Source organism: Plectrocnemia conspersa, unplaced genomic scaffold (genome assembly GCF_051122295.1).
Source record: "Plectrocnemia conspersa isolate PC_06_02 unplaced genomic scaffold, ASM5112229v1 ptg000003l, whole genome shotgun sequence".
NCBI lineage: Eukaryota > Metazoa > Arthropoda > Insecta > Trichoptera > Polycentropodidae > Plectrocnemia > Plectrocnemia conspersa.
Window position 1 is genome coordinate 18,558,374 of NW_028277167.1, and position 144,179 is coordinate 18,702,552.

At 31.1% G+C, this 144,179-nt stretch overlaps 13 protein-coding genes across 18 annotated transcripts; 7 read left to right on the plus strand and 6 right to left on the minus strand.

Annotated features, from left to right (window-relative positions):
• Positions 1-1,764: 1,764 nt before the first annotated feature.
• BBS9 (Bardet-Biedl syndrome 9) lies at positions 1,765-5,700 on the minus strand. Of its 4 annotated transcripts, none has more exons than XR_015808974.1 (11): positions 5,382-5,700; positions 5,230-5,318; positions 4,777-5,162; positions 4,566-4,707; positions 4,191-4,502; positions 3,313-3,804; positions 2,871-3,251; positions 2,633-2,808; positions 2,433-2,559; positions 2,144-2,366; positions 1,765-2,069 (listed from the first exon to the last, which is right to left on the minus strand). XR_015808974.1 is itself a non-coding variant. In XM_088182166.1 (11 exons), exons 1-11 carry the CDS (start codon positions 5,633-5,635, stop codon positions 1,912-1,914), a joined length of 2,700 nt encoding a protein of 899 aa, XP_088038292.1. In that variant the 5' UTR covers positions 5,636-5,682; the 3' UTR covers positions 1,883-1,911. The 4 variants fall into 4 exon arrangements, 2 of the variants coding, with proteins under 2 accessions (XP_088038292.1, XP_088038291.1); XR_015808973.1 differs by having other exon boundaries at positions 1,765-2,072; XM_088182166.1 differs by having other exon boundaries at positions 1,883-2,072; positions 2,914-3,251; positions 5,382-5,682.
• Positions 5,701-7,120: 1,420 nt separating this feature from the next.
• On the plus strand, positions 7,121-7,741 carry LOC148236853 (mitochondrial import inner membrane translocase subunit Tim9-like). The gene is made up of 3 exons (XM_088182768.1): positions 7,121-7,238; positions 7,317-7,412; positions 7,471-7,741. The coding sequence occupies exons 1-3, from the start codon at positions 7,188-7,190 to the stop codon at positions 7,600-7,602; spliced, it is 279 nt and encodes a 92-aa protein (XP_088038894.1). The 5' UTR covers positions 7,121-7,187; the 3' UTR covers positions 7,603-7,741.
• LOC148236854 (pleckstrin homology domain-containing family A member 3-like) lies at positions 7,734-13,136 on the minus strand. The gene is made up of 5 exons (XM_088182767.1): positions 13,013-13,136; positions 12,807-12,923; positions 9,903-10,046; positions 9,062-9,177; positions 7,734-8,994 (listed from the first exon to the last, which is right to left on the minus strand). The coding sequence occupies exons 1-5, from the start codon at positions 13,062-13,064 to the stop codon at positions 8,830-8,832; spliced, it is 594 nt and encodes a 197-aa protein (XP_088038893.1). The 5' UTR covers positions 13,065-13,136; the 3' UTR covers positions 7,734-8,829.
• Positions 13,137-16,975: 3,839 nt separating this feature from the next.
• cold (coiled) lies at positions 16,976-18,380 on the plus strand. Its single transcript, XM_088182362.1, has 3 exons — positions 16,976-17,113; positions 17,239-17,537; positions 17,609-18,380. Exons 1-3 carry the CDS (start codon positions 17,047-17,049, stop codon positions 17,684-17,686), a joined length of 444 nt encoding a protein of 147 aa, XP_088038488.1. The 5' UTR covers positions 16,976-17,046; the 3' UTR covers positions 17,687-18,380.
• On the minus strand, positions 18,371-25,928 carry LOC148236856 (uncharacterized). The gene is made up of 3 exons (XM_088182363.1): positions 25,733-25,928; positions 18,759-18,887; positions 18,371-18,693 (listed from the first exon to the last, which is right to left on the minus strand). Exons 1-3 carry the CDS (start codon positions 25,794-25,796, stop codon positions 18,464-18,466), a joined length of 423 nt encoding a protein of 140 aa, XP_088038489.1. The 5' UTR covers positions 25,797-25,928; the 3' UTR covers positions 18,371-18,463.
• A 5,973-nt stretch (positions 25,929-31,901) lies between these two features.
• On the plus strand, positions 31,902-33,380 carry LOC148236857 (B9 domain-containing protein 2-like). The gene is made up of 4 exons (XM_088182365.1): positions 31,902-31,991; positions 32,051-32,176; positions 32,244-32,469; positions 33,273-33,380. Exons 1-4 carry the CDS (start codon positions 31,904-31,906, stop codon positions 33,364-33,366), a joined length of 534 nt encoding a protein of 177 aa, XP_088038491.1. The 5' UTR covers positions 31,902-31,903; the 3' UTR covers positions 33,367-33,380.
• A 2,323-nt stretch (positions 33,381-35,703) lies between these two features.
• On the minus strand, positions 35,704-36,966 carry LOC148236858 (uncharacterized). The gene is made up of 4 exons (XM_088182364.1): positions 36,274-36,966; positions 36,064-36,212; positions 35,923-36,000; positions 35,704-35,840 (listed from the first exon to the last, which is right to left on the minus strand). The coding sequence occupies exons 1-4, from the start codon at positions 36,503-36,505 to the stop codon at positions 35,760-35,762; spliced, it is 540 nt and encodes a 179-aa protein (XP_088038490.1). The 5' UTR covers positions 36,506-36,966; the 3' UTR covers positions 35,704-35,759.
• A 2,372-nt stretch (positions 36,967-39,338) lies between these two features.
• On the plus strand, positions 39,339-40,044 carry ND-B16.6 (NADH dehydrogenase (ubiquinone) B16.6 subunit). Its single transcript, XM_088182348.1, has 3 exons — positions 39,339-39,473; positions 39,556-39,776; positions 39,846-40,044. Exons 1-3 carry the CDS (start codon positions 39,380-39,382, stop codon positions 39,981-39,983), a joined length of 453 nt encoding a protein of 150 aa, XP_088038474.1. The 5' UTR covers positions 39,339-39,379; the 3' UTR covers positions 39,984-40,044.
• Positions 40,045-41,359: 1,315 nt separating this feature from the next.
• On the minus strand, positions 41,360-45,032 carry Hacd2 (3-hydroxyacyl-CoA dehydratase 2). 2 transcript variants are annotated; one of them, XM_088182346.1, is made up of 7 exons: positions 44,989-45,032; positions 43,380-43,614; positions 43,078-43,197; positions 42,883-43,012; positions 42,604-42,809; positions 42,109-42,248; positions 41,360-41,967 (listed from the first exon to the last, which is right to left on the minus strand). In XM_088182346.1, exons 2-7 carry the CDS (start codon positions 43,590-43,592, stop codon positions 41,637-41,639), a joined length of 1,140 nt encoding a protein of 379 aa, XP_088038472.1. In that variant the 5' UTR covers positions 43,593-43,614; positions 44,989-45,032; the 3' UTR covers positions 41,360-41,636. The 2 variants fall into 2 exon arrangements, with proteins under 2 accessions (XP_088038472.1, XP_088038473.1); XM_088182347.1 differs by having other exon boundaries at positions 44,888-45,032.
• Positions 45,033-46,405: 1,373 nt separating this feature from the next.
• Positions 46,406-68,331, plus strand: PIP4K (phosphatidylinositol 5-phosphate 4-kinase). 2 transcript variants are annotated; one of them, XM_088182349.1, is made up of 10 exons: positions 46,406-46,673; positions 63,237-63,334; positions 63,403-63,513; positions 63,616-63,807; positions 64,421-64,559; positions 64,670-64,969; positions 65,043-65,224; positions 65,297-65,409; positions 65,482-65,552; positions 65,661-68,331. In XM_088182349.1, exons 1-10 carry the CDS (start codon positions 46,548-46,550, stop codon positions 65,787-65,789), a joined length of 1,461 nt encoding a protein of 486 aa, XP_088038475.1. In that variant the 5' UTR covers positions 46,406-46,547; the 3' UTR covers positions 65,790-68,331. The 2 variants fall into 2 exon arrangements, with proteins under 2 accessions (XP_088038475.1, XP_088038476.1); XM_088182350.1 differs by lacking the exon at positions 63,616-63,807.
• Positions 68,332-68,721: 390 nt separating this feature from the next.
• Prosbeta3 (proteasome subunit beta type-3) lies at positions 68,722-69,830 on the minus strand. The gene is made up of 4 exons (XM_088182351.1): positions 69,701-69,830; positions 69,156-69,530; positions 68,964-69,092; positions 68,722-68,901 (listed from the first exon to the last, which is right to left on the minus strand). The coding sequence occupies exons 1-4, from the start codon at positions 69,701-69,703 to the stop codon at positions 68,791-68,793; spliced, it is 618 nt and encodes a 205-aa protein (XP_088038477.1). The 5' UTR covers positions 69,704-69,830; the 3' UTR covers positions 68,722-68,790.
• Positions 69,831-71,805: 1,975 nt separating this feature from the next.
• On the plus strand, positions 71,806-73,109 carry eIF2beta (eukaryotic translation initiation factor 2 subunit beta). Its single transcript, XM_088181894.1, has one exon. It carries the CDS (start codon positions 71,861-71,863, stop codon positions 72,809-72,811), a length of 951 nt encoding a protein of 316 aa, XP_088038020.1. The 5' UTR covers positions 71,806-71,860; the 3' UTR covers positions 72,812-73,109.
• A 5,027-nt stretch (positions 73,110-78,136) lies between these two features.
• On the plus strand, positions 78,137-81,245 carry mRpS30 (mitochondrial ribosomal protein S30). The gene is made up of 5 exons (XM_088182512.1): positions 78,137-78,609; positions 79,798-79,936; positions 80,010-80,139; positions 80,199-80,354; positions 80,418-81,245. Exons 1-5 carry the CDS (start codon positions 78,188-78,190, stop codon positions 81,188-81,190), a joined length of 1,620 nt encoding a protein of 539 aa, XP_088038638.1. The 5' UTR covers positions 78,137-78,187; the 3' UTR covers positions 81,191-81,245.
• The last annotated feature ends 62,934 nt before the right edge of the window (positions 81,246-144,179 follow it).

The following is a 144,179-nucleotide window of genomic DNA, read 5'->3' on the forward strand; positions in this document are numbered from 1 at the left end:
ATTCAATAGATCAGTTCGTTATTAAACGTACTGATATATTGATCCATATTTTTAAAATTTAATTGATGGAATGCTTTTGCGATTCGTTATTTAAATTGTCATCCATATAGATAAAATGTTGCTTTAGAGATTTTTCACTTGCTTGTGTAATGCTATTGAACTTTTATAACTCACTTTGTGCAGGCCCAGTCAGTGAGATATTTTCTTTTTCGCTCATTTGCATGTTAATAACCTTTACCGGGCTGAGTGTAAGAAAAAATCGCTCGTTCCCAACGTGGGTACGGAAAGAACCCGAGCTTTATTCCAATTTTTAGATCTTTTCAACAAGAAATAATAGCACAAAATCAAGTATGTGCATTAGGACAATCATTACATATATTTTTCTCATAGAATTCTTATATTTTATAATGTTATTTTTCGAAAGTGAATCGACGAAAGTGAGTGAGAGATAAAAGCGTGCTAAATAAGGTCCCATCCATTTCAGCAACAGCAAAAGTGAATGTCAAGGTCTACGTCTCCTCCTAGTTTAATTTTGTAATAATTATTTGATAAGAGGAGTGCAATGAGAGGGCAATTTATGAGCCCACGATGGTGTTCCACTAGCAATAGACGACAGCTCCATAAATAAATTTATAACCGTGTAATTATTATACCGTATATAAAATCTTTAGCAACGGCTAATCTATGTATCATTGTAATTCATATCACTTATTCGTAAAATATATTATATATTAATAAAGTATTTGTTAAATTAAATCAATGACTTAAATTGCATCTCCACCGGCAACCCATGATCCCGAAAACATCAAAGCGCTACGGTACTCACAGTCCGTTCTTATTTATTACAGCGGCAACATAATCTTTAAAAGGTTAATAATATGATTGTTAAAAGTAAGCAAGTGTTTAGTATAGTCACAGAAACATACAGTATTGATAATTTTCATCGCTTTGCAAGAAAAATAAATTTATCGAATCTTTGTAATAATCTAATATCTAATCCGTGACCATGACAACGCGGTCAATTGTGCAAAATACGTTCGTTTCAAAAGTATACTGTCAGTGTGTATAATATATATTTATCTCAAAATATAATATTTACATTATCATATTTAATGTACTGTGTTTATTTTTTTTCAAATAAATTAGGACTTAAATCTCAATTTCAGATATTTTGGTCAATCATATGATTACGGGCCGTTATCTCATGATTGGTAACATATAGTCAAAAATTTTAACTGAAAATCCGAAAGCGTTTAATCCCCTCAGGGTAAACATCATTGCTTCCATGCTTGTGTCAATGGAATATTTTGGCTTCTCAGCCTTTAAACTATATCGAAATAAATTTTCTCTCTATCATTAATCAGGAAATTGTGTTTTTTAGAAGAAAGATCACTTACAGCAACAATATTCTCGGCTGAACAAGCGCCACGATGATGCACAGTCTTACCCTAGCTCCAACACTTCCGTTCTCTTCAATTTTTTCACTACGTTGTGAATTGTTCGTTCAGTAGGAGGATGAAATCTTCCCACAAATTTTGTTACATACTTCGTACAGCATTGTTATTTCTGTAAGACAATTGAACATTTGAAATTGGATCACACATTATTTTTCTTATAGCAATATCTTTATTATACTATAGTCATTATCGTTTAATTATTGACATATTCAATAATGTATAGCAACGTCTGATTGTAATTTAAAAATATTTAAATATCTGATAGTTAATTGTAATTGAAAAGACTATCGTTAAATACAACATGTTAATATTATATATTTTTATTTGCACAACTCTTCTACAAATTATTGATTACAGTATACTAATAACTGATATATCATTTCTAATAACTAATATTGCACTTATAAAAAATAAATATACACATATTAACATCAACAAATTAAGTTTCCAATTTTTATTCAGTTCTCTCTTGCATTTCCATACGAGACGTCAATAATGGTTTCCTATGCCCAAACAACGATCCCTCAGGAATCTTGAACACGCCTTCGTCTTTCACTCCATCTTCATGTTCTTCGTCCAATGGTTTCAGTGGAGACGTAATGTCATGTCTATCTGCTTTTTATTAAATCCATATTGTAACAAAAAATATAAACTTAAATTATAATACAATATATCAAAACACTAACCTCCAGAGGCGAATTCCATAATATTTTCGTCAACCAACTTTTCTTGTTTATTAAATAGGCTGTTAAAGAATATATGGAAATATTTTACCAACCGTTTAACGTCGTATTTGTTGAATAATTGAGATTGATCAAACGGTATGAGCTTATCACGATCCTTATCGTTTTTGGCATAAGTTGTTCTCATTAAATATATAATATTGTGTACAACGTTTTCTTCCCACATCTATATACACATTTAATAATAATTAATAAATGAATCACTATATTTTATAATAAAAATATTCATTACATAGTCTTCTTCTAAAATATTTTTATAACATAAGGCACTCTTTATGTTGTCCATTTCAATTTGATTCTTCTGGAATGATAGAAGAGTTATCAATAGTTCGATTACACTACTAACTTCACTGCCACACCTTAAAACATATTCATATTCATATTTGTCACGATTGATTAAAGGTATATACAATACATATTTACAAAGCTTACTTTAAAATAGATTGTTTCAATTCTTGTATTTTTGAAACAGTCTTAACAATCTTATTGTGTGTATCATACAATAGTAGAATAATACCATCACAGGATTTAGGAGCTCTTTCACGGTATTTGATCATCAATTTTTTTTGAACTAAAATAAATTGATTCGATAATGCATCCAATGATTCCTAAAAAATTATTTACTTTAGCAAAAACGTTACTTCCTAATTTATTTATATAAACTATTTACTGTGCATTAATACTCGGTGCAGAAACAACATACATATTACAACCTCAGCGTTTATCAACTCTTGACGTGACAAAGCATGCTGTTCGATCATTTTCAGGATGCCTTTGAATAGATCGTTAGATATCTCGCTGCTATTCAAGCTGAATATAACTTCTTTACTTTCTCCTTGAGAGTGCGATTTTTTATTAAAGTAGGATCTGACACGATTTACGAATTGAGACAGTCCCATGTTCAACATCGAGAGATTGTTGGACTGCAATCTGTATCGTTGCGTCGATTTAGCAGATATGATTGTAATTGGAGAATCAGTACAAAAATAACTAGTAAAAGCTACAACAGTACTAGTAGATCCCAGTTCTTTCAAAACGTCTACATCGAAATCTATAAATAATCACAAATATATATATCAAGAATAACTTACATAATAATATAAAACATTTACCATGGAATATATCAATAAGGTCCACAGTTGGTTTCTCTATGTTGATTGTAACTTTATAATTCGACTCTTTGACTGGAGAAACTGGAAAGCAGACTAATTTAAATGGCAACTGTTCCTCTTTCTTCAAAATTCGCATATTTCCATTACTATCCATGAACAACACAATGACGCTCAAACTTAAATTTGATATATACAATGTATTGTACATATACACCCAAGTTTCAATTGACATTTCATCAGTTATATCAGTAATTATTTGATTTATGTTGGAGCATGTCAATGGATCTTGTACATCAAATGTCACTTGCAAAAATTCAATATTTTTACTATCCGATGGTTTTAATTTTACTTCAACTTTACATTTAAAATATTCTATAGACTCTTCAGAATTTATCAATCCTTGTGGTATTTCAACGTTTAATTCAAGAATATTGTTTATATGTATATGAAACAATAATTCCCTTTCTGTTGCTTTATTAATGAGATTGTGTTCTGAAATTAATGAATGATATGATAATAACAAAGATAAAATAATTCTATTCGTGTGTATGCTTCAGTCACTAATTTTATCCCAAAATATCTTGTTTTTAAGACATCATTTTAATTACATTTTTATTATTGACTATAATCAAGTATTCTACAGAGTCCATATTTTATTTACTTAAAGCTGAGTTATGTGCTCTTGTGTTTAAATGTAGAAATAGTGAAACTTAAGTGTACAATGAGTTGATTTCAAGTGTATTTTTTAATATTTTGTCGAAGCAGTGTTAAAAAAGGATAAATTTTGAAGAAAATTTTCAAAATCAAAATCGACTAATCTTTAAAATGAGATCTTTTGGTCAAAAACTAATGTTGCACGGCGATTAATATAAATATACCGCTGATATCATGATGATTTTCTATAACCGCTTGCAACTTCTCTAACTCTTCTTGCGCTTGATCAAAGTCAACTTCAGTAGTCGGCAGAGGAGGTGCTGTAAAAAGCTCCGGTTCCGTCCCCAAATAACAGCATTTTACTTCACCATTTTCGGCCAACATGACGAGTGCACCGGATAAATTTGGAAAGAATGCTCTGCTTACATAAATCGGCATGAAGGTCAATTGACACGACCATAACAAATTTACGTTCTCATAAATGAGCAACGTGGATGTTTCAGACACAACCATGATCATCAATCTGGCATTGTTTTCTAAAAATATAACAGATTAAGTGAGAATGAAATTTAAAACATGAAGACTTTAAAATAGATTACCATAATACCAGCCTATTAAATAAGCATGTAAACAAACTGGAACAAAGTCAAATTTCTTCATAAATTTCATAATACCGTTGTCGTGTAAGCAATACATGCATTTTTCGCCTAACATTATCAAGCAACATGTACTATTATTAATCTATAAAAATAAATAACTATAATTAGATAAATATAAACTAGTATAAAACTATGTATTATTGACAATCACCTGAATAGTTTGAATACTATTTATATTTTCACCCACGTTGAACGACCAAATTGGTAGCAACTTTTTACCAGAATTTCCTTTTTCGTTACTGTATTCAGATATGTGTGAAAGATTATAATAACTATAGGCTTCGATTATCCAATTGGAGCTACACGTAATGAAAACATCTGCACAATGACTGTAAGATAAAGGCCCGGGTAATAATATATTTGGTAAGAAGCACTTAAACGTCGCTATATCTTGCTCGTAAAACATCAACATTCCATCTAAAGATTGCACGCAAATAAAATCTCTGTTCTTAACGCCCCCAAATTGTCCAACGATGAAACAATAAGCCGCTCTGGGCAATATGTGTTGATATTGCTTTAATAAAACGTTTTGATCGCCTTAAAAACACAATTTAAATCAATATTTGATAACCGAAATGAATAATAAAATCTTTTATTTAAGTACCGCAATCTGTATGGCCTTCTTTATGTGAAAACATATAAACAGATACACTTTGTGGATGCAACACGGCAATATGTTCAACATTAGATCCCCTATAAAATAATATAAATATGTACATTTATTGATTAAATAAAAATCAATAATGAATTCCATACGGCATTAGTTTTCCACTGTCGACTTGAAGAATTGGTAATCCTGTTGAGCATTCTAATAGTACGTCCGTCGGCTGATACGATCCTTGAGGTTTATATATTTGTATGAGGCCTTCTGGTGTACCATAAATTATGACGTCTCCAGAGCCCTCGGGGCCTAATTGAACTATTTTAAGCGATCCATTTAATAAATCTGTTGATTCTTCTTCAAGCACATTTCCGCTGCTCCACCATTCTTTTGCTTTGAAAAGAGACATTACTTTGCGCTACATTCGAATTGAAACGTCAAATGTTTATTGACAGCTCAGAAAAAAACACTATTGGTATAAACACCGTAATTTTCAACCATTCTATTAATTTATATTTATAATAGAAAAACTATTTCAAGGAATAAACTTAAAAATGGTAAATTAACAATAATAATTTCTACATAACAAAATGATAAAATGTATATTTTTTATATAATAATAGATTTTGAAATCTGTATAATTATTAAAAAAAATAATACACTGGAACCTCGCTTAGCGTGCATAATCCGTTCTAGAATCTTACTCGTAACACAAAACATTCGTTAAGCGAAAAAAGTCATTTTTTAACAATTTGTTTTGCTCATTATGTGAATTTCTGGTTATTGAAGTGCTCGTTAAATGAAATTCCACTGTATACGCTTTACTAAAAAAAAATTTTTTTAATTAAATAATTGTTAATATAATATGTTTAATCTCTTAGCAGTGCCTAACTAGTGATTACCCTAAAATGTGTTTGTGTGTAACGATAGTACGCCCTAAATTAGTGGAAATACTTTAAATTTTTCTTCTAAATGTTTTAATATCTCAAATTGATATTTTGGTTTAACACTGATAATATTTTTATAAATTTTACTTTTAGTAGTCAACAAATTATATATTGCCTTAATTATTATTATGATTAATTTTGAGACAAGAAGAAAAAAATAGCGTTCCTACTATATGCCCTTTTTTGCGATTTACTTTCATACAATAGATGCCATTTACACGGCAATATGTATAATGTAATCATAAAAATATTTGTTTGGTGAATAAAGTAATAAAAAGCATGTATTAAATGTTATCAATGGATTTTTTACACCAAAATATGTGATATAATTTGTTTTCGCAATTGTTACTCCTAAAATTAAAGTATTTATATAAGATTTTTATTATACAAATGTAGTTTTAGGGACGGTTATGGTGACGGGTGGCAATTAGACACAGATTAAGCCACTGCAGTACAGTTTTATTTGAATTAAAGTTGTTGTTTACGTGGTTAAGAGAGGACGCGAGACGATGCGTCCGAACGCTCCGAAGATTGCAAGTGTAGAGAATGATTGTCACGCAGTGCTACTAAAGCGCCGACCAGTTTTGGCCATAACAAATCTAAATCGGCTCCCATAGTGTTTACCTATTGTATAGCTTAGGACAGTTTTTATAAATTATGTCTCATATTTCGTCTAGCACAATATAACATCTTTTGCTAAAGAGATTACAAATTTAGATAAAACATGATTTATCATTTATGAAAGCCGCTCTATTTGACATTGGCCAATATCTGCATAAAATCGTTTCAAATATTAACTAATAAATATCATTTTAAAAAAAATCAAATAATATATTTACTACTTTATTGCTAACAGTATTTAAATTTCAATAAATTGTTAATGCATCTGAGACACATATATTCCGAATCAATATTAGATTTTGCCACAAAATGTGTTATGGCCAAAAAATAATTTAAGACACTTATCTGTCATTCGTACTATAGGTTAAAAGCACTTCGTTGCTTAATCGAATCATGTCTCAATTACCCACTGCTGAGATAACAGAAGCTGATCAGATCAAAACGGTATATTGACCTACATAAAATAGTAAACAGTTACATGTTTAACCTATATTTATTGGTTTTTATATGGTTACTTCACAGTTCAAGGAATTTCTTGTATCCTACAATAAACTTTCTGAGCTGTGTTTCATCGACTGTATCCATGACTTTACATCGAGGAATGTAAAAAAATCTGAGGTTAGTTTTCAATCATATTCACTTGGTGCAAATATTAATTTTCATTTAATTTATACAGGATAGCTGCGCGCTCAATTGTATGGAGAAATTTTTAAGAATGAATCAGAGGATCACGCAACGCTTTCAAGAATACCAATTGATGGCGAACGAAAATGCTATCGCAATGGCACAAAAAATGAATCCTTCGTAGAAACATTAATCGCAAAATTGTCATTGTTACACTTAGATTATTTAATTTGTTGCTGTTTTTGAAAAAATAAATTAATAATAAGTAATTTGTTGATTTTATTCGGAGATTATCATAAATAAAACGCATTGTTAAATTATAATTAATTTGTATTTCATTGTAAATCACATTATTTTTGGAAGATAAAATAAAAAGGAACTATAAACAGTGATGAATTTTGGAGTCACTTTGTGAAGATGATTTGATAAAATTGTAAAATAAAAATAATTCATAACTACAATTTTGCACGTTGCATTGAGCAAATTTAATCACAACGTATTTTTGAGCGAGTTTTAAGAATAACGAGAGAGAAAAATAGTTTATATGCACTCTAATATATAAATATGTTATGATTATGCAAGAAAAAAATTAATGATACCTAAGAAGTTTTTTAAAAAGCTAAAAAAAATAGCACAAAATCGATCTGAATTCATTTTAAATCAATGCTTCTCCATTATTTTATAAATATAATTTTAATGGGCGGATCTTTTATATTGAAAATAATAATAAATGCAGTCAATTTTGTCAAAAAATGTGTCATGGTTAACATATATTTATATCAAACTTGTTACTAAGTACTTTTAAATATATAAGTTCAACTCATATTATGTACAATTTCTACATTGATGAATTTAATGATATAATATAAAAAAGTGACAGATCTTACTCCCATTACATAATATTATATAACACTTAGTGTTAATCACATAAAATATTGACAATCAATCTTGTCGACATATAAATCATATTTACGTCAATTTTTAAGCATCTTTTTCAAATTGACAACTTTAAAGTATCCATTAATGGTATCAATTTGAAAAAGCGCTTACGATTATTATTTCACTAAACGACGACCAAATACATAGTTAATTTTAAATTACTTCTACTTATGAACCATCAAGGTTCGAATTTAACTGCCAATATCTTAAAACACAATCATTGGAATAATATTTAATCACATGATCAATAATAAATAAAAAATATATATTATCGGTAACTTTCGTCTCTTGTATAAATCTTTTGTTATCATAAATTGACGCTTATCTCCACAACATTTATTTAAACTACTATAAAATATATTAAACAAATTTGTCATCAATGGCAAATATAATAAATTATAATATGAAAATATACACAAGACGCAATAAACATAATACTTTCGAATCCAATATTTTTATAATTTTATCTGTTTTAAGTTACGTGAGAATGTTGTCTGACCATAGGCACAGGAAGTGGAGACGGATCGTACAATTTATCTATGTAGGTTGTTTCGTTACTGAGCTTTATACATTCCTCAAGTGTTTTAATGAATGTGTCACACGTTGCACTGAGTGAACTAGCTGCATCATCAATTTTCTGAAATCGATATAAAATATTAAAATCTCGAACATGAGCCACCTAGATTAAACTAATGCATACTAACTTGTACTTCTGGACCGTCTTTATTATTTGCTGCATTTTTTACTGCTTCAACATGTTGCATTAGTAAGTCACAGTACAATTTCAATTCAGATTTCTTATACTTCAGTAATGAATCACCTATAAAAAAATACACTATATCTGCTTCGATAGTTCTCATAATTGGATATAGAAGAATACAAGAATCACCATACTAAAATTATGTTAAGGTCATTACTATACTACAGAATAGTTTTAGAAAAGAAGAAAATTGAGGATGGAATAGTACAGTTCGTAAAGTGTCAGACTAACTCTTGAGGTTGCGGGTTCGAGCACCATCAGCAGCACGAATTTTTATTTATAAAAAAATGCAATATTATCATTACATCACATCTATTGATTATAAATTATATTACACATAATAATTTATAATTAATAATATACAATAGATGTCACCAATTCCCAGACTTTCAGTCTGGTGGTTAATACTTACTCATATGTATTCATTATGTCTGATTGACTTACCTAGTAGGTACAGATTAACCCCCATTGTAATGCATTGAGTTTATGCCCGTCAAGTTACAATGGGAAATTAAAAAAAAATATAAAATATTGTAACTGATTATTATTTCAACCTTTAAGAGCAATTATATGGAAAAAATCTTATAAACAAATTATCTTTAATCGTTGCAATGCAACGACACGTTGATCTTTGCAAAAGAAAAGTTGCATAAAGATTTTAATTTATAAAAATATGATGATTTAACTGAGCACTTATTTTGATATTAAACATATACCATTTGAAACAACATAAACTTTGGAATGAGCATACAATTATTCAAAGAGATTACACAAAAATCACTTACCAATTGGTCTAGAATTAATACACGCTTTAGCAGTCCCCAATGCAACCAGCCATTGCTGTCTCTCTTGAGAACTAGCAGCTTTTAAATACATGTGCTGTTCGCCCGGTATCACTATGTCTAATCTAGCACCATCGATCGGATTCACTGTAAAAAAATAAAACATATGTAAAATTTTTTGAAAAGAATTAGATAATATTTTTGCAATCGTAGATATGATTTTTTTATTTACACCTAGACATATACGAGGGTGAGACAAAATAGTTATAAATGACCACTGCTTTTTAAATAGTAAAGCCCATTAAAATTCATTGACAAATAAATGTTCAATATGGTGATGCACCTATGTCACTCCAGCAAATGTATAAATGGACTAGAAAGCTCCGAAACAGCATGAGTTCTGTGGCAGACTTTTCTCGATCAGCTAAAAACACCAAGTAACAATATGAGTTCATTGTGTAAGTTAAAGGCATTGTAAAATAACTTCCAGAGATCATGCCATTATCAGCTGATTTCAGAATTGTTTCTTGCTGGGCATTTTGAAATCAGACCTTTGAAATTAGATCTTTAAAACAAAAGGTGATTGCTTCCTAGAAAAATCGTTTCTGAAGCACACAAGCGTATGCGGGAAAAATTTAGCTGCCTTTTTAAATTTTACATCTATGGAACCCTCAAAAAAGCAATGAAAGGAAAAATATTTAGGGTCGACAAAAAGGTGCAGCAGGCGGCTGCACAGCACTTAAACAAAAGATATTTTTCTAGAGGTTTCCATGTACTTTCTAAGCGCTGAAAAACTTATATTGAACATTGTGGTAGCTTTGTAAAAAAATGATGTTCAATACACTTATCCTTAAGTTCGCATGGTACTCCTTTTACGCGGTTTAAATATTATTTTATATATACTTCAAATCAAAAATATTTGGTTCCACGCCTTGAGTACGGTGATGTACAAACACATGGCTTACATCCACTTCTTTCACTTGACCTACATCTGGAACCTCTCCCACTGCCCATGCAGTGTGTCCTGAGTTGGTTTTTGGAGTTAATGCGTGTTGCGGAAGATTTTGCACGTTTACTTGATAAATTAAAAAGTTTATGTGAATACTATTCGATCAAGTTAATTACAAATTTCTTTCTATGCTTCAATTTATGCGATATTTCCTGGAACGTATCTACGGCGATAATAAAGGGATGAGTGTAAATAATGAAATAAAAATCACTCTTGAACTAGAAATTCTATCCCAAGACTTTTCGGTCAAAATTATTAACAAGAATGCAAAAACGTAAGTCTTGAATTTTTAAAAATCTCAAGAAATAATTTTAAAAAAAATCTTTGAGATTAAATTTAAGATAGATGTTTTTTAATAAGGGGAACAAATTAATATTGTATCCCAATGTTGTATTATATTTTAGAAGAATTAAGTTGCAGAAACACTACAGTGATGTTTGCTAATGTGATTATCGACTTTTAATGAAAAAGTTAAATAACAACAATTCTCCATTACAAGAAGAAATATTTAAAGAACTGAAAATAACAATTGAAGAACGTGAAAATAATAGAGTTGAAAACTTTTATGATAATTTTTTATTGATGTTCAAAAAATAATTGATTTCATTGGGTAAAGAACTGATAAAACTTTTATTTATTAAATAAATAATTCTTCATACAGTGAATCATTAATTATTTATGGAAATTTTAATGCGGAAGATTAATGATTACAAAGGAGTTGTAGAATACAATTTTGAGATAAATTGTAATATGAATATCCCTACATATTTTTCATTGTTTATGTCTTTGATGGTATTCAACATTGTACTTGGATATATTATAGGGGATATAATGTATTAAAGAACACGATAACTGTCATAGTTTTAATTACATTGAGATGAAACTTGTTTTAAAAATAGACCTTGTTAATATATCGGCTAAATTTATATTAAACCTGACCTACTATTTTGTTTCAAAACAGCTTATATTTATAAAAAATGTCATAACTCAGTTAAAAAAATCTTCATTGGAAAGAAATATAATAGTCAGTTTTTTTAGAAAATATGTTTAGTAACTTTTTAAGAAATGGTCAATAAAGCTCTGATTGTGGCTAGTTATAATAACAATTGCAAAGCTAATTTTTTTTATAACAAGATTTATATGTATAATTTTGTATAATCATATTTAAGATTGGATTATTTATGAACCCAATTCATTTCATGATCAAATTATAACTAACCATTTAATTTAAAAACGTAACATTTAATATAAAAAACAGACCATCCAATTATTACTGGTCAATAAATACACAGTATTATTTTTACCCTTTTTTTTTAAATACTTAAGTTTATGTCATGACTGTCCTTCCTAAAAATAATCGTTAGCTATGAAATATGGCCTATTCAAAATAATTTAGCTGTAGATTTAGAATAATTACAATATTAAAAATTAAATTAAAATATCTTTTTAGTTACTATTTGAATCATTAACACTGCTTCATATAAGTATAGTATTTTTGGTATAAATTATAACAATTGCATATATATCCTGAAAATAATATCAAAATGCTATATATATTATTCTACATATACATGAATTTTTCAGATCTATAATTAAAGCAGCAAACAAAAAATCAATATGGACTGAAACATAAAAAAAATGTTTAACTCTGGTATTTATCGATCATGTTAATATATATATATATTATATTACGAATTGGATTGTTAATAAAAAATTGTTTATCAAATGACACATGCGCATTGTTTACAATTAGATACACGTCGAGCTCGCGATAAGGAAAGTGGAACAGTTTTTTTGCTACCCGAACACGGAAGCCAAGGCTGTGTTCGATAAAGCGCCGGAAATAAATAGAAAGTGATATTACATAAACAGAGCGGCGAACGAAACATTCGACTCACCGTTGATTTCGCAAGCCGTCAATTTCACTGATCCTTTGCAGCCTTGTTTCACCGTGTCCTGGGACTTGTAATAGGACAATATGCCATTTTCCAGGACAAACCATCTCGTCTGCCAAGCTGGAAACAAAAACAAACAATTATCAAATAAATGGAATATATGCATTCAAATAAAGAGTGGAAAATGTATTTAAATAATCTAAGCTTACAACTCCAATAGTTTGTCCATTTCCAGAGGACTCCTTCAATGACAGGTCCCATCACAGCTGATGCCGAGCCTGAGCCGCTGACGACGAACACTAAATTTTGGTCTAGACAATGTCGATTGCGACTATAAGTGTTTACATACTATAATTATAATATATACGCATTACTCAATTACAACGCAACATTCACTTCATTATTTTAAAATTTAGAATACAAAGCGACCAAAAAAACGTTTCATTTTTATTTATGTATAAATAAATTTATTTTTAAAATATTTAGTTGAAGTCATATATAATTTTCTTTAAAGATAAATAATATACGTTACAAAAGAAATTGATAAGACAGTGCCAACTCTCTTGATTTGCATTAAATAAATATGGGTATTGTTATAGGATTAGTATATTTTTATTTAGATCTGAAATTCGTCAACGGTTCGTCATTTCATTTATAACATTAAACTAGCTCTAGAGAATTTAAAGGCTCTATATAATTTTTACAAATATTATAGATATTTAATTGTGTAATTTTGTTTAGACAATCGGTTAAGCGTTTTTAAACTAGAATTAATAAAACCTCATCAAATATAATACAAATATAATGTGTTTTCAATTGTTGTAATTTAGACTTTACCATACATGTTTTTAATAAGAAGAGTGCATTTTTTAGTTTTTTTTTATAATAAGAATCAAAGAAACGCTGTGGAAAACGAAAGAAGTGGTTAAGAGTTAATCACATATTTTGTATTTGCTTGCTCTTTACGTTTAAAATGGCCTACAGAACAGTATAAATTTAAAGATAGTTAAATGGTGTGTGATATCAGAACTACACGACTGATCGAGCTCGTCGCAGCTCTGGATAGTGGCTGGAGTTGTCCAAACGGTGACTGTAGTAACGGTACGTGCGTGAGATAGAGAGAGAAAGAGTCAAAACGTGAGTAGAAAGAGAAAGAGGGTGGGGCGATATAAATAGACCGTTGCCGACGGGCCACGTATTTGTAGGCTAATGTGAATGTAGTTTTGTGATTTTTGTTTAGGCGTGTACGCGACTGTTCACCAACTTTTTTTTGGTCCATTTCTATAAGTCTTTTTCACAAAACTTTGACGTGATACTTCATGGCCTTTTTTCAGCCGACACTGGACCACATTCAGAAATGGGCAATGTGGTAACTAATGTGGTAAACAAGACCGCGGACTTAAAAATATTTTATACGTCTAACATGAAGAGTTTAGTTAAATAAAATAATACAATGTATCAAATTATTCTAACCTAAAGCTTCCCGGAAAATTTTAAAATAACGAGAGAGGGAGGGAGTTAAGTCAAAATTAGCACCGTGGCACTATTTTTTAAGTGCCACCAGCACTTAACTAGCACTATGGCACTACTAGTTATGTGTCATCAGCTGCTGGACTTCTCCTCTCTTTATGCTTACCAACGATCATCACATACATTATTTTATAATCAACTATCGGCGAACGATTGGTGATGTGTGACAACTACACAAAGATCGAGCCGCTGCAGTAGTATTTTTATTAAAAGTATATAGAGTTTACATATTTGTTATTGAAATATATGCGAGTAAACGGCGGACGAGACACCACCGGCCGTTGTTCTCCCGTCGAGGTTTACCAAAATAATGTGCTGCCAGAGTGCGCCAAGTTTTGGTCATAATGAATTAATAAATAAGCCCCATAAACTTTATATTTTTTCAACAAAAATAGCAATAATTATCGCCCACTGAACTGTATATGCGTATATGAAAGTTTATAACAGTGAAGTCAGCAATGAGTATAACGTAAAATTTATTAGTTTGACAATCTTATCTGCTAAATAAGCTACATAACCCTTAGACCGCCGACCGGTAAATTGTTAATTACTCGCTGTACGCCATGCGTTTTTAGCGATATAATTTTTTGGCTACTTACTCTGTTTAACACATCATTACAGGCAAAATACTCAATTTTTATATTTTAAAATTATATATGTATGATTAACATGGTTTAAACATTCTAATTATATCAATAAACAAACATTTTTAGTCGTATTGTTGGAAATATGGAGTGAACAAAAAAAAATCTATTCGTCGGTCCGCGAGCTGGCTCGCGTACACACACCTACACACACATGAACGCGCGCGGCACTATACAAGCGAATGACAAGCAGGGTCATGCTCACACTGAGACAATTTTAATATATAAATCTGCAACGCATTTTTTCTTCGTCTGACCTACATCCTGTTATAAAAATTTACAAATCGACAACATTTCTTTGATGCATACAAAATCACATATATCGTACACAAAAATAACCCTAATAACCAAACCGTTTGTTTTTGATCAATGGTGTTTGCAATTGGTTGTTGTTGAAGGTTGTCATATTTCTTTATATATAAAAATAATAAATAATAAAACTTGATAGCAAGATACGATGTTACATTTAACTATATATAATTATATGTATAATTTATAATATATACATATTCTTCTTCTTCTTCTTCCACGGCACTACAACCGGTGATCGGTTTTGGCATTTCCACCTAATTTCTTGTAGGGCTTCTAGATATATCTTGAGTTTTAGTATTTCTTCCGATATTGTTTGTATTTTTCCTGGTAGTAATATTGCACATTCCAGCTTCCAAAATTGAAGTCCAATCGTTTATCTAGATTTCGATCGTCTAGGTCATTATGAATCGGGGCGGATTTATTATTTCTTTGTAATTTTTTCATAACTATTTGGATTTATCCACGTTGGTTGGTTTGCTCCATGATAAAAACCCTCCTCCTTTATCCGGGCTTGGGACCGGCAAGAGTGCAACATATCTACACTCCAGGCGGAATATGTAATATATATTACACACACACACACATATATATACAATAAATAATAAACTTTTCGACCATCGTGACGCATTGGGGTAACCTGTTAGGTCACGATGGTATTAATTTAATGTAAATAAATAGAACAAGTAAAATAAAATGATTCTACGACAAGGAATCGTTTTTGTTATTATTATTATTATTATTTAATATTTACTAAGAATTAATATTGATATTTTATTAATTATATCTTATTTATATTTATTAATAAGTATTTAATAGTAATTATTATTATTATTATTTAATTATTACAAACAATAAAAACCAATCACAAAAACAGTTGACAATATTAAAACAGTCGAAATAACGTATAAATATATTCACAAGTATTTACAAATCACAATTATCATTGAAATATTGATGACATAATTTAATTTCGATTCATAAATTAAAGTATAAAAAAACGAGTTTCCGCGATGCGTTTGTGCTAACCCTAAAAGTGGTCTAAATAAGCACGATCGAAACCACGCGCGAAATACAAACGACTAAAATTAAGGCGTGACTTTATAATTATATATACCACTGTTTCATCGCAAATTCTATAAATAAAATCACTGAAATCGTTTACTAGGAACTCAAACTGATTTTTAAAACATATATTGCCAACTTTTACCTTTCCGTTTCTTTAAAAAACGAAGGTTTTAACGAGCGCATCATATCATGCGCTTGGCGTTAGACAGTAGATTTAGTTGCGCATCATATCATGCGCTTGGCGTTGAAAGGAATAATAGTCTTTTTGACTCAACAACGACGATTAGTTTGACCGTATGCAAATAATTTGCCATGTAATTTAAAAGTCTAGTTTTTACTATTATTGAAACAATTAATATTATTGATAATTTAATTTAAGTAAAATACCTTTCTCTAAATACAACAATCGTTATTCTTTACATATTTTTACAACTTATATATTTTTTTAAATTAAAAAGTATTAATATTTTTTATTATCAGTTTTATCTGAAGAATATTTGCTCAAACATGTTTAAAATATAAACTAATACTACATATTCTTTTTAAATATATATGAAAGGCAATATAATTTATTTTATAGATTTATATCATTTTAATTGGCATTATATATCTGGCCGAAAAAAAATCTGTTTTGACATTTGTATGAGTAAATAAGAGGGCGTGCCGTGAAACCGTTTGTGACAGTTATCAAAATGAGTTTCAGTATTTCTCTGAGGTTCCTCCTCGTAGTTTTCTCTATATTAGTCATTATAAACACATGTAAGTTCTTCTTTTTATCTTTAATTCGATTGGTTATACTATATTGAATCAAATTCGTCAGTTTTAAACTTTATGTTCGTCAAACATTTTGACAGTTCCTAACTGATAATTGTGTTACGATATAGGTCACTCGCTAGAATGCTATGTGTGTTCTGATCAAGAAGAGAATAACTCAAAATGCACAACATCGCTCAAAATCTGCGAACAAGAAGAAGATGTTTGTCTGACGGAGATACGATGGGGCAGCACTCCTTATTGGTCTCAGGGGGCTATAAAACAATTTTACATATCAAAAAAATGCGCTACCAAAGCCAATTGCGTCAAACAGAGACAGCGAAACATGCCCTATTGTACGCACATTTGGTACGAAGATTGGACTTGCTCTGAATGCTGTCAGGGAGACCGATGCAATTACTTCATTATTGTAAGTATAATATACTATAAATTTATGAATAATACAATTTTAATAATTGTTAATATTATTTATTTATTTAGAGTGGAGGATCTGCAGTTACCAATAACGTTTTATTGTTTTTGACTACTTTTGTTTTATCGGCAATCAAGTTAATGTAATTATTAAATGCCATTCAAGAGTACATTACACTACCGAGAATGAAATTTTATAGTGTTTAGTCAGTGTATTTGTATCTTTTTATACCTAACATAAGTGCCTTTATTAGAAAAATATCTCAATTTTGATCTGTTAATAATATTATTTTTATACCTAGTGATTGTATTTAATGCTCCGTCCTTTATTATATTGATTATTAAATTGAAATTTAATTATAATAATTATTATTATATACAAATGTTTGTTTATGTATAAAATGAATATTGTTGTTTACAAAAAATAATATACATATTACAATAATAATAATTTTATTTCCAATATTGCTCTGTTTGTATTTTTATTAATAAGTAGTAGTTATTACAATTAAAACTCCGTCCATTTATTGTATTTTTATTGATCATAATATTGATTAAACAAATTATTATTTACAAATATTTAAAATCTAAAGAATTACTATATAATTTTATTTTATTCTTGACCAATGTTTTATGCAAAAAAAATGGTATTTTGAAAATGTTTTTATTTTTAAAACAACACTAGAAAATTTAAATTTTACTATGTGAATTTTTATAGCACTAATTGATTGCCATATCACATTAATATGTACAAATATAAATGTAAGTTAGTATCAATTTTTGTATTGCTTAGTTTTATACACAATTTTGTTTAAAAATAAAATGATCGAATCAGTAAAAATTATTTATTGCCCATAACATTAATATACTATATTTGTTTTTTTATTAATTAAACAGTACAAGAACAACTATTTATAAATTTAATCAACAGAAAAAGAACAATAGACATATTAATAACGATACCATAGTTTCGGTTTGTGTTATCTGAGTGCCAGTGTTTTTATTGCACGCGTTATCTTTGCAGCAAAAGACGCAAAAGTACTCTTCCTTGGTTTTGTCGCATACGTCCCATCCGAGTCCGCGGTTTATGTTTTCGTCATCGAAGCTGCAAGGTCCGAGGCCACATTCTCGTTTTAGCACAAAACCATGTTGTTCTAAACCAAATAATTTTATTAATAATGTAATAAATAAGAAGTGAATATTAATATTTTATACGTACTGTCTTTACTGATATGAGTCACACAACGATCTGATGAGGACGGACACGGTTGTATAGCTTCGGGACCACATTCTATGTTTGTATATTGCACGCATTGATAGCACGATATGTTGGTTGACAGACCAAACGCTGAAAATAATAATAAGACAAGATTCCTTTGTATATTATTGTACTATTGATTTAATAATTGCTCGATTATTTCAAAAATACGACAGTATATAGAACAAATTGATTTCACGTTTATTCCAGTAAATTATCAGGCTTGGATGATATATACCAAAGGTGGATAACCCGCGGACGCATGCGGCTCAGCCCGCCTTAAACATTTTTCCGGCCCGCGAGACTCTTTACAATGTACGTTTAGTATCATAATTATTATATTATTTATGTTTACGTGTAAGAATAATAGTAAACACAATAATAATAACTCATTATGTTTCAATTTTTTACTCCCAAAAAATGTCTATAGTGTATCTAAATCTAATATGGGGATATATAATTTTATATGTGGCCCGCAAGATCATTTGGGTTAGCCGCCCCTGATATATACACTACTTACTTAAATTTTAAATAAATATTTAATAGTTGCTAAAATCCTTAATATGTTGTTTCAAGTAGGTATAAAAAATCACATTGAAAATATAATATTTTGGAGAATTTTTCACTATGTATTCTGTATTGTTTCTTATTTATAAGCTCAAATTTTAAAAGATCAACCTTCTAATGAATAATGGCTAGGTTTAATTTGTGGAAAAAAACATCTTATACAAGTTCACATAAACACAAAATAACGGACATCAGAGATGCACATCATTATCAGAAGGCACTTTACTAAGCACAAAAAGAAATAGGTTAATGTATTAGTCTCAGAACTTGATAACAACCAATAAAAACGCCTGGACATGTGATAATGTGTTATTATCAAAAGAAAAGAAATTATGCAGTCGTGAAAAGAAGCCTCTGATGATATACTCAAAAAAAGTACTTTCCCACTATTATATCTATTGATCCCCAATTGACCAGAAGTGCAAAACAAAACCGACTGGCTTAGGACGAGAAATGCTAACGACATTTATTTTCGAGGTCATAATGTTGGAAAATGTATATTAATTCGCATAAATCAAAATTACAATCAATATCAATTTTACATACTATAAAGTTTATCTACATAAAAACGTGTTTACACCTATGCACGTGGCCACCATATTTATGATGACTTCGTAACACCATAATTATTCAACATAACCGCGCTTGTTCACACTATGACAGGGACGGAATTATTTTACGACTTATATGAGAAATAAGATTTTTGCGTTTTTCCAATGAACGTAAAACATTAAAACCAAATTTAGTCCAATGGGAGCGCCTAAAGGGTTTCACTTATCGGCTAGAATTCACGCCAAAAGCAATTGAGTCGTTACATGCTTGTTATAATAGAAAGACATTAATGCAACGACTTCCGTTGCTTCATCGAATATATAGTGCCGTAATAGTAATATAATATAATAAAACATTAATTGAGTTGCCCGTTTTAAATATGACTTGATTTTAATCTTGCTTTCTTTTTAAGCAATATCAATATTGAGCCGCGCAGATAAAATATTACGATCATTTACATATCTGTATGTATTACATATATAAAAAATAACCCTAATATAAAATAGTGGAGTAGTAAAATCTTCAAGCGATTTTATTTGATTTTATCTGTTTTGAAATTATTATAGGAACCACTGATTTAGAAGTTATTATGTCCAAATATGTCTCATATGATCGTTCGATCAGATGAATCTAATAATTTCAGAATTATAATAATAATGATTTAATCTTAATGCATTCTATAACAGTATACTGTTTTCTCTGGGTCGCAACAGGGACTGATTGATACGATATGCCAGTAGAACTCAAATAACTTTTTTTTTTAATTTATCAAGTATATTTTTTAATATTTATTTTTATATATTTCTATCTCTAAATGCATTAGGGCAGTATTTAGCGGATGCTAGTTTTTAGGTGCTCCAACGTTTCGGGTTTATCGGCGTAGACACGACCCTTAGTGTAACCCCACAACAAAACCAACGGCGTTAAATCGCATGATCTTGAAATAATGTGACCTGGGTACTTTTCACGCAAAACATCCAATGTTGTACCCGATGTGTATCAAGGTGCGTCGTCTTGTTGGAACTACGTGTCTTCCACGTCAATATCTTCGATTGCGTGGTAAAAATAATTGGTTATTATGCTCCTATAGCACTCACCATTGATTGTTACAATCCGACCTACCACAATGCGCACCAGTCACTTTTTATGCATGTAATGGTCCGTCGTGAATCATATAAGGATTTTCCTCATATGCGGCAATTTTGCTTATTAATATACCCAGAGAGGTGGAAATGTACTTTATCAGAGAAGAAGATTTTCTTTGAAAAATCAGCATCAACTTCCTGCTGCTCTAACATTCAATCTACATAAATTCTTCGCTGTCCGTGGTCTCTGCACTTCAGTTATTGTGCTATCTTAATTTTATACAAGTGTAGGTGCAAGTCCAGATGCGAAATGCGCCAAAGAGAGCAATAAAAGCCCAAAAGATGCGAACGTCGACAAATTGACAATTTCTGGTCTTCGTCTACACTTTAATTTACAGGAGCAATATTTTCAGCTGAACGGTCGCCACGATGATGCACAGTCTCGTCGATTTTGTTCCCTACTTTGCGAATTGTTCGCTCAGTAGAACGATGAAATTGATCATAATTTTCCCGTAAATTTCGATACACAGTTCGTACAGAATTGTTATTTCTATAGAAAATTGAACAATTTTAACGCGTTAATCGTTGATGCAAACTAACATTTGACACTTTGAACGCCCGTGATTATTGACAGCTGTCTGATTTACAATGCTGCCAAAATTGGAAACTCGAATTAGATCACCCTATATAAATAAAATAGATTTACTGCCTATCGGTGATTTATTGGGGGCTTTTTTCTTATTGGTAGAACTTTCTACCTAAAGAGATTAACATATAGAGAGCAGACTAATATCTTTTGGTTAATTTATATTACACTTACGTAGTTAAGATTTATATTATTATTATTTATAGAAAATATATTTCATTCACAATATCTAACCCATTTTTTTAAAAGATCTCAGTGCGTTTATCTATATGGAATTGTGTATATACAATTATATGTATATGAAAATATATTTAATTTTTTTAGTTTATAAATATGTTCAGTATGCATTTTTAATTATCGTGTCTATTTGTTTCAACAAAATTGCATTTGTAACTCCTAAAAAAACTCAATACGAAAAAATATAGTATATTAAAATTTTTGTAATGAACAGTATGAATATAAACTTTTGTAATAGGTTTCAGAATCCACAGCACTTTACATATCCCATTAAATAAATTTGGCAAAGAATGTCCTTTAAATTCGCCAATTCGCCCCTGGGTTATATGTACGTGCGCGGTGTGGACAAGAGTAAAAACGTTTGGAATGTGAACGATCGATAGAGGGATGCTGAGTGTACGAAATGGTATCTACACCCTCTCTTTTAGAACTCGACACCGAAAATGAAGTCAGTATGCTATTTTATTACAGGGAAAAACCTATTATATATACTAATTATATTACAAATAAGACATATTAATCAAAATAAATTTTAATTTCACGTCACTGGACGCCACTGAATTCCCTATTTGATTGAATATGCTTATGCCTATTTGAGAGTCACGGTAAACGATCAAAGACTTGTAAAGGTAATTTATCGACTCAGCGAGCGATTAACACAGGATATTAGGGTAGCTCTAGTATACCGATATAAGTATTTCATAATATGCGATGCATATAATATGTACATCAAAGGGTTGAAAATATAGCAAATAATTATTATAATTTATATAAATAATTTGGTCTGATTATTTATATATCTAAACATACAAATTAGATAAATTTATATTATTTCAATGTATGCTTGATAATTTGGAAAACGGATTATTTATTGTATTTTATATTTATTCAATATAGTTTATTGGTTTTTGTTGAGTAATTCGAAAAATAAAAAATATTACGTCATCAATTCTCATATAATACAGTTATAATATTACATATATTTAAAATATGTGTATAATCGAACGATTGGCATAAGATTATGAGCGCGTATGTTTCATCAAATATAAATTTAAAAACTAATTTGCTTCAAATGTGTATTTAAATTCATATCAAACTTAATTTAATATTTTATATTTTGCTTTAAATATACATTTATATTATAATTAAACACATATTATTCTCTCAATATATTAGGACTAAAGTACTAAATCGAATTTGAATAATCCTAATCCAATTATAATATATATATACGTAATATACGAAAAGTAATCTAATGAAATAAAACACTCTGGGGTTCTCATATTACAAACTATACAAACAGTTTTAATTTTCATTTAGCTATATAAAAATTTAACTGAATAAATATTCAAAGATTGTTCTTAGATTCGATTTACTGAAATAAGATATTCTGATTTCCATTTTCATGTTTATATATTTATAAAAAAAATATTATAAAACACGTACTTGTTAGCTATTTATTCAATATTAAATTTAGTATAAACTCAAATACAAATTCAAGAGTCAAGAATGAAGATATTTCGACTTTCGTTTTCAAATTTATATATTTATGAAAGTTTTAATTTGTTATAAACTATGTATAATACTTGTAAGAATTTCTCAGTATAATCTCAAATGGAAATTCAAGGATTCAAGTTTGATTGATTTTTCAATGAAACTAACTGGTTAATATCAGTATAAATGAGGAGCATATTAAACAATGGAATCACTCAACAGACAATGTTACAAAAGGGGACTGCAAATTGCACTTGATAATAAAATAATTGGCTAATTGACTTAAATGTTGAAGATGCATGTATCATATAACTGCGCTGTAAATTGAATCATCTGACGAAAAAATAAACTACAAAAATATATCATCTTTGAAAAGTGTTAGATGAAATTTGACAATTTTTCGAATTTAAAACACATATTTATGTACATATGAATACATGAAAAGTTAGAAATAAAGAAACGTAAATAGTTATAAATAAAAATATACATGTAAAGTGATAAAGTATACATGGAGTAGTAAGATAATGTGAAATTAAGCTTATTGAATTATCATATTATTTGGCAGTCTTCCAAATAACAAGCTTTTTACAAAGATATAAAACATAACATATTTTGTAATATGAATGAGAAATATACTATATGATAATTTGCTAACGATTTAAACAAACACGTTGGTTCGGGAATTCAATGCCCAAGCGTGTGCAAATAATGCCCATATATATTATTAGTTGTATCATTCAGCTTCATCCAAATGCGAATATTCGTTAAAATATAAAAATATAGAAATAGACTCTGAAGAAAATCTAGATATCCGCATTCGAATAATTATTACAAAATACTTATCAGAAATTATAATTCAGTTGAGTTTTTTGTTCGTAAAAATAAATTTACTAAATCACTATAAGTACTAAATTTCTTGCTTCGCGGCTCAATGAACAACATCATTTTATTAAAATAAATTATCAGCTTTCGCTGCGCGGCTAATTAAGCTTTTCAAACGTATAGCAACTAAATAGTAAAATAAATGTGTAATAGTATTTTATTCGATCAAACACCTATAATATTTTGCTCCTTCTTGTATAAAATTAACGATTTTTAAAATTGTACAATTTCACACTGCGTGGCTATATTTCTTATCTCAGTATACAATCAGGGGGGGCAGTAAAGGCGGTAGCCCGGGGCGCCAGCCACAAAAGGAGCATAATTTACTGCGAATGAGAGTGCAATTTGACTACATTTAACAGTATCGATGTCTCCTCGATTCCTCGAAAAAATTTTGGAAATGATTTTTAAACACAACTTTCCGTGGCAATCTTTTTTTAGCTTTCGCGGCAGTCTGTCTTCCGTAACCTTCCCGGGAAAAAAAACACGAAATGAATTTTAAACAGATTTTTTTTAACTCTATCATGAAAAAAAATGAGATAGTTTTTGAACAAATATTTCTGGGACGATTCTTTTTCTAAGCTCTCAAGAAAATTCTTAAATGACCTTTATTGTCTTAGAGCCCGGGGGCGCTGATCATTTTCGGCCCGGCCCTGTGTACGACGATTTATAGCACAAAAAATACAGTTTTTTAAAAAAAAACTAAAATAGTGCTTATTTTCTTAAAATAAAATATTGGAAATCTGACCACCTTAATTAAAATAATTCAGATGTGTATTGAAACACATTTTTTAATCCAAAAAATGTGATCGGATTTATTTTTATACTTCATACAGATTAATAGATGGCGTAATATTTTCTGAAAAAAGTTTTTAGCAGCTACTGTTAAAAGCCATAAGCTTTCACAGAATAATACACCATACATACATATAAAATATAAATTTAAATATATATATATATATATATATATATATATATATATATATATATATATATATATATATATATATATATATATATTTATACATATATGTATGTAAGTATGTATAGTATACATACATTTTACATATTGCGTCACACTTCCATTATCCTCCCAGTTTTTGTATCGCTTCCCTACATTCCCGCATTATTAGATTACGAGTTTTCCCCCGGTTTTCCGTCATGAAAATATCTCCTTTCAGCTCGAGACGCGGAGTCGGATCTTATTCCGGAAATTGAATAAAAAGCGACTTGCCTTTGTACGGAATATGGATCGAATAAGAAACTGAAGTTAGAGCTCCACTATCTATGTACAGATTTTAGCTCGTTGTTGATAAACATTGGAAATTTAATTATTGAATTAATCATTTGTCAGTAGTATGCAAAATACATATTCATGCATATATTTTCGCTTAATAATATGTTAAAATATATCATAATATTACAGTAAAAATTATTTTTAGATGTAAACATTTTTTTTTAATTGTACATACCTGCTTTTATATTTGACGTGACGAACAGTAGAAACAGCAAGCCGTCATAAATAATTCGGTTCATGTTGGTGTTATCATAAAAGCGTAAATTTATCGAGATCGATACAATATTATTGTAATTTATTGAGAGATCGTGAACACCCCTTCACAGCGGCGGCTGGCAGCCTACTGAGAGGGGAAACGTTTCGAATGCTACAGGACGCTTTTCTCCCATCCTAGTTGCGCGTCCTGGAATACTCGTTATCATCACGCAGTTTTCTCGAAAATATGACAAAATATTTTCAAAATAATACAAACAAGAATCATGCTAGAATCAGGAAAAATTCATGAAATAATTTTTATTGATAACTTGAACAAGTTACTAATTGATCAAAAGCTTCGTTCTCGAACAGTTTAGAACAAAATATGATGTTTCGGTAAAATAAAAAAACTAATATAAACCCAAACTATGTGCAGTACTTGAAAAAGTCAATTGAAATCGTATAATAGCATATATTGGCTTGCTACAAAATTCTGAATTTCTGGTTGATAAAATCTAAAAAGATATATTTCGCAACAGCTCGACTGTTATATACACTCAGTTAACAAGGTTTTCTGGTGAGTATGATGAAAATTTATATTTTATAGTGCAACTCATACAACTTTTGAAGATTTAATCATGTATGTTCGCTCATTGTTGTGCAAAAGAAGTGGACCTATTAATTGAATAGTGCAGACACCAAAAGTCCCAGTTTTTCTTATCTGTAATCGTTTCGCCATGAAGTGCAATATACCAAGAACAGACTTATTGATGATGAAATGTAGAGAGAATTCCACTTTCTCTCAAACGTAATTCCAATGTCTTTATTGGAAGTCTAGATCTTTCATCTCGAAACGTATGATCTGAAAAGTAAATGATTGTTAGCAGTCCATTTCCACAAGGAGTCCAGATAGGTCTAAAAAGATGACGAGTCGGAAATCAAATTGCAACTTAACTAAACCAAACTAAGTACCATTATGTATTTGTGATTGACTCTCAAGGCATTGCTTTGTGCACTAAATATGTTGTCACCATCCAAATAGCCACCCGTAACTGTACATGTATTAGTCTCAGTAAGCGTATAAATTACTTGACACTTACACACATCACTCGACTGTGAAACCAGAAACCAGAGAAACACTTTTACAACTTCCCCACTGCCTATTATAACCCCTTTTGGATCAACCTAGACTCTTTATTATTTGACACCGCCGCCTAATACTAATTATTGCATTTTGTCTGCTTATCGGTATAATTTATATCTGTGAAATAAATTTATATATCAAACAGCTCTAATGACTAGATTTTTTTATGTAAGTATATATTTTATATGGATAATTACGCCTCAGAATTTCATTAAAAATATATAGTTGTTTAGAGTAAATATTCCACGCTGGACTCTTACTGCTTTATAATCGATAAATATAGCAGCAATTTTATTTCACTCGAAACCACAAAATTTACCGAATACTTATTATATAAAAATATCGTATATTAATTTTTAACTCGTATTTTATTCTATAATATATTTTATGGTTATGTTCTATAATAAGTTCAAAAATAATGCAATAAAAATATAAGGTGAAAAACTCTTCATTTTACTACCTTTTTTATATTTTATCGGGAACGATAGCAGTAAAATTGTAATGTAAACTATTACACTTACCTAGAAAACTATCCTATGTAAATGCTACGACACTACAACCATTAATGTTTGACAAAAAAAATGATATACTATATATGTATACAATTGTTAATATTATTTTTTATACATTTACCAAAATTACATGTCAACATTGAACCTACATACATACATATATGTATCATACAACACGGAGCTTTTATACATAAAGCGTAATCAAACAAATGTGTTCAAGCAACCTTTACTTATAAACATAAATTGTATCAGTTGTAATGATATTTTTACTGTTACATCAATATTTATTCAATAATAATTTATAAATTATATTTACGTATATTTACCGTAACAACAATCATGCGATATATCTAGCTTTGAAAAACGCTTTTTAAAGAAATCGTATCGCTTGTCTAAATGGGACCCTAAGGCAGTTGGGTGAACCATCAACTATTCTACGCCCTTTTTCATTTGGCAGAGTAAACGAAGGCACATATATAACATAAAAATGATGACGTCAGAGCTATGTTAGTTTCCGTTTTAATTGAAATGTTTATTTTGATTGAATACTATAATAACTGTATAAAGTAATTTTATTAGAAACTAAATATAATATATCAATTAATTAATAATTTACACTGCTATATTATGCAAAATGAATAATTAATTATTTATGTAAGGAAATATGCAATCGATGTTTAAAGAAGTTAATAATGCATAGGATGTATATATTACAGGATATTAAATTATATACTTCGCACAAGTTTGATCCGCTAAGCTGACGCCCCTTGGGTATTGCCTTCCGTGCCAAATGGATAATTCGACCCTGATTAAAACGTCAATTTTCATAGTGGATATAATTTCCTGGTATGAGAGATATATGAATAAACGTTTGTCATTGTTCATATTACTTCAGGATGATACTAATATTCTATTCTAACTGTATTAATATATACAATATACATGCACTCGTATAATACAATTTGCGTGTTGATTTACGATTTGATAAAGTTCTATCGGGGATTGACAACGTTTTATTATGATATTTATAGCTTTTATATTTTCTATATAATATACATATGTATGTATATTATTGTGTTTATAAACTTTATTTTAATAGTTTGTGCTTGACAGCCAAGTATTGACAACACATTTTGTCACGCTCAGCGATTTCTTTATTTTGAAAGAAGGCAGAAATCAAGATGGGTGACCTAGCGCATCAACAAACGATAAAAATGTAAAAAATAATAACCCTAATTGCGACTCTCAAGACCACTTTACCCGCAGCTGAAAATGGCAATGTCGATACACTTCAGAAACTTAAAAAAGTGCTTCATTAAATAGACGCTACGCCGAAAATACAATTAATTGTATTCCGATACGACACTCTTATAGAGATATCTTTAAAATTTCTCTGAATCCTCTGAAACAATAAGTTTTTCGTTTCCCTGGGATTCTAGACAATAAATCCATTTCAATGACGCTATGAATAAGTGTCTTACTGAACGTGAATCTCCAACAAATTGTTAAGTGAAATGCGCTCCGCATAAAGAAGCATAGCATCTGATCGACTCTCATTCAAATTATTCTGTTCGTACGACACTAACAAGCCTTCGAAAAAAATATTTCTATTCTAACACTACACAACGACTCCGTATTAAAATTAATTCGTATAACACTAAATGTTTGCAACCCCTATTGAAATGAAAAGTTCTTCACACGCGATATTATTTAACAATGGTCCAATAAAATCAATAAATCACAGTTATCAAGCAGATTCTATGTTTTCATGACCGTCGATATCTATTCTATAATTTTAACTAAAAATGGCGTACATGTACAGTTTTTGTTTCTATCTATCGCTTCGTTTAGGGTCTATCATTGTGGGATTTTTGACAATGGTAAATATATTCATTTCATTATTAAATTTGCACATAGATTGTTTTTGAACAACATTTTCAGATACAAGCCATCACAATGATAGCTTTGCTAGGCATAGCAATCGATAACCCAAAAACAATTTCAGAACAACTAAAAATATGGAATGATGAAAATAACTTAATTTTTGTGACTTCCTTCTTTGAAAATTTTATTTTAGGTAAATACATAATGGTAAAAGTGAAAAATAAATAAATACTGAATTAAATGTATACAATTTGGTTTGTTTCAGATCCAAACAAATATAATATAAATATTTTAATATTCCATTCTTTTCACGCAGTATTTTGTGCCATGTTGATATATGGAGCATATGTGGTACGTTTTTATAAATCTAAGGGAAAAATATGTAATAATTAACACAGTCGATTAATTCAATTTTTATTTACTTAGAAAAATACGCTAGTTATGTATCCTTTTGTAATATGCGAGCTCATCAGATTGGTAGCATTGTTTGCTTGTCATTTTGTTGGAATGATGATTGTAAAAGAAAATGTTATAGATCTCGGAGTTCTCATTGGACTTAGTGTTCTTGGTGGATTCATATTACGTATGTAGATGTACATATATTATTTATGTATTATTTATGTATATAATACATTTTTTTACAGTTGGAATGTTCTATATGTGGTTTTGTACACTAAGTCTTGTCCAAGTCATCAGAGAATTAATAAGAGAGATTGAAATTACGGACATTACTATCTATCCTAAAAATCCTGTTCCCATGACAGATGTTTACACTATAAGGAATAAGTTTTTCTATAATTAATATAATTTAACTAAACTACATTGTTAATAACGATACAATATTTTTAACTTTAAAATTAGTTTTAATTTTATATTATATACAATAAACTATAATGTATTAGTATAAATGATTGTATCATAAAGAATAAAGAATATAAATACCCAAAAAATAAAAAAATGTTATTTTTACCTTTAATTTAAATTTTTATTTTATATTATATACAATAAACTAAAATGTATTAGTATAAATTATTGTATCATAAAGAATAAATAATATAAATACCCAAAAATACAATATATGAACCCATGAGTGACATATGCCCTCGTGCCCGCCTGACAATTTGTTAAAATAAAAATATTTTTTTATTTATATAATATCTATGATTTATCTATTTTTTACACGTTTATTTAAGTTCAAATAACAACAAATATAAATTATTTTCACTTCACAACAGTTGATAGTCCAGTCGTACAAATGTGTGCAACATTTAGATACACTGGTTTGCTCGTGATATGGCTCTGCATCGTAAAAGTCATTTTGAACCCGAGTTAACTCTTGGTGACGTAAAGTGACGACCAGACTGGACTGAATCTGACGATCGAAGTGTAAAGGTCTAGCCTCATTTTAGGTTGTATGTATCAATTTGTCGTAATCTCTACGGGAGGCGAGCTCAGGCTGAACTCTCGTGTATTTCCAAATCTCAAGTGAACTAGGAAGTAGTGTAAATAGATTTTACTACGGCGGCGTTCTCACTTACTTATTGTCAGTTATATGAAATAAGATCTTAATTCTTCCGTATGGCCTCTTCGCCAATCATGAGTGATTTACAGTATATTTATTTTTTTATGCGTCTGATGGCTTTTATTTGGCCTATGGGAAACAAAATAATATTCACCATCAATAGTATCATACCGGTCTACCCCACTGCGGCTCTCGCTTGCGACAGTCTAGGTAGGAAGTCGGACCTAGCCTCAGTCCACTCAGTGAACTGGAGCGAAGTCCGACTAGGAACGGGTCGTAGTTGCGAATGGGCTGAAACACCCGAGTCTTATACAACTGCTGAATAAGGGCTGACAACCCAAATCCTTAGATCCAGTCTATTTATTCTCAACAGTCAGTGGACAAAAATAAATACACACAAAATTCATGTTACTGATATGTGTTTTATATATTATAATAAAAAATTAAAGCATACATATATAACTATAACAATAACTGCGTTATCATCTAACCTCAATAAAAAGTTAAAACCGCCACATTTTTGGGATTCAAAATTCCATAACAAATTTGGAACAATAATTATTAACCGTGTTTACAGAATGCATTTAAATGCTTTAAAAATAAAATAAAAATTGCGATAAGATAATAATCTCGATAACCGTAACACAAGAACAACAAACCAATGCTGTCCACCAAACCAATGAAAATAAATTTTAGTGCCATTTCGCTAGTCCGTTGTGGGCAAAATTCCTTTTTAACGGTCCGCTCAAATGCCATTATTTTAATAAACTTTTGGTCAGTACCTATATTAAAAGGTCAGATTGATTATGGTCCCAATACTATATGACATAGTAACCACTTAATATTTATACTCACTATTTATTATTTGTACTGAGTTATTAACTTAATTAATACTGACCATTATGTTAATAAAATTTTAAGTATTAATTTATTTAAATACTGATTATTTATTTAGAAGTCTTGTTATAATTGCATGTAAAATATTTGTTGTGCTCAACATTTGAATGCTTGTATCCATTTCCATCTTCCGAGCAGCTGTATTTATCTTTTATGCGTTGCTTAACAACCGTAAAATGAAAACACAAACAAATGGCGGAGTTGCATCTGATAGGTGAAATAACTGGAGCTTACGGATTCAATTGTGAATCATTATTTTGTCGTTACAGTATACAAGGAGGTAATTCAAATAATAATTTAATTCCAATATTATTTATTTATATATTAAAAATTTCATAGGACCCAACTGGCGAGTGATATCAGGCAACTTAGAAGGACAAACTGCTGCTGATTCTCCTCTATATGAAGATCCTGTTATTTGGTCTCATCCAATAGACGTCCACTTTGCTAGTAAAGGAATTCAAGGTTATTAAAGATGAATATTAAATATATATTTAAGTATTAGTTATGTAAATATTTTCATATTAAATAGGTTGGCCTAAAATTCAACTACAAATCCATTGCTTGGACTACGTTGGTCGCACTTGGATAAAAGGCTATTCGGTCAGAGCTATTCCTTGTTCTCCTGGTCTTCATATAATCGACGCTCCGTGTTGGGCTCCTAGTGCAACTACAATATATGATAGAGTATCACAATTCTTCTTAGGAGGTGGACATCAATTGTTGGCACCAGATATTCTATATACCGGACAGGATAGGTATGAAATCTCTACATTATTCTTAGGATAAATCACAGACGTCGCTACTGGAATTATCATCCATATAAATATGTAATAATGAAAATATATATTTTTTAAACATTTTCATGTTGCAATAAAACATTTTTACTTACTCAGAAGTCTTCATTCTGATTCAATTCTTGAAAATGTATGTCATATTGGTAACACTACATGCACTACAAATTACTCCTTGCTCAACTCAAAAGAGACTTAGCCTATGTTTCAGTGAAGAGGTACAGCTCCATTACTTTCTGGCTCTTTTTAGCTAGAGTAATAATCCCAGGGTCATTAAATTATTAATTTCAATGGATTTCACTTCTTCCATACTCAAAAAAACAAATATCGACGCCGCTCCTCCTTGCTGCATGTTACAAGAGCAACGTCCATTTTAAACAACTGTTGTGAATTTTGTCAGACACTTTCTGTAACAGTCAAACATCCATAGTCCATGAGTATATCCAGCAGTGAGAATTTACCTTCATGATGCCTTCGACCAGTGGTATAATGAGGCCAAAACGTCGTTCGGGTACATTTTTCCAAGACTGAAACGCTTCCCGGTACGATTTGTTATAAGATCTGTTAAAATTTCTTTGTCCTTTAATATTGGCATTTAACTGACTATAATCTTTAGTTCTTAATACTGTATATGTTCAGATTACCTCATTAAAAATAGAACACTAACTGACTAGTTATAAAGAAAATTTGACTTGATAGTGATTTATCTTTTAAATTTCCTAAATGTAATGAAAAATATGAACTTAATTTAATATTTTAAATTTCAGATATAAATTGAAAGCACACTCTACAGGCACTGTAAAACTGCAGTTAGAAATAGTAATGAAAAACTTTGCAAAATTTGGAGTTGAATACAAATAAACATGTTTTGTGTATATAAATTTAGTTTAATTGTGTTCATATTGAGTTTTACTCTAATTTATAGAACAAAAGCTGTAAAAAAATCCATTCTCACTATGAATTTATTAAACACGGCGCTTGAAAGTGAATATGAAATCATAAATCAAGAAACAATAAACGAAAAAAACGTTGCCAACGCACAACAATCCATGGGTTCGGAATCTGCAACGGAAGTAATTTTAGGAAACGACACAAATGAAAATGACATTGTTTCTATTATGTATAATAGCGAAGCTGTAACACAAGCTTATAATACTACTACCATGGAAAATGTTACAGAAACAGATATCAATAATGAGGAAATAACAGAAATGGTTAATACAACGTTTTCAAACTCTATCGAAACTACTACTATTAAGAGCAAAGGCAAGAAGAAGAAAACACCTAAAAAACATCGTCGGAAAACAACTAATACACTTCAGTATTGTCATTGTGATTTAACTGTAAGTTTTATGATAAAATAATACATGTTTACAATTACACAATAGATAATATTTACAGAAAAATGCTTGTGATACTAATTGCTGTTGTGATGACGAGTGTACAGAAGCCGATAGAACAATATTTGATAAATGTTTGCTAGAACCACACATATGGCACATTTCCAATTTGAAATATTGCAATGCTGATGACATATACAAAAATAAATCACCGTGGTTGATTGATATATTGTCTAATAGTATGTTTTGCGTTTTGAAAGACAATTTACCGCCAAAGATATACAAAAGTCCATATAAGGTAATTCTTTAAAAAATATTTTTTATTAGAGTACATTATACCATAAATATATATTACATTATACCAAAAATATATTTCAGGCAATAACAGCAAGTGAAGAAATTAACTTAATAGCCAAACGACATCATTCATGGTCATTTTTTGAAGACAAAATACCGGATCCAAACATAGCTTTAAAATCATATTTCTACGGTAGTGATATATGGATTATTATGAATTCAACTCTACAAATATTAGGTACTACAACGTGGTTTATATAAATCAATATTTATAATCTAGTACATGTTTTTTTAGAATTACCAAATAATAATTTCAACATGATATGTAATAGCAAAACACGTGCAAAATACTTGATAAATTATAAGTCACACTGTATAAATAAACTTCAAGACCTAAAGACACAAGATATATTTATGAATCATACTAAAATGTATGTAATATCTTCACCAAAGCTATTTAATGATACTTGGATACTTAAAACACAGGTATTATTAAAACCGTAATACAATTTATATGTATAATATATGTAGTGTACTTTATTTGCTTTTATTATCTTCAGGACTGTCCTAAAAATGTATGCATTCCACTCGAAGGATTTATTTGTAATTCTTACAAATGTGATCAGATCAATAATGTTACAAATAATCAAACAATTATAACGTCGGTGAAATTCCACCTTTTCAGCAATGGCTCAGCAGGATTTGTGAGTGCTAAAGTATATTTTGGATATTCAGAGAATATAAGCAATGATGGCTTTATAGAGCAGTATTTCGAAGTGGTCCATTTATGGATTCCATTGAATGATACTAAAAAAGAAACACACGTTAGCGGAAATCCAGGTTATCTTATGAGTAAACCAATAATCAGATCAAAGATGGTCCAAGTGACGGATAAAAATACTTCAATATCTTATACAACTATGGATTATTTTGTAGATGAAGATGATTATATGTTAAAAAATGTATTTTATATACCGGAGAATAGAAATGGATTTTGTGTACTTTCTAATATAACGTATAATTCTATAAACTTCGACGAAAATGTTCAATCGAAATGTAAAATAGCCTATTTAATTGAGAAAAAATTTGATAACGAATATAATGCTACAAATATTTGCATAAATTTACAAAAATACTTATTTAATTTTATATCTGACGATTCATATTCAGAGAATAAAACTATAACATATATATCGATTTATGGGAATCCTTCGTTAGATACAAACGATTGGATAGAATTCATCAGCAATTTACCCCAAAGCGTAATCAAAGGTAAATTTGATAATAGAAAGATCATTTGTGAAAATATTTGTAGAAAAATATTTTATGAATTTGTTTACGCTCACGTTAGTTCAGCGAATAGTAAAAGAAATGTGCATCTACTCGGCGGCAGTCTAAAGTATTTGATTGAAAACGAAGTTAAATTTGATATCATAAATGGACAGATTCAACTGAATTTAGAAAGCAACGTTAGGTTTTACGATATGACGACGTCGCAATACGACGAATATGCAAAAGGTCCTCATCTTTATATCACTTTGCCAATTGACTTTTTCTATCCATTTACTTATAATAGTTGCATATCAACAATTCATAAAAATGTTGTATTCCAGTTGTTCATAACTTCCATCCTTTATCCATTCTTTCAGATAAAGGTTTAGTTAATATGCAAGATTTTTTAAATGGCGCCAATATACTCTGAAATATAAAATTAAGTATTATTATAAAGTTTTTACAAGAATAAATACCTATAGTAAAAAATATGTTGTTCTAATTTTACCTTTTTATTTGAATCAATCGTATGAGTGTAAAAGGTAGTCATGTTGGAAGAAGTATCATATAATGGATAACTTTTTACCTAAATTAATAAAACTTGTTAGAAATAATGTTAAAATTACATTTAAAAAATATACATACATACATCATTATATTGAGGTAAAATACTACTTTTGAAGCTAGATTTGTATTCTGAATGAGAAACTTCCTCCTGTGGGTCGAAAATAAATTCTCTGACAATTTCATTAGTTTTCTTATTTAGTAAATATTTTTCCAGCATCATTCTCCTTTTACCTGAAATAAACATTCTTTAATATTTTTAATTTTTTCAGATTTACAATTTATATACTAATACCAAATTCTTGTTTCATTGGCTTTTCTGGCGAATGATATTTTGATTTCATTTCAGTGGATATATCGTTCTTAATATTTTTATCGAATAATAAGTTGTGCGAATAATTCTTACTGCCATCGTAATAAGTATTTTCATGCTTTGATACCGACGGAAATACAAGTCTTTCTTCTTTATTATTGGTTTTCTGATTATCGAATTCATGTTTAAAATGTTTCGAACATGTATATTCCATTATTATCGTGTTAATATAGAAAAAACATACTCTCGTTATCGTTGCTAAGGAACATAAATAAAATGGTTAGTGATAGTAATAGAAAATGTGTCCATAAAGTTCTGCTCTTAATTAATCTTTCAAACTTGCCAAAGTGTTTACCAATGATTTTTGAGAGAGTTACTACTTGCCATAGAATTGACTCCTAAATAAAATATAAGAGTGAGAAAATTTTAGGCTCTATGGGAGACTCGCTACTGAAATCAATAATGGCGGTCTACCATTGGTAAAATTTAACTACGCATACCTCCCCCCTCTCTTTATAAAAAAATATCGGTAAACTAACAAACAATGTTTTGCATCAGAATGGTGACGGGTGGCAATTAGACACATATTGAGCCACTGCAGTAATGTTTTATTGAATAATTTGAAGTTATTTACATGGTTATTTGCAAATTACCGGGGCGCCGAACCGCCTGAAGATTGCCAGTCGAGAGAATAACTGTCACGCCAGTGCTACCTAAGTGCCGCCAAGTTTTGGCCATAACAAATCTAAATTTAAATGTAAATAGGCCACAACAAATGTAAATAAATTTTAGAAAATGAACTAAAGAAAAACAAAGACAATTCCTGTGCAGCGCATATTTTATGGGTGATATTTTTGTGGTGTGATGGCAGCACCGGGGGGAGAAGAAAGGCGGCCGAGGGGAAGACGCGCAGGACTCTCTCTTAAACCGGACAGCGACCCAGGCGGACGGCAACACAATTTTACTTTAAATTGCAATTTTCCGTGAAAAAATATCAAAATACAATTGTTCACAAAACATCAACGTTTGGTATATTTTACTTATTTACTTATATTTTCCTGAAAACAACATGACCAGATTTAATCCGGCGCGTATGGTGCGATACTTTCCCTCTCGCTCGCTCGCGTGTTAAGTGACGAGAGTAAGTGAGAGTTGAGTGAGGGCGTGCGGAACGCATTGAACACACGCCCTTATCTCTCACTCACTCTCGTCACTTAACACGCGAGCGAGCGAAAAGGATAGTATCTCACGGTACGCGTCTGGGTTTGATCTGTGCTCCCAACAACCTCTTGCATATATTATACTTTTTTAAATAAATATTTTAATTATATATGTGATACTTTAATAGAAATTGCTTATTTTATAAAGTGTGGGGTTTGTTGACAATGAGATGCCGTAGACCAATTGTAGATATTTGTTACGGTAGACCTGCGCAGGTAGATCGGAACGTGTATGTAAGAAAACTGCGCAGGTTTCACGACCTATATAGGCGACGGGCAAAATCGAAAAACGGTCCGGTTTACGGTAGACCGGAGCGTGTGTACCCGCCTGACCTGTGCAGGCTCAGTTCTGTCGTATGTTTCGACGCAAGCCATTTAAAGTATGTCAAGTTCACTCTCATCTGTCTGTAATAATTTGGTGTCACCTTAGCTTTAACACAAAATTATTGAATATCTCTAAAGACTACCATGATCGGTTAATAAGAGAACGTGTTTACAAGATATTAATATAAAAGTTGAAAGAAATTGGGTGTGAACATGCGAATAAAGACGCAGTTGTAATAAAAAAATTTAAGGAGCAACGTAAAGAATGAAAAAAAATTTGCGAATTCCATGAAATCAGGGGCATCGTCAAATGATGTTTTTTGGCCAAAACTGTGTTTGACCAAGAAACTCACGAAGATGAAGGTTAAATTTAGATACATTTAAGGAACACTATTCGGAGATAAATACACATATTGTTTTTCATTTATATTTTTTAAAGTAAAGAAGACAATGATTTATAATAACATTATGGTATATTTTATTTAAATAATACAATTATTTTGCCATCGTACGCTGCTCTCATTGACAAAGCAGTTTATGAAATCTTCCCTTACTCTTTTGCGGAGTTATTGTTATTCCCAGGATTTCGTTGATCTAAATCTTCAATGCTAGAGTTAATATTATGGGGGCCAATATAGATTTGTTATGGCCAAAACTGGTCGGCGCTGAAGTAGCATTGTTGTGACGGTTTTCGCTCTCTACCGGCAAGCCCGTAAGGGTTCGGACGCGTGCCGTCGCGCGCGCGCCCCTTGTAATGTAAACAACTGTAACCGTCAATAAATATACTACTGCAGCGGCTCAATCTGTGTCTCATTGCCACCCGCCATCATCACTGTTCCTAAAATATGATTATATTCATGGCAAAAACATTGTTCAAGCGCATAAGACTTTGATACATATCTTATCAAAAAATGCAAGGCCTACCAATGCTAACGTCGTCTTTCGATGCCAACTGACAGTTAACTGAGAAATTTTTGGTTTTTCCGGTCTCCAGTCAATCTGCGCAGATCTACCGTAACGTGTGTAGCAGCCTAAGAGACTTAAGATTAGATTATTTATATCTCAAAAAATGTATGTTTATAGTTTAAAAATTTCATTTGAACTTCGTTACTAATTTGTTTACGAATTTTACAAATACAATAAACACAATAAACAAATCGATTTTTTCCCACTTATATTTACTGTATATTTTTTATGTGCTCTTGTTTTATTTTACTTTTTTATTGATTAGTTAAAGCATGTTTTTAAAATAAATTTGGAAAACTTGTAATTATCTTCCTATACTATATACAAGTACCCACGGTGGGTTGAATATCTTTATATTTAAACAATAAGAATTAATTTTTTCGTAATTTTAAAACTCCATGTCAATCAGTTAAGACCATTTCCCTTCCTCATATTAAGTATACGGAACTACAAAAATGTGAGAAAATATAAATGTGTTCGATATTACCCCGCCATCATAAATTGGTCGATTTTAATGAACTTTTTCGTAGTGGCAGCACAGTAGTCCTCGGCTGTCACTATTATTCGTTCCGATCGAGATGTCTTCGCTGGTGCCGCGTCAGGATATGCCCCCTCCGGGGGGCTACGGTCCTATACCGTTCCATCGAATTCCAGCTAAAAAACTGTTTTCGCGTGAGTGCTGCTCCATTGTTTTTGTTGACATTACATAACCGGATTTGCCTAACCTGCAACGAATTATTTTCTTTGCGTTTAGCCGTGTATTGGTTCGGCATCACCGCGGCCATGACTGCCGGCGGTTATTATTTGTGGGTGCTAAACCACAAAGCTAACATACGAGAAGAGGTCGAACTCCGCTCTGCTCGACTGGCGACTGCCCCTCTACTGCAAGCAGAGCAAGATAGGGAATTGTTGAGACTAATGCGAAGAAATAGAGATTACGAGGAGAAACTGATGGCCAACGTCGAAGATTGGGAGGCGAGTTATCTTAAACTAATAATTAATATTAATATGGAATCGATTACTAATTATTTATAATATTTTCAGGTCGGAACGTTTTATGGAGAACCAGTTTTCAAAACTTTGGATAAAAACGCATTCTTCTTTTACCCATTCAGTGAAAAGTACATGCACAGCAATCCTAAAGAAATCACTAGGGTTATGGAGTACTCTCTGTGGTTCTAAAGTAATAAAAGCAAATTGTAAATTTAATTTATATTAAAATGCGTTATGAAGTTAGTTTAAATGAGGATTTTATTTGTTAAATATAAATTAATCCATAATAATTATATTCAAATTTTACATTATTCGTTGAGAAAATTAATAGTATCTTTCATTTTATAATCAATGTTGAGTTCTACTCTCATTAATGCTTTTATGTGTATCCTCTAAGCCAGAGGTCAGCAAAGTGCGGCTCTGGAGCCGCATGCGGCTCTTTGGCCCCTTAAGTGCGGCTCTGGAACAAATATCCACGGACATTCGCACCAGATTTAAAAAACAAGGAAATATGGAGCTCTAAATTCGAACGTCTTTGTGTTGATTTGGAAAATTATAATAAAGGTTTGCTAGATTAATAAATAGATTTGGCTCTCAATTTTTTTTTTAATCGTAATGTACATATTTGGCTCTTTGGCTAATAAGTTTGCCGACCACTGCTCTAAGCAACACTCCAAGTGCAATAGGTGACATGTTTATTATGTCTTGTTCTATTTCTATTGATTCGGTTAACGTCAATATTTCTTCAGTGTATGCGTTTCACATGGATTAACAAATTGGTTTTAAAAACATACCCAAAAAACTTATATAATGAGAGTGAGTCAAATGTAAACCTTGAATATTTTCTATCTCGCAATTTATATAACAAATTTCTATCTAGTTTCCGCGCCATTCACTATGGTTGTTCAAGTTGCAACGGTTGAACAAACAATACATGACTGATCATCATCATGTTGCAATAAATCATTTCAAATCACAGAGATGATTGTAATGCTACAAAATTACCCCTTATATATTCCAAAGAAGACGGTGCGGTACCCACCTGGTAGATGTTATTTGACTATGAAATTAGAAAATCTGAACTGTTACTTGGCAATTCTTAACAATACTATCTGCAGTTAACATCTATTGTTTGTAAATTATACTAATAGTTTAAAATTAATAATATAGGTATCACTGATTCCTAGACTTTGTCTTCAGTCTAGTATCTGTACTTACTGGGGATATTGATTGATCATTTTATTGATTTTAGAAGAAAAAACTGTCGCATTAGACTAATTTAAGAGCTACATAGCTCGCATCGTTTTGGAAATTTATAGCCCACTCGTACATTTGCTGGAGTGATAGACACGCATCATTTTTCCGAACTTTCATTAGTCGATGAACATCAACGAGTTTCGCCCCTTCACTCTACTAAAAAAGCTAACGGCAGAGTGCTGCTCCACTTTGATGCATGGTGTAATGATACTGGTGTCGTATTTTGCTTTTGTCACTTTTGAGGTTTTTATTTAGGAGTAGTCTAGGATCAACTGAGATAGGTATATCCTTAAGAAATATGTAAAATATTTTCATTATTAGATTTTTATTGAAATTTTCTGCTATAATTATAAAGTTACAATTCATGAAAAATTTAAATTGTTTGGTAATTCATACCAAAATATGCATTCATAGAAATAAATCTATACACATTTACCTTTGGAAGTAAATAAAGTCATGATTCGACAGACTAGCCTCGCTTATCCGAAAATCCCCACTATCGGAGATCACAATTTGGCAAAACAAATATTTATAACTACGCTTTAAAACATTAAAAAACTAAATAACAAAAAATATGGCGTGCTTTTAGCGAGACTTTTTAATGATGACCCTCTTGTACGTGGCCAGCTTCGACACTCTCATCTTGTACATGTGTATCATCATCGAGTAAAGCCCAGGAATGAACAAAAACAACAAGTATAATCTCATCGCCGTCGGCATATGAAACGCAAAGTTAAACATGTTCGGCAACGATAATGAGAATCGTTGAGTCTCTTCAAAGTACGGAATGTTACGTAGTACGATGATTCCTTCGCATAAGATCCCCAGGGGATACAGCGGGATCCACAGAGTGTACCGCAGCCATGTCAACAAATAAATATCCCTTTTGTAAAGTTGGGTGATGTAATATGGATATCTAAAAATAATAAAACTAGTTTAAACGCTAAAAATAATAAATCTAATCACGGTAGAAAATCTAAATGTCTATAAATATATATATATATATATATATATACTATTGAACTAATACATTTGAACACGTAAACTGAATACAAACCTTACGATTTCAATCGATATCCATAACCAAATCAGGTAAAACACTACAGGTTTTGTCTGCATTCTCGGTTCGCCTTCGATCATGGCAAATAGTATGATAGCTCTTCCGGTAATTTGTAATAATGGTGTTACTGGTGATCCCTATTATACAAATCAAATTAATGAGATAAACTATAAATTGCTTTACAGAGTTGTTTAAAAGAACGGAAGAGGACCAAATTACATATAGCCAGTATTGCTCTATGAATAAGAGATCCTGTTCAGGCTTGTGACAATGCGCATTTTAAAAAATCATTAAAAATGTCTGTAGATGGTCACTAACGCTTTTTGAAAGTTTTTATGAATCAAATTATGTATATAATATTGTATGAAGTAATAGTTCAAAGTTCTAACTAAGCTTTGGTAAAGGATGAGAAAGAAAAGGATACATGGTAAAACGAGGAATGGATTCTTCATAAGGACATTCAACTTAAAGGCCTAACTTTTAAATATTCACCTTAGTATAACCAAATAGTGGATGCATAACTTCTAAGAATTGCATCAGCTGCAAGAACCTCAAAGCTGCCCCGACGTTTTCATAAGCACCTTCCATTGAATCGACTCCGTATTTGAAATATCTCACAGACATCACACAAGAGATATATAAAAATCCGATAAATTGGAAAGTGTTGTAAATTATGAGGTAGACTTTCCTCACATCTTCTATTGGTTTGGATTTAAATCGTTGATTAATTTCATGGCTATGTAGCAACGAATAGAATAATGTAATGTTTACCCTTTCGATATCCCAATTCTTCTTTGTGTAATTTATCATACATTCCCGGATAGTCATTCATGATGTCACGCTTTTCCTCTTCGCTCTCTTCCAACCCGTCGTCTTCTGATTTCCAACGGTCAAAATCAACCTAAAAATAATTTTTACTATCATATCAAAAATAATAATAAACATAGATAACGCAAAATAATCTACCTTCAACCAAACTGGTTTTTGCAATTGTAAAGTTAGACGGGGCCACCAAGCCGGTTGCGCTTTCAAAAGGCTTATTTCTATCTTAGAATCATACACTTGACAAGACGTCTGCTCTGATTTCTGAACACAAAACGTACAAATATTGTTAATGTATCATAACATAGAGTCACGCAGATAACAGTCTAAAAATACTGAGTGATAAAAAAATGGGTACAATTTTTTTATACGGCAACTACGCTTATTTTTTTGTGGGTGCAGTATAAAATATGTACCAATAAAATTAAATATCTATTATTACTGACAACGTCGATTTTGGAGTAGAGGTCTAAAGCAAAGATGTAGTGATTGTCCCCACGAGCACCAACACCGCGAGCTGCGAGACGAACGCTTTGATCCGTGCACGTAAAGTCAGGGTTGCTGGCGTCCCGTAACTCAACACGCAACACAACAGCGGTCTGCGTTTGCGCCCATAATACGAACGGACTCAGCGCTTTCGTCGCCGCCTCCCCCGACATTATAACTCTTCGTTTGTACCGACTAGAAAAATAAAATCGGTAACGTTTATTATAAATAAATATACCAGACAAATTTTAAAGAATGGACAGACACAAATAACACGCGAATGGTGTAAATTAGAATATTAATTACAACTTTAAACTATCGCATTAGCATTATGACTCGTATATTCCTTTTCAGTTCTCTTCGCAAGAGAAGAAAATATCATCTTTATATATTTGCATAAATTAATTAAATTAAACATTTATGGTATTGTTATATAGTATGGTATCTCAATATTGTGAACGCTATAAGTTCTCAGAAAATTCAATATTAAAATTTGAAATTATTTTAAATTTATCTTTACTTTACAAATAAATAGTGTATTGGATATGCCTTCGGTCAAAGCTGATTCCAATTTTTTTATGTCCAATCAATACATTGGTGCGATTTTTAGCCCTTTGGACGCGATAGTCGACAATAGTCGCTCAATTGATTTTTTATCTCTACGCAAAAATCAGTAAAAAAAAATATTTTTAAGAAAAATTTTTTTTTTGTGAATAAACATAAAATATTATTTTAAGTAAATAAAAATTAAAAAATCAGAACATTTTAACACAGAACCAAAGTAAAATTTGAATTTAAAAAAAAAAAAAAATTATATTTATTTTTGATGAACGCGTCCAAAGGGTTAATATAAAATACAAGTTAGGTGTTCAAGCATATTTTTTATCAATACAATTTGCACATTTGCATTAATTAACACATAAAGCGCCACACTTTTGAGCGAAAAAACACGCGACCGAAAAAAGTGTCAAATAATTGTCATATTACTAAAATTACTCTACTGATAATTATAAAAGTTGGTGTGGTCACTCACCAAATACAATATCAATGAAAACTTTTCAGTCATAAATATTCAATTTACGCAAAATCTTTGTCGGCTTTTGCAAAATGCCACAAGGCATAAAATGATAATTCAGAATACGAACACCACATGTGTGACTATCCTAGAATTCGTTATGGTGTGACATTTTTATAAACCGATTTAGGATAATATGTAAGGATATTCGAAAAGATTAATTATTTAATTTTGTATGGAAATAATTATAATAACGATATCTGTTACTAGGAAGAATATACTATCTAAAATATAATTAATCCCTTTTGGTGCCCTAAAATATTCAAATATGTCAGTGAGAGTCTGTTAAGGTTCAAGTCCACAAAAAGCACGCTAATCGGATCACGGCGCTTTAAGTGTTAAGAATGAAGTTTGTTTGAAATTTGATGATTTGAGTCAACAACGGAAGTTTACCGTGCGATGAATAAAGTCAGATTGCCACTTATATATGCGTTTCGTCGAATTAAATAGCAATAATTATGCCTACTTAATCAAAAAAAATCGGTAATATTGACCTTTGACAGAACGGCTCTGACAACCGAGATAATGAAGCCGCAGTAAAATGTTGCCAAGCAAAAAATATACGTTTATTGATAGACCATTATAATTTATGGCACTTTTAAACTCAGTTTATCATTTAAAACGCGTTTAGCGAGTGTTCGTTTTCGACCTTTGAGTAAAATTTATATTATAATGTTTTTATATAATATTTAATTATTTGTTAATCATACAAATTATTTACTATAAATAACAAAAACTAAAACTAATCAGACGCAAGGAAATAATTAAAAATAAGCTATATATAAGCAAGTATTTTTGTTGAAATTTAATTATTAAACACAATAATGTGGAAATATTAACACTTATTTTATAAAAACTGCTAAACATTCTCTTTTAATAATTTAAAACTTAGTTTCTCTATGAAAAAATAGCGTGAATTTTACTTTTAGTAATTGTTTTTGTATGTATACTAATGTTTTAAATGATATTAGTATAAAATTTAGAAGAAGATAAATTTTTCTTTTAATTTTATTCATGCAATACAAACAACTTTCTATACTTCTATTTGAAAATCGACGAAAAATAAATTTTAGCAAATATTTATTTAAAAATAGAAGTTTGTAAGTAATAATATACAACGAAAAATTATTTACTTGAAATTTCAGAAAAAACGAGTATAAAAATCTATTTATTTTGTTAACCAAAAGTATTTTGAGTATTCTAATTTAAACTTAAAAATATGCATACAAAAATTAAGTTTTAATTACTTACGTAGCAATTTCGAATCCGTTTAAAAAATTATATAACTTCTTATAAATAAAAAAAACATTGAGATATAAAAGTTCACGTCCAGCGCACAGCAACGTAAAAATACGACTAAAATTATTAATTGCATACCTTAATGGCATACTTTATGCCCTTTTTCGTCTTTTGAAATTAGTCAATTAAAAAAAAATTATTATTTAAAATATTTTATTCAAAAGTCATCTTCGAAAATTTTTTCGAGAAATCAAAGAGATATCGATATCGTGTTAAATATTTGAAGTAATTGGCGCGCCAGGCGACCGCCCGTATAGTCCGCCCCTCGAGCTGCACAAAATAATTACAAATCCCTTTAGACAATAGTGTTTTTGTTATTTATATATCGAAATTTCCATTAAGGCGGAATTCTTTGACAAATGTATCAATAATTGTGTATATGTACAATATATTATATTTCATGTTCTATATTACCCCTTCGGTTTTGAAAGTATATTTTTGAAATTGTTTTATTGTCTCTTGCGAGTGAAAAAAAGTTTTATTGTTTTTAGATAATTTCAGGATAAACAACTTAGTACGGCGTAGTATGCGGTTATAATAATTGATGTCACAGTGTTGCTATCGGTCGATTAGTGCGGTCGAAGCGCCCGAATCTGCGGCAACACTAGCGTCAGTGTTTTTTCGGTCGGTGGTGTGTTTGGCCGCGGCCGGAGCTGTGTTTCTCGCGCGATGGCGTAAAACGCCGACGGTCGCTGCTGTCGTTGTATCCGTAGCCGACGAGAGCGAGACGGTGACGAGGTGACGAAGAGCCGCCATGTCGCTACCCACGGGACTGAGCAAGCTGAAGAAGAAACATTTCCGCGTCAAGCATCAGAAAGTGAAGCTCTTCCGAGCCAACGAGCCGCTGCTCTCGGTCTTCATGTGGGGTGTCAATCACACGGTAAATGCCATATTATTTTATTTGCTTATCGCGCTCTGCTCCGTAATCAATCGCCTCAACCGCGGTAGAGGGGCGAAGTCAGCCAACCGGCTATCTTCACTCTGATTCGAGTCGTCCATTCTAGTGTTTAGTTTGTTTGATCCAAAATTAACAAATAGAAAATTCCAGAATATCTTTTACATAATTTTCATCCATTGCTTTTTTAAATATGGTATCACCAATCGACAAAATCTCTTATTAAATTTCAAAATATCAAATTAAACATTTACTATCTGAAAATGTTGCCATAAGAAAAAATCGGTTTAACAGAATTGTTCTTTTGAAACTACGACTTAAAACTTACTTCTAGAAATACTAGTTTATTTTATTCCATCAAGAAAGTCACAAGTAAATGAAATATTCCGCTTATCTTATGATATAATTTGGCCATTTTTATTTCATTGCGTTGATACGATTATCGAGATATTGACAAATATAGAAATAAGTAATCCATTTTAGACATCTTCTTTTAGTGTCTCATCCGTAACCGTACGTTGGAAATCATTCTAGCTATATTTATCTTCTTTATTTTGCTATTTACAATTTATAATTCGCTGTCATAGGTACTTCAGCTAAGATGGTCTCCTTCTCCTTAAATCAACAATCCTGGATGATAAGGTGTAAGAGTTGGTATTTTCGGGATGACACATCACAACTTTTCTTCTTTTTATTGTCTGTGTTAATTCTGGATCTCTCATCATCGGTGACTTCATTTCCACATTTTTCGCTTTGTCCTACATTTAGAAAGCTTCTAGATGCTTCATCTCTTTCTTAGTGAGGGTCCATGCCTCTTTTTTCAACTGTTACCCCAAAATATATTTGCTTAGAAAGATATTATGCCTCATGTTAAAAAGGAAAACATCAAAGTATTATAATAAACAATTCATTTCTAGATATGTTTTATTTTAATAATAACTTTTTCATTTCAAGCTTTTGAGAAATGATATCAAAGCAATTTTAATTAATATTCACAGTCGATTTCTGTGCTATTTTTTTGTTCATTAGAGTAGAAAATCCTTCTTCACCTAGTAAGTTGTTGCAATGATAGAGGCTGTTTTTGTCGTTTTCTCGAGTCCGGTCTTAATAGTTTTTGCAGCTCTTGACATCAAAAAAGATGACAGATCTGCTTAGTGCACTAATTCATGCTTCATTGTAGGAAGCTAGTCCAAGAGCCAAGTTTCTCTGGCACATCAACTTCAATAAACCACACATATCGCCAAAATAAAATATTGCAAAAAAATCTTGCATCTTGGTTGATAAAATATACTACAAATATTCATATATTTATTTATTTTTTTCGTTTTCATTATCCCTAAAAATTAAATTTAAACCTGCTTTGTGGTAATTTACTCCGGTTCGGCTACTGGTTCAGGGTGTATCTCAAATAAATATATTACTTATTGCGCTTGCTATAAAATTCAGTTTTCAAATTAGTAATTAAATATTACATCGTTAAAAACGTTTTATTAAACTTTGTTTTATTTCATCACGAAAGATATGTTTCTACTGTGGTGAATATAAAAATATAATAATTTAAGTAATAAATATTGGAAATACATATATGATTCCAACTTTGTGAAATTCTATAGTTTTAAAAGTATACAAGTTCATTGAGCACTAAATTGTGTTAATGAAGGTCGGAAAGTGTTAAATGGACAACTCCGGTATGTTCATTTCACACACGAATTAAACAAATTATGTTTTTGTACAAATGTGCAAATTGATTTTTTTTTAAACACGACCATGCTACCATGTAAAATTATGCAATGATAACATATTTATCAGAAAATCGTTAAGGTCTGATGTTTTCTTATAAAAAAAGTTATTTTTAAATTTATCATTCACTGAACATTTTGTCAACTTGCCAAATTATCATTACCTATGACGTAAATAGAATATATAAAAATACTTCTCTTACTATAATTAGAAGATACTTTTTCTTAAAGAATTTTATTTCATAATATCTATAAGATGATAAATATTAATTAGGAAAGTGAAAAAAATTAAATATAAAATTAAGTTTAAAAAGTAAATTTAATATAATAAACTATTGGTAATTAGATTAATTAATCAAGAGAAACTAATTCTTGTGTTTATTTTACAATTATTGAATACATTATGGCCCCCTGATTTCAATTTCACAAAAAAAATTGAATTGTATTTTAATATATATATTAAAAATATTTAGTCAATGTGGTCATAATGTACATTTTTTTCAATAATAATATATTTGGTTGGTTGATGCAGAAAACTTACAATGCTTTTTGAATTATTCAAGTCCAATAAAAATATATTTACATTTTACACATATAAAATACAAACAAAATGTTTTTCCATTAATAATAAAAAATATGTCAATAGTTATACAATATGTACTTAGATCCATTGTTAAAATGTTGATCTCATTCAATATAAAAAATGGCCGTATAATAATATAATTATTGAGTATATTTTCTTAGTTACATATATTTGTCCAGACTCATTAATTCACTTTTTAATTATGCTATTCAAGAAAGATCAATTTAATGTGACTTTATTTGAACAACGATGGTCTAGATCAGGTGTGGGGAACATTCATTTATCAGATAAATTTTATCTGATTCAACCAGGGCTGTGGAGTTGGAGTCGTGGAGTCGTGGTGTTTTGGCCGGAGTCGGAGTGGTGAAAAATGAGCGACTTTTTTTAAATTATTTAAATTATGAAATTTATGAGCGGCATTTTTTAAATTATGAAATTTATGAATTTTTAATTGCGTAATAATGAATATGTATAGCGTATGAATATTAAACGTATAGAAAAACACCAAAAATACCTGATAAAATTAAACTTTTTTGAGTCGGAGTCGGATTCGGAGTGGAGTCGTGTTGTTGGTAAATATCGGAATCGGAGTCGGAGTCGGAGTCGTGTTTTTTTTAACGACTCCACAGCCCTGGATTCAACATAAGGCCGCACTCAAGAAGACTTTGACCCCCCCCCCCCCAATAAATATTTTTATTATAAAATGCTACTTCTTGTTAAAAAAACTGAATACTGAAACTTACAGGAATGTTATACATATTTAAAGGAAACGTATTATATTATGTATTCATTTTATGTACTGAATATTTTCAATCCAAGAGTTTAATCCAATCGAATTTATTTTTATCTTAATTTTAATTTTCTAAACTCCCACTCCAACCACGTATCTACAAGAAACATACATAATAAAGTACATGATTAATTAAAAATAATAAAACATTTAATGGCTGATTTGTGTCTGTTTTCTGTCGGAAAACATTTGAATATTTGGTTCAAGCATAGGCATTCTCAGTTTCAGTTGATCTTCTAAATGTGTGTCAGCTATCTGTGATAGTAATTGTGTCTTTATTTGCGTTGAGTATGAAGATGAAGATTCACAGCAGTAAGTTGTCGAGAAGCAAGAAAGCATACACGAGTATATTTCGATTGTCGCACGTATCATTAGTTGATTACGCTCTTTTTCCAAAAGCTTGCGTATAATTCTTTGATCAAAGTAAATATATTAAATTATGAAATTGTGTATTCATTTTATTTATAAAAAAAAAACAAATAAAAAACTCTGGCATCAGTCAAAAGGCCGCAGGTTCCCACCCCTGTCTAGATTTATAAAAATTAAATAACTATTTATATTTCCGTATCATTTTTGAGAGTATTTTAGTGAAATATCTAAATAAATAATATGTTCTCAAATATAATACATATATTATTTTTGTTTAAATTACGCGCTGAAATTTATAAAATACACACTCACACGTCGGTTGCTCTAATAATGCAAAATGCAATGCAAAAGGATAATTGAGATACCTAAAATAATTTGCACCAGTACATGACGTTTTTGCGAATTGGAAAATAACGTCATTTGATGAGTCAAAGGTATCCTCTCTGTTTTTTCTTTGCAGGCCGGATTACTGGCCCGTATGGTAATGATGATATTTATTGAGACCAATAAACCAGCCGTTCAGGTTTCAGATATATAATATATATATATATATATAATATTTTAATATTGTTAATTATTTTAGGCCCTGTCATTTGACAATATATTATAGATAAAGTATGTGTAAGGTTATTTCTTTATTTGGCATAAAATGTAGTCGATAGAATATATACCATATTTAAGTATGTAATATAGTTAATCATAATAACTTATTCAAATTGGCCGACTGATTTTAAAAATTAGGTCTTTATATCCAAATCGCAAGGGCGAAAACACGTATAGTGCTAGACACCCAAGAATGCCGATTGCATTAGTACTAGTGTATCTGTGAATCTGTCAACTTATTGGTTCCTGTAAAAGAATTAGTACATGCATTGAGCTCTGATTGGTCAGCTCTAGCACAGGATTGGTTAAAATGACATCATCGAGGATAAATGGGCAAAGTCAGTAGTTGATTTGGTAAGGAGCGGAACGGTTGTTTGTTTAGTTTGTGAAATACACGGTGTTCACCAACTAACGAGATGTCGGAGTATAGTAAATTAGGAAGAGGAAGACCATTATCGGGGCAAACAAAAGAAGTTGTTTTAAATTTGTATACATATTTAAAAAAGCTGTATGAAAGCAACGATTCGGTAATTATTTTTAAAATAATACACTAGTCAAAATATTTGTAAATAAAGCAATATGTGTATTTTTAGGTTGTACCTATTATGGACCAGGTAGCCGAAGCGACAAAGCTGTCGGTCAGAAGGATACAAGCAATTGTTCGGGAATTTAAAAATAACGGAACACGTGCGGCTATAGGTTCTCCGAAAAAAACTAGGATTTGTAAAAAAATACTAAAAAATTTGTAAATAATAATACTAAAACAACAAACACAAAATTAATTAATAACAAAAAATGTAAACATTTTTTAATCACCCGGTGACGCACACTAATGCAATCGGCATTAGGGTGTCTAGCACTATACAATGCGAAAAGTATGAAGTTAAATGCACACTAGCCATTTTTACATACCTTTTTAAAAATATTTTTGATTGATTTTATTAGCGATTACACATATTTTTACGTAAAAAATATAATTTTTTAAAATCGTGTAAATTTGGCTAAATATATTTACTTACATTGATAGTATGTAAATACATATAATATGTAATAAAATACTTCTGAATTTATGAATTACAAAAATATTCTCATGCGTCATTATCGACAGCAGAATTCAAATATTAACTTCGAACAGTTCATAATTATTTAGGATTAGATATTAGCATTTTTAATTTACTATTTGGTTTAAATAAATAATTTTTTCCATTTATAATAGATATAGAAAACCTTACTATTTTTATGTTATTGTTTATTTTACGGGTTCGATGTTTTTGTATGTGTCGTTCTTGTGCATCTTGGATATTCCATGAATATTTAATGTCGTTAAGGTGACCAGATTTTTGAAATTTAAAATCATAAATTGGTTATGTAAACATTTTCGGGACAAAATTTTATATTCGTATTATATATACATATACTGGCAGATACGACTTGGAATCACAGCCGACTAAAAATAAGAAAATTATAATAGTTATTAGCTAAAAGCAATATTTTGTTGATATTAACCGGCTAATCTATATAGCAATATTTTACGCACAATAGCATTTTCATATTTATTTACCCTTATTTATTTGTAAATTAGCACATAGAGTATTATTTTTCACTAATTAAATGTATTTAATTAATGGAGGAATTACAAGATTGAACGACAATTTATATCGATTTGGAAATTAACATAAGTACATACATACATATATTAAATCATATAGTTGTTTTACGAGACGTTTATTACCGTATCTGATATTTGCAAGCATGCGTCACCTTTTTTTTAATGTTTTCAACGTATTCAATTGGTGAAAAATAAAACTTTTCATGGCAATTAACACATAATAGACATGCGAATAGATTCCAAAACGCTAGTACCATGCATACTGTACTGTTTAAAGCAATACGCCTGGTCGCCTTGTTGAGAAACTAAATTTGTAGGCAAGTTGCCACAAGTTATACTTATTAATTGTTATAAGCAGCTGGTGTCATCTCAACTCTGAATAACTTGAAAAATATCCCCATTGTTACCGATGATACGAACGGCTGTCACTGTTTACACATCTACCGTGAAACTAATTTGCAAGACTGGCTTTCCGCGTCGTCATTGCCGAATTTCTTACGCATTAAACGTTTTTTTTCTCTGCATTGTGAGCAAGTTTTCGGTTTTTATGTTTCGTTTCAATCAGTATGTGTGGCTCTTCACTCATTATTGAATGACATCAGTGCTGCAAAATATAAGAGCTTATTGTTAATGGAGACTTATAGTATTTTTTATCATATATGTATGTCATGCACACGCACAAACGTTTATATGTCATTATTTATGTATTTGATGTCAATCCAATGTCAGACATATTTTTTCCACATTTGACTTGAAAATATGATTTAAAAATAATACGATTGTGTGTATCATTTTTAAATCATATTTTATTAATCCAAGTAGTTAGTATGTACGAGTACTTTATAATTTTCAAATTAAAAACTCATATAAACGACTATCTAAGGAACACATTCAATGTACATACCTATATATATATATTGTATATATGTATGTATATATAGTATACATGTATTGTTGTAAATTATAGAAGAAAACCACTTAGAGAAGAAAAGAAGTATACTAAAGAATATTTATATGTACATATTTAAACCTTGAGAAAAAGAGCACCTTTCAGTAAAAAATGCTATATGTAGACATCTACATTTCAGAAAACAAAAAAAGTTTTGCTTCATTTTGCCTCCAGTGGGCCGCACCAATACATAGTCCTTTAATTTTTCTCGCGGGCCGTGTATTGATCATTTCTAGCCTCCGAATTATATTGCAGGCCGCGAGTTTTCGACTCTTGTTATGTTTATTTTTTATATGATACATGTTTTCTTAACATTTCAGCTCTGTTTTCATTAAAAAAAAAGAAAGTGCGCTAGATTTAAGTTATTATATAATATTTTATTGAGTTTGAGTTTACAACAAATAAAATATAATTTATACATTTATTTGTCAATTCTTTATATGATATTTTTGTACGTTTTCTTAAAAAGACATGAATGAATTACATAGAATATTAGTGCAAACGCGTAATACCTGCTTGCGTACACGTTTCGCTTGTTTGTAAATTAAGGAGTTCGGTGTAAATCCCATTGTAGTATTATATAAGTAGAGTTATCAGATTAGACATTACCATTAAAACAGTTTTTTTATTTCATTATCTGAGTGGCGTACACAAAGAAGGAAGAAAGACATCAATAACAAAACGTTCAAGGACATCCCCTTTTTCGTTTTACGCAATATTGAATTTCTTGGGTCATGGAAGTAATAATTTGATTACCCATCCGTATGCCACTAGTACGATGTTTTTATCAAGTTTTAACGTTTTTTCTTCTTTCGAACATCCAAAAACTCGGTTGACAACTTTCGCAGACAGACTTTGGCTCTAAATTTATCCGAATTTGGCATCAATCCAATTTTTTGACAATATTCACGAACACCTGATTTTGTAGTGAAGCTTTTCCCCCGCTAGTTTCGGCGAATGCAGGCTCACTTTTGCCCTCATCGGTTTTTATAATTTGAAGTAAATAGACAAATACTATATTTTTGATAATATTTGTGTTTCGTGTTTTAAACATAGTTTACACCAAAAAAAAATGCAAATTAAATGTCAGAATGGGAAAATTAATAGCTTCGCTATATATAATACTATATGCACAAGAAGCAATCTGTATTACTATTAAAAATTTATTTTTAATTTTTTACGCGACTTCGTATTATTATACATTTTTCTGGATTTTTTTTAGCTATACAATATTGTAGTACGAAATTGGGATGCTGAATAATTAAAAATCATGTAATGATTGTGGCATCAATAGTTAAATTATGAAATACGTATAATAAAAAAATATTAGAAGCAAATTTAATCTACGTATGAATTCAAGAGCGGACGGATTGCATATTTTTTAAAGAACATTTACAAAAAGAGTTATTTTGTTGCATCCTTACAAATGAGTAACAAGAGATGAGTTACAACAACTAATTTATTTTAATAGCTAATCGTTTTATTATCGCTTTATCGTAAACGATTTCAAATAGCTATATCATTACCTAAAGGTGTTATATAACCGGTTTGTTACAAATTTGATTGGAAACCCTAACTACAAAAATGCCATCATTTTTATGAAGGTCCTTCTTTGTTTTGAATATTCACGAAACGTATATTATGTTCATACTATACGTAAATTTATATCGATTTTATTTAATAGTAATGAAAATAATGTAAAATCGAGTGTTTATATCAAAATCTTGTAATTCCAATTATGATAACGATAATAGTATTGTTTATTATTAATCAAATAACGTTATAATATATTTAAAATAATCCCTATAACATTTGTATATTTTAATGAAATATTCAAGGCGACAGAAAATCATAAAATAAATTATATGAAAAGTACATTTTTTAGTGAAAAAATGTATAAAATACCTATAAAATTAACAGTTTGTGCGAATAATTTAAGCGTGAGCATCGTGAGATTCGATGGTTATCGGAATGAAACGCTTTTGAATGTACTCTTTGGAAATAAATTTGAAATTAAGGTGAACACCATTATTATTTACTAGAAAAATATCGGATATCGTGAAAAAAGTTAACTATTAAAAAAAATAGATTCCATGACATATGGTTGATTAATGACATAAGTTAAATCGCTCGATAGACGTTCAATATCATTTAATTTAATACATCAAACATAAATTAACTGCGATTAATTATAAAACAACCTACGTTTGATTTATGAACCATAATTGATTGACGTATTAGTCAATTTTTTTTTTTAATTCTATGGATATAAAAAATGTAACAAAACAGAGTTAGTGAAATCTTTAATTTGGCATAAGACTTGTAAAATAAGAAGGTCTCTCGTGAATCACATTTTCCTCGCCCTATATGTGATAATTTTGCTTATTAACATACCCAGAGATGTGGAAAAGTGCCTCATCAGAGAATAAGGTTTTCTTTGAAAAGTCAACATCAACTTCCTGCTGCTCTAGCACTCAATTCGTGTAAATTATTCGCTGTCTGTGGTCTGAAGGCTTCAGTATTGTATTATCTGTATTGGAAGTGCAAGTCCAGATAGAAAATGCGCCAAAGGGAGCCATAAGAAAAGCTTCGAACGCCGACAATTTCAGGTTTTCGGCCACACTTTTACTTATGCTTCCTCTACACTCTCTGGAAGTTACCGAACCAAATATCTACCGAATACCGTCGAGACATTAGAGCGGGCAGACCCGAGCTCGACCGAAGTAGCCCCGAATTAACACATTATATTTTCCGTCCTTGCCCAACCATGGCCTATTTCCAGAGAGTGTGGAGGAAGCATTACAGTAGAGATATTCTTGGCTGAACGTGCGCCACAATGATGTACAGACCTTACCATATCTCCAACGCTTCCAATCTCTTCAAAAAATTTCACTACGTTGCGAATTGTTCGCTCAGTAGGACGATGAACTTGACCATAATCTTCCCGTAAATTTCGATACACAGTTCGTACAGAATTGTTATTTCTGTAGAACAATTAATCAATTTCAACACGTTGAGCGGTTGTTAAGCGATCCATTTCGTAAATATGTTGTTGCAAACTAACATTTGACACTTTGAACACGCGTGATTATTGACAGCTGTGTGATTTACAGTGTTACCAACATAGGAAACTCTCGCTTATATATAAAATATGTAAATGCATTGTGTATTTTGCATGTAGTTTTTTAGAAGCTAAAGAACTCTTTGAATAATCAGTAAAATGCTATGCACAATTTAGAAAATATCATTTTTTATCGTTTCCAAAAATATGTTCAGGTTTTAGAACCAAGTGAGTTTGACTTTGTCAATCAATGACACGTTTGATAAATCTATCATGTATATATTCGTTATTTTGACCAAATAAATCAGACCAAAACCGGTTGTAAAAGCATATACTAGGGGTGGCCACCATAAATAATTGTGTCGTCTGCTATTATGAATTAGTCCTTCCTATGCTTTTGAACGAGTCATATTTTGTGTGCGACAATTGTATTGTGCATTAACCACGCCCATATTGATTATCATTTGGAGGGTTAGAATATTTGTCTTGAGAATTCTGTTTATACATCATTATTTTTGTTTTTTAAATCTGTTAAATCCTACCGGTGTTTAGTATTGTTGTTTTGAAAAATTATTCTATTCGGAATTATTTCGAATTCCCTACACTAAATGAAAACTAATATTTTACTCGCCGTATTTTGTGTTTGCAAATAAGTAATCTTCGTTGGTAGTTCATTTGTACGATTATAACTTATAACTTTTTACATATAACATATTGATTACATGTAACTTTTTTTAAATCAATATTGTTCAGAGTACAGTCGAAATTAATCTTGTCAATCAGCGAGTAATTTTATGTTTTAGTTGATGTAACTCTCTTCTGCACGATTCATTATGTGATAATGTTATATTATCATTTAAAAGCGGATTTCATTGGAATCACGCCAGATTATCGCTCACAGGGACTGTACCGGGACGCGTTTTATAAATATACGTAATGTAGTGTGTAATTGATGCTGTTGTATATAATGCTATCATATTTGATATTTGGCAACCGCGTTTAATAGAAAACCTAATATATACATATTCGTAACGTTGTTAGTGAAGCTCGATCAGTCGATTAAATCAGAAACTAAAACGTTCAAAACGATTTTGAATAATTGGTCTTCGATATGGTGTTTAAACGCGATAATCTGAGAAAATAACCAAAATAGTAGCGCATTACTGGTTTGCGTGTTTGGATCGTTGTGCAAGATTGGATCAATATAATTTGCTCGGATTACGGTTGGTCTAATGGGATTATAACAGTACATTAATGATTGGAGAGATGTGGCAGCTAAAGAAGGAAAATGTGCGGTTTAATGTATCTGAAAAGTTTCATTAGGTTAATGCGTGGATTTAAATAACTGAATTGCCCAAATTGACCACAGTATTTTGTTTTTAAAGTTCGCCAGATTTCACAGACATGTTGACGCTTCCTTGGCTAGCGAAGCACGCATGTCGCCAATTTGAGAAATCTTCCCGTCGATCCGTCCAAGTCGTATTTTAGTTAATTTTTCGTCTAAATTTAGCTCACAATTGATGGCCTTCTTTCGCTCGCTACCGAATGTCAGTTATCACCTGTCGCAACCAACTCTCGCAGAGGCGCTCCGCACTCCAATTGGATTCGTCAATTGCAAGCAAGGGTCTCCGGTTCGAACCCCGCACACGCTAACTGGTCGTTGCGATAATGACGCGTGTGCGTCGAATTTTCGGCATTGAGTGCCCAATCAATTGATTGTAGTCTCACTCCAACCGACTGCCTACAAAGTCGATTTGCGCATTTTTCACCTGCTCGATGCGCATTTTATTTTTTCAACATAGATGCGGTAATGTTGCGGGTGCCGCCTACTTGTGTACGTTTAAATTAGGAAAAAAAACTGCGTCGCTTTGACAATCGAGTTTTTACGACGATTTAAATGCCGCTACGTCAGTTTTGCGTCACAAACAGCTGTGTCGGTTCGCTTTCGCTTTCATGGCAGTTCATCGGGACGTCACGTCGCCTAGCAACGCGCAATTTTGATTTTCCAATGTATTCATCATATAGTATTCGGCGGTAAACATCTGAAAAAATATTCATGACCTGTACAATATTAATATTATTATACTTCAGGCGAAGTCACGAATACCTTTACCAAAGGTTCCTATAACTCGAATATGAAATTACAATGAACTAGAATTATCTGTAATATTTTAGTAAAACTGATCTAAATGCTATCTTAAAATATATGTTTTTCTATCGAGTTCTTAATTCAATAATTATCGCACGTGGCCGCGCTATGAAAAATTTTACTTTTTCTTATCCAGAAATTTAATGTTAAGAATCGACGTTATTTTTATATTTTTAAAACCGATTTAATAGCGTGTTAAGGGTTATAAAGGTTTTTTTCAACAGATCGTGAAGTTTTCAATTAATATACTTGTCAAGGATCGGTCGTAAGAGATATTAAGCACTCTTGGAAATAAACGAAATATGATGTAGAGCCACAAATTATGGATATTGGTGGTACGGTAGAAAAGAAACAAGAAAAAGATTATGGCTACTAATTAAGCAATTAAGAACATTTTCCCAAGGATGAGAAAAAAGTACTATGTGTCTAGGCGTGTTTGATTGTTTGCAAAACGGAAGATGTTTTTTTTTTAAATATGTAGTGTGAAATTATTTGTACATTTAAATAAGATTTTATCTATTAAAAAAAACATTTTAACAATTTTAGAATATTAACACAAACATTTGAGGCAAAATATATATTTTATAATGAATTCAAAAAATTTACAAGGAAAATAATAATTACTTCTATTGCGTGTAATTTCCACAAATATTTTATAAAATAATTAACCAGTTTATCCGGGATTGTTAGCTGATAACGACCTACTTAATAATTTCGTAGTAATAATAAGTAAAACTATTTTTTTTTAATTATACGTTGATTCCACATCGAAGTACCCATATATGGTAATGATTTATTTAAAATTGGGCCACCAATACTAAAAACAATTTAATTATTAAGCCATCTCGTAGACAATTGACATTGATTTTTTATTTTTGTATTGTATAATTGAGATCGTGTAGGATCCTAAGCTTTCTTTATAGTGTTACACGTTAATTTTATCGTTGAATGTATTTATTAGGTTCAGTCATAAAAAGCTTATATTTTATTTATACGTTTACGACATTTCCGAATAGATTTTATGTTTACTATTTCTGCGTATACTTAAGTAATAATTTTCCTGGTGTCTTGGTGTGAATGTAAATAATCATACATCACGTAATTTCAGTGTACCCGACGTGAATTTGTGGACCTAACCTTCGACAATGCGGCATTGCAGATACGTATTGAGCGAACCCTCGATTTAAAGTATAATATTACAAATTTAGTCGAAACTATGTCACGAAATAATTTATATAGATGATAATACTGAAACATCAAACTATTATTAATATTTCTCTAATTCGGATAATTTTAAGTTATTCTTTTGAATGCCCAGGGTTTGGTCCCACGATTTCGCGTCTTAAATTTCGAACATGAACTACTACCGCATTTCGGTTGCGTGATTGAGTTCCAAATCGCGATACGACATAAACGCGTAGTTGCATCTGAACCCGCCGGTAGTAATTATTGGCGGGAATGACATAAGCCATCGCCGGACAGCTTGGACGATGACCAACTTTTAAAAAACAAAAGAGGTGTTAGCGTTACAAAAAACCCGCATCACTGTCCAATTGACAGGACGACCTCGGTCGCGTGTTCGAATCAAGGTCTTGGAGATCATACAATAATATAAATAATAAAAAAACTATAAATAATGATTATATATATTCTCGTATAGTCAACTCTTGAAAGGGTAGTTGCGGTTGTGGTGTAAGGGGTAAAATTTCTTAGATGAATTCATTAAGCTTTTAAGGCTTCATTCGTGTAACTCGTGACTTGACATTGCTAGCAAATTAGGTTGCTTTATGCTGTTGATCAATCAGTCTCCTCTACACACTTATAATAACTTGCTTATTTTTATTTTCGAACACCTGTATTATAGTTATTGTGCTTTATACGCTGAATTATCCAATTCACAATTATCAGCAAAATTGTCCGTGCACATATTTTCTCAAATTCAGTAAAAATATGAATGTGTTATCATAGCATAATCAAGCACTGTAGCATATTTAAAGAAGAAAATTCGCATGCGATCGAAGTATATCGGTGAATCGCTCGTATTTCAATAAAGAATATAACAATAACAAACCTGCGCCGCTTTCTCTTTATTCGATCATTGGTCATTAGCCAAGTTTGGGGATTTATTGTCCTGAAAAATATAGCACTTGGCAAGAAATCAAGTTTGTTTATATAAAAACGTAATAAAAATCACTAATTCGCAAAGCTTTCACGTCTACAATAATGGACTGAAAGAATATTGTACAAAAGCATTTTTCTTTATAATAAAGTAATTATATAAAATTAATGCAAAATAATATTTGTATCATCAGCAGTTATCTGATTAGCAGTTTTCTGTTTTATTATGTAATCAGAAATACTTTAACGTAGATTTAATAAAAATCTAAGTTGAAATTATGCTGATAATGCTTACTGTATTGCCACCAGGCGCGTACGGTGAGATACTTTCCCTTTCACCTGTTCGCGTATTAAGTGACGAGAGTGAGAGAGATAAGGTCACATTAACACGCGAGCGAGCGAAAGGGAAACATATATCACATAATTTTTATGGTTGCCACATATATCACATAATTTTTATGTTTGAAATTTTACCGACTCTCGACTTTAATAATTTTAATAAAATCAACCTTTTTGATAGCATATAAAGTAATGCCAACAATTTCGAAATTATAAAAAAAATATATTAAATTGCCACATCTACGTAACTCTCTTTGTTAGCTTCTATGATATTTTTCAAAAATTATAAATATTTTATTAAAAAATACAGGGTTGTGGAGTAGTTTAAAATCTTAGCAACTCCGATTTTATCTTATGGTCCGACTCCGTTGTTAACGATTTTCAAATTTAAAAAAAAATAAAATGATTTTAAAAATCATTTAGCAAAAAAAACATATCTAATTTACCTATATTGAATTATTTTAATGATATATTTTAAAAATTAAATACATAAAATAAATTTAATAAAAAAATATAAGTTAAGTAAAATAAAATATCTATACAGTGCAACTTTGACTTACGATTGACTTGTCTTACAAATTTTTCGAGGGGCAAATTTTTTTTAATTTGACTTGACATACAAGCAAAAAAAACGTATTGCGTAACTTAAAAATAAACTTAATTTAGGTAGTATGTATTTACCATTTAAATTGCCATTGATACATTTAAATTTTCCCCATTGAAATGGATTAATAGCATTTCAATGGGGAAAATTGATTTGACATACGAGTAATTTGAGTTACGAGCTCCATCACGGAACGAATTAAACTCTTAAGTCAAGGCACCACTGTATTTAATAAAATGATATATTAAAATAAATAAAAATAACAATTTAATAATTATACTCGCAAGGGATAAAGCTTGTTTCATTGGTTTTATTTTGCCAGGCTGACCAAATCAAATCTTAAACCTTTAATAATACTAAATATAAATTTAATCCGCTCCATCCGTGAATTAAACTGATTAGATCTTTTAAAAAACAATGCTTCTAATAAGTCCGAGTTTATGGAAGTTTTTAAATCAGATTTTATTATTTTAAGCACTCAAAGTGTTGAAGAAAATTATAAAAAGGAGTCAAAATCGGTCAACGACTCCGACTCCTAAAATACCGTGACTCCACAGCCCTGAAAAAATAACGTGTTATATTACTTTTAAACATCTTACCATTTTTATTTATTTGTGACACATGTAAAATAAATATTCCTTAAAGAAATAAAAAGAGTTATTTTTTTATGAAAATGCCATGGATCTGTGACTACGATTTTACAGCCCTGATTTTAACTTCAATGATTTGCTTTCGGTTTAACAGTGTTAATTTTCTCTGTCATCAGTATATAAATAAAACTTGTAAAATTTGAATAAGAAATCAATTTTTTTATATTTACATACAAATTACATTGAAATTTAAAAAAACTCAAGTGAAATAATTGCTACTGCTATCATTCTATGCAACAAATATAAACTTCTAATGGTATATATTTTATAAAGATGATTATAATTATCAATATCTGTTGAACTTTATTATTGAAACAGTGTAATAACTGAATCGACAGCTTTAAATTACATGAAAATTACAGTGTGACATCAGCAGCTATGTTTTTAAGTTTGTGTCAAGTTAAAAAATGTAATGCAAGAAGCCACATTTATGATACCTTAATAAAATTTTATTATTTTTTATCATTATCATATAAATATAATAAAAAAAAACAAGATAATCGTTACTATTTTTGATAAGATGCTTGTGATATATGTGTGGTGTGTTATACCTATATGTATGTAAATACATTACTATGATTGAAATGCCTGTATATTATTTTAACACTTGTATCCATGTATAATATACAATATCACGCTACTACTAATGTCCGAGTGTCGATTTTCTCACGATTTTTTACTATACCAATATGTATGAAAAATTAATGTTTTACTATTTATTATGAACGAAGGTCACCATTTAATGACACATATAATGGCACCAAGTTCTGTCGTAGATAGGAAACTAGTCATATAATTTGAATCAATAGGGTTAGAATTAAAATAATTATTACTTCTTTGCACATTAGCGATTGCTTTAGGTACATCAATTGGTCACGGTCTTATCCGAATAATTTATATTTTAATAATTGTTAATTTATATATTAGAAAATATAATAAGGATTATATCAATTAAACGTTTTTAAAATATGCTTTTTTGTTACAGATCAATGAATTAAGTCACGTTACGATTCCTGTGATGCTGTTGCCTGACGACTTTAGGGCGTTTTCTAAATTGAAAGTCGATAATCACCTTTTTAATAAGTAAGTATATTTTAAAATAGTTATTTGTGCCTTTATAAAATTAATCTTAATGTGATCGATAATTACAGGGAAAATATGCCATCTCACTTCAAAATAAAAGAATATTGCCCGCTAGTCTTCCGTAATTTGAGAGAAAGATTTGGCATAGACGATCAAGATTACAAAGAGTCAATGACAAGGTAAAATATTGGATTAATATTTCCTTTATTATTTATATTATTAATTTCTCCCAGAATTATTTTTATTTATACATTAAAATGGCAAAATCGATATTAATTTAGGTTTGCGCTTCCCGCCAACTATTTGTTACCACGACAACAGAGGGTGTCGTCATGTAAAATTAAAAGATCCCAAACCGTGCCCATAATGGCGGCCGGTTCAAAGACTAAAGAAATACAACACAATAATCATGACAGCATTTTCTCTGATGCCACTTCATTTGTCAGGAGGGGTCTATCTATCAAACGATTAAGGTTAAAAACGTTGTGCATGTTCATTAAATGATTTGTGTGAAACATATCGTTGTAAATGTTTAAACATTTAAAAAAAATCAAAAGGTGTAAATATTTTTATGACTTCATAAAATCGTTATAAATACTAAAATATAAGAAAACATCGAATTTGCGTGAATAAAAATACTAATGCTTCTGTTTTATTAATTTGTATGGATGAAAAATAAAATTATTGATGGTTTATATTTATTACTTGAATTAAATCTCATGTTACCTTTTGACTTTCACGTCTTAACCTTCCTTTGTCAATTATATTTTCATACAATTCAACGGGTACATATATACATTAATATTAGATTATTATCTTAGAACGTTTGTACACACAATTAATTTCGAGTCCATAGTAGTTCTGACTGGGAAGGTTGTCATGTTTTATGTTGTGTTTTTTAAACAATTTTATTTTTAAATTCATATAAGAAACTAAAATTATACCCAATCACCTCCAAGATGCGTGAACAAATTGTGCTAAAAATGTTATTTTCTATGTCGTAAGTGTCGATATGGTGTGCTGTGTTCATATTTATTACAATTGTACCATTTGATTCGATGAAAATAAAATTTCATCGCTTTGCAGATCTCAACCAATGCCAGAAGATTCGTCTGGAAAATCTGGAGCAAAGTTTTATCAAAGCTACGATAGACTTTTCATCATAAAAACTTTGACTTCGGAAGAAGTCGAGCGCATGCATTCGTTCTTGAAGCAATATCATCCCGTAAGTATATATTAGATCACTGAATAGTTGGAACTAACGTGTCTGCTTTTCGGTCGAATAATAAATAACTTTGGAGAAAAAATTTTCAATTCTATTTTTATATATTTTAGTATATCGTGGAACGTCATGGCAAAACGCTTCTTCCTCAATACCTCGGCTTGTACAGACTCACGGTCGACGGAATTGAGCATTATCTCGTCGCCATGAGGAACGTGTTTTCCAATCACCTATCTATTCACAGGAAGTTTGATCTGAAAGGTTCGACCGTGGATCGCGAGGCCTCCGAGAAAGAACTGGAAAAAGATTTGCCCACGTTGAAAGATAACGATTTCATTAAACAAGGTGTTAAGATTGACATGGGAGAGTCTGCCAAAGAGAAATTACTCGAGACATTAACGGCTGACGTTGGAGTAAGTATTTATATATAAACATATAAGTATTTATATTTTATAGATTATTTATTGTATGGTATTGTATTTATAGTTTTTAACAAAGTTACACTTGATGGATTATTCACTGCTATTGGGAATTCACGATTGTGCCCGTGCCGAAATAGAAAATGCTAATAAGCTAGCCCAGGGTGAAGCTGCTGATTCCGATAACAACGGTTTGGAGAGTGAGGATTCGGAGAGTGGTTCTGGCCTAGATAATAGGCACGGCGATAGGTGTGCATTTAAAAAATTATATTCTAATAATTTATATTACGATGTGAATAAAATTTATCTTGTTGGATACAGGGTCGGTTGGAACACACCGCCTGATAGCCCTCGCGGTTTAATGAGAGAATCGTCGCTTCAGTATGATGGTATTATACCAGAACTCGATATATACGCTATTCCAAGTCAAGATGGTAATTTGTATATGTATATATGATGTATTTCAATGTAACATCAATGTAATTTGTTTATTATTTTAATTATAGGTGCAATAAGGAAAGAAATATATTTTATCGCTCTAATAGATGTTTTAACTCATTATGGTGTTAAGAAACAGGTATATTCAGTTTTTTGTGTATCATTTTAGTTGAAGTAGATTCACAATCATTCGATTTGATTTAGGTAGTGGAACAAAATCATTTTGCTTATTTTTAACTCATTTCAGGCCGCTAAAGCTGCAAAAACTGTAAAATATGGAAGTAACGTGGACGGTATTTCGACGTGTGATCCAGAGCAATATGGCAAGAGGTTTATCGAGTTCATGACCAAAGCTATCGAGAGTGTGAATTATTAAAATTTGTTAATAAATCCTTATTATTAAATGTCATCGCCACACAAAATTTCTACGTATCGAGTATATTTTATCTGAATCTGTATCTATTTAAACGAAAACAACAAAAAAAAAAGTTTTTCAGCACTATCTTCTTTAAATTACTTTCTATAATATACACAAACTAAATATTCGCCAATAAAATTCTAACCGAGCACAATTGACCTTTTAAAAATCTATATATATATATATATATATTTATATGTATTCGATCACGCTCGTTATTTCACTAGTGTAATAGAGATTGTATCTCAGTGGCAAATATTCTGTGATTTACTTCTCAATGTTGTCTTGAAAATTTTTGCTCTTTAACGCATTTAATCGTTTGTCGAGCGATTGAGGCTTTCGTGGTAATTTAGGCATATGGTTGTATACTGTGTAAAAAAAATGTAACAATTCAAGATGACTAAACTGACGTGCTGGTTTTAGGTGCAAGTTTACACCTAGGTCGCTTTAGTTGCGATGGAAGGTTCAAGTACCAGTTTTCCGACGATCAGAGAGGTTTTACTACTTTCGTAATAATATTAATCACTAGCGTATACATATGTATATTTTATATTAACGTGTTTTAAAACGATACGTATATGTCAATTTATTATTTTTTATTTCTTATCGAGTTTACTTTTTTTCGAGAGTGACGATGTGCCAATGTATAATAAAAAAAAAAGATTTTCCTCATATGTAACGACACATGTGATCGTTGATTTTTGTTGCATAATTTGGCGTTAGTCACACGCTATTGGTTAATAAGCAAGTCTTATCGAACCAATGGCCTATACATAAAATCGATCGGTTGTTTATAATTTACCACTATATTTATGTTTGTGGATATCTTATAATGTATACAGATAGACAATAAATTTGCACTGATCTTTGATGATTCGGTAAATGATCTAAAGTTGATAGTAATTTTTATTAAATTGGAATATATTTTGTCAACGGGCAATAACTAACGACAATAATATCCAATAATCTAATCTCGTCTCAAAGAATACTGCATTTTTGTATCGTTCTGTGTATATTATGATCAATTAACATATAATTTTCCCAGATGTAATTAAACATATATTGAAATTGATTTTTGTTTATTATAATTATTACTAAGTTAATATGTTACTATTATTGAAAATATATTGAATGAAAATATATTGAAATATTATATAGGCATAATATAATTTGCTTTTTTTCTCTAGTCTTTTTTTTATTGTGAAAAAAGAATAAAAGTTTTAATTGAACCTGCATAGCACGGTGGGCATTTGTGAGTGCGTATTTATACACTTTTGGCGTTATTAATATATATTATTATTAAACTATGATATAATGAATATGTGTAATATTAATTTTAACAATTACTTACAACAGTGTTTTTTACTGACTGTCGAATAACCGACACTTCATAAGTATTGGTTATTTAGTAGTCGTTCAAAGCAAGTCTATGTTATTATTATTGTATAATTGGTTATACATATATTTTTTCCCCCGTCTCATTTAAGACATTCCCTCACGTAACCCTACCTAAACGAGTAAATATGTAAACATCCATATTTTTATTTTTATAATACGATGTAATTTTGTATATATGATAAGGTTTTTTTTTGTCTAACAGTAATGTGTCGTCAATTGGAGTACAGAACATTTTTTGTTGCCGAGTTAAAAGTATACCCCAAATAGTACAAAAATAGTATAAATTTTTGACTAGTCTGAGGTTAAAAATTAATGAAACATCCTTATAAATATTACATTAATGGCCTTTATATAGTTGTCAATTTTTATTGTTTCTTGAATATACGAATTAATAAAAACGTTTTGTAACGACGGTTACGATTGATCTTAGCTTATTCTCATGTAATTGTAAATAGATTGTGCCATTAGAATGGCCGAAGCGTTTCTTCAATGTTTGCAGAACTATCGATGTATATTTTTACTATTTTCGCGTAGTCGTTGAAACGATTGATCGATTGGAAAGTATTGTTAATAATTGTTGTTATACTGGCTTCTCGCTTCGACGCAAAACTTATTTGTACATTTGTGCCATTCTGAAAGACTGGATTTTCAATGTCTATATTATCTATTGTACATGTGGGGAGCGTTGTGTATACTTTTGTTTGTCAAAAATGAAAGACAACAAAACACTCGATCATGGTTTGTCTCTTTAAATATCGCTATGATTGTTTAAAATCATGTATACATACCATATTATGTAATGTGTATAAAATGATATATTTCGCATTTTTTGAATTTAAGATTACTGTTTAACGTAAGTCTTGTAATTTTTTATTTTTTTATATATTGTTGTGGTTAACGTGTTTCGATGTTTGTTAACGTTGGCGAAATGTTTTTTCTTTGCGTCAGCGTTTAATGAATAAACGTTTAAGATGTTAACCAGACGTTCAGAATGGTACCTTTTGAGGATTTACTGTTCACTACTCTTGAATGTTAAAAATAGTATGAAAAATATTCCATGTAAGGTAGGGGGGCTTCAGCCAAAATAAAATTTTAAAAATTACTACTGTTTTATTACTGTGTACCTTTATTGAAGAGTGTAATTGACTACTCCTTTTTACTTCCATAAATTTTTAAAGATTTCAGTGTTCCTTTTACAGTTACTATTGGGCAAACGTGTGCAATTCTCTTAACCAACTGTAATTTTGTTTAAAATGGATTTGAACAATTTTTTACATAGGATGTAACTAACCTACAAGTTCGAAGAAGAGCCATGCTGGCAGAGATGCTACTTTAGGTTTCATTAGTAACTGAGGTCAACACAGTCGTACTAACACATCACTTAACTTTTTTTTTAATTTTAGCTTAATAAATTAAAGCCATATCTACCATACTTTCATAGAAGACATTTTACAAAATAATAATGATTGGAATTCTTAATTAAACATACAAATTTTAGAAAAAACTTATTTTATTAAGATATTGATTTTAAATATAAAAAAAGAAAAAACAAAGATTTTTCTTAATCCATCCTAGTCTTCAACATTTTAGTGGTGATCTTATCTTTTTCGATGATGTGCACAACTGCGCCCCAACCGGAGATGGCATCCCGATCGAAAGCGTTAACTAACGACTGAAAAAAGAACACAATGAAGAATGCAGAAGATACATTAAAATAAGTGCAAGTCATCTTACCTGAGAGATGACTTCGAATAACGCAGCAGGCTCTAGATCTGGTTCCCAAAGTGTTTCGCACATACCATACAGCTGTTCCGAACAAGTTCCACCGACGACAAAATCTTCCGGCTCGTTGATACAACCGATCTGTAATAAAATTATAACCATCAGTATGAGTACATAACAGACTGTATCGTTCAATCCACTCACCAGATCCATATTGCAAACGTAAGGCTTAAATGTCACCGGTTCCAAGCCGGCGATAATCGGCTCCACAAAATACGGTCCGAATCTCTTCTCATACAGCATGTTTGAAACGACCGACGAGAATATCTGAGGGGTTATCCTTTTATTTTCTTTCAACTCATAGAGATTTACTCTGAATTTTAATCGCTGATCAACGGTCTGCGTGTCGGTAGCCAAACCGGGTAGTCCCAAGAAAAGATGTGGCCCTACTTCGAATATCTTTTGAAAGTCGGTCGAGAGGGTCTGCGCCCGCACCCCGAACCGTCTGTCTGCGGCGATGGCTACGCAATCTTTTCCCTTCATCGCCACCATTGCACCTCCGTTGTACGCCAAAATCGACTATGAAACAAAAATATCAATATGAATAACCATGCATAAAATTACTGATAAAAGTGTGATTTTCTTATTTCAACGCCCAATATACTACTGAATGTACGTTATTAGCGAAAAACACAGTTCATTTGCAGACTGTTTAATCTATATATTAAACGTTATAAGCGACAACATACCATGATTGTTAAAAAATGAACCACACGCTATAAACCGACGCCGGCGACGAAAATGACATATCACGGGTGGTCAGTTTTAAAGGCAGGGCAATTTTTTGGCTATAACAATATAATTTTCAATCATGACAATGTTTTATGAATTATTATTATAAAATCTATATTTAATTTGTAATATCTTATAGTTATAATGTTATAATTTAATCGTAACTTTTTATCTGACTATTAAAAATATATCTGTTTTGTTTTAATATATTATGTTAAAAATGTTAAATTATAAGCTACGCTAAATAAAGTGTATAATATAAAAAATACTAGAATTACCCAAAATAAATAATAACTAAAAGTCATTATTTTTAGTCGAATCACAAGGTGCTGAAGAGAGTAAAATATGTTTATCAAACTAAAAAAAACAGTTCGGCTACTTTAAGGTTTGTCTAGGTTTTTTTTGTGTTTCACATGCAAATTTTTCGTCATTTTATTTGCTTACATTTTTGTACAATAGATCTGCGATAGTAAATATATTTGTCAAATTTCCTATTCTGATTTTTAGATAGTATATACATCAGAAAGGGCAAAACAGGATATATTAATATTTATAATTTTTACTCCAAACTGAAGTAAAACAATTTACACTTAAGCTTATTTATAAAAGTAAAAGTTTCTCATTTTTCGATTTTCTCAACATCTCGAGTAATATGAAATATCTGAGATACACGATTATTTTGTTTACCAGAAAATGTTCAAGGGCGTCAAAACGAAATGATTATTATAATACTTAGTCAAACATACAACTTATATTGTCAAATAATATTAATAGTGTTAATCAGAATTTATTATCCTTTTGTGATAAACCGTTTTCTCTGCCTGCTCTGTATGCAGCTTTAAATTTTGCTGATTTTATTTATTATGTGATGTTGAACATTTAAAAATATTTATATAAATTTACAACAAAAAAAATATCATAATTTTTAAGAAACCTGCGAATATCTCGAGAAAAGAGAAATTTAAATTTGGTAAATCTCGGAAAATAATTCACGACAAATAATAATGTAAATACAATTGATTTCGCTTAATTAGGACACATTGGGTCAAAACATTTTAGCTCAAATAAAATAAATTGATGGTAAAATTACAGAATTAATGTTTTTAATACACTTTAATAAATTCTTAAGAACGATATCTTACATAAAAATATTTTTTAATTAGTAAGCTAACATATACATATGTAAGGTAAAATAAAATTAAAAACATATTAAAATTTTTGCTCAAACAATTATAATAAATTTTGAAACTTTATAATGAGTGAATTTTTATTGCAATTGTCGTCGTATTTACCTATTTTTTATATTTTAGTTCAATGACTTTATCAGTTATAGTTATACACACAGTCTTGATTTTTATCAAAACAAATTTAATTGTTATATGTTACCGACAATACTGATAATTAACAATTGAAACTTGTTAAATAAAAAACAGTGTTCTAAGTTATAAAGAAAATCACTGTTGTTGAGATTTGGTTTTGTTATTATGATTTGGCAATTAAACGGAATCGACTGTAGTTTTTTTCATTGTCATAATTGTTTTACATTTTTCGATTTTTATAAAACCGCAGTTCTAAATGAAATACACACAAATCTCGCACTGCATATCAAAATACCATACAAAGAAATTCGTATATAAAAATGATTACAAATATATTATATCGATCTTATAATAAAAAACTTTTTCTTTCTAATGTTAATATATTAGAAAATGTTGTAGCAATAAAGATAGCGTCTACGTTTAAACTTGATTTAAATAAAGTGTTAATTTATAAGCAAAATATTTATTAACTGTTTGATCAAATTCAGCAGGAAAAATATAATGAATACATTCTAAATGTGTGGCTATGCCTCAAAACAGTAATCTTTATTTGTAATTAAAATTTGCCTTTGGGCTTGAGGATAATACTTTAGTATTGTACATCTATTTTAGATTGTGTTTGATATTTTATTTATATAAAAAAATAAGACTTCGTGGTTCTGGTTTAAATAGTTGAATAGTAAAAATGATGGAACGCTTGGTCGTAAAGAAAGCGGTTACGGCCAAAGCGGACGTTCATGGCCGGCAGTGTTCCGTCTGACGCAATTGGTTCACGCGGCGATTCATAACCTGGTCGAGATGGAGGGTCTATCGTTCGACTTGACCAAGAAGAAGAAAAAGAAGAAGACCGGGTTCGATGTGGAGGCCGCTCTGGGAGGTGGAGGCGCGAGCGATGCTCCCGCGGAGCCCCAGGCGACCGCTGAGCCGCAACCCGAGCCGGAGCAGCCGACAGCTGTCGCGGACGACGACTTGGACCTCTTCGGCAAGACGAAAAAGAAGAAGAAGAAGACGTTCTACAACACCGAAGACTCGGAGAGCGCCCCGCCCGAGCTGAAGGAAGACAAGCCGGCCGCGGAGGAACTAGACGCCAAGGAAGACGACCTAGAAGATGACTTAGATCTCGACATAGATTTTTCTAAGACTAAAAAGAAGAAGAAAAAGAAGAACTTGGACGATTTTATAGCCGAAGACGAACAGAGCAAAGCCGAGAACAAGGAGAACGCGGACGACGCGAATAGCAACACTTGGTTCGGTTCCGACAGGGACTACACCTACGACGAGCTCCTGAACCGCGTGTTCGACATAATGCGCGAGAAGAACCCGTCCATGGTGGCCGGCAAGAAGCAGAAGTTCGTCATGAGACCGCCGCAGGTCGTGCGGATCGGCACCAAGAAGACCTCCTTCGCCAATTTCACCGAGATATGGAAGACTCTCCATCGCCAGCCCAAGCATCTCCTCGATTTCCTGTTGGCCGAGTTGGGAACGTCCGGCTCCGTCGACGGTAACAGTCAGCTCATCATCAAGGGCCGCTTTCAGCAGAAGCAGATAGAGAACGTGCTGCGTCGCTACATCAAAGAATATGTCACGTGCCACACCTGCCGATCCCCGGACACTATTTTGCAAAAGGACACGAGATTGTTCTTCTTGCAGTGCGAAACGTGCGGCTCTAGATGCTCCGTCGCTAGCATTAAATCAGGTTTCCAGGCCGTCACCGGTAAGAGAGCGGCCATTCGTGCTAAGACTGCCTAAATTTGTGTATATACGCATACCGGAAAGATCTAACGGCGTCCGTTTGCATTCACCAACAAAATCTGCGTCGAACGTAGAGCGTCCGACCATATTAAGTTGACGTTTCATAAACCATCACGTTCCGTTGTATTCGATATAAGCAGTCAAATATGAATAAATGCAATTTTTCTCATCATACGGACGAATCGTGTAATTTTATTGTCAAATTGTTCACAATTGTAATAAATATTTATCGTATAATATATGCAATTTTTTATTGTATAACGTTTCTTAAAAAATATACGTCCGAAACGACAAACTGAATCTTTAATTTAACGTTTGCAGATTGTGTAAAACTCACTTTACATCATACATTTCTTAATCAATTTATCAAATCGCTTAATTTGAATATGTTGTAATTATTAGTGTTTTTAGAAAGTAAGTATTGATTATCAACTAATAATAAGTCATACTCGGTCCCAACATACGTGTGATACACCTAAAGTTATTCATATTTTTACTGTCATCTTTGTGAGAAAAATTTAAATATGACCAGAAGCCAGGGTGTTATACCAGATAATAATTTAAATTGTTGTAACGATACCCTCGGAACATATAACATGTCTTGAGACAAATTATTCACTGAAAATAATTCTTATTCTCCACCTCGACTGTCCTGGGCCATATTTTTTATTCCGTCCAGCCAATGCAGACATAGTCTACCTGTTCTTCTCTTACTGTTAATCTCGTTGCTGACATAATTTTTTTATATTAATGAAAGATTCTAGATATACAAACTAGTCAACCCTGTTAATACAGAAATCATCTGTCATTTTCACCAGTAGATATATATATATATATATATATATATATATATATATATATATATATATATATATATATATATATATATATATATATATATATGTATGTATGTATGTATGTATGTATGTATGTATGTATGTATGTATGTATGTATGTATGTATGTATGTATGTATGTATGTATGTATGTATGTATGTATGTATGTATGTATGTATGTATGTATGTATGTATGTATGTATGTATGTATGTATGTATGTATGTATGTATGTATGTATGTATGTATGTATGTATGTATGTATGTATGTATGTATGTATGTATGTATGTATGTATGTATGTATGTATGTATGTATGTATGTATGTATGTATGTATGTATGTATGTATGTATGTATGTATGTATGTATGTATGTATGTATGTATGTATGTATGTATGTATGTATGTATGTATGTATGTATGTATGTATGTATGTATGTATGTATGTATGTATGTATGTATGTATGTATGTATGTATGTATGTATGTATGTATGTATGTATGTATGTATGTATGTATGTATGTATGTATGTATGTATGTATGTATGTATGTATGTATGTATGTATGTATGTATGTATGTATGTATGTATGTATGTATGTATGTATGTATGTATGTATGTATGTATGTATGTATGTATGTATGTATGTATGTATGTGTATGTATGTATGTATGTATGTATGTATGTATGTATGTATGTATGTATGTATGTATGTATGTATGTATGTATGTATGTATGTATGTATGTATGTATGTATGTATGTATGTATGTATGTATGTATGTATGTATGTATGTATGTATGTATGTATGTATGTATGTATGTATATATGTATGTATGTATGTATGTATGTATATGTATGTTATGTATGTATGTATGTATGTATGTATGTATGTATGTATGTATGTATGTATGCTATGTATGTATGTATGTATGTATGTATGTATGTATGTATGTATGTATGTATATGTAATGTATGTATGTATGTATGTATGTCTGTATGTATGTATGTATGTATGTATGTATGTATGTATGTATGTATGTATGTATGTATGTATGTATGTATGTATGTATGTATGTATGTATGTATGTATGTATGTATGTATGTATGTATGTATGTATGTATGTATGTATGTATGTATGTATGTATGTATGTATGTATGTATGTATGTATGTATGTATGTATGTATGTATGTATGTATGTATGTATGTATGTATGTATGTATGTATGTATGTATGTATGTATGTATGTATGTATGTATGTATGTATGTATGTATGTATGTATGTATGTATGTATGTATGTATGTATGTATGTATGTATGTATGTATGTATGTATGTATGTATGTATGTATGTATGTATGTATGTATGTATGTATGTATGTATGTATGTATGTATGTATATTATATATATATATATATATATATATATATATATATATATATATATATATATATATATATATATATTACTACTAGCGAGAATATAGTTTAACTGATAGGCGCTAGTGAAATTATATGGTGCTCTAAAATGTGTGTGAAACTCAAACTCGAAACGTTCATTTTCTATTCAAATCCAAATCTAACTTTCATTAGGTGAAGTCCAAAATACAAACCATGCCAACTCATCTTTCAGGGGAAAATAAGAGGAAGAAGTATAGACAGATATTGCATCTCGCATATTGCTCCATAGTTTGTCTGCTTCTGGGATGGCTTATCATGAATATTATCTCTATATGCTAGTAACTGCGTCGATTTTGTGTAAATGGTTTTCATTGTTGCACTGAATATATAGACCTTTTCAAGGGTTATATTTAAAACCAGGTATACGGAAGTTATTTTTATTGTTTGAATGCGGACCCAGCATTGTTAATTCGACAATGTTGGCGATGTTGCATGGAATTTCAACCTCTTCTATTGCTTCGCACATTTTTCATCTATAGTTGCTGTCATAAACCGTCTTGATATCAACGAATATGTAATACTTGTCCACGTTACACGTACGCTTTTTCGATAATCTTGCACTCCTTCACAAATCCATATTGATATTATATTTTCCTACAGTGGGTTCCACATGTGGGAGAACTTTGTCATAGAGCATGTATAATATGATAATACTCTGTATGCTATAATTAGCAGACTGATCCCACAATAGTTCTACACAGTAGTGGATCGCCTTTTTTTATCTATGAGGCATATCATTCACTGATCTTTAATTATCATGCATACATTGGAGAACTTCTGCTTCGCTATAATTCAAAAACTGCTAGAATCCCGTCACTACTAGAGTCATAATGGTCCTTAGAACTTCTTCAACTGAAAGTGTATCAAGATCGTCCGTTTAAGTTTAACTCTAATTTACGTCTCTTCCTGATGTCCTACATAATCTTCACCATTTAGCAGCTCCCTATAGTGATTAGACCGGGCTGTTATTTAGAATGATTCTGTCTTTACATTGGTAAGTTTTTGCGTGGTTTGAATTCCTTCCGGAAGCTATTTATATTTTAGTGTAAGTGTCCGCATGTATGATACATAAAAAGATTCATTGTTTGAATCTTTTTATGTATCATACATTTTTTGATAAAGCTACAAAGAATAAGATGTTGGACATGGTCAAAAATGCAATGTATTTCTTTGAAATATGTCATAAAGAATGGATGTCCATTATTGTGTGTTACTTTCACACCTGAAAATCAGCTGAAGTTTACAATGCTAGTGGGAAAATTGAAGAAAGTTTTTTTGGACTTAATTAACATCAAAGATTTCAAAATAAGTTGAAATATTTAAAATAAAATAACTTGTAATTCCAAATCTTCATGGTCAAAGCTGAAGTGTGAAACATTGCAAATATCAATGACTGCCATTCTTTAAACTTAGTAGTTGATGCAGTAAAAAAAGGGACGTCATTTGGAGGGGGGGGGGAGTGCAATTGGGGGCATAATAATTTTATAAAAGCTTTTATTCTGTTTAAATACGTTAAATTTACATTCTATGCTCTTTGCTTAACTAAATGATTAACTATCTATGAAATGGTTTTATTATATTTTAGCCTCTTCATAAAAAAACATTTTTACTTATTAATATTCAGAGTACTCAAAATTACACGTTTTCCCGTTTTTCTGTCCCTTTCAAAATTCATAAGTTTGTCCCTTACTGTCCAGATCTAGCTTAAGCAATTAGAAAATATTTTTTTATAAATAAGCTTTAAACGAACTAAGTAAAAAACAAAAAGTCGCTGCTACAAAGCTGTAATACCGACTTAAGACCATACGATTTTCCTACCAATCTGATATACAATATACCACGTTTCCATAAAAATAAGATCCAGTCTTATCTAAATTTTTGGTCTAAAATACGCACTAGGGCTTATTTTTAGGGGATGTCTTATTTTATATGCACAACAAATAAAATTTATTTACATATAACGATCTAAACTTATTACATTACAACAATCTACATTTATTCAATAAGTCATGTCATCTTCGCCAAAAACATCGTCACAACTAATCAAATGAGGAATTCCAGTTGAATTTTTTGCAAACAGTGAAATATCTTATCTCATCACTTAAAATGCGAATTAGCAAAAGTGAAAAGTACTCACCCCACGGGCATGTTGATTTCCATGCATAAATGATTCTATAATAGCTTATTTATTGCAATGTTAAAGAGTCTCGAAATGGACAGTCATTCTTATGGGAATATTTATTTGGTCAATTCTTCTCTCTGCAAATAAGCTCTTCACGTCTTTAGCGCGATGGGTATTGGCTGAATCCTAAAGTGCCAGTATTAAATCAATCAACTTCTTTATAACCAGAGATGTAATTTCAGCTTTTTATAGAGGAAGGGGCAAAATAGAAATAGTTAGCGTTCGTTCTTTTAATATTCTGATTTCATTAGAATTTATAGTATTTCATTTAATGACATGCATTTTACTAGTCAAATTTAAGGAAGGTAGAGGGGGGGGGGGTGGATGGGAAAATTTGGAGATTAAAAAAAATAAAAAAACAGATTGACCCATTTTTAGATACAAACATTGCAACACTAGATTGAATGTAAATTGTTTCACATACTGTTAGCATTTTTGTGTTAGGCTTTGGATGATCACAAAGCTTGAATGAAATACGCTGTTAACTGGCACAATGGTCTCGAATGTAGAGAAGGTTCTTGTAAATTGTTACAAAATATTTTGTTTTTATATATCATGTTTATAATTACACTGCTGTTACATTTAATTAACAATATTTTCATTTTAATTTGTAATTGTGTTTTAAATTTTTGTATTACACTATATAAATAATTTTATAAAAGCTTTTATTTGCGTTTTCTGATCCTTGCTGAATTAAATGATTAGCTATTCATAATATTGTTTTATTATTATTAAGCTTCTTTTTAATAAATTTCCAAGGTTTCTGAAAATTTCCAATTTTGCCCATTACTAAATACAGAAGTGTTATATTGTATGGGCAAAATAGTGCGCGTTATGACTCCGAATTGATAGATAAAAATAAACCCCTTGACGGCTAGGTCTAACGTAACCTAAAAGAATGTTCGTCAACCGGGGCATCCGGGTGGCGTTATGCCGGGGGGCCAGAGGCTCCCGGTCGGCGACACGCATGGCTCCTTTGCCGGAGGCCGAGTACACCGCGACCCCCGAGTACCCCGATCTGCCGCCGCTCAAACCCAAATTCAACTGGCCGTACGAGATCCGCGACCTGCCCACGATCGAGCAGAAGATCTTCAAGATGAACATGCCGCGCTACTATGGCTGGAAGTGTACCATGCTGCACGAGCGACCGTATATGCAGTCACTGCCTTTCCTGCGAATGGTCACGCGCACTCATATGATGGAAGGAGCGGATTCCTTGCCGGACGCCTACATGCCTTACGAAAGTGCGGCGACTTATTTAGCGCAGCAGCTCAAGTCGGAGGTCGAAGATGTGCTGCTTTTGGAATGGTGCTCGTTAAGGTATAACTAATAGTAGAGTCGAGTTGAGTAAGATTTGCTAATTCTATTTAGTTATGGCTGTCTAAAAATTGTTAGTAATTGGCATTAGTAAAAGTAATAGAATTATTTTAAGATATTTACCATTTAAATAAATACACAGATTGAGCAACATTTTATCTATAGTGTGCATTAACGTTTTGTTAGTGTGGCTAACGACCAAAATTAAAAGCAGCATTCGAATGGGTGACCGCTTATAAAATTTCTGGAATAGTTTTGTATGTTTTAAAATAATGTTTAATTTCAGTTTATTATAATAACTATTTAAATGAAGAAAATGCGAATGTTTTTTAAGCATTTTATAAAAATATGTGAATTATACTATTACCCACTGGATTTGCGCCTGCGGTATGCAATAAGGTCTTAAATAAAATTTTCAGTGTGAGAGTAATCAGCTTGCATAAGCAAGAGTGGATGGTAAATTGTTAGAAACACATGTTTCTTAGCATTTTGTGACAAATGCTAAAATTCAGTGCCTTCACTCTCTGTTTGACAAAGCCTTTAATGATAATTTATTATTATTGTACTGCTTAAACAATTAATTTTATGGAACAAAGTATTTTATAAATTTTTAGGGGGCTTAGTTAACTTATTGATTTTTTTTTCGGTGTGTCATACATTTCTGAGTGATATTAGTTCCGAGAAACTCTCTCCTTCTGCTAGGCTAGGTATATCAACGGTTTTGAGGAATGTCCTGAAAAGTGTTCTCAGTTGATTTTGAGTTATCAACCAGTGCATCTTTTTTTAGGACGAAGGCTTCGACTGGTGATTTCATCTCCGGTAACAATTCGTCCTAGGTAGCAATCACCTTGTGTTTAAAAACGTTACAAAAGGGCCTGGTAGGCATCAATACGTTGTTCTTTCAATTCTGAAGTCAGCTCGTGTGGTACCTATCTACAAGTGTATGCTGGTCAATGGCTTATCTTTAGATGTGAATATATTTCACTCACTGTTACGATGTCTTCATCCGTTGCAATTCGTGTAAAAAACTAACGCTGTTCCGCTTTGGTGCATTTTGCATATGTTTTGTATTTGTATCGCATTTTTAAGATTTTTGCCTAACTCGGCGTCATATATTATGAAACTTCGAATATAAAAGGAAGACTAAATTACTTATGAAACATTATATTATGTATTTATTTTCCAATTTAGAAATGAATTGAAATTTAAGCCAGGTGCAAATGTGGAAGCAGAAACACAAAAATATATGACCAAGAAAATCGTTAAGCAGTTGAATAGAATATTAATGAATCATCTTTCACCAAATGCGCCACATTTGATAGAATCTCAAGTGAGTATCCTTCTAAAACTATTTCAATGTACTTGTATTTTAGTTATTCACTGAGTTTTTTCAATCATCTTAGGTTGATATCGAACCGAGACATGAAGCTTTTTGGTTCCACGGAGGAATGTATAAAAAAGCAAAATTTACATATTTAGATTCATTAAAAGACCAGAACCATAAATTCACAAACAAACCGTTGCAATTTATAGGTATTTTATTAAAAATAATTTGTTTTAAAAATTATAAATTCAATATTGATTATTTTTAGGAGAGCCTATTTTGGCAATTCGTAACAGTTTGCCTTTGGAGCCGATAATGCCTCACGAAGATGCGTCAAACGCTAGTTGGGAAATTCCGAGCCTCGTTTATGATCCTTGTGCTTTTGGATACACTTCTGAAAAGAGGCACGGAACTCTCATTCCTGGTAAGAACCATGATAATATATTTTTATTTTCATTATATGTTTATTAATGATCGTTATTATTAGGTTTTTGGCCCGGCGAATTGGCTGAATTTGGACAGCTCACCTATCATTGGGATAATTGTATTTTAAGAAAGGATTATGACGAAAATGATAAATTAGAGAAGAAGCACGGTCAAGCGCTTCTTATTAGCTTCTCCTGGTTGCTCGCTCAGGCTGCGTATCAAGGATTTACGACTTTCAACGACATCACCTATCCGTTTGTGACGCAAACTGTAATAACAGACGGACAATACTTTTCGTTTTACGTCTATCAACTCAACACTACCGAATTTCACATGAATGTTCTAGCAGAAAATAATAAGAAAAACGTGTGTTACTGGACGAAACCTATGAAGCTGTTCGAGACTGTCGATTCTGTTAACAAAGTTATCGGTTTTAACGAGCAAGTTTTGAAAATGCTCATTCAATTTTATTTGAATACGCCCAAGGAGAGGGAAGGTGTCGTAATGAAACCGTATTTGAGCGAAGACGTTAAAGTTATCGCCGACATAGCTGAAGATGAAAAAAGAATTTGGCTGGAGCAGCGTTATAAACATATGGTATCCAATAGAGTGAGGCACAAAACACCCTATGAAATATATCAATGGGAGCATATATATAAGATTAAATTCCAAACGAGACCTATGGATGCAAGGAAAAGGCCTTTTGAATGCTTCCAAAAGAATCCATTATTAAAACCGATGGACGAACACCATCCTGCTTACATACCGAAGGTATTCCGTGAAGGCGGTAAAAAGAATCGCAAAGGAAAATTCGCAAAGACTTATTATCCTTAATAAGCATCTGTAGTTATTAGTTTTTTAATTGAATAAATATTTATATAAAATAAAACTTTTTGTATCTTTCCTGAAATATAAAAGGTCTTGACAAGTTTAATAAAATCAATTTAATATTAAAGTGCATTATATTTATTCTTAAAATTAAATATAAATATAATAAATTGAACCCTTTGGTTATTTGCACTAATATCTTTAAAGATTTTGAATAAGAACAAAAGAGAATTGATATATTGCTACTGATTAAAAAATTTTCTTGACAGTATTGTGAATAATCAACTGGTTTTCGATATTATGCAAGTTATGTATGTAATAGTCTGAACATATAGCAATAAAAAATTATTAATAATACTTTAAAATACGAGAGGTATGTTTATCGCACATGTATATGAAATTAATGCCATGACTTAAGGGTTAGGTTATAATAAAAATGAAGTGAAACGTTACCAATTACACAGAAAGATAATCAAAAGATGTTAAATGGCAACATACCCATTATCAAAAAGCTGTTCATATCATCTTGTCTCCTCAAAACTTAATAGGGAGTCTTCAAAAGAATCGAACCCAGCAAACCGTGCAGGATGAGTAGCATGTGTAGTGAACTCTTGAACTTTATGTATCATTTTCATACCAGCATACCCGACACTCGCGTTTTGTTATATTGTACCCATCAACATTTCGCAATATATGTTTTTTATTTTGGATGTTCTACTAGTGAAAACGACAAAATTTACCACGGGAAAAGCATTTATCTTAAGTTATTTCATGCGTAATTGAGCAACTGTCCTTTTGACTTATTCTTAATTATAATGAAAGAAAAGCGAATTGAAAATTGAAGCTGCTAGAAGTGGATAAATCGACAGGAATTAATAGGATTATGGTAATGAACACATTTTTACCTCTAAATGTGCATGTCAGGATTGTTAACTCAATCACATGTATTTAATGATTTATAACCATATTTTTTTATTACTCGAACAATTGATAAATTTTATTAATTATAAAAAATAATATCAATTAAATGATTACTTCTGGACCTTTTGCAGCAGCCGTTCCTTTCGATGATTTTCGTACATTTCGGGCGGTATCTCGGTTATAACTTAGCAGATGTTGGTTTTTAGGTGCTCAAACGTATCCACACAAAAAATCTAACGGTGTTAAATCGCATGAACTTGGCGGCCAGTTGATTTCGCTAAAATGTTAAATAATGTAACCTGGAAACTTTTCACGCAAAACATCTAACGTTGCACACAATGTGTGGCAAGTTGCGCAGTCTTGTTGAAACCACATCAATATTTTCGATTTCGTACCAAAAATAATCAATTATCATGCGCCTATGCCGCTCACCATTGACGGCTACACTAAGACCATCGTTTTCAAAAAAAGTAAGGCCCAATGACGCCGTCTGATCACAATGCGCACCAAACGGTCACTTTTTGGGAATGTAATAGTCTCGTGAATCACATGAAAATTTTCTTCGCCTTATATGCGGCAATTTTGCTGATTAACATACTCAGAGATGGGGAAATGTGCCTCATCAAAGAAGATTTTCACTTTATGTTCTGAAAACACAATCTGCGTAAATTCTTCGCTGTCCATGGTCTCTTGGCTTCAGTTCTTGTGTTAGCTGAATTGCAAGTGCAAGTCTATACGCAAAATGCGCCATTGGGAGCATAATCATGTAGCATTATCTCTTGAATTGAAAAATTGTTTTTATCGACTTCTAGATGATTGGTAAAATATGGCTTGTTATGGTGTCACACAATTAATTAAAACTTTCAGAAACTATTAATTATTTGCCAATATTTCTATAACTGTTTGTCACCACTAAAATATGTATTGAGCTTGTCAAAATTCGCGTCGAAAGAATAAGATTGATTAGTTCGACAAATAAATATTCTTATTCATTCGCGTAAGAGGAATGCAAAGCTACCACAATCTATTCGTTTATGGATGGATGATTACACTAGAGAAGTACTCACAATTCATTAGGGCGTTCATTCGTTTTATCACACGATATAATTGGTGCAGATAAGACTTCTACTATTTTTCGTGCTTCTCGAAGAGAACGCATAAAAAGTTGACACTAACTAAGTTCTAGATGCACCGAAACTTTCACGACCACTTTACTTCTGACTCGACGACCTGGTACACCTTTCGCATTCGACACGCCACCCGCTACTGACACCCGATCTACATTTGTATATTGGTATACATAATTTCTTCTGTAATAAAATATATTTACACCAAGATAAACAGGCTAAACAAAGTCACAAATTTCGGACTCGAAACCTTTAATGACTGGAACATATTTATGTAACCTTGTAATATAAGAAAAATTATTCGTAGTCCGACAACCATCCCAATTATCATTGTTGGTCCACAATTTAAAGTACCATTGTTAGCTAAGCGGTATGCATAGCGGTTGGACCTATTGCTCGGTATTTTCTCAGCTAGAATGGCAACAAACATTACAGACGTTTAGTGCGCAACATCAGTCAAGACTGCGGGGCCGCATAGCGAACCCCTAGTTGGGTCGTTGTCACGTTGCCCGAGGTATTTAGCGCCGAGTAAACAGATAAATCATTCTAGGGGCGAATTGCTCCGAGCGAGGGCGCCTAGGTAAGATAAGGGATATCGATGTCTCTGTTAAACGTGCCACAACTGCTTATATACAAAGGTTAATCAAATTAAAAGTTGGATGGAGGCAGGAGTTTGAATTGGGGGTAAATTTTGACTTGTGAGGATGAATAACTTTGAGTTTAAGGGGCCCGTTTAACGAGCGCTTTTGTAGCTGGCGTTTTTCGGTCGGCTTTTGTCGGGTCTATGAGGCGCTTAATTTCATATTCAAGTAAGTCAGTTGAGACCAGTCAGTCACAAAAGGTTTGTAAGTTGGAGCTTTAACTGTACTATAAATTTGGACTTTTTACTACACAAATAAAGTAATTCGCTTTATATTTAAAACTACATGTTGGTTTGAGTTGTATCATTAGTTTGTGACACCTTTGCTTTTAAAATATAGGTTAGTAATGGACAACTATAATCACATTGTAACGTTTGTAAGAGCGCCATATATTTCAATAATAAAACAAAAATACACATTACTTGATTTTCTTGGTTTATGTTTTAAATTTTACAATTAGTTAATGTATATATTTTAAAATTAATTACATAAAACAAGAAAAACTATATACTTGGTGGTAAAATTATCAAAAAAATATTCTAATGAAATTTAATCCTAGCGAAATAATGAACGTGTCACCCACAGTAAAATATGATAAAAACGAGTAACAAAAATGCATATTTTCGCAAAAGAGTAACTATAGAAACCGACTTTATGCATTTATTAGTGTTGTAAAATTCGGCAGAATATCATTTTTAATGAGAATTATCTTAGTTTTTGCGCAATGAAAATATTGTGGCGGTAAAATTCTTGAAAATCGCGTTAATTATTCTAAAAAAAGTGATTATTCATCAATAAGGATAAACTAGACAATAGTGGAATCACACAAAGGTTACGACCTTTGTAATGACTAGAAAAAAGGGTCACATAAATAACACGCAATAATTCTCCGGTGCATTGAATGAATATTTCTTTGTTACGAAACAACCCGCGGACAACATACTTTCATGGAAACTCACATAATGGGAGAGACTCCACCATACGAGCACCACAACAGAGAGGGATCAACCTCCGCTATACTGTCGCTGGCATGCCACCTACAAAACCTCTGAGGTTCTTCCACCGACATCATCCCTTCGCCAGCTTTTCCACCACTGCTTGGAGAAAATATCTCGCCCATTATAGTCTGTCGCAATATGTAATATAATCTAATAAAATTCTCACTAGTTTCCACCTGCGTCTTACTGGCTGCGAAGTCAAACCCCTTAGGGTTAAAATCTTAAAAGTGATGGACCGTGACTTGATACGATCACGCAAAGTTCAATCCAGAAAAAATGTACTATGGTTTCTTGTTTAAAAAAATCATAAGTAAGATTTATGCGTAGATTTATTAATCGAAATATGCAATACCAATGCATGGTATAAATTCTTATTATTATTTCGAAAGAATTATTCGTACTGTGGCTCTGCGTCGTAGAATGTTAAAGCTTGAGTTAGCTCCTGTCGCCTTCAAAGTAAAGACCAGGTTGAACCAAATTCTGACGATTTTAGTGAAAAGGGTAATAAAATGCCTTTCTTAAGACTTCAGGTGTCGGCCTAAAAGTTAAGGCTCGTTCTGGATACACTATAGAAACTATAAGGAAATTTTTATGATGAGATTAATATATTTGCGCTTTAAGCATTATGTCACCAGGTTAATTATACTTAAAGTTTTAGTGCGTCGTTACGGCTCGCGCAAACGTTGTTGCTTTAATGCACGTGCGTGAATAAGAAAAATGTTTTAACTTTTATGGCGTCCTAGTAGGATTATTTTGAAATATTACTGTGATTTTTTTGGGATTCGTTTTTCGTTACAATTTAATTAATTCTAAGCCTTTAAACACATTTCCGTGAATTTGATGTTAATATTACTTTTATCAAATGGTTTAGATAGAGCTAAGTTAATTTATTATTATTCATATCATTGTTTATGCTTCAGACTATTTTTTATTTACAGGTCCATATTGTGTAGTATTAAAAAACAGTCAGCCTCGTAGTATTAAATAGTGTATCAAATATACAGATTAAGAAAGCTTTTAATCAAAGTATACTAATGATTAAATATATTATTCTCAAGAAGTGACAAAAATGTCTTGTAAAAGGAAGAGTGGTGATTGATTCCCGTTTCTCGACAATTCAATCAGTTTTAGGATAAAAATAAAATCAATCGCAATCCGACATTGGGGGAAATTTTTAATCCCACAAATAAAGTAACAACTTTAAGAGAGTGTTTTGACGAGATTTAACAAAAATCCCCGCCAACTCTTAATGCATTCGGAAGGAAATTTTAAAAAAACGTAACCTGAAGTGGGAGAGGCACTGGCATTAAGTAACAAGGATTAATTTGAGTATTTTTAAAAATAATCCTGAAATCTCCTTTTTGTATACGTATGAAATAAAAAAAATATATTATTTATTGTGGTTCTATTTTATTATGTTAAACTAACATATAAAGTGTGAATTTTATTTATAAAAACATGTCGGTTCACAATAAATTTAAATAGGAGCAATCTTACATAAATTATGATCCTTTAAAATCTAGTACAATAGGTAAATTATTGTCGCAAAATTTTGCTTGCCGACAGATTATAAAGCGTCTGACTCAAACTATCACATTTATACAAAATATAAATAAAAAATTCGAAGACAATTTAAAAATTATACCTTCAACTTATCTGATAAATTAGTTGATTTTAAAGATCAATAGAAATACAATAATAAATGCATAGTTAAATTTAAGTAATACATTTATTTTATTTTATTTATATCTGTTTGTACTACGTGTTTACAAATGTCACAAACCTCTCGAAGTAGTTTCTAGTTATCTCTTGGGGTTTGTACAGTTCATAGTTTGGATCGTGCTTACTAGAACTGTGGTTCTAACTCGGTATGCTTACGTCATATATGGTTTTCATGCATTGGATAATTTTATCATACATAAAAATATACTTATAATAATTATAATAAATGTATAGAATAGGTTCCACCATATTTTTTAGGAATAAATAAATATCAAGTAATTAAATATTTAGATTATAAAGGGCGTATTGTAATATTTTTCATACAAAGGCCACGTACACAATGCTATTGCTCCCTTTCACTTGAATTAAACAAAGTATAAAAGAAATTTCATATATATTTTTTATGGCCCGAGGAGTAAGCAAGCTATAAAAAGATGTCTCGTCTTATTTTGTAATACGCTGTTATTGTAGGCAAACGAAGTACATATCACCCCGAAGCAATGAAAGATATAATATATGGTGGGGGGTAAAAGTGCAAAATTTATATATTTTTCTCTCTTATCAAATCAGATATAGCATGTCATATGCTCCACCCTCTTATTCCATAAAATGTGGAAAACGGAAACTGCGTCTTCGAATTGGAATACTGGGTTAATATGACATCTACATTATAATAAATAGACTTTTGACATCTACATTATAATAAATAGATATAATTGTATAAAACGTCAGATTTCATAGTTATATCCGAATCGCTTTAAAAGCGATTTGGGTTCATTCCACTTTTAAATACCCGTCCCACATCATAGTCATTTTAATAAATCGTGTTTGGAATATCGGCTACAACAATTATTTCTTCTCGGTTTTTTCTCAAGATTTTACATTTTTCAAGAAATTTAACAAAAAATATCTTTTGCTAAAACATATATTTATGTCAATATTTTCAAATGTTTTACAACCGCTGCAATCTTGAAAACAAGTAATGGTTGAAATATGTTAAATTCACAGTTACATACAAAGCAGGTAGCGAGAAAAAAGACAGGGATTTCTGATTTACACTCCAAAAACTAGTTTAACAATATAACTTTGATGATCGACTATAAGAGTTATATTAAGTTTATATTTCCTTGAACATTTTCCGTTTTACAAAATGTTAAGAATGCAATGATCGATGGATTAAGAATGATTATATTATGATGTGGTGGTGCAATTGGCCGTTCCACCGAAAAGGTGTGGAAAATCTCCCAAGAAAGGTTCCTGTATGTACATCATGATCAAGAATAAAACTTACAATTACCTCTTCTAAAATTTTCCCAGAGATTACATATGACACTTCCAATGACATTTAAACTTAAACATACACTTTGGAGCCCAATGCACATTACCTTCAAGAGCTCTTTAACTTGAACTTAGCAAGTTCGTATGAACTTTAACCAAGAGAAGACCTACCCAAGATCGCAGAAGTCGCCGCTTCTCTCTTCACATTCTTGATTTAGCTCGACGTCGGAAAGCTACAGTAGAACTCGCTTTAGTGACTCCTGAAGTATGTATAACTAACATATATTATGTACCTTAACTTTATGTATAATTAACATATATTAAAAAAAATAAAATAATAAAAACAATAACTCTGTCTTAAGAAAACAAAAACAAACATATCTGACACGACGGCTAGGACAATATAAATACATGATATATTTTTTATTTCTCAAGAAATGAAAGACATTAAAAAATGAAAACACTACTTACAATGCAATCTTCGGCAATTAGCTAAAATTATGATTCTAAAATGGTTTTTCTCAGCTCTTTACTTTTTGTATGTATTGCGTATTGGCAAATACACTAACTGAATTTGAAATTACAAATTAACGCATTCTCTCTTATTGTTATTAAATAAAAGATTTAAGATTAATCTCCAAAGATTAAAAGTGACAGACTCTTCGAAATGTCAGACGCTCATATAAAAGTAAGATTGCGATAGTATCCGTGGCATATATAAATTAAATATATATTTAATCAATATTGGCCACGGCATTTTTTTATATTTTGTACCTTATTTATTTAACATGCTGCTTAGCTTTTTGAGATGTGAGGGCTTGCGTATCGCGTATTTTCTTTCTCGACTTTTCTACTTTTTTATTTTAATAAGTTACAAGGTAAAACATATTTAGGTTTTTATTTCGATTCACTCCTGTATTTGTAGAAACTAATGAATTAAGATTGCATCTATTTATTTAAAAATAATAATAAGATAATATTATTTATGCTATCAATATTGCAAATATTATATACGAGAGCACTTTTTTTTATATAATTACACATAAATATTTCCGCGAAAGCCTCCGCCTGACACTCTAATAGTTGGGCTCTAATAACTTTCAAAAATGTCTCTCGACACAAAGGCCCAGGGTCCTTACCCTTGGAATTGGGGGGTGCCCTTTGATGATACGCCCGGTGATCGGACCCGGAAGATCCCCCATATGGCTCCACATTGTGATGCTTATTCAAAGCAATAAACGGGAAGTTATGATCGCCGAAATTTTTCGCTGAAGCAAACTTTATCCCGCAACGTGGCACAGCCGTAGTAATAGCTAATAGAGATCCTCTGGAGAAAAACAGAAATTTGCCCAACTTCCGTTTCCGGTTCGTACGTGTACCTATATTACACGCTTCACAAGTTTTCCCAGAAACCCCGTTTGTATATACCAATCCATATATCCACTTCATATTTCTCCATAATACGAAAATTTCATTAGTACCACTCAGGAATCGGCTTTATAATATAGAAAACAGATATGGCTACGAGAGGGTTAACATTTCGTGGATTTAGTGAGAAGAGAATTTTATGGAACGCTTAAGAAGCACTTAACATTTATCATTTATATTTGTATAATTTAAATACTAATGTATATTAAAAGATAAAAAAAAATATCACGCATACTTAAAGAGTATAAAAAATAATTAAAAATAACGAGTAAAAAATGACAGCATTGAAAGGTTCAATAAAAATAGAGGAGAAGCATCGATCTTTCAACAATTCGTGGAATAATGATTAATAGTTAAACAAGATGAAAACTAAGTGTAAATAAGTTTTGTTACAAAGGTAATAAAACATATTTATAAGTACTTCAATTGAATTGAAAAGCTGTCATAACTACAAACTGTGCTAAAAATTGAGAACGTGACATTCATAAGATAATCGAAATTCTTATTATCAATATAAAATATACGCTGTTGACATAAACAATTCAGGGCAGTTCAATATGTTATTCAGTTTTTAAAAAGAAAATTTCAAATCCAATTTTCTTTTAACTTTGATTGCATTAAGTATTAAATTGTTTACTGAATAAGTATAGCTGATCTTATGTTGATAAATTATATATCTAAGGAATTCATAAGCCAAAGAGCAAAATTCAACGATGTATTGGTTTTTAACTGTTAAAATATGTAATCTACATTTATGAATAAATATATTATATCAACGGTTTATAGGTACGTAACTTAACCACGTCTATTGAATGCATAATTATCGTGCAGATGCCATGGTTAATTATGATAATGTAAGCTTTAGAATTATTAATTAAATTCTCCTAATTCGCTTTAATAACAAAACTTTGCAATTATACCTTATTTCACTCCCCTCGAAATAACAATTATAGCGATTCGGACCCTCAAAACTTGCTCTCATTATTTAAATGGACTTCTTCTGGTTCCTTCCGTCGTCGTCTTCAAACTTGAACCGACCCTCTACATTAACTTTATTGGAGTGTTTTTTAAGAAGGATAAATGATTTATGTATACCTTTTTAAATAAAGTATAAAAAATATGTATACCACCTGGAATTGGATAATATTTTTAAATATTCCAAAAAATCTATTAGAACGATATGGCTGATATCATTTTATCTATAAAATATCTTGATATAGTTTATTTTTTTATTATTCATATGATTTAGCAGCCCTTATAAAAATAATTTACATTATTTAAATTATATGCGTCAAGTGGTTATCAAACTTTTCATTTAAATGAAATGCATTTTATGCCACTACTTTAAAAATTCTCTTCCGACAATGTTTTCTAACAGTCAAATGTGCCTGAATATTTTCCCAGCAGCAGTTAGTCTCCCAGTCGGCTTATATGGCGCCATAAATACCAAAAGGAGTCTGCACGCTCCGAGAAAAGTCCATATATTAGATCTAATAAAACTGCTATACGTTGGTGAACTACCGCTTCTTAAATATTTCCTCGCCCGTAATGAAATCTGAATAGTGTGTTTCGATAACAATATTTTTATTGTGCCTTGGAAGGTCGCTATATACTCGTCCCCTTTATTGCGTTTAGGGCATAAAGAAAATTGCATTTTTTATCTATAAATATATGTACACATATATACACCTTTACACAAGTGTACAAAAAACATAATACAAAAATGATCGTTCGTTTATGCATAGAATTCGCTATACTTTAATATAGTGTAGTATAGTTTGTATAGCTATCATTGATATTAGTTTTACCGTTTAACAGTTTGAGAGACAACTATTTATATTGCTTAAATTTGTAAAATATTCTTCACGTATCTATTTTTTTATATGTTTTAACATAACATTTGGTATTTTATTATTTTTAATAGCAGAAATATTCTGATTGATATTTGATACGTAAATAAAAATTATGTCAATAATATCAATGTCGCTCAATCATTATAATATTATAGTAACGTTGGTTTAGTTATGTTTTCTGATTTTTTCAAAACAAACTTTTTTCTTTCATTAAAAAGTCGGCACGTAAAAGAGCGTTTGAAAGGAGTTCGCGCACGACGGTATATATTACAGGATAAATTATAGGGACATAACCCTTATGGTCAACAAGGAAAATTAACTATCAAAGTTGGCGGTAGTGCGTCGTAAAAACTTAACTTGTTATTAGTTGGTAATAAAAGAGGGGGGCAAAGGAACTCGGGACGTTGCGTGCCGATGGATCGGGACGATAACGAAACATTCGTCTCACTTGGTTAGACGCAATTAGTTAAGGGAAAATCGCGTTGACAGTTTAATGCACCGTGAACCAACTAATAATGAGATAGGGGTCAATTTTGCGTATCGGAACCTTTTTCTTCGGGGTTCTCGAGGAGAACGCTACGGTCGTTGCGAAAGTTTGTTTTGTAAAACTTGCTTCAAACAACGCTTGTAAATTGTGTAATCTACACATGCATGAAAAATCAATAAGATCAATGTTATATAGATGGTTCACTTATTAGAAATTATTGTATTTTTTTATCATAGATGTATGCATCTTATTCTTATGTCATATATAATATTGCAGATTTCTCGAAATTTTTCCCATAGCAGTTTTTTTAATAAAAAATAATTTTGTACAAATATTTTTAATTATTATACATGTGATGCATAAAAAAAAATAGGTCCATGGTAGATGTTTACAAATATACTTAGTTTTGTGGGGACCACACAGAGCCACGTTTATGGGGGAACCATTCTTGAAACTCGTGAAATTACTCTGACCAAAAGTGATTATTTAGATAATAGTGCAACCGCACAAAGACTCTCGTTACGACTAGGGTTCCCTCATAAATAACACGCAAGGTTTCTCCGATGCATTGAATGAATATTTCTATGTTATGAAACGGTCACGGGAAACAATATACCATCGGAAGACAAATAGCATCGTAAGGCCCAACATTCCGTTACACAATTCTTCGGCCTCAGAGATATTCATCAAGCAAAAGCGTATATTTATTTAGTTTCTTTAAGAAGCGAGTGCAGCGATTGGCTGAACACCACTGTACACCACTGCAGTTACCGGTATTAAGACCTTACGAGTCCAACCCTTCGGGTGGGCCCCCAGCTTGTAGCAGCCGGGTGAGTGGTTTCCTACCCTCCATAGTACTAAATACGTTATTGGAGATATATTAGTTTTTCTCCCAAGCGCTGATGTAGACGGGCTTTCAATTGCACTGCATGCATTGCTTATCATCCTAGTAATAGCACCACCCCTTAGGTCTACGGAGGGTGTTTATGCTACCTCAGACGCAGCCTTTAGTCCCCTGCTTCACGGTTTTAAAAAGCTCTCTATTCTCTTTTCTGAAGTAACTGAAGGACAGCTTAGTTTCTCACGCATTCTTTATAAGAGATTTTCAGCATTCTTTGATAATAACACAAAAAACTCGATTATGTCTATAAATGTGCACATTTAGAATTTATATAGTAATACAAACCATACATCATTTTTACGTTTTTCATGTTGCCGAAAACATTTCTTATTGTTTTTATTCTGATTTCAAAACTAATTTTTATTTTTAGATAGGCTTAACGCTATTTTGCTTAAGAAATCAGCTCAAAATATAGTTCCAAGAAATGACGTTATCTTCCTTGGCGAGTGGTAATCATAACTGAAAGGACAATGTTTTACAAAATTGCTCAAAAAAATCTCAAGATACATTCTGGAATGCGTTTTTTCTGTTAATCATATTTTGCGGTTAGAAGGCACATTTTTGAAGGAAACAATATTAATATTAAAGGATAAATAAACACTTATTTATAAAAATTAAGATTGTCGTAAATTTCTTTACACCTTCTATACTAATTTTAGTGTCCTATGGTATTTAAGATAAGAAAATTGTGTATGTATACATACATATATAATATATACTACCTTAACTAAAAAAATATTTGATCATACATAGATAAATATTGATTACTGTATTTTAGGGTTTTTGTTTACTGAATCAACAATGATTTTTATTAACAAGGGCTATTCAAAAAGTAAGGGTATAAAGTGACGAAACAAAATTATGACTTGCGATAACGATGTATAAAGATAGAAAATAACATGAAATATAAAAAACTACTATAAAACATATGTTACTCACCGATTTTTTTATGTGTATATAATATTATCTATAACGAAACCACGATTAATTATTACAAAGTAATTAGAAGTAACAATTATAGAGATTAGGGCTGATGCGCAATCATCCTTTATTATCTACTCTTTTATACTTCGGTACACTTCCAAAATTTGCCTATCCAATCGAGGGCCTCCATAAACTTTTTAATTATACCAAACCTACGCGAGCCGCAGATTTTAATTATAAACACCGTGATTGGAATTGCAGAGCAGCAAACAGTTATAATAGAACTCTTTGTGAATTTATAAATAAATATATAAACCTGATAACTCGACAACTACATACATATGTCTATAATATTTTTTTATAAAATCACAAGTCAGTAATTATATTATTCGCCTTTTTTAATTCAAAATCATATCTCTCTTCATGTATTTATTTCCAGTGACATTGTGTGCCTTTTATTATACATACTAATACGTAATTTTTAGTACAAAGGATTTCTTCCTTATTATTATTATTTATTTTATTAGTTTATTTAACTTAATATAACTCATTTTTATACTAAACATGCACATAATTTTATTTTTAATAAGCATAACTCTTTTAGATATGTATATGTAAGACTTTTGTTAATTATTCAATACTTTTTTTTACTGTAACTCTATAGAAATAATATAAAATATCTTAGCTGCAGCAATTTCAGTAAAAAAGAGCGGTGTAAATTCTTAATCACTCATGTCCGAAATGAGAAACTGCTGATTTATTTCTGTATATGACAAAGACATTATGAACAGACACATTTTGTCATTCATTTTTAACACAAATAAGGTACTTACTTAAAAAAAAGGTGCGATGAAATGTTACTGATGAATGAATTGAAAAACACGAAAACGATCGATGGCCTCGATGAAAAATGTCATAAATAATTTAAGGATTACTTTTTTATGAATCGGCTGTCGAAAGTTAATATGGATACTAAAAAGAGAGCAAACATAAATCTTATGTTGTTGGAAATGATAAACTCGTTTCCATGCTAAATAAATGTATCGATGTTTATATGTTAGTGTAATGTTAAAACAGTCTCAATATAAAATACTTAAGAAATGTGGCGTCAGACATGTGTTACACAGAATTTTTTTTAATGGGATTATAATGATTTGAAGTCATCAATGAAAATTTCGATGAGTAATTTAAATGGCTAAATTCCATTTTTAAGCCCCAAAATACGCAAAAGACAAAAGTACGAGTGCAGTCATAGTGAAATCGCCCTCCTGAATGAACATCGTTTACTACGGCTCAAAATCTGATTTATTGAACAAACGTTAAATCAAATAACTTTTAATTTAAATTTAATATTTATTTTGATCTCAACCAACACTAAAATCCACATCAATATGGTCGAAAGCGGACGATATAAACTCGGAAACTATTTACAGACTAGTTTTTCTTCCATTCTCCTTCGCCCAGGCAACTTTTGAGTGTGATGCGAAACTCGAACTCGTAGCAGGAGAGCTCTAATTCAGTTACATTGTTTCTTCTTATTTTTTTTATCTCCAGCTAGCGAAAGATCTACATTTTCAATTCCCGGAACGAGGTCGCAAAAAAGTTTTAAGTACATCGTCGCCCCCGAAGGAAGTTTGAGGCGCGAATTTAAAAGAATTGGTTAATTTTTCAACGACAAACTGTTAAAATAGTAGCAGCGTGCATTTCTTTAATATTTATTCACAAAGTTCTGTGAAACGAAGTGTTTCTTCTGACATATAATATGTATAAGATGTCGCCAACGTTTCAGTTACCCGTCCTAACGTTAGAGTTTTAATATAAAATCTTTGAAAATCGGGACGAATTTAAAATGCTATTTTGAAAGAGTTTTCATATATGAAAATACGCCAGACTTCTTATAATCAGAGATTTGCCGGTCTGACCCTGTTGCCTCAGTTCACATTTGAAGCGCTGAAAAAGACATGAAAAGTCTTTTTATATAAGTTATGTTTATATTTTATAGATCAAAAGTGAAATATTAAAATCTTAATGTTATATTTATAATAAAATATACTACATAAAATATTACATAAATTTATGAGAAATAAATATAATTCAGATACAAGTAATAGAAAAACTTATATTTTTCATAAAAAGCCAATAAAATAGATTTATTTACGATCTTTCTTAATCTTATTATAAATTACGTAATTTAATTTCTGAAAAATTGATAAAAAGATTTTAAAATATAATTATTTTTTGTGTTAAGAACTCCTGATAAAATAAAATATAAGGCTGATTAAATTTTGTATATTCCGTGAATTTTTTTGCATTACATAGATTTAGTTTCCAATCATTGTTTTTATGATATTTCTTTTTTAATCCGGATTTTATGTCTTTTGCACACTAATTATAACCTTAGTGTGCTAGCGACATATTGACACGTTGAGAGATATTTATTAATTACTCACAAATACGTACAAGTTATGGGACAATAATTAGCCCGCAAACAAAGTAATAAAAGTTATGTGCTTTCGGGTTTTAATGCCGAATAATAAATAAATACATAATTAGAAACATGAACAGAGAACAGGTTGATCGAAAAAAATTCTATGAAGAAATGATTTGTTTTATGGAAATAAATATTCGAAGGACCAGAGAGGATCGATATAGTACTTCGATTTATTAGAGCGTAGAGTTAAAAAATAATTTCAGGCTCATGTATCGTAGAAAAAATATTAATATTAACTTTCGAACAAAATAAAGTATAAACCTCTGAAAAATGAAACTTAAGTTCGCCGACTGGAACTGTGTGAAAAGCTCCCATATATTTCTGCAATCTGCTGATTTCTACGTGACGCGATTTTTTCTTATCTGATTATAAATGTAGTTCTTATGGTAGCAAATGAAATATATGTCCGCTTAGCGCAGTTGAGAAAATCATATACAAGTTTTTGCCATTCAAATACTTTCGAACTCTATTAAATTTTTTTAAGAAAGTATGCATATTTTAAAACTTTTGGCACAGACCCACCTTTTCTTATGCAGCGAAATAAAAAATGCAGCCGTTGTAAAACATTTAGAAATTTTCGTAAAAAATAGGTTCTCAAAAAGTCAGCAAATTTCTCGATAAATAATAAATCCCCGAGAAGAATCACTAAGCACCATTACTTTCATCATGTGGCCCTGCAAAGATAAATTTATTGTGGTTACTTCTTAATGGCCACAATATATGCCGAATAACTATTTGTTCAGAAGAACAGTATTTATTGTACAATACAATGTTAAGTGGTATCAAAGGTAATACATGTTTTGCTTGCGGTTATTAATATTTATGGTTTTCGAAAGTCTGTTAAGGTTATTTACGCTTGGATCTTGAGTTTTCCATTAGGATGTGTTCTACAACTTTTTAGCAAAAAATATGTAGATTTACTTAAAAATCTTATTTTCTTTCAACTTGTATTGAAAAGAAACGGTTCACAATGAATTTGAGCGATGGAAAAGTTTGTATGAAAAAATGTGACAGCATTTAATGCAAATTGTCAATAATTTCCTTAAGCAATGATTTACTTCTCGTCAATCTTTCATTGCAACATGATGGCTCTATAATTATTTGTTAAAATAGAGTATACTTAACCAATAAGTACTGAGTAGAAAGACACCAGACTAAAATCAAAGTCTATGTAAACTATTATTACTGCTCACAATTAGGGATTCCAATCCCGGGATCCCGAATCCCGGGATCCCGAGATCCCGAACGATTTTCAATACCCGATGAGTCCCGGGATTATAAAACATAATCCCGAATTTTTCGGATTGGTTGATTTATCAAGCACAATCGAATTATTATTGACAACATCGTTATATTTCGTGTACAAACTAGCGCGAGTTGCACGTGTCATCTGTGAATCTTTGAGGCTGTGAGTCTGAACGTGCTTTTTCAGCAGCAGGCTGCTTAGGAACCAAAATCAGATCAAGGCTAAATGATAAAACACTTGATGCTTTGATGTTACTTCGTGAGTTTTATTCAAAATAATGTTTTCAATTAATTGTGTCTATGAATGTACATAGGTATGTGCATACATTGTCAAAAGTTCATTTTTTTCTTCTCAAATAAATATATAAGACCTTCCCTTTTTTATTTTTATTATATTATTTTCTATTTTAAGTCCAAGACTAAAATTATACGTACTTTATACATTGTACGTTATAAAAAACAGATGTAAAAATATATTGTATTATTCATTTTAAATTATTTTTGTCGATAAAATAACATGAAAATTATCCCGGGACTGGTCCCGGGATCCCGGGATCGACTAATTGCAATACCGAAATCCCGGGATCAAAATTTTGGCCCGGGATTGGAATCCCTACTCACAATCAATATGTGTCACCATGTTTGTGTTACCTTGATTTGATTTTAATTATTTATCATATATTCGCACGTAAAATTTTTCAAAATCTAGAAAAATCTAATCTTTGATGATCAATCGGAAGTATACTTATATAATAATCACTAATTTAGAACTAGAAATTAATAAGACACTAGGGGATTTGAACCTACACCTTCTAGGTATTAGTCAACGATTTGAACCTAAGCCTTCCAGGTATAAGTCGCCATATTCTAATTAGTCTATCGTGTTATTTGAATAAGCACATGTTTAAGTTAATTATTTATACTAAAAAATTGACAATTTTTTAGTACAATATAAATTAGCTGCAGATATGAGGCAGAAAACTTTTGCACTCCTCTTTTACTCAATACAAGCACGATAGAGAAGTGGAGTAAACTGTAAGTCACTGACTATTGACCTAAAATAACTGGGTTTGAATCCAAAATGGACATTAGTGTTTTTTTTTTAAATTCAATCGTGCTTGGTAAATCAAAATTAGTGATAATATATAATTATAATTCCGATCGATTATCACAGATTAGAATTACAAAGATTTTCATAATCTCATGGATGAATTTCGTGATGAAAAATCGAGCTATGTCTTCATATTAGGTATTACAAATTCTCTAATTATTAGCTACATACTACATTTTAAATAATATGTATTAAAATAATATGTTATAAAAGTTAGAGCACCGTTCTCTACGCTTCAGTTTTGACCTTAAACTTGCTATCAGTAGAGCTCTCAACAAGTGACATCGATTATATTTCGAGTCCAGCTTTTGTGCTTATATAATCGAAGTCTAGACTTAGACAAGTCGCGGTACCATTTAAATCGTCTGAATTTGGTTTAGGACACTCGTCACATTCAAGCCATCTGAGCCACCCGAGCCAGTTCACGAGACGACCTGGACGCGCTACAGCACAAACGATACATATACGTATCTATACACATTAACTTGATAGCTTGATTGTATATTTAACGATTAACGTGGTGGTTTATGCATAATTTAAATAATATATTATTATATAATTTTCAGATAAAATATTCTGAAAGTTATCGTTCATGATGTAAGAGATACACAATGTGTCAGTACACCCATTTTCAGTAATGCGTTTTATATATTTATTTCGTTCTATACACTTTGTCTTCGTCCTAATTTATATTATACCAGAGATGCTGCTCGTCTTTATTTCATTGAATTAAGATGTCTTTTACTCTGTGCTAAAAATTGTAACAGTTCAATATAAGTATGCGTGTCAGGTGTCGCAAACCAGTCGCGGCTGGTGAAAAATGGAACTTTTATCGAGCGCCGAGCACCCTATCGCCTATTCGGTAAAAAAGTTTTCGTTACCAAAAACATGTCATAAATTATGCAAACGATTCTAATATTCCACTTTCCGCTGGTCGTTGGGCGGATACTAGTCTCAATCGCGCAACTTCCGAACAAGTGACGTAAGCTGAAATCGAATAAACGAATTTTATGACTTTATACGAGGGCGGAGAAGAAAAACTGTTTACAAGTCAATGTTCAATCCGTGGGCTTTCCCCAAATTTATAGACACTGAATGGTAAAATTTTACGCCCACTCAGAATCATACAATTCTTGATCTCTGAATTTGAATTATTAATTTATATTCGAGTGAGACTTATCTTTCTTATGAATATAATATTTATTTAAAAGCTGGATAAAATCAACGGATTTAAATACTCAAATAACCTTCATAAAAAATAAAAAGAAGTTTCAATTTTTTTAGTTTTATTTTTTTTATAAAGTTTAGTTTGGCAATCATAAAAAAATGAAAAATACGTTTCGTTAATCGGTAATCAAAGGGCAAGAAGAATTTAAACTTAAGTTAAATTTACAACAAGAGTTTTACGTAAATCTGACAAATGCTGCAACAAATAATTTCTAGCATTTTAATTGAGTTTACTAAAAAAATATTTGTTTTCAAAATACTGTATATTTTTGAAGAACATTTATATGTGGTTACAATTTGATATTTTGAAGAAAAAACGAAAGGCAAAATGGGCTCTTAAATAAACAGCTTTTGTTAAAATATTATAAAAATATACAGTCTGCGAGTTGTAAATTGTCGTCTCACCAAGGAGACAGTGAAAATAATAAAGTATTTAAAATACGTGAAACAGAATTGCACAGAAAGATTTATACAAACTGGTAACATGTATGACCACTATGTCATTGTGGCTCACCACCCCTAAGGGTACTGCCGGCAAAGTCTGAATTTTCATATATTGTAGTATGTTATAATAAAAATGTAAGGATATCATAATAAAAATATAAATACAATTCATCAAAATAAAGTGATTCAATTTTATTTTACAGCATGTTTAAATCTCAAATCTTCGAGAGCGAGTCCGGTTATTTTTTCATTCCTTTTATTCGACTGCGAAATTGAATTTCTTGGATGCTGTCGGATACTACTACACTATACAGATACACGGTGATGGTTGAATAAAGTGAGATGTCTGCGGCGTGATTGACCACGTACCACGTACGCTGCGCTACGACTAGGGGGCAAACGGTTAGGAGAACTGTCTCGGAATTACATGGCCCGTCTCTTGACGCCGGTCGCTTGTGTCGAAGGTAATAAAGGGAATAGGCACTAGACGGACGCAATTGCTTTTTTTTCTTATCGCCCAGAGTACTTCAAGTTCATTCCACTCCCTTTGTTTGACGCCAGTCTCTTTCGATTGATCCCAGCTCAAATGCTGCTACGGTATTGTCCAAAGAACAAACTGCATATATAAATATATAGATGTACGTAGATGGTAATTTAAATGTCGATATTGAAGTTTGCTTTATTCTCTAATACAATATAGTATCAAAAGTTTAGTTCAATATTTAATTAAGATAACTGTTGAAATTGTGCTTTAAGTAAAACTCAATTAGCTTGCATTCATTGTTAGGAAAGCAGATTTCATCGATTATATATGCTATGTTTAAGGATAATACTATTTACAATTGGATGGTCTGATAAAAATAAACTGTAGAAAAGATATATGAAAGCTTAAATCATACGTTTGAAAGGGTCTTATTTGCAAAACTTACGTTAATTTATGTGACCAAAATGATCATCTATTAACAAAGAAACAAGACAATAGCGTTAATAATAGAATCACACACAAAAGCCTTCGTTAGGACCAGAGTAATCCAATAACACGCAAGTACTATAAATATTCTCCGTCAGAGCAATGAAATACGACCTTGGGTAATGCCCATCAAGCGAATGTCACTTTCAAAAGGAGTGTACCTATTTCACTGTTTTAAGAAACAAGTAGTATTGGCTGGATGATCGCTGCATGATTTCTATTTATTAGCAAGCTTTGCAGACCTGGATCTGGACTTTGATGAGAAGAAGGCAGTCACAAGCAGATACTCAAAGAGACTAGCAGACGTCCCCCACCCGTCATGGGTGTAACATAGTGTCATGGGTGCTTATATCCCGAGAGGGACTCCTCCAAACGAGCACCACCGTAGCAGAGAGGGATCATCCTCCGTTATACTGTCGCTTCCACGCCACATACAAGACATTTGAGGACCTTCCGCGGACACCATCCTTGCGCCAGCTTCTCCACCACCACTCGTAGAAAACATCTCGCCATTTATCGTCTGTCGTAATTGTCATATAATCTAGTAAAACTCTAACTAGATTCCACCAAGCGTCTCATTGGCTACGAAGTCACACCCAAAACCAACCTGGGTCTTTCAGGCATTAGATTCTGATTTTATCACTGGTCTATCGTTCTGGTCTTTGCTTGTCGATAAACTAAAACTTCTTGAAGTAATTTGGTAGCCTGTATTTTATCTTAATCTACTCTTTGCACTTTAGGTGGTAATAATAAATGCACTCAAAAATTATTTTTTAAATAAGTCTTATTAAAACTTTTGTCCAAGGTTACCATTATTTAACTTTCATTTTATAATTTTTACAAATTATTAAAACCCGTTTTTTACTTAAGAAAATTATTTGAAAATGGAGTAAATATTCTATTTCATAAATAAAATTTTACCAAGAGTATCGTTAGTGTTATAGATATTTTTAATGAAATACTATGTTCTTTTTAACTTAGCTGTAAATAATAAAAAATTTACTAATTTGTCAATGTCACTTTACATGTTCTATTCTTGGTGTATATATCTAGAAAATTAAAAATGTTGTATAATATGTAGTAAGTATCGTTTGTAAATATTCAAGCTTAAAAACTTATGTTCACCACGCAATGTTGCGGCAATGTATCAGCGAGCCCTACTCCTGACCTGGATCGAGGTCGCTCGCTTGCGCTATAAAATAAAAACAGTTTTTGCCCGTTATACTGATAAGTAATTTTAGTTAAATCTCAAGTTCTAGTTTTTTTAAATTTCCTTGGGTAGCTATAATAAATATACAATTGGATAGCGTATTCTTGTACTCGAGTTGATATATTAATTTATTTACTAGTCCATCAAATCTAGCATCTTTATAATACGTAATTATTGCTATATACTTTTTAATTATTTGTATATGAAATACACTATTATCTAAATATGTAGATACATTGCATTGTAAGCATTATCAGATTTATGTTAGTATTATATATTAAGTTCACTGTGTTCAGAATATAAAATGACAACATGAATAAAGTGAATGGGGCTTGCTGCGATTATATTTCGTTAACATGCTATACGAGTCAACCACTTACGCTGTTATGCTACGAAGTTACTGTGTGTATTGAATCGTGCTATTTTATTTTGGGCAGTAGCGTGAAAACGAATGATTATTTTTTATTCGTCTATTCAGTTTAATTTACATTGGTCTTTTCACAAATTCATCTTGTGTGTCTGTATATTTTATTTTGCTATTTACATTAATCCCATCCAAAGCGGAGTTCGAATGTGTAGAATATTTACAGTATCTTTTAGAGAATAAAAAAAAACTCCACTCGAGAAAGAATAATTGCAAAAGCTAGTTCAGCTGCGAGTTGCAGACGACATTGATTTAGAACAAGACCGACCAGAAATATTTCTCACGGTCCAAGTTTCTTTCCTTCTTGAAAAATTCATCCCGCAATCGTTGGAGATTTTTGCCCCCGTTGCGTATATAGGAGCGCTCAATAAATTATACACCATCACAGGTATTAATTTATAGCTCATTGGCCGAAAAAAGTTTAAGAAAAAAATACGTCCAGTGACTGAAAAATATATAAATAATATAATCGCTTGATATTTATTCGGTTCGTGTTCGAGGCGGGTGTAATTAATCGGTTAACTTTGATATAAAACCCAAGGTTTTACCTATAATTTAACGGCGGATAACTTCAGACTTAACCCCTTTGAATAATTAAGAATATGAGAAGTAATTAAAGCGGTTAATTATGAAAACGCAGAAGCGGAGTCCGTCAGTTAACAAGAGGAACCAACGCAAAGTTGCCTTTTCGCAATTTTATTATACATACTACATACTATATAACACACATCCTAAATATACGCTATATAGTATGTAAATTTACCATGCGTGGTGCTCCATGGTGAAATATTATTTATGCAATATTGATAAGTGCGAATCATTAATCAAAGTCGTTTCGATCACAGAAAATATAAGCGTAATTAATTAATCAAATCACGCTTACGCAAGTCGGTCGTTAGCGTAACAATGATTTACTCATTTAAATTACCAACTTAGTCATAATGTCGCATAAAAGCACCAAGAAATAATTTATCTATGAGGGCTTTATGCGTTCTTGTTAAATATGTGTTATATCAAATAATGTATTTTTTATTATAATTATATATAAAAATACTCTTAGGTGAGTTTTATTACCCTAGATCTCCGGTCCGTGAACTCATTTGGGTTGGCCCGCCACAGATAAGACTCAAAATAATGGTAAAAAGTAAAATTTAATTATTGAATGATGTAATTTTCTAATATCCTTGACTATGAACACTTTTGGCAGTAAAAAATACAGGTTACGTTTAGCTGGCTGACGAAGATTTATGTTTTCAGAAAATTTTGTTCATGCATGACAAACAAATGATACTTTGTAGTTGAAAATTTTGGATGGCCCGCGGATGATTTTATAAATATCCCAATTATATATTATTAACGAAAAATATGTAAAAAGAAAAGAGCTAATTATTTACAAATTTCATCAGGTGACTTAAGACAATGCTTTAATTTATTAAGTCGCACAATTTAGATATTTTTAAGAAATAAAACGAGTACGTTTTATTTCTAGTTACATTGTTTTTTCTCAACAAATACTAAAGCGAAAAATATACGTATTTTAACGACTAGAGATACTTTTTATTGAGAGGTATTTGAAAGGCAATGGAGTTGAAACCTATTGCTTTGTCATCCTCTTTTAGAATGCATAAGAGGTGATAAAATATTTTTTGTATTGCTAAAACATTTTTAAGATATTGACATTGATTATTCAATACACCCATACCTCGCTTTACGGCCTAGATACGTTCCACGAAACTTGGCCGCAAAGCGAAAAGCCGTATAGCGAATCAATTATTCTAATACAAATTCATACAAATTCAATGGGATCGGTTCCAAATTTGTTAAATATGTAACATGGTTTATCATTTAAAATGCATTTTATCTTTTTATTTCATTTAAATCAAAAGTACATACATAACAAGTACATACATTTGTACATAAAATAATAACAGACTCCAAAAACCAACAATAATCCATAAACAAAAATGAAACAACTTCATGTTACACAAAATATGTGTATGAATACATACATAATTTTTTTTAAAATGGCTTTAATCTGAAAACGATGAAGAAATGGTAACCAACAGATCACTGTTGTTCTCATTTTTCGCTGGTAAGGATGGGCCTGGCTTAAAAAAATTGTCCAACGTTGTTTGTCTTGCCTTTTTGTCTCTTTCGTTCTACAGTGATTAATAACAGCTAATGGTTGAGTTAATTCCTCGAGAAACTTTAGCGCTACGTTCAACGTCAGGATCGTTTTTAAGGAAGATGTTTATTCCTTGTTCGAAATAGGAAAAAGCTTTTGACAATTTTTTTGATGTTAGCTGTTTGAATACAACAGACTGTCTCTTCATCAAATGCCGGTTCTGCTTGCAACTGAATGAGTTCCTTATATGAAAGGGGTTCCCTATCAGCTTCAAGTAGATCAGGCACATCACGTTCGTTCAAACCTTCAAAGCCGAGATCATGTGCTAGATCCAAAATGTTTTGCCTAATTTCAGAAAGGCAATTAACTTCTGCATCAGTACTTTTTACACATTCTGGCCATATTTTTTCCAAACATGGTTCATTGTTGTTAATTTTAATTCCTTCCATGATTCACTGATGCTGTCAACAGCATCCTTGATGTTATAGTTTTTCCAAAATGTTTCAATTGAAGATTTACCATCGGTTTCCCTTATAAGTTGTCGGAAAGTTCGGCGTAGGTAATATGCCTTAAAAGTGGCTATTGCACCCTGATCCATTGGTTGGATCAGAGCTGTTGTATTTTTCGGAAGGTACTCAATCATGACATCTTCAGATAGTTAGGATAAATTAGTAGGATGCCCTGGTGCATTATCCAAAATTAGCAAAGCCTTGTTGCTTAAGTTATTGTCTCGCAAATATTTTTTCTTTTCTGTGCAAAAGTGATTTTTGAACCAATCCTCTAAAGTAGCTTTAGTCATCCAAGATTTCTTGTTGGATCTCCATATGACGGGTAATTGATTTTTATTAAGTCCTTTAAGAGGCCTTGGATTTTCGGACAAATATATTAAAAGTGGTTTTAGCTTAAAATCACCCGCGGCATTTGCACCAAGTAGCAAAGTTAATCGTTCTTTAGACACCTTATAACCAGGCACAGATTTTTCGGTTTTTGAAATGTACATGCAATCAGGCATTCGCTTCCAATAAAGCCCTGTTTCGTCTACGTTAAACACTTGTTCAGGTTTATAACCACCTCTTTCAATAATTCCCTTTAAAATGTTGGGATATTTCTTAGATGCAGCCTCATCGGCGCTAGCTGCTTCACCTTTCATTTTAAAATTATGCAAATTAAATCTATTTTTAAATTTTTTTAAAAAATCGACATCGAAAAAAAGTTTTTTTGCCGTTATAGCGAAACATTTTAGGCCGTTAATCGAAAACGTGCCTTATAGTGAAAGGCCGTATAAAGAGCGGCCGTATAGCGAGGTATGGATGTAATATATTTTTTATTTAATCCAGTCTTTGTATTATTTATATTATTAACTACTGCCCCAAAGTGCAATATATATAAAATTTTGTCTAGCATAAAACTATTGTAGCAACCACCTATAATCGTTGCTTTTTATAATTATATCTGTGAATAGAGTTGTACAAAACGAATGAATTTTTTTACCTTACTAAAACATCATTTTAGCAAGCCGCTCGGTTGATAAAGTCGCGTTTTATCCGACCAATCAAAAATAACGAAGGACAATACGTAAGTGATGAATCTTTTTAACGAAAGCAATTACGTCTTATTAGAAAAATATTTGTCAATCCATTATTTAATTGATGAAATTAGTAAGGTTGTTAACTATACGTATCATCATCATCATTATTGGCCCAATCACGCTTCGCTTCCTTCAAGAATGTTTTCCATAGTGGAGAATTCAGGTTTTATTATTTTAGGTCCAGATGGACAGGTGATTAGCCTCTCGCGCATAAAGAAAACATACGAATAAGTAGCTATTAAAACAGTGATACCTATTTATAATTAATTATAAATAAATATATTTGTTATAATTTATAATTAATGTACATATGTCACTTTGCAGCTGGGATTGGTTTTTATTAATAGGGCATTTTTATAAATAAAATTCGAGGCTCTAACCCATGGCCTCTGGGTTACCAGACAAGGCCACACCGACCTTATCAACATAATATATAATTAATTTACTTAAGATAATATAAATAAAAATTAAATAACAAAGCAAACATATGTAAAGATATTAAAACCAGAGTTCCAAATAATAAACATGTTGATGCGTATGTAAGAATTAATGTATAGACTAACATCTGTAAACTTCCGATCGAAGTATTGAATAGTAGGGCTTTGAGAAGTTAGGCAAGAGTGAGTAAGATCTTGTAGTATCCGACCAAGATGTATCCAAGAGCTTTGCAGCTTTAACATTAAACGATTTATCGACATCTGTTAGCGATTAAGTAGGTATGTGACTGAACAAAATCGTTAGTCTGAGAGCCGTGAGTAAGTTAAAGCTGAGGGTAAACTGCTGCTTTTCATTGCCCGACCGTCTAATAGAAGGTTATTTTTGAGTTATCTATTGGAATTCAATAACACAAATCGTTTTATTAAACATATATTCTATTGGGTGTAAATTATAACTATTCGCTTGATGAAAAGAAATGGTACATTGATTTAAAAATATAATTATAAAACTATGATTTATTCCTGCATTTGTATTTTAACAATTTTGCATGTGAGAATTTGTGTGTTATTTATTTTAATGAAACTCTGTATCAAGTGATATTTAATTTAACAATCGCGTTACGCTGTGTTGATTGCAATGTTTTGTAAAATACATTGCGATCAAACACTCTTACAATGGGTCGTCAACAATGTACGAACTATCCAAAAATAAAATGGGCTATAAATGCAGATAGAGCCAGTGAAAACAAATATCGCGTAATTCAACCAGCAAACGGCCAAATGTCGATGCGCAAAACCATCGCTGACAACACAAATGAAACGTATAAATTTTTAATTTTCACTAATCACCAGTTGGTTTATTATCGTCATATGAAAAGCATTAAATTAAAATGATGTATGAATTAAATGATTTAGCATCAAATCGTGTAAGAAAAATATTTTTACTACAATTATTAAAGTAATTTTATAAGGTTAAACATTAAACCTTTAAAAAATCAATGACAAAGTTGAAGCATAGTAACGGTTGTTTGTTCCTGTTATCTTATTATATATTATCAAAAACCACACACGTAACGTAATTCCCGATGTTTTATATTCAAATGAGATAACCGATAAAATATATAGACTAGTTTAATGCTCGGATTGCGCTATCGCAGTGCAATTAATCAACCAAAATAAATTTTTAATGGCGCACTGAAATCGGAAAAGCTAGCTGTGCATTTATGATGTCGCATGCATATAAATGTACAAATTCACATAAATGTACGTATCGTATAAAACAGATAAAACATATTTAAATATAGGCTTGAAATAGATTAATTAATATATTTGATGAATATACGTATTAAACAAAAAAGCTTATACTATAAAAATAAATTGACTAGACGACGGCTTTTAACATGTTCAAATAACGTTTAATACCGATATCAACTACTGTCTTAATTTTGATTCTTTTATTTACAATTGAAGGGATTATCTTTACTATTATAATAGGATATCACTGTGGAAAACCAGTCACAAGGTACGCATCAAAAAGCAAGCACATTAAGAAAAGTTAACGCGTACATTCCAGTTTGCCTTCGAAACGGTCGATTCTATTCTGCCCTAGCTGCTAATAGATTTTTTTTTAAAAACTTGCCATCCTTTTATAATTGGTCATTTTACCGAAAAAAGGCGCACAGCAAAAATTTCCATGAAGGGTACATGGATATAAATTCGAGAACGCAGACATTAAGGAATCTCCTTTCAGTCATTTCCTTTTAGACACTTCGTCTTAAATTTTTTATAATGACATTCACACTTGCAACTAAGAAGAGGTCCGCGCAGATCGAAAAATCCGCCGCTTCTCTCTTCACTTTCCTTGGTTCAGTTCGACGCTGAGAGTCAACCCGCTTCAGAGACGCTTGGAGAATATGGACGCACACACAATTATTGCATAATAAAATATGCCACTTGACACGAAGGCCAGCACCCAATTATTTATTAACAGCATTGGTAGATGTTGTTGATAATCATTTTTAATGCAGCTGGTTCATAGTTGATAGTAGTTACCGGAATAAAAATATACATATTATTGTTTCAGTATTTTTTACCGTATGATAAGTTAATGAAATAATTTTCTTTTATGAAGAATTAAAAAAGTCGTCCTTATTTTATTAAATGGATTTTCGGAAAAGTTTAATGACTTTGTTTTTAGGTGTGTCTTTTTGTTAGGAAGCGCAAATTACCATTTCACTTAGCTCCACTGACCTTCCCAAACATTAAAATACATATAAAGTTTTTTTTATTCAGTAAAATATAATAAACGATTTATCGCAAAATCTTGTTATTTCATTGATACGTTGGAACATGTGTATATTTTGGGACAGTTTTATATTTCTAACGCATTTTCTATATACTATGTACAACACAATATACTTCATACAGCTACTACATTATTTTATTATAGGTATTTAATATATATTATATAAAACGTTTTCATGAAATATACATTTTTTATTTCCGATGACAGTTGACTTAGTTATTCAAACTCAATGAACAATGTATTATTTTGCAAAAATCATCTTTGATTATGACTTACATATTTGATTATTATATTGAACAAAGAACATAATATCTATATATCCAATCGGTCATTGTCATCCATTACCACAATGGTATGATTAATTAATATTTTTTTCACAACCTACACGTAATGACATACGTCATTTGGGAAAATAATTATTAAGTTCTGTTCCACAAATTGGACAGGGGCACGACGTTGGCAAATCCCTATAGCTGCAAAGTTTCGTATTTTGTCGGTAGTGTCGTCAGAACGTTGACATATGGTCTTTTTATATAGTGGGCTATGATTATTTGTAACTGTGTTTAGTTGAGAGCTACAAACAAACAATAAAGTAACCAGGACGAACCACGTCTACGATTGTTATCGTAAAGCAGGTTATGTTTGTGGCAAACGTGTTCGTATTACAATGGGAAATGATAGACGACATGATACGTGGGTTTATGTCCTATGCTGCTGTCGTATTAATTGTATTATTGTACTTGGGGTTTATAACTGAAAACGTGAAATGAGAAAAAAATTATATACTGTGTGTTTCTAAAGCTTTTTTTAGTTATTCATATTTAATTTTAATAGCTAGTAAACTAAGCATATTATTACCATTGTTTTGTGTATTAAGATCGCTAGTCTACCTGTAAAGAATATGCAATATTGTATAATATATATATTAATTAAGATAACGCGAGGGAGCAATTAGTTATTTTATTAATACTTTGAATGTCAAATATATTGATGTGTTTGAACATTTTTTTATTCACTGACACATGTAAAAGTAAAAAAATGTTAATTTTAGTCAAGGGGGATTTAAATAAAACGCCTAATTATTTTTTATCTCGTAATTTATTAAACGTTAAAGGTAAAAAATAACCTCTTTTCTATTATCGTTTCATTGAGCTAGAGATGTAAAACTCACTGAAGGCGAAGAGTGGCATGATCTAAAAAGTACGGTAAATGTTCATAAAATCAACTATAGTGATATTAACAAAACTGATGCAATCCACGTCGTTTTAATATGATGGCAAGTCAAAGATGATTTTTTGAGTTTTGATTCGGAAGTGTGATGTTACTCCTAGCTTGCTCGTTTAGTTTTAGGCTTGCGGTAGTGAGCACAGGTTTCATTTCAAGTAACAATTCTTACAAAGAACCCTTCATATTATGCTTTAAAACTCTGCATTAAAAGTGACTAGCAGTCATCAATACACCGTTCCAGGTCAAATGTGCTCCAGAGTAATTTTTTCACGGGACTCACCATTCACTTATACATTTGCTAGAGTAGCATATATGCAAAATTATTTTCATTATTCGAAGAATTTCAATTGGTTTTAAAACCTCACTATTAAAATAACCAATGATGGAACACTAATTCACTTTCGTGTATGCTGTAAGAGCGGCGGTCATTTTAAGCTACTGCTGTGCTTTTATGTTGCACGCCAGATTCTCACTGCTACCGGTTGGCAAATTTTCAAACTAATTTAATTCTGCTAATTATTTACAGGAAATTAAAGAACTGCTTTGATTTTTTGTCGCAGTAATAAGGGCTTCTTTTGACTCGATAAGATATATTATTATATATAATACACATACGATATAATTTTATAAAATATTATGACTTAAAACATTTATCGTATAAATCCTCCAGATCGTATATTTTATTCATAGTACATAAATAAATTTTATAAATCATTTATTTTATCATAAATATTTATGAAATTCTCGATCGTTGTATTTAAATTCTTTAAACTAGTTAAAATTCACAAAATCGAGTATAACGTTTAAGATTATTTTTAAAATCATATAATATATACATATTTAAATAAATTGGTATTTATTATAATAAGCTGAGTAATAATAAAAATTTATTTATATTTTTTTTTATAAAATTGTAGCGATAGTTTGCTACTATAAATGAGATAACGACGTTCTTCAGAACCACTTTCAAACTGCTAACCAATGTTTCTCTAAACTACTTAAAGACAGTTTTCAAAGAAGTATTACAGAAAGCCTTGGCTAATCGAAAAAGTCATACGTATCTGAAAGATTTTATGAGAAATTCTTTTCCTCAGCCAGACCCGCTTTAAGCCGTGACTCAGGTCGATGAATGTTGAGTCATCACAGTAGAGAAGATAACAAGCTTGTGTCCACATTGAGAATGCCTTTAAGTAGACCAGAACCGCAGCAGGGCATTATTTGCCGAGCTTAAGTCTTTGGCCAGCCGCCTTTTTTTTAAAATCTACCTATATTTGAGGCATTTTTCAGAGACAAGAGGTCCTCATCAGCATCTCTAGAGCTGCATCAACAATGTAAAACCCTTATTAGAGGGCCTGCGCCTCACATTTAAGTCATCATACTAAGCAGGCTCCATCGCCTTTCCCCCCCACAGAAACTGCAGCCTTCAAAGCCGCATCCACGAAGTGAAGCTGTTCTCGATAGTTAAAGGCGACAAGACTGGGTCCCCTTGTTGATCTTAGATGGCTCTAGACGGTGAATCGCCTAGGGCTAGTCATAAACCTTTGTAAATGCTATTGTGGTTTCAATTAAAGTGCATCAATATAAATTTGTTTTAACTGCGTTTCCAACAGCAACGTAAGATCCTCCCAAACAAGATCTCGTTTGCGGGTATTTTTTACACTAAATTTCATGTGCAGTGAACGAATTGTTCAGTGTTATCTGTACACACAATAGACTCTAGCAAATATCTATATTTGTGTTATCCGTATACACAATAGACGCAAAGCAAATATCTATATTTGTGCGACACTTATGTCGTTACTTTTGAATCAGTTAAATAATAATATATTTGTATGGTGTTCTAAGAAAAATATTACAACAGAAATATGTAGTTCAATTGTTCAATTCAACGTATCAATGGTATTTTTTTTATCGATTTTAATATGTTAGATATTTATGTATATTATTGCATTGGAAATGTACGATTTACCAAAAAATCTGATGTTTTGCTACAAAATTATTTATAAACTTTAAATTATTACCCTCGAGTCGCGTGTGTATCTTGTGATTTTTAATATATTTTTAGAAGCGCGTGTAAAAGTAAAAGTTCCATTTGAGAAGGTAGAGGAAAAACTCTCGCGTATCGAGGAAATGGCCAATTCGAACGAATTAGCAAGTTTTCGTCGATGGGTTTTTGCCAATTTGCCGCACGAGTTTCTTGCGATACAAAACTCCGCGCCCTTAAACGGGTGGTCAATTATTTCTATTTCCGAATATTGCGTTGGATGTTGAAAAAAATCTCAATGTCGAATCTTCGCGGAAAAGCGCACCGTTAGGCGTTATCAATTGTGATTAGACACAAAGGTTACATCGCTTTGGTTGCTAAGGTAAAATTAGATCGTATTTTAAAAAAATTAATGAGTACTTAACATGGAATTAGACATACAGTTTTATGTTGAGCAACTGGACATAAAAAATAATTTTTGATTTTATGTCTATGATGTAATGTAATGAAAATTGTAGTGATTAACTTGATTTTAATATTTTTTCTAACAAGTAAAAATTGTGAGCTTAAAATATAAATCATTGTCGTTAATACAAATTATAAACTGCAATTCCGTTTAATATTATACAGGTCTTTAGATAAGTAATATTAGGACGAATCAAGCCATATCTAAATATTTTTCACTTAAATCGCTTTACTCGTGAGAAAAGTTTTTGCAAGTTAAAATTAATTGAGAATTATTTCAAGTCCATTAAGGGTAAAGACATTAATTTTGATAATATAATTAATGAATATTTTAATAGAAGGCCAGCATAGCTTATAGATAATAATATATTTTATAATTCCAAGCTTAGTCATTAATAACTGATTATCAAAATTATAACAGTTGCTCGTATCCATTAAAAAAAATTTGTTTCACTTTACTTCTTATTTGATTAACGAAATATAAAAAATCACAGTTCACGCAGCTTACGCACACTAGTCGAAGTCCACACATAAGTATATAGTCATACTATTAATTTCGCGTTTGGAAATTTCGTCACGTGTGCCCGTCGAACAATGGCTTGTAATTGCGCTCCACCGCCGCTTTATTGATTTTCCTTAGCTCTCGGTCTTGGGGTGTTTTTCCGCGGAAAAACTTGCCTGGCAGACCGAAATTCAATTTGCCCCCATGGACAAAAATCAGACGGTCCAGTTGCAAAAACTGACTTCAACTTAATTAGATTGCAACGCTTTTCTCTATCCAAAGCCACCCCATGCTACATCGCCTCACTTCTGGAGGCGTGGGTTACTAATTGCCACCGCGAAACTTTTCATTTTCGAACAAAACTATTTGTGAAAGATGTGTATTTGTATCGAGAAATGTCCAACAAATATTCTTTCTTGAAAATGTTTGGAAAAAGTCTTTCAATAAAGACTCTGAATGAATCTCATTAAGGCATTCTGATTCCTCGAGGACTTTTACTAAAGAAATTCTGATAAATAAAAGCAATATATGTAATATATAATATGTGATTTTTAATAATACAGTATATTATTAAACATATTCGACCATCGATTTACAAAGAAATTTTGTGCTCTCATGAAAAACTATCAATAACAGCTATTGCTACTTCTATTTTTTATTTTCCAAGTAAGATAAAGGTAACAAACATCTTTAAATTAGTAAAAAAACGAGATCAAAGTTACAGGAAAATTATATGTCGTAACTCAAAAGCCCCATAAATTTTTGTAATCTGTCTATTTTCATGCGGAGCGTTTTTTCTTATTTGATTATTATTGTTGTTTTACGATTATCAAATCATAGATAAGGCTGATAAGAGTAATTTCGATGATATTTTTAAACATAAAAATAGCGTATTTTTACTTTATTAGATTATTTACATAAAGGTAACATTAAAAGGCATGCTTTTCAAACAGTTGTCACACCTTTTTGATCAGGGTAATTGTTTCTAGTGTCAGTATGTAAGCCGACTCACCTTTTTTAACGGACTATCTACCTGATTTTTACCGTTAAATATAAACGAGGAGAATCACTGCATACGTCATTATGGTATAAATTACTTTTGTTTGACCCATTTTATACAAAAAACTTTATCACACATAAATGTGATTAAAGTATAAACTATTACGCAAAACTGCTTGTTAAAATATCTATTCATGTGCATCGCTTTCTCAAATGGAAAATATTATATTTTTCTATGATTTTAAGCGTTCAAAAGTCGTACGTACATCCGTTTTCACTAAAACTTAGAAATTCTTTACAGTAAAAATACAAATAAAACACTCCTCAAAACTTTTAACCACTAATGACGTTTAAAGGGTAAACAGGACGTTTATGGTACGGTCTGAAACGAGTCGCGATCTTGGGTTCAGTAATGCACTCACACTCTTAAGATGTGGTATGTCTTTGAAATTTCTTAGCATTGCTTCTCAAACGCTGTTTGCTCTTTGCCTCGATATACACTCGTCGTTTGTTATTATTTTACACAAGTTTATTTGCATATATCAAAATATTTATGTGTAATAATATTAAATATCATCTAAAAGATTTATTTTATAATTATTCATCGATTCAAATATTTTATGTAAAAATGTATTTTGATATAGTGTAAAAGCTTTATATTTATTTATTATATGCACATAGCGATATAGTTCTTAAGATTTTCTCATTCTGAGTATTCGAAAGCTTCTTATTGCTTCTTGTATGTATATTATATCATACGTATACTACATTTGAATGTGAAATAAAATTATAATGCTTCAACGTGTACACGGCTTTCGTTCGTTTTCCCAATACATATGTATATATGTATAATACATGTGCATTGTATAATATATGTACTTTAAATGAGTATCTTAATCATATTTAAAAAGGTTTGTAAATGTAATTGTATATTTATGGTTTAATAAGAATTAAATTTGTAATATTAAAATAAATATAAATAAAAAGTTAAAAAAAAATTCTAAGGAAAATATATTTTATTATTTTTTTATATAAGATAAAAAAACTATTTTTATATTTATTTTTATTAACCGATCAGTTAGTAACTATAATTCAATTAGCCAATCATATTTTTTATCGACTATGTCGCAACTCATATTTTTAATAGTATTGGTTACTAAGATTATGCGAGACACTTAGGGAATTCTATTTTGGAACCCAAAAAGTTCTTTTAACTCTGATCTGGAATTTCGATGATTGCGACAATAAATTACTTTTATTCTTTATATGAGATTTGTACTTAAAACGAGAGGTAAAGATTATCTTAGTGTTTTCTTTTTGGTTAGTGAAAAAGATTTGGAAAAAGGGGTAGACCAACAAATTTATAAATATAGTACCTACATTCTCGCACTCAACCGGTTGAGACCGCTTTTATAAAGGCGGAAAACCATAAATTGCGGTTATGCTAACACAGGGATTGTTTAAAAGAGGTCTTGCCTTATTTTTACGCCCCCACACCCCCTCATCAGCATGTTGCTTCCTACGAAATGGCCTCGCAAAAAACAGAACACAATACATTGGCGCTCTCTTCTTGTCTTTTCCTTTTCCCCCTTTGCGGACGAAATTTTCCACGTTTTGTTATTTTCCAGGTGAGGCCTCCGACCGAGACCGTACAACCTATGTACGTATATATCTATTCCTAGCTTGTTTAGGCGTCAAAATAGTATAATTTTCGCAAAACACACGACGGCGACGGCGATGTCTTACTTTAAAACAGGGGAATGTTTGCTTTTGCCTCGAGGAACGTGAGAGGAATGCGCACTAATTAAATTTATATCAAGCACACAAAGGCAAACGTGAACGTCCGTTATTTATAACTTGTTAAATTGGTATCGTTTATGTGGATTTCGCCTGTAGAATATTAAGTTTTCGCGATACGGGTGCTTGGAATGCGCCAGGAGGTGTAACTGGTCGCGAAAATGGTTATTAAAATACACTATTTTAATAATAAAAATGAAGATTAAAATGCATAAGTAAGGTAATAGTAACCTGGATGGTAGAGAAATATGTAAATTTAATTACATAATTAGTATTAGTTCGGGAATTTATATTATTGAAAATATAATATGTGAAATCTTGGGTTAAAATATCCATTGTCTAATATGAGATATATAGTTTTTACTATATTTTATTAATAAATTCTTCAAAACATGGCAAACATATTGGATATTCACGTAACTATGTTTTTTTTCTGTTTGTAAATATAAATTAGAACCAATCTTAAAGTTTCTTTATAACTTTTATTGATCTTTCAATTAAGTTTGCTATTTAGTTTTTGGCCTTTTTTTATGTTTCCGAACTAAATCCTTTCGTTTTGATTACTTACTAAGTTAGCTGTATGTATTCTAGTGTCATTTTAGGGGGTCCTTATTTTTCTTTCTTAAGTTATCCATTTCTTAATTTACAGTCAATATGTGCAAATATTCGTTTACTTGCTTTCAAACTTACTAAAGCGCCACTATGATTCTATTAAGTATATATTATGTATTTATAGACATATTAGGCAATTTTCGCAATGTGGCCCATTTTTTTAATATAATGAATAAAATAAAATAAAAATAATTTATATTTTGAAATTCTATATTGACGATTTTACTTTTTATGTTACATAAATATTTTATTATTTTTATTTATTTTATTTATTTATTTTTTAGATTAAATTAAGACCATCGTGGCCTAACAGGTTACCCCAATGCGCCACGATGGTCGAAAACAAATTTTAAATTTATAAAACAAAAAAAAAAAACGTATATATACATAAATAGAACAATACTTAAAAATAATAAACATTACAAAAAATTATAAAATATCAAAATTAAATGAGACAAACTGGATCAGCTCCTTGTAGCCAACATTAAACAGGTCAATATGTAACGCAAGCGTATTAAGGAGCCGTTTTTTTCACTAAAAGGGAATATTTGGCTATTCGGGGATTCCAAATTATAGATCCCGATTCAAGAATGCTACGAACTAAGGTGTCATAGAGGATGCGAATAACTGACGGATCGTCAAAGTGAAAGGCATTCCTCATAACAAAGCCGAGCATCTTGGAAGATTTATCACATACGTCGTGTATGTGTAGAGAGAACCTCCATTTGCTCTCGAAAGTGATTCCGAGATCTTTAATGGAAGTTTCTCTAGTCAAAATGTTACCACCGAGATGGTAGAAATAAGCTGATGGCGAACGGAATCGAGAAAATGACACAGTATGGCACTTTCCGACACTAAAGGGCAGACGGTTAACGGAAGCCCATCTCCACAGAGAGTCTAAATCACTTTGTAGAGAGAAGGAGTCCGCAACAGATCGAATGCATTTATATAATTTTAAATCATCTGCGTACAGAAGAAAACTTGAATTTTTAATTGCTGTATTTATGTCATTAATAAATAACACAAAAAGCAGAGGTCCCAGATTGGATCCTTGAGGAACCCCCGAAGGGGTAAAATATTCCTTTGACAATCGGCCACCATAGGTTACAAACTGTCTACGATTGCTTAAATAACTCGAAAATAACCGAGTTAAATTATCTGAGCAACCGAGGTTCGACAATTTTTTTAATAATAACGTATGACAAACTTTGTCAAAGGCTTTCTCAAAATCTGTATACACGACGTCTACTTGAATTCCGGCATCGAGAGAAGTTGTCACCGTTTTGGTGAACGACAGAAGATTAGTAACAGTGGAACGGGCAGGACGAAACCCATGCTGTTGGTCTAATAAAACTTGCTGAAAGTGATTGTAAAGATATTTATGAATAATTATTTCAAATAATTTAGCAGGAGCTGACAACACTGCTACTGGTCTATAATTCTTTATATATAATTTGTCACCCTTTTTATGAATAGGGGTGACTTTTGTGCATTTCCATAGATCAGGAAATGATGATGTTTTGAGAATCAGATCATAAATACATTTTAGAGGAGCAGCGAGACTTACTTCGCAACCCTTCAAAATAAAATCGGGAATTAAATCAGGTCCAGAAGAACGCCCTGTCTTTAATTTATTAAATCCGTATTTAAGATCTGAGTGCTCAGTTTCTCTGATGGTCAGTACTGAAGACCAAGAACATGAAGAAGGAAGCGACTGAGCAGAAGGCGAAAAATATTCCTCGAAAACAGAACGAAAATATTGCGCAAAACCGTCAGCAATATTTTGTGAACCGTCCAATGTTTTATCGTCGAGGTTCATCACTTTCAACGTAGACTGAGTAGCGCGTTTAGTGCTAATGAATTTCCAGAACGCTTTGGGATCATTAATTATTTGTTTTTGGCAATTTTTGTAATGATTGCGATGACAGGAAATTATCAAACACTTAACGCGTGCTCTTAATGAACGAAATTCCTCGAGAGCAGATGGATGTCCCGATCTCTTCCATAACTTATGAAAGGCGTGCTTTCTTTTTAGCAATGAGATGATCTCATGAGAAAACCATCTAGGATATGCCACGTTAAGCACTCGAGGGCGCTTTCGAATAAAGAGCTGGTCGAATGCACAATAAAGAACCTCATAGAAGGCCGCCAGGGAAGATTCAACATCAACGCACCCGCCAACTCGGCTCCAGTCCATACCTAAAAGTAAATTATTTAATACACCAAAAATATCTAATATCTATAGTAAAAAAAAGCTGTGAAAGCTTGAATTCGCTAGTATTTTATTTAGCAATTGTCTTTAAATTCTAATTAAACCCTTGGAACATAATTGCACTATGTTTTATATTTATATCATATTTTGAATGTAGTGTTGAACATACAATGGAGCTTTGAAAAACGAGAGTGCTGATATTGAATGCCTTCTTTTAAAGTTCATAATAATATTTCCCACATGTAATAGTTGATTTAAGCATATACTAGTCAAGAATTATGAACTATAGTCTGGCACTGTGGTTATACTATGCCAGATGGATGAGGAAATTTAGCAAAATTAAAAAGTCATTTGTGGTATTTCAACCACTAATTGTCGTAATGTCTGATATATTCGATATACAAATTTATTTATGTATGTAACTTTATATCAAAAATTATAGCACCATTTATTTTGTGCATCATATTTTGCATTCATATCTTATCTGCGACATGAGCAGCTTAAATGACGCCGCTCGTTACTGCAGACATGTTGTAAAAATAAGTGAAAATAACGTAAACGTGACTTCCGTGACTGCACAACAACCTACGTTCATCCATCATATGTACCGAGTGGAAAACCGAAAGGAAATATTACCTTACTTGATGGACAGGTAATAAAATTTGTAACGTTGGCGCTGACAAATGCCTAATAACTTTAACTAGTAATAGAGCTTCGTTGGTTTCGTAATATGTACAATGTGAGTCGAAAGGTAATTTGATTATTTAATTTAATGCAAAAATATTTTTTTTTAAATAATTGTGAATGGCTGAAAAAAGTGATTGTAAACAAAGTAAAAGTTTTAGAATGTTTGTATGTAACACTATGACAATAATAAACAAGAGTTAAAACTCTCAAGTTAGCTTAGCATTACAATACAAGGGTTTGTGTAAGTGAAAGTATATATACGTGTATTTATATGAATGTGTGAAATGTAAGTGTTATTTTATTCTAATTTGACATTTGTTTATTAAAGTTTCACTAAAGCGAGTTTAGGACCTAAAACTTTGCTTATCCCCGCCTCGAAGACTTACCCCACTAGTTATCAATTCATAGTACTTTTGCAAGTAAGGTACAAGATTTGCTTTAATTAACTTTAGCTTAAGCGTTAATTCTCCAAATATAGTAGAATCTGAGATTTCTTTTTATATATTTGTTGTGTACTATATATATATTTATGTTTATAGGGCTTGAAAAAATCTGAAAAATACCGTTGTGTGTAAATATATATTTGTTGCGTTCCTTTAAATTTTTTAAGTCAAGAATGCTAACAATGGAGAAGCGGTTCTCAGAAATACGTCTTGTTTTTTGTTTCGGCAGTAAAGTTTCTATTTTATTTTTTCGTATTTTTTAATTTAAAATTTGTTAAGATCGTATTAAAGAGAAAACGTTTACGCACAAGTAATTTAATTGTCATTTAGGCAAATAATTGCAATTAAATTCTATTATTTCGTGTACAAAGCTAAAATTAAATGGAGATATTTTTATAATTTGTAAATAAAAAATATATTTATTAAATTTGCAAGCAATTATATTTTATAAATAATTATAAAAATAATAGAAAAGTAACAATTTACTAATGCAAGTTAAAGTTTTTCGCTATATTTACATATAATTATGTATGTATCTATTTTTAATTTTGTTATATAGATAACATATACTTTATGAACAATGTCAAGAATTATTATTAAATAAATCTTTCGAAGCGGTCTTTATTAAACAATTTATTTAATTTGATATATTTTTTAAATTATATATAAAAGCAACGAATAAAAATGTAGAATGATTTATTACTAAAAAACAGATTTATCAGAGGGTTAAACTTTCGTCGGTTTCATTTTTTAAACCATTATTGAAATTAATTCATGCTATTAGGTGATATAAAGATTATTTCGGCTTGTAATAAAGCTTTTCAACCGTCTAAAAATAAAATAGGGTTTTTCGTTAAAATGAGACACTACCGTGAGAAACATTTTAACAAGTTAATCACAAAGTATTCGTTATTAAGCCAAAAGAATTTGAATATCCTTCGCTTAGAGAAAAAATAACACATGCATTCGGATTCGCTCTTGAAATGGCCGTTCCTAATCAACTCTAGCGGCCAACGGCAAATTATATAAAAAATCGTATTTGTAACTGCCCATCCTACCGAAAAGGGGCGGAATACATAATCTAATATAGAAGGGGCTATGGATAAAAATAATTAAAAATCCCTTCTCATTACAAATGGAACATATATGATTTTAGTCTCAAATAAAATGTTTAGGAAATATTTTCTAAGCCTTTTTTTACAAATTAAATCTTTTTTATTATTTAATTTAATTATTTAAACAACGTTTTTTATCTAGGAACCACACACTTTTTAATGTAGTAATATTATATATGTATGTACATATACATAAAATATATTTATAGAAAATTTACAACTATTTCACAATTCTTTTAATTACCCATATGTTCAAAACTTCTTTAAAGCCCTTGTGTAACTAGTTTTTATCCAAACAAAATTTTCAAAAGTTGGCAACGCGTAGACAAAGCCCAAGTATTGTCCAGGGGTCGTTAATCTTCTATATTTCACACCCCTGGGGCATATTACAATTTTTTTTTATAAATTATATTCGCATTAACTTGTGTACAAGTTGTATGTTTGTATGGGTGTGTACGTATGTAGTATGTAATATAAGTACAAGGTGGGTCACGGTGTTATTTACGGCCGGTGTTGTTCGAGAAGTAGCTTTCCTTGTGCGTATCTTATTTGAAATATTCCCTACTAATAAATCTTGCTTGAACCTCCTACGAGAACTTCGCATTTGTTGCTAAGGACCTTCGTGCGCACACGTGAGTTTTGTTCCCAGTGTGCAAGGGTCATCCCAGTGGGTCTATTCAATTTTTGATGCAGTATTAATAGGTTTAGCTTTCTATGTTGTTTATTTATATACATCATAAAAAGCTATAAAATAAATAATGCTCTCTTTTAAAATCAATCACATCACATTTAAATTTTTACTTCCTTGGCAGTAAAGTTACTTATTAATGTAATGTAGAATATATAATGGATGTGTCATGATTTTTTTTTTAATTGTTGTAGCATCTGGAAAAAATCACACTTTTTCTCTTGGCCGGTGCTATCTTTAATGGATTGGCTGAGCTAGTCTAAATGTTGACAATTCAGTTTAATCACAAAACGAATAGCGTAATATTAATATAATGAAATTCTCATATTAGTTTTAAATATTATGTATCTTTGCGATTAGTTCATTGACTTCGATAGTTAAAATTAATGTATATGAAGTGACCACACACAGATTACCACGTTTGAAAGGGTGTTTGTCTCAAACTCTAAACTCGCGTTAATGACTGTAACCAAAAATGATCATTAATCAATAATTAAAAGCAACAAGACAATATAGCGTAAAGGATTTTGGACCACACAGACCTCGTTACAATCCCATAAACAGCACGAGTTCTTACAATATATATTCTCTGTCATTGAGAGAATTTCTTTGTGGCAAAACGGTCACGAATATCATAAAAAACCGTATCTGCGATATTCCCGAAATTGCATGCTTTTTAAAGGCGTAGACCTAATTCGCCGTACTACGAAGCGACTGCAGTGATTTGCTGGATGATTGTAGCATAATTGCGATTGGTTGGCAAGCCTTGTAGCCCTGGATACATAAGCCTGGACTACAATGAGGAGAAGGCACTCGAAGAGTTACGAAGTTACAAATCACCAGCACCCACTCGAAGAGTCCAGCAGATTCACCCTGCTTGGCAGGCGCGCCCCCACCGACAGACGCAAAGATATAACCTAAGTCTCCCGAATGATCATCGCAGCAAGAAGAACTGCCTCCTGACATTCGCTGTAGATAACTACAAGAACTCTGAAAATCGTCCACGGACATCATCCCTGCGCCAGCTTCACCGCCGCTGTGAGAAAGCGTCTCGCCATTAATCGTCCGTCGCTTATTTGTAAATATTATAATAAAAATGCTAACTAGATTCCACCCTGAGTTTCATTGACTACGGATTCCTAGGGTTCCCAAACCTAAAAATGAAATCTAATAATCATTATCAGTGACGATTTCTATATGTATTAAAATGTTTAAAATAGACGAGGAGTCTATCAGTTTTATGTATCTCAATCTTAATTTTGATTTATAAGTAGTAATACTACTGGTAATTAATCCAGTAACAAAGATACTTGTAAATAAAAAGTATTTATACATTAAATGAAAATGATCAGAAACAAAGTATTCTGTATTTAATTTTTCGAGGAATGAGAATTCTCTAGTATTTTGATGAATTAAAAATATATGTAAAATATAGTATGCAATTATAATAGTACAATATATTATTGAAGCATTAATAAAAACATTCTCGTGAGATAAGAATTTTCGATTTGCCGATTTTTTCGAGAAATTCTCCGGTAATAAATTTCGAAAGAAAAATCAGTGACATATTTGGTTGTTATTTTTTGTTTTCACTCTTATAAATTTAATCTTTTACATTATTAATAATTCCTTTTGTGTGTCTCTTTTATTAGGTGCTTTAAAAAAAAACAACACATTTTTGAGTATTCAAGGCAGCATGTAATATATTGATATATAAACATACTATTATTAATATATCATCACGAAAAAAACTTCAATCCAACAGATATCCATTATTTCCTAATTTTCATTCAAAATTTCAAACACTGCTCAAATATTATATCAGCATTGGCAATAAATTCCCGGAAAATTTTAGCTCAACGCGAAAATGGTGAATTCAGTTCCTATTACCCAAAGGATCCATCGTTGCCTTGTGCGGCTACGTGTGTGTCGCGTCCTACTCCTCATGATAAGAACATTACTCACATCTGGCGGTAGTGGGGCCGCCTTCATAATCTTCGTCTCATCAATAAATCAACTTGCAGCACCAACACATTCGGCCAGCGTTTTCCGACCACCCACAACCCCTTAGGAGCCACCCATCGCCGTCAATTTGCCATCGCGGCACATTGCGTGCCTCGACACCCATCGTCTACATTAAAAATAAGCATAGTGATCACTGTACCTTAAAACACATTTTATTTTAGTTGCTCATTTTAATTTCTGTTTAACGCAATCATTTGTCATCACATACGGAATTTTTAATTTATGTCAATGCACATTTTAAATAAAATAAACTGTATCAATGTTAGACAAAACCTTAAAAAACACTTTTGTGGTTATATTAGATCTAGTGCTCTCTTAATCAGTTTGTGGCCTTCAAAATATTGCGTCATTTGTGCTATAACTCGAGCATATCAAAAGCATATTAAAATTTGAGACGAGTGAGGCGAAAAAAACGGGTGCCACCTCGAAAATTTTGTTATGAAATAAATTTAACTTTTTAGAAAGAGGGTTATTTTTTTATTAAAAAACACACGAACTAAATTTAGCAATGATGACATAATTTATATTCATGAGTAAAGTCATAATGAGCGTAACGCGAATAATATTATATACAAAATAAACTATTTTCATTATAACTTTTCTTTACCGTTAACAAAGTAAAGAGACAGCATTTTAAAAGAATGTGTTTATACTCTACGAAACATATTAAGTCACAGGGAACTATTCTTTTACGTTTTTTATATGCTCAATTTTAATTTGAAGTTTAAAATAGCGCAGTGAATAAGCATTTTTCTTAAAAATTCAAGAGATTTGATTACCGTTAGTAGATTAAAAATATATATTTTAAGTGCTACAATGAATTTCTTAATATATTTAATAGTATTTGTTTATATGAGATATTTTATCTTATTGCATAAGAGTTACAACATTGAATAAGAAGATGACAAAAAATAATTTGTATACTAAAATAGTATATTACTTTATTTATAATACAAATTAATTAAAATATTAATTTGGTTAAATCAGAAAAATACATCCAAAACTAAGTTGATAAAATATTTTTTTGTATTTCTTAATTTTTTTAATACATAATACAAACACATGTCCTTTGAGCATCAACAGCTAATATTTAAAGATTATTTATCTTTTTACCATTGATATAGTCTATGACCGATACATAAAATACTTTCTTTAAATAAAAAGTTCAGAAAAGGTTCTTGATATACCCGTATAACAGCCTTTCTTTTAGGAGAGTAGAAACTACTTTGCATCCTTTTCAAAAACACTGCCTGCGATCCTGCAAGTCCTAGTGCAAGCTCAAACATAAGCACTTAGACACTAGACTAATACTGGAACTTCAGCTTTCTAATACCATGCGAATGCTAGAACGACCAAAAACATTCGCACAAGCCCATTGGTATTGGGATCCTACGAGTTCATCCCATCGGATGGGCATAAGGATTCTTACGTCCAAAGAGCGGTTTACAACTGTGTAGTACAATTTATTTTTAAGAGCTTATATATTTTCCGTGTGTCTATGATCAAGTTCTCGTTAGCTTGCTTTATCGTCATCGTGATTCTCGAAGGACTTAGGCAACTTCGAAAGGTATGTCAACACTTCCTCTGCTGCCTGCCCCCGAGAGTCCCTTCTCCTCGTAAGTAGTTAATATTACTTTCTCACACTAGTGTGACGGGCCTCCAGCGTGTTGGACTGGCACCCCACTAAAGCCTATTTTTTGGGGTTAAAATTTTTGTAAGAGATGCAAGCATTAATCAAGAATTTACTAAGGACTCGGAGGCATGTAGCTTTACATATTATTTTACTATATCTTACAGAAAAAATCGTTGTAAAAGTACCTGGAATCTAAGAAAGATATTAATTTATCTAAAACACACCACCGTCTAGACTATAAACATTAAAACGGTTTTGTGATCAATCATAAATTTCAGTTTAAAAACAGAGCTATAAATAATTTAATCTATTTTCAGATTTTTAAATGAAAAGATAACGTTTCGATTAAATAAAACGAACCATCAAATATATAATAAAGCAGAGGCCATTGCGTTAATTCATCTTGACGGGAATCCCTAGGGTTCCGGTCCTTCTTTTCCCATCTTGTCTCCCCCGTCAAAATATTAAGGACCGAATAATGAATCAGGAAATTGAATAAGGCTTAGCAGGTTAGCAGCCCGCGCGGCCAGGAGAGGGTCAAATGACCATTTGAATAAATTGCCATCCCTCGGGACCCCACATCCGAAAGCGAGAGCGTATCCCTAATCAAAGGACGAGACCTAAATTTCGTGTACGGAAATTATTTTTCTCGTGTATTTTTTCTCCCTCCATATTCTTCTACTTTATTCTTCCGACCGAATGAAAATTCGCCTAATGTCGAGTTTACGGCGCGAAAAAATCCGGTTGAACAATCTTTTTCGCTCTAAATACCCGCGTGTTTTTTTCTTCCCAAAGCCTTGCGAATCGCGAGACCTGGAATGTATCGATTTGCTTTATTAAACAAACATTAAGCAACGTTTTCAATTTCGTTCATATGAACTAAGTTTATTTGATGTTGTAGTTTTTATTATAATTTTATACTGAAATATAGATGTACTAAAGTACATTAAGTTTTCTTAAATGACAAGAAAAGCCTTTTAAATCGTGTACACAGTACTTTTTATTGATTCATTTTCTTTAAGAAACACAAATCGTTCTTAATGTCTATACACATACTAGAGTATGTAAAAATAAGCTTCTTTTGCGCGTTTCAAATCGTACTAATGGCTGAAAAAGGGGGTTTCTCCCATTGTATTCATTGAAAGCGGGGCGTAAATTGCAAATAAACATGTATGAAATATATGGTATACCTATAAAACCATTACATATTTATACATATAAATAAATCGTGTAAAATCAACTATAAATTGTTTCTTATGAATTTTAACGATCAGTCTTATAAACACAAAATCTACACTGCCTAATGTTTTCTTTTTTAACATTTAGAACATTTAAAAGTAATATTATTAAAAAATAGTATGAAATTATGCGTAATTCTGCATCTATTAATAGTCAGACCATCTTGAGATCAAAATAATAACAAAACTCCAAATATAATTCTTTGAAGGTCCTAACTTTATCTGAATTGTTCTGATACTAATTTGGAAATCATAGCTGCAGATACTTCATATCAGTTTTTTCCAGGGGGGACAAAAATTAAAAAGTATAATGCAAGAAATTCAGCTTTTTCTGTGGTGGGGGCAAAAGTTGGCCAGTCAGTGGTCGTTTTTTTAGTATTTCGATTTTATTAAGATTCATGGTATTTCATTAAATGACATGCATTTTTTCCCCGCAAATCTCCCCTCAAATAACGTCCCCCCATAAATGTACTTATACTGTCTATATAGAAGTCCTGACTTTGTGTCAAGGAGAGCAAAAGCCTTCTTCTCCCATTATCTTAGTAATAAATTATAAATGGTGGAGCGTTAATGAAAAACGTGGTCTAAACTGACTCTTTTAAATGTTTTAGTTTAAGAAATGTGCCATCCTGTTTTAGTGCACTTATATGGAGTATTTTAAAGCTCATGCATTTTAAAGCTGCTTGTTCGTATACATTTATACAAATGTAATCGTTACGTTACAGGCACGATGTAACATCAAGATAGTGACAGCATGACGTGAGAAACGTGCATCATGCAATTTAGCCATGTGTAATGTAATATCATCAGAGAAACCGCTGTATGTCGTGATACATGTGACACCCGTGTGCTCGGAACTCTACTCATACTTATTTATTCCGTTTATTTTAAACTAAAACTAAAAAATGTAAAGCTATGGAAAATAAATAAAAAATATTGAAAAATAGGTAAAATATTTCAGATATATAAAAACTGTGAAAATACACATGTACAATAAAATGCAAGTGTCAGTATCGGGCGGCAATGTCGAATACGGAAGAGTTGTAGGAACTCTCAGTTGTGAAAATCGAGTCATGCTGGCTCTAGTTTTTTACTTGTCAGATGAGTCGAATTGACGAATTGAAGTCGTGAATCATCTGCTAGTCAGAAAGCGAGTTTACAAGTGAGTTCGTGTACAAGAATCAAATTATTTATGATCTTTCGAAGAAGCTTGGAAAATAAAAGATAAAGCTAATTTAGAGCCAATCGCGTTATTGTTTAGCTCCACCTCCGAACCACCGCTTTAGTGATATCTTAACTTTTAAAGAAGCCATTTGGTGGTAACGATCCGATAATTACAAAGAAAAGTGTATCAATGCTTTTTATAAGCATAGAAATTAGCATTTTTTAAGACGTGTCTCAAAGCCCATTAAAAAGCGTTTAAATAGTTTTTACGTTATAGTCTTTGATGATAATTAAAAGCTTTTCAAAATTATAAATATTGTGCAATTATTGGGTGTTTCGAAATATTAATTTAACTAGCATTTTGTTATAAATTATTAAGCAATAAATTGTGTATTAATTTTGCCGCGATCTTATTATTTAGTACATGATTCGCTTCTGCAAAAAAATAATTTTATAAATGTTAAAAATATGTTTAAAAATCTTAAATGCTTCATACACGATTTATATAAAAAAATAAATAAGAGATACAATACTAGTTTTAAAATATTTAAAAAAATAAATAATATGAACTTATTTTATTTAATCTATCTTCGGTTTTTAAAACTACTTTCAAAATCGATAATACCATCTCTAGTGTGAAATATTGTTTCACTTTATTCCTCCGTTAGCTCACGCGATCGTATAAAGGGAAAACTGAAAATGGCTATAGGGTAAAACATAAATTTGTCTAGCTTTCTACACCATCATGCAATGTCCGAGGGTCGTTATGAACGTATGCAGCTCGGGTCCGGCATGACAGATGTTTACCTCCCGAGTGATGGGGTGAGAGATGTCTTTTTCCGCCCCCTAACGTTCGGTTTTCAGCCACCCTATCCCAAAAACAAAACGCTGTGATTTCCTCGGGGAGCTTTCCCACGGGCAGGTCGAGACCCCTATCTGCTGGTGTGTCTCCAGATGAATTCCTTTTTGATGGATGATTGACGCAGGGCTGATGCCTTCGAACAATGCCTAGGAGACAATAGAGGAATCGCGAACTTCAATAACACCCGCTCAGCAACAGATACGTTCCATAAAAATTTATATATATACATATATATAAAATATTCGATAGAGAAAATACGACTTCCCTTTTACTAAAAGGTTTTTGATGTGTCTACCATTGCGAACATCAATAGTGACAATATATGACACTCGGCCATTGGAAAGTTTGGATATTGGCCAAAAACAAAAGGATCGTTTACTATCTGTGCGCAAAGAATAGCTTTATACTAAACGATTTATTAACCTAATAAATGTTCTTGTGATGGTACAAGTCCTATGTTTGATTTTGGGTACAATATAAAATTATTAATAATGACTGATAAAAAATAACATTTACTGCAAAATTCTGACATGTCACTATATGTAAAAGTGCTAATCTTGCGGAATTAAAAAAAATACTTGAATTTGTAGAATTTATGTTATAATAAAATAAAAATTATAATTTTTAGACAAATGTGTGACGTTTACTGTTCTTACGACAAAAAATGATTTATGATAATTAATCGGAATTATTTTGATGAATTTATCACTGATCATGTGAGATAGAATAAGTTAGGCAACATTGAAATTGTACCTGCTCGCTTTTAGACGATGTATTGGTTCACCTTTTTTTCGGATTTGGTTCTAGGTGTATTGTAATGAAAGGAACACTGCGTACAAATAGTTTTTATAAACATTTTAACAAGTAACTGATGCAACTATTTATAATGTTTTATAAAAAATATGTTTTATAATAAATTCTAAATTAACTATTACTTAACTTAATTTTATATCAAAAATTAGTGTCAGTTTTCAATACTTTTTGCGTTGAAATAATAAAACATTATTTACTGAATATTTCGGTTAAAGATGCGCAAAGTTTGTAATTAAAACCAGATATATTTTAATAAAAAGTTGAGAATTTAACAAAGGGTACACAAAATTATATATATTTTTGTAAAAATAAATATAATCACTCTAGTAACTAAACTGAAAAAGTTATGTGGTAATGTGCATTTTTCCAATTTCTTTCATTGCTATTAAAAAAATTATTAATATAATATACATTAGTAGATTTTAAATGGTAAGACGAATTTATGCTCTGTATATGAACTAGTTCTATTTAACCCAACAATACAATGCATACAAGTATTGTTATTGAAGCGAAAATAATAACAAGTAATATTAAAGAAAAATGCAAAATATTATTTAAGGATCTTGAAAATAATGATTACGTCAATATTGACGTGTAAAATGATAATTTATAGAATTTCTAAAAAAAATTTTAAGTGAAATGTCTCTCATATTTTTCTAAAAATATATGTAGTGAGGCAAAGCATATATTTTGGATAAGGTTTATTGATATTAAAACACGTAATAAAACAGGTTAAAAATAACTTTATAACGAAATAAAAAAACTTACATGAATTTATTTATATCTTCAGATAATATCTATAGGATCGTGTAAAATTGAGGAATTTATCTTGTTTAGAGGTACATTAGATTAATTATAAAATACTATTAAATTTACATTTAATTAATTTAAATAATTTAAAAACAATTAAAAATATAAAACGTTAAATCAAATAATATTATCTATACATATAAGGATAAAAATATGTATAATTGATTAGGTAATAAAAGCTTGTAAAGGCTTGTTGTTAAACTTGTATTATTTTTTAATATGTAGCTATTAAACAAAACTTTATTATAACGTTGATAAGTACACAACTTTGCTGATGATTTTAATTGATTTGCTAATGAGTAATAAATTAATACTACGGGTTATTTGTTGGATTTTCTATGGTTGAAATATCATAATTGTATTTTAACCACGAGTTAATTATAAAATTTTGTTATTAATATTATTTGATACTGAATTTTTATTCGCATTGTGCAGAATATTTAATTATCACATTCTAGAATACGCTTCGTTGGATAATTTTATTACATGATAATATTCTAGTTTAATGCAATTAAATATGTCCGATAAAGTTTTCACTTGTCCTTTTACGGTCGTGTTTAACGCTAAAGTTTTCAGACATCTTCGCTAGACCGCAACAGAGTTTTGCCAGGAAACTCTCGCACTTTCACAGTAATATTTAATATAACACGGATGTTCATTTTTAATTAAAAATATTCGAGCGCGAAGTTTGCACCGTTTCAAAGCACGTGACAGATTTCTTTCCAAACATGAAATAAATTTTGCGGAAGGGCGTCATAAAATTTTTCCCTATGTCAATACGAAGACATAAGAAATGAGCAAAGTGAAAGAAGAAACCTCAAAAGACGATTGATAATCTTCTTTTACTTTCTTCTTATTATTTTTATCATAAAAAAGTTCAAAAGCCTTCTCTGTGCCTACGTAGCTTACCACGCATTAATTTCAGCGTCGGAAAACTCGCATGAGCTTTATATTATTTTCTCGGAAGTACAAGACAAAAAGTAAAAAATGAATTATAAAAATTGAAATACATGTCATTATAAAAAAAATTGTTAGAAAGTGATTTACCACCTATTTTCATTTTAACAAGGAAATCGCGCTAAACGAAGCTCGAGTAATATGAAAAATTCGATTGTTCCTAAATCGAATGAAATATACCATTATTTTTACTTTGCCACATATTTTATATCTAAAATAAATTTAATACATATATTATGTATACCTAAAACAATCTCGAGGTTTTCGTCAATTTATTTAGACTTCGTTATCCCATTGACCTATCTTTGTATAATTTATACGTATGTAGTTTGTACCGAAAAGTGAACCAACCGATACATATTCATGTAACGTCTTGCATGAATAACGAAACTGTAGGAAAATGGTATTTCACCCGATCAAAAAATTCTCTAGGGACATGGTGGTGATCTTGCATCCCCTTATTTCTTACTTAGACCCAATTTTCCAAGAGACGAAAGATTGCCAGAGAGAAAATTTAGGTTCACTAAATAAATATATAAAAAACGTATGTTTATAAAATAAAATTATTATAAAAGTATGGATATATGGTTTTAAATATATTATATCATTTTAATAATATTTGTACTTTCTTAATTTAAGATTTTTCTTAAAAATATTTTTTATAATAATACATTAATAATTATTTAGTATGAAAAGTAGATTTTATAAGGTTTAATACAAGCTTTTAAGTTCATATTAAGTGCAAGAATTGATTCTAAAAAAAAATAGTGCACCGTTTTCTGCAATTTTTCGTTGAATTTAAACCCCCATTCTCCCATCGAATCTATGAGTCCAAATATACGAAAAATCAAATTTAAATTGAAAACAGACTACCTAGCGCACATACAATATTTAGAAATTACACTTATTACACTTATTTCTCCGCAGTTGATAGAGTACGGATTCTCTTAGGTTTTGGTAAAGAACTAGGCGAAATTATTTGTTTTTGAATCGTAGTAATCTTCAGTAATAATTATTTCTAAGTTCCATTTTCATCAAAGTGTTGTATTTCACTCAAACCAATATGTCCAGGGTGGTTTTAAAACCATATTGCAGATAACTATAGACGATGTGTCGTGTTAATCCCGGACTTTCGAATTTTAGAATCAACAGAAAAATGATTAATTCTGCTTTAATGTACTTTTAGTGTGCTCAAAAAGTTCTATCTAGTTTACTTGTACACTTCTTGAAGTGACAGACATGTATAGAAATATTACATATTTATTTGTCGCTTTCTATGGATTTGACCACTTCACTTTGCTTAAAACGAATGACTGTAGTCTAACTCCATCAAGTGTGAGGTCTGTATAATGAACGAAAAATATGCTGTTAATGAATATGATGGTATAAACAATAAAAATTGTGACGTATATTTAAAGGATAAAGTGACGCTCAAGAACAGTATGAAAGTCCATATTATGTTGTTACTAAACAATTCATTTAAAAAATGTGTGAAAAAGGGCTTTAAAACATATTTATGAACTAGTTAGGCTATTAGAAACGTTTTGGGTACAAAATAAACATTTAAAAAATAATATTGCAATCAAGAAACTTAAGACGTAATGTAACATGATGATTAAAAATAAATAAGGGATGTCTGTAATACATAATACAATGCATATTATATAGTACTATTTAAAAATAATTAAAGTTTTCTGCGCTACCCTTTATTTGATTATATGTAAATATATTATATATACGTATTATTCTTATTATATGCAACGTCATTTCCAAAATACAGTTAGCATGAATTAAATTTATTATAATTAAATTATTATGGAACGAATTTAGTATGTATTTCTATAAAGATATTGCCGATTTTTTAGAACACTATGGAGACGTTTTTTTTCCTCCGTTAAAACTTTCTAGACTGAAAACTGTCCCTTATCGAAAGCCTGCGACATTTTATTAATTACCAGTCCCCGGCGATGATTAATTATATGTTCCCTTAGCGATCGAATGTAGGCCAGAACGTGGTTAAAGCGAGTTTTCCTGAAAGACGAGCTTTCGAATTTATGCCGTTAGCGTGCGAGCCCGGTTAAGGAGAAGAAAAAGAAGGCATACCCCCCATAACCCTGGTGTATCATAACAAACCGTGTTAGCATAAAGGAAATTTATGATTTTTTCCACACCCAGTCTGCAGTTTCCTTGAGTAGAAAAAATATCTACGTACGTCGGCTTCTTGTGGAAATATTTCAAAGGCGGACGTGATAAACGCTTCGATGTGGAGGTGTTCGGATCGCGTGCCATGTTTGCGATACAAGTAAATTGAGTTTTTATGTAACAGTTATTAAAAAATAACACTAACTTAAATTCGATTACAGGTGCCGCCTGATTTCCAATTGAACGTTATTTAAATTTTGGCATAAATTCATTTATATCCTTTGTGTATTGACGCAAATTGGTTAGGTGGCCGTATTAACAGCTTGTATCGAAAAATGCCACATAAATATATTGTAATAGTGTAACTATTAGAGCGAATATTGAAAATTGATTTTAAATATTACCACAAATATAATTTTAAAAATACACCACAGATAAGCCTTTACTAGAATATAAACTTTGAAAACCAGCTAGAAATTGTTTCTTTATCTACCCCTGTCACGATTTTCATCTTTCGAAGATTTTTTAAAGAATAGTCTACAACGTGACTCTACCCCCAGCATTCCTCTTCAATGATGTCTTAAGCAATACTTATTATTCATTCTAGTTTTAGATCTGACGCAGTTTAAATTTTTCGTTTTTCACCAATATTTAAATAATTGTAAAATAACTACATGATTAAACTATTTTGTTTATAACAGCATCACAACATGTTACAAAAGTCTTTTTTTAATCAATGTTGTATATGCTTGGCACCCATATAAGAGTTTTTTTTAAAAGTCAACTGTAGAATTATCATGTTGCCTCATTTTCAATTATTTAAAGTATGTATATATTTTTAATTGTCAGGACCACCTGTCTGTGAAAAAAGACACGTTAAAATCGTAATAAATAATATGTTTATCAGTCTTTATAACTTGCCAAATGATGTACGTGACAATCAGAGATTTTGTCAGGTTCTCTAATGGACCGTAAACAAGGCCATTTGGTGCATTTTTAAATGCTATGGTGTTGATAAGAGCTGTAATGTCGGTGTTGTCGAATATCTAACTATTAAAGGTTCAACGGTTATGCAAAAGCGTTCTTCTAGAAAAGCGAAAAATAATAAAAATAATTCCAACCCTAAATCACCGCAATTAGCACAGGAGTCGAAAGTAGTCAGAGCAAAGCAGTTATGAATTAATATTAAATAATATATAACTAATTTATTTTCTATACATATATTATAGTATAAGTAAGTTACGACCATGCTCTATTTATAATACAAATTTTGCTAATAATGGATGAAATTTGGTAATGATGAATAATTTATTTTAAGGTAATTAAATTAATTTTAATCTTTTATTCCAATCTTTCAATACACAATAAAAAATTAGTGAGCCTCTTGAAATTTGAACCCCTAACTTTCAATTCATAAGCAATAGCTTTTACCAGTGCTTTATGGTACTGAGTTGTTTGAGATTTCGCTTTGCAAATATTTTTCTTTGAAGCATCTGCATATAGAAGCGAAAGTTTTTTATATTTTTTTGAATTCAGTATTTATTTTCGCGTTACGAATTTTGTCTCAGAGAAGTAAAAAATATATATGATGAGAGCAAAAGAAAATGAAACGCTCGTTAACGATCTAATTTATATTTTACATTGCTCGGGGGATTTTATGAGCTAAATTTAATTGAAAAAATATTTAAAAACGAAAAAAACGTTTGTTTATAATTTTTTCTGGTTAATGTTTACTTTGGTTTTACGGCGAATTTTACTTTATGTTTAGATTAAAAAAATATGTATGAAATAAATTAATATTTCAATACACGCTAACAAAGTAATACAAATGTAAAAAAATATTTTTGTGTGATATATTTAATTGATAATGAATGACATAAATTGAAGTTTAACTTAGATATTTAAAAATCACAAGGTGTACTCATTGTATCAAATAATTTATTAAAATATTATTAGCCAAGTCAAAATGTATGTATCGAGATAACCTACTTCATAATGTAGTCCACCTAAACAGATGAGCCTCGTCATGATTATCGTCACTGAAAAGCTCAGGTTACAGAGTGATATAAGTAAGAGAAATCACACGGTATTACTTATTCTATAAAGCTCTCGTAATGATTTGGTAAATATTAACTACATAATTGATCAAATATACATATTAAAAACACGAAATTTATAAGAAAAATCCTTCCTGACAGTTTGCACGCTTCTTACGTTTTGTCCCATTTTTACGCTTCCTGGTCCGTCACGCTCAATAGACCCTCTCCATCCCATCAAAAAGTAAATCTCGTTTTTCAGGATCGGCTTTCGATCGAACGTATTTCCTTCTGTGGGCCGATTTAATCATTTGGAAGGATCCGTCGCTATTTCGGGGGCGAGTTTGTTATTTGACAATTAGCGAAAGAACTCCTCCATTCCGATCGTCTCGTTTCTGCTCTCGGTTATTGTGTCGAGTGTTTGTCTTCCTGATTGCTTAGGAAAGGGGCAAACTTTTGACCTTGCCCCAAACCATTTGACAATTAAGCCGCTGGTCTCGCTTTTAGGTGCGCCATAATCGCGATATTGCGGTTAAACCTTCCCCTTATGTATGGGCGCTCGCTAAATAAGTCAGCTTCTGGCGGGCGTCTGGACCAAGTTTGCATAATACAAACTTTCGTCATTTGTCCACGGTCGTTTGAACCCTCGCCTCGGTTGTCTTGCCTAGAAAGCACGACTTTCTAAAGGTGTGTAAGCTTGCAAGCGCGAAGCTTCCTTGTACTAATAAAAGATTTCATGGTGGTTAAATGTTATCTTTAATATTGTTTGATTGTTTTCTTTTCAGTTGTGTTAAAAAATAATAAAAAGTGACAGTTTTTTTATTTTAACGATTTATTCATAATAATGAAAGAAATCTGCCAAAACAGAGATCAAGGATAAATAAGATAGTAAATCAAGCAAATCGTTTAGAAGACGCTAAAAAAGACATCGTAGGACCATGGAATATAGAAAAATCTAGTCTTAATGAATAACAAAACTAATAACAATAACAATAAAGTCAAGTTAAATTATAAATTAAGCAAATAGAAAGAGGGATTTTTAAAGAACGTAATTAATTAATGTAATTAAAAATAAATTTCTTATGAATTACCGACTTCAAATTGTTACCCGATTAAAACCTAATTGCTTCGGTCGCAACACCCAGCAAAAAGATAAAATTATATCTCAATTATAACAGCTTGGCCATTGTGCGGAATTGAAGTTAAATCGCGAATCGAACGTGCGGTCAGAGGCAGCGGTCAACCACTGGACTACGGCGTCGTGATCTGAATGCGAAAAAGCTAAATGCTTTTCTCGTTAACTCTCACCATTCTCAACCATCCACGTTGTTGCTTCGTCTCGATGCGCTTTTCATCCCCCAAATTGCCCAAAGCCAGCGAGAAAGCAGGTGCACTTTGTTACTAACTAACGGACACCGGCTAAATTTTATATCTATAAATGTATGCACCTTCAGTTTACAGTCAGTAAGAACATTTTAGTCCTTTGAGCAAATAAAATAATACGCGGTAGTTATATTTTGCAAGAAATATTTTTAGAGAAGCATGCAGTTATCAAGGAAAATACAGACCAAAGCTATACTATAAATCAGAAAACTTGTTTTTCGAACTTAAAACTTTTTTATAATATGCTTTGCTGTGAATTTCAATGCCATTTAGTTGTGGTATAAGCTTACAAATTTACTTAATAAACATATTTTAATACTTAAAAAAACAACTAATGTATGGGTTATTTCATTTAAAAATAGATCAACTAAATTTCTTGATTAAAGAGAAGATGTCAATTGCAGCAAATAATAATAAGAAACTACACCACCAGTTCTTAAAAAAAAATTTAGTAGATGACAACAGCGCATGGTATTTCTTAAGAGTAATATGCTGTTAAGAAATTTTAATTCAGCAAACTTTGCAATGAAATGCAGTTGGGTATTAATGAATTAAACATATTCATATGTGACAGAGGAAGCTCTGAATTTGAAGGTATTTTTCCAAAAAAAATCCCGATGATATTATATGTCACAATTTACCATTTCAATTCAATTCTCAATTAACTGAAAATAGATTTGTGACAAAGAGAGTCGCATAACATGCAATACATTGCTTTGCAATATGAATGCTTTTCTCATGTTAACTAATGGTTATAAAAATAAAATAACATACATATATTAAAAATATAACAATCTGTTTAATGCTAATAATACATTTCAACGATCATTGTTCTTTGATTACATTCTAGCAATTAAAAATTAGTATATATCATGAAACCAGTTTATAATACAGGAGTATTGTTTATGGATCTAGTCTCCCTTTGTGTTCGGAAATGGCTTATTGATCTCATTGGTCCACTGTCTTTTTATGTGATATTATGATATAGTATCCATTTTCATAGAGGCTTTATAAAATAACAGTAGTCTTACGAGGTGTCATGTTTCACACATCAAACAGCTGTAAAAATATATTTCCGAAAAATAAGTGTCGGGTTAAGGAGAAAAATTCACCTTTTAAAAATATCTAGATTTATAACACGGATAATTTTTTAATTAAAACATAAAAAAAACAAGACACTGTGATACTTTGATTTCAGTGCCAAAGAACTTAATCTATTTTAGACGTAGCTTGTACTTAATGAAATGCTTGATAAAGTTACTAAGCGGTGGTGTCAATAATTCTTCGACGCTATGTGACTTACATCAGTGGGATATATAGTGGCATAAATCTAAGTAATCTGTGTGTCACTAGATATAAACAAACTAAAATAATCTGTTGTAATTATTATTATTAATAAACATTAACTTCGATATTCTAGTAGGTACATGTGAGATTAGAAACCTCGGTCATAAATTAATAAGTAATATCTTTCAGGGTCAATCGCTTGCTTATATTAAAGCTTTATGATCAAGCACTACAATAGTAATTAATGGAATTTATTGTTATCCAATAAGGATTTTTTTTTATCTTTAACATCATTGTAGTTTTCACTCAAAAAAAGTCCGAGCAACGTCAGGTATTTCTGCTGGTTAATAACATTCGTCAATTTTTCGACGAATTCGATACTTCTCGGTGTATATTTTGCATGAAAAATTTAAAAGGAATATTTAAATCAATATATTTTTAGTTCGCGATTACGAATAAAATGTCGACAAGTAAAATTATTGCCGATCTCTGAACATAACTGATTTATTGAACTTATCTTACAGGAGCAAATCGGCACAAAAGCCTAGCGAATAATCATACAGATAGTCGTAAAATTTTACGCAAATACCTTACGATACAGAAACGAGCAATAAATCGCCATCCGGCGCAATCTCGCATACGACATTCAAAACACGCGCAATAATCCTAGTATTATTATTTTCTCCTAACAAAAACAATGTCATAGTGAAAATATTTTCCTGTAAAATTTTATCGCGCATAACCTTAAAAGCTTCTTACTTTATGCTGGCTATCAATTCTCCTTAGCGGCCGTAACGCTAACTATTATTTTTGGTCATGGAGTTTCGGATTTTTCGTGCACTTTTAAATTTTTCCGCGAAAAGCAGAGTAGAATCGGGTAAGCCAATTAAACGTGGACACGTTCGATTCGCGAATGGTAGGAGCAGAGGCCTTCCCGCCCGGCGGCGAAATGGCGTAATGAAATTTGATCGTCGTAATTTTATGACCCATAAGGAGCAATCGTAAATTTTCGGATAAACGTTTACTCTAAATAAGAGCTTTCCGCTTCCGGGGGCCCTTGGAGCTGGGGCCGTCCGAGGGCCGAATAAATTATTCAACATTGAACAAATAATTATGCGATGAGTTATGTCGCGATAAAATTCTTCGATGAATAATTTATTACGACAGAGGTTTCTGTTTGTATGGACTTTAATAAAAATTCTTAAAATTCATTGTATAATAATATGAATTTGCGAAACCACATACGTTACGTCTAGATAATTTTGTATTGTACCTTCTATTAAAAAATATAGATAATATAAGCATATAGTATTTTAAAAATCACATAAATTTAATACACGTTAGGTTAAATACAAAGTTATATTTATCTTTTTTTACGTTGTTTCCTGTTAACTCTTGTTAAGTAATATTTTTTGGGTAGCTTACGGTAAGGTTAGCTATCCTTTGTGATATCAATTTTATTGACAGCTGCCAGTTATAGATATTTTATATTAGGTTATCAACTGCGCCTTTCTTTTTTGCATCTTACTCTGCATTCTTAACTGCCAAAGTTAATATTTTTCTCATTGTATGATATGCCTTAAAATCATACGCTAATTGGTTTTATACGTTTATTTAGACTCTAACAAAATAGATGTTAAGCCTTTATGATAATATCTGTATGAACAACTAAAAATTTAGAGGTCTTTCTCTTTGTATGAGAATTAACGTTTCTACTCATTATACTTCGGTTCTTAAAGCTGAAAAGGTGTGACTTTGCAGCCAAAATAGGTATTCAAAAATCTGATAGCAGTTTATTTTATTAGGTATGTATAAAATACCACATACGTATAAAAACGTTGCTGTCGTTATCAGGTACTAGAGTCGAAATAGCCAGTCTTAAAAATCAGACAGTCTTTGCTGGAGCATCGAGTTAAATTATTGTCGGTTGTGAGTCTTTAAAGCGTCTTAATCTGTCTGTTTCTCTATCTCTGGCTGCTTGCTTACCTCTCCGTAACCAAGTGTTACATATTTTATATGTATGTATGTGCATACAGGTGGTCAGTGAAATATTTATAATTATTAACACAATTGTTGATATTGTTGCTCTTTCATTGTCAGGTCTTACTTTCAAGATAAGTTGATATTTATTTTTATATGTTCGAAATGCTAATTAAAATAACGTCTAAATGAATTATACAAGTGGTTGGAATCCATAAAATACTATAGTACGCATTATTTTGATCATATACTTGAATTGTGGTGTGTAATAAAAAATAAGATAAATACTGTATACAGTTAATCGCATTAGATTTATAACTGTTATTTGTTACCGCATATGTTTCTGACAAATTAAAGAGTCGTAGAAGTTCATGGTAGATAGCCATATGTTGAAATCAGAGAAGGGCATAGTCCATACAACATGTTTGTTGGCGTCGGAATATAAATACTATACAGGCCGAGCCTGAAAATCAGCTGGTTTGGGTTGGTCGACGATGGGATTAACCTCTCGCCAACCGACCACTTTTATCGCTGTCTTTCAGAGAGTTCACAATTGGATGTACGAGTACTTTATAGTTTGCGAGTTAAAGATTAATTGATTTTAAAGCACTTAAGACATGTCGAATACATAATTTAAAAATAATTTTAATTAAATCAGACGTACGAGTGAAATCAAATAGGAGAGAAATGTACATTTGTAATCAATTGTCATTTTCCTATCATTGTTATATGACAATTTTAGTTCATATAGACATATTTTTTAAATATAGTTTAAAATTAAATGTAATGTTATGTCATTAACATCAACTTCATGATTGTTTGATATTTGTATGATACATAAAAAATATTTAAATGAAGGTTGCTAATTTTTTTCGATAATAAATTTTTAATTTAAAGTACGCCCTTTGTATAATTTGATTAAAATTATTACAGCAGGTAATCACAAATCATTGTGATTGTTAGCATTATTTAAAACTTAGTCTAACTACGTTTACGTAAGTGACCATACCTCAACTGAGTTTTATTCATTCGCACCGTAAAGTTTTTGCGGGCGTCTCTCATCAGCACAGCAATTGCGGAGGTCTGTTAGAAGATAAAATTGCAATTTGGAAGTGAAAATTGGGGCTGGCACGGTGAAAATGTGCATATCCAAAAGCGGTTTCAGACAGTAAATAGCAGTAGTCTAATTAAACCGTCCTTCTGCCGAGCGAGCCACCGTGTAACCACGAAGCTACAACTAATTTATGCCGAAGAGTTACCACCGACCGCAGAATCACGGACGCTTCTGTTTGCATTCTTTTTTTTCCTAGGTCCGGACGCGAAAAGCGCTTTTCACTAGAGAGAAAAGTGTTCAAATGACCGTGAGGCCACTGGTCGTGCAATTTAACCCGGAGAGATATAATAGTGAAAAAACGAGCCCAAGACAAGTTAAAACGCGAGAATTTATATGGATTACCGTTGGCTTTTACATAACGACCAGACAGTTGCATAATGTCATGGCTGCATATATACGTACTTTATGTAAGGTTTTGCATAAAAATATATGTACATATAAGAGAAAAGCTAAGATTTTTACTCTGTACCAATATTGAAGAAGACATGAGTTTAGTATTGATACTATATGTACAGATTTAGATTTTAAGGTAGTATATGACTAAGAAGTTAGCACGGATTTTAACACTGTAAAACTGAAATCTTATATGATACATTGAAACCTTTTTACATAAGAAATGCTGTGGGTATAGAGAAATGTGTCCGAAAAGTCATGATTGGTGTTGTATAATAGTATTTTAATGATTATATTGATGTTATGTCGAGCTTCTGAGGAGTAATGATTGAATCTATTCAAAGATTAAGAAAAACAATGGTCAAAAAGTATCTGTTTGCTTTACGCAGTAGATTAAATATCTGACAGCCTACTAGAAATGGCTTAACTACAATACATTGTTACAAGTTACAATTATAGTGTAAGATCATCTCCTCTAGAAATATATTCTGCTTTGGTTCAATGAAATATGTAACATTAAAAATATATAGATAAAGATACGTCATCTCAAAGCTCAAATTAATAGCTTGAAAGTGACCTCTTATCTGGACTAAATTTTATGGTGAAAGTGGAAAGGCTGCTTATCTACCTTTCAATGAGCTTCGATTACGTTAGTCAAATTATATGTTGCTCTTTAATATTGGATAATTGCATACTGTCCATTTTCTGCTCAGACTCAAACATAATCTAAGCGAATCAACATAATAAAAGTTCAAAATCTGTAGCTTAAGAATTATCATTAAGTAAAGTTGGAATATTTTGTTGAACGAAATGATGTAACAATTATGTGAATCTGATCATGTGCAAATATGCGTATTAGGTCAATCAATACTAAGTAGTGAAATTAAAAATCAATTGTCATTATCATTTCAACTAATTGAGTCATTGAAAATATATTTATACTAGAGAAAATATAGATGTTTAATTTTTTGTTCTGCTCGTCACAATATTTACCATAAAGAAAATATTCACCTTTCAAGAAAATTCATATCACATAGAGAGACAGTTACACAATAATTAATTTTCAGAGTTTATAGTATAGATCAATATGTTTTAGACTAAAAATAATAAATTGCTACTTATAAATGCAATAATTATTTATTCTCAAAAGCTGATATTTATCAAAATGTTATTGAACATACTTATGTGAGGAAATTATTCTGTTGTAGTACAATAACATTAATTTTATATTTGTGGCAATATATGATCGTCGTTCTTACTATACACAACAATGTTTTTGATGAATTTGGCAGTTTGTTTCAACCGTAAAATTGCAGTTAAATTTAACTACGCGTTGCGGTTTAAAACACACATTATATTTTAGTATTATTCAATTTTTAATAATTATTACTTTTATGCATGAATATTAGTTTCGTTTTATGTTTAATGTCATTACACACCAAGATTTCACAGCTGTTTTCATTCGTTTTTCGGACGAATAATTTGCACAGGTAAGATATTTCATAATCATTAATAACTGCCAAAGCTTTTAAAAGTAAAAACACCTGTTATTTATGACAATTATTTCCGAAAGCCCACCGCAACATTCATCACTGTCACGATTCGCGGCGCTTGTGCTAAAAGTGATGTGCGAATATCGCTCTTGAGAGATCGATGCCGAGATGAGCGATGTCATTCTGCTCTTAATGACATTGTGACCGCTTTTTCCAAATTACAACCTCACCACCCAACCCAAAACGACCCAAACTCCCTTCATGCCCATCACCCTGTCCGTGTTATTTTCACTTTTCTTATGTCTGAGACTGAGCATGTTTAAAAGAAACATTAACATGATTATACACGTACTTAGAAACAGATATGTAATAAATAAATTTTGATTTTCATTTCATGAAAAAAATTAATTTAGCAATATGGCGGTCAGCATGTGTCACACAGATGTAAAATGACATAAGTAATATTGCATGGATGAAAATTCAAAAGAGATATCCAAATGGACAAATTTAATTCTGGAAACGTCTGTGTCCGAGCGTCAGATTTACTTCAGTAGTTTTCAGACGCGGTAGTTAAGGCTCTCTTGGCCTGTTGGTACCCTAGAAGATTGACGTCTCAGAGCCTCATGGAGTGGGTCTGGCGGCACTAGAACACCTGCAGAGGGCATAATTCTGCAGAAGACCATTCGTTGTTAATCACTTGCCTTCCATAAAAATTGTGACTAGGTAGAGAGGCCCTCTTTTCGCCGCTAGAAATTGCAGTTTTTAAAGTCTTATCAATGACACCTTAAGAGAACCTATGCCACTCTGAGGACGGACGTCACCAAAGATCTGTATAACTAATAATATTTAATAAATATAACAATATTAAATAAAATTTTAAGTTTATAATTGTGTCTTAATATGCATCACACTCTTAGTATCTGATGATTGATGTAAGGAAAGGTGTAAAAATGCACTAGTGACGCTGGTAGATAGTGATGAATGCAGTTGGTTTTAGTAGAGGATAATAATTTAAATGCCAGTAAATATAAAAACATATTATTATATGTAACGATATATATGTATATATACACGCAG

What these genes read in the sequence shown, in the direction of transcription:
- ND-B16.6 (XM_088182348.1), top strand. Translation starts at nt 39,380, where the DNA reads ATGTCTTCGCTGGTGCCGCGTCAGGATATGCCCCCTCCGGGGGGCTAC. An exon ending in AGCTAAAAAACTGTTTTCGC is followed by an intron (nt 39,474 to 39,555) that starts GTGAGTGCTGCT and finishes CTTTGCGTTTAG; the next exon opens with CCGTGTATTGGTTCGGCATC. An exon ending in CCAACGTCGAAGATTGGGAG is followed by an intron (nt 39,777 to 39,845) that starts GCGAGTTATCTT and finishes TAATATTTTCAG; the next exon opens with GTCGGAACGTTTTATGGAGA.
- PIP4K (XM_088182349.1), top strand. Translation starts at nt 46,548, where the DNA reads ATGTCGCTACCCACGGGACTGAGCAAGCTGAAGAAGAAACATTTCCGC. An exon ending in TGTGGGGTGTCAATCACACG is followed by an intron (nt 46,674 to 63,236) that starts GTAAATGCCATA and finishes TTTTTGTTACAG; the next exon opens with ATCAATGAATTAAGTCACGT. An exon ending in CATTAACGGCTGACGTTGGA is followed by an intron (nt 64,970 to 65,042) that starts GTAAGTATTTAT and finishes TTGTATTTATAG; the next exon opens with TTTTTAACAAAGTTACACTT.
- LOC148236856 (XM_088182363.1), bottom strand. Translation starts at nt 25,796, where the DNA reads ATGAACCGAATTATTTATGACGGCTTGCTGTTTCTACTGTTCGTCACG. An exon ending in CACGTCAAATATAAAAGCAG is followed by an intron (nt 18,888 to 25,732) that starts GTATGTACAATT and finishes TATTATTTTCAG; the next exon opens with CGTTTGGTCTGTCAACCAAC. An exon ending in GACTCATATCAGTAAAGACA is followed by an intron (nt 18,694 to 18,758) that starts GTACGTATAAAA and finishes TATTTGGTTTAG; the next exon opens with AACAACATGGTTTTGTGCTA.
- mRpS30 (XM_088182512.1), top strand. Translation starts at nt 78,188, where the DNA reads ATGTTCGTCAACCGGGGCATCCGGGTGGCGTTATGCCGGGGGGCCAGA. An exon ending in CAAACCGTTGCAATTTATAG is followed by an intron (nt 80,140 to 80,198) that starts GTATTTTATTAA and finishes GATTATTTTTAG; the next exon opens with GAGAGCCTATTTTGGCAATT. An exon ending in GCACGGAACTCTCATTCCTG is followed by an intron (nt 80,355 to 80,417) that starts GTAAGAACCATG and finishes CGTTATTATTAG; the next exon opens with GTTTTTGGCCCGGCGAATTG.
- Prosbeta3 (XM_088182351.1), bottom strand. An exon ending in ACGTTTGCAATATGGATCTG is followed by an intron (nt 69,093 to 69,155) that starts GTGAGTGGATTG and finishes ATTTTATTACAG; the next exon opens with ATCGGTTGTATCAACGAGCC. An exon ending in TATTCGAAGTCATCTCTCAG is followed by an intron (nt 68,902 to 68,963) that starts GTAAGATGACTT and finishes TTCTTTTTTCAG; the next exon opens with TCGTTAGTTAACGCTTTCGA.
- cold (XM_088182362.1), top strand. Translation starts at nt 17,047, where the DNA reads ATGAGTTTCAGTATTTCTCTGAGGTTCCTCCTCGTAGTTTTCTCTATA. An exon ending in ATTAGTCATTATAAACACAT is followed by an intron (nt 17,114 to 17,238) that starts GTAAGTTCTTCT and finishes GTTACGATATAG; the next exon opens with GTCACTCGCTAGAATGCTAT. An exon ending in GATGCAATTACTTCATTATT is followed by an intron (nt 17,538 to 17,608) that starts GTAAGTATAATA and finishes TTATTTATTTAG; the next exon opens with AGTGGAGGATCTGCAGTTAC.
- Hacd2 (XM_088182346.1), bottom strand. Translation starts at nt 43,592, where the DNA reads ATGTCGGGGGAGGCGGCGACGAAAGCGCTGAGTCCGTTCGTATTATGG. An exon ending in TCTACTCCAAAATCGACGTT is followed by an intron (nt 43,198 to 43,379) that starts GTCAGTAATAAT and finishes TTTTGTGTTCAG; the next exon opens with AAATCAGAGCAGACGTCTTG. An exon ending in AAAAACCAGTTTGGTTGAAG is followed by an intron (nt 43,013 to 43,077) that starts GTAGATTATTTT and finishes AATTATTTTTAG; the next exon opens with GTTGATTTTGACCGTTGGAA.
- LOC148236857 (XM_088182365.1), top strand. Translation starts at nt 31,904, where the DNA reads ATGGCGGAGTTGCATCTGATAGGTGAAATAACTGGAGCTTACGGATTC. An exon ending in TCGTTACAGTATACAAGGAG is followed by an intron (nt 31,992 to 32,050) that starts GTAATTCAAATA and finishes AAAATTTCATAG; the next exon opens with GACCCAACTGGCGAGTGATA. An exon ending in CTATATACCGGACAGGATAG is followed by an intron (nt 32,470 to 33,272) that starts GTATGAAATCTC and finishes TTTAAATTTCAG; the next exon opens with ATATAAATTGAAAGCACACT.
- LOC148236853 (XM_088182768.1), top strand. Translation starts at nt 7,188, where the DNA reads ATGTCTCAATTACCCACTGCTGAGATAACAGAAGCTGATCAGATCAAA. An exon ending in AAGCTGATCAGATCAAAACG is followed by an intron (nt 7,239 to 7,316) that starts GTATATTGACCT and finishes GTTACTTCACAG; the next exon opens with TTCAAGGAATTTCTTGTATC. An exon ending in GGAATGTAAAAAAATCTGAG is followed by an intron (nt 7,413 to 7,470) that starts GTTAGTTTTCAA and finishes TAATTTATACAG; the next exon opens with GATAGCTGCGCGCTCAATTG.
- LOC148236858 (XM_088182364.1), bottom strand. Translation starts at nt 36,505, where the DNA reads ATGGAATATACATGTTCGAAACATTTTAAACATGAATTCGATAATCAG. An exon ending in GCCAATGAAACAAGAATTTG is followed by an intron (nt 36,213 to 36,273) that starts GTATTAGTATAT and finishes TGTTTATTTCAG; the next exon opens with GTAAAAGGAGAATGATGCTG. An exon ending in CGATTGATTCAAATAAAAAG is followed by an intron (nt 35,841 to 35,922) that starts GTAAAATTAGAA and finishes TTTATATTTCAG; the next exon opens with AGTATATTGGCGCCATTTAA.
- eIF2beta (XM_088181894.1), top strand. Translation starts at nt 71,861, where the DNA reads ATGGAGGGTCTATCGTTCGACTTGACCAAGAAGAAGAAAAAGAAGAAG.
- BBS9 (XM_088182166.1), bottom strand. Translation starts at nt 5,635, where the DNA reads ATGTCTCTTTTCAAAGCAAAAGAATGGTGGAGCAGCGGAAATGTGCTT. An exon ending in TTTAATAGGCTGGTATTATG is followed by an intron (nt 4,503 to 4,565) that starts GTAATCTATTTT and finishes TTATATTTTTAG; the next exon opens with AAAACAATGCCAGATTGATG. An exon ending in ATATTTTAGAAGAAGACTAT is followed by an intron (nt 2,367 to 2,432) that starts GTAATGAATATT and finishes ATGTGTATATAG; the next exon opens with ATGTGGGAAGAAAACGTTGT.
- LOC148236854 (XM_088182767.1), bottom strand. Translation starts at nt 13,064, where the DNA reads ATGGGACCTGTCATTGAAGGAGTCCTCTGGAAATGGACAAACTATTGG. An exon ending in ATGGACAAACTATTGGAGTT is followed by an intron (nt 12,924 to 13,012) that starts GTAAGCTTAGAT and finishes TTTTGTTTCCAG; the next exon opens with CTTGGCAGACGAGATGGTTT. An exon ending in AAGACGGTCCAGAAGTACAA is followed by an intron (nt 8,995 to 9,061) that starts GTTAGTATGCAT and finishes TATCGATTTCAG; the next exon opens with AAAATTGATGATGCAGCTAG.